The following is a 138,860-nucleotide window of genomic DNA, read 5'->3' as shown; positions in this document are numbered from 1 at the left end:
ATTGGCAGGCGCTAAAAGGCCGTTTGTTGCCATTCATAACTTCTAGATGCGTTTTAATGCACTTTAATGATGATTTGAAGAGATGGCCTTGCGCGTTTTCGGCCAGTAAAGGAGTCCAAAAAGAAGAGGGGGGGGACCAGGGGGTGGCTTTTCCGCGTGGACCGTCGAGGACGTGGGGCGGTGGGTGCCGGGTCCGGCCGATGCGCCCCGGCCGCTGCCGCAGGGGTCCGGCCGCGGGTGTTTTAACCACGCCATGAGCCCTTCCCTGCCCCCCGGGCCCCCTCCCCCTTGAATGCAGTTGATTCATGAACTAGGGTACGAAATGCAAATGTTCATTAAGTCTTTCCTCCCTCCCTCCCTCCCTCCCTCCCTCCTCCCTCCGGCCTCCCTCCCGCCTCCGCACCCCCCTCAGAAAAAAAAAAAAAATTTTTTTTTTTTTGCTACAGTGAATAGTTTCAACATGGCGTGCTGAAAGGCAGAAGCTTTGCCCGTTCCTAGATCTGAACTGTGATTAAACATCCCCAAAGAGAGCATCTCTCTTCCTCCCGCCGCTCCCCCCTCCCTTCCCTCCCCGTAGCGTAGAGGAAAGCGCCCTCTTCTACGTAGGAAAGGTCAAGTCCTACAACGCACAACCCACGGTCATTACTGTACTGTGACCCGGGGTGTACTGGGGAGGAACGGCCGGGTGTCCCGTGATCAAAAACACTGGGACTTTTTTTTTTTCCCTCTCCTTCTCGTGCGATGGGAATCCGTGGAATTAGACAGCATTTTAGCCTCCTGCAATCACCTTGTGTGCATATCGGCATCGGAAATCCTAGGGGACCAGGAGAGACAGAGAGATAGGGGAAAAAATAAATAGCAATAAAAGTAGTAATAATAACAGCAATAATCGTCATTAGCCTGTGATATTGCTGCATTTTGCCTGAAGCTGGCAGGAAGGACGATGTGCCCTAGTGGCTAGATTTCTCTCCGTCTAAAGGCAGACCAACAACAACTAGAACCAAAAAAAAAAAAAAAAAAATATAAAACCCCAAATCAACAGCAACCCAAGTCACTCAGAGATCGAGAAGGAATATTTTGTGGACCGGGTATATTTAATCTGTAAGGGAGGACACCAAAAAATGTGCAATCCATCCTCATTGATCTGGAGATCTACAGCCCAGCGCGGGATCCTAGCTGTCAGTCTCCGTGGGGATACATTTTTTGCACAGGCGAGAGACTTCTGGATGCTGGGGTAAGATTTTCATGCTCTTCCTGGAAACGGCTGAATGTTGTTCCTCTCCCCCTGCTCGGTGGTGAATTAAGCAAACAAGCCAACAACAAACACCCACCCGGTGCCCCCGCAAAGCCCCCCGCATGACTGGAGCAAAGTCATTTGGAAGGCCTTTGTGGAGGGTTTCCCAGGCCCCCGCTCTCCCCCCAGCCCACCCACCCATCCCGCTCCCGTTCTCCCACGGTGTGCGAGGCCGCTTCTGCCGCGGGGACCTGGGTGAAGGCAGCTGCCTGGGTTGATGCTAATAGAGCCGGAGAGCCCGTTGAGAAAAGTAAGACTGCTTCTCCTAGCTTGGGTGCCGGCTCCACCTTTCCCAGAAATGTTGCTTCCCAGCCTAGCATAGGTGGAAAGCAAAGAAGGATCTTGGCAGGAAAGTGGGCCGGGAGAGGCTGGGGGCAGAGCCCAGGCAGACTTGCAGAGAGAAATGCTGGTTGCTTGTCTTTGTGCTGCGCCGGGTTGTCTTGCAACGTTGGGTCAGGCTGCGTGGAAAAGCGGCTCCTTGGGTTTTCTTCCCGGTTGTTTTATTCCCGCGTGTTTGCTTTTGAGATTATTTGAGTCGTTCAAGACCCGGGGAGGAGGGCGGACGGCTCCTCGTGGAAGGAAGCAGGGGAAGGAGGTTTGACCTGTCTGCTTTTCGCCATTGCCTCTGTGTGTTTAGAGAGAAAAATGCCAGCCGGGCGTTGTAACCTGCCAGCTTAAAATAAGCTGAACTTCGTCGCAACCACCTTGATTTGAACGCACCAAGCCAAGTGCTTTCATTTATTCCTAGTGGCATAAATCGGCCTCTCTGGTCGGCTTGGGCTAGGAGTAATGGAAAAGCAGGGTATTTTAAGTCTGGTTTTAGCCTTCGAGGTGCCCTCGGTTAGGCATAAAAAATGATGGATTTTAATACAAAGCAATCTTGGATAGGCTTCGCTTCTAGCTAGTGATTGCTTTATGTTTAAATATGTGAGGGTTTGTAAAATTAAAATACCGTGCTGTACGGACACTTGATGGGAAAATAAAACCGAAAGAGAATGGACGAGTAACCCACGCACTCCGCCTGGTCTGATTCGGGGGATTTTGCCCAAATTCCCCCGGCCTCTGTGGCGTGGACCTGTCGTGCTGATGCGCCCCGATTCCTCTAAGAAGTGATATTAGTATTGGCGTCTGTTGAAAAGTGGGGAAAGGGAAATAAGGGGGACCGTGAGCGGGCTTCCACCCCGGCATAGGCAGGAGCAGCCATATTAAGCTTAGAGGGAGAGCTATTTTTATGGGTATCTTTGCGTGACACACGAGAGAACAGGCAAGGAGGGGTCCTTATAGAGCCGGCTGAGCCGTACGTGGGCATACGGCTGCATCCTCAACTGCGGCGCTCATTTTAAGCTTGTGTCAGACAAATAGCTGCCTATAAAGGTTACACAAGTACGGGTGCCTTCGCTACAGTGCAATGGTGAGAGTCCATCAAAATATGAAGTTGGGGCTTTGAAGTCGTTGATTTGACAGCCCCGGTAGAGTGATACTTCCTGTACCCGCCCCCTAAAATAATCCTTGATGAAGAAATATCTTTACTTCGGTGGGTTTCACGATATGTGAGTAAGGCTCTCCTATAAAGTTAGCAGTGTAGTACAGTAAATTCTGATGTGTTTCTTGGCGAGTTGGGCAAAATAAAAAAAAAAGAAAAAAAAAAAAAGAAAGAAAACCCTTTATAAATCACTGTTAAAATTCAATGTACATTAGAGAGAACCTTATATCCTATAAAATTCAATTTAGATGAGAATCCCAGTCGATTACCCTGACTTGAATTTCTGTGGCGAAGTGTGGACCTTGGCATCACAGGAACAGCCTAGCTACGATAGGCTTGTCTCGGCATTGAGGCAGTTCACTTTCTGTAGCTTTCTGCTCTTAATCTAGAGGGCACGTTATATATCTCATAACTCTGGTGTGTTGTTTGCATCCTGAATTAGTAGGCTGAAAAATACTCGTTTGTCAGAAGCAATGCAGTAGGATTTTGTTTCCTCTCACTGAATATATTTCCTGGATTAACAAATCTAAGGTCAAGTTCAAGGCATCAGTTGTAGCAATACTTTTAAATGTAAGTCGACATGGGAATGTTTTGGCGGACTTTTTTTTTTTTTTTTTTTTTTTTTTTAATATGCAGGGTAAAGCGGCATTCCGGGCTGCGGGTGAACTTTGCATGGGAACATCGCCTGCGAGGTGGCCGTCCGTAGGGATAACCGCGTCGTTTAATAGCCCCGCACTTTCAAGGGATTGCTGGGGATGTTCCCCAAACCGCTCTGATTAATTCGACATAAAATACGCCGGCATGAAAGAGGACTGGTACCCTCTTACTACGAACGGCGCTAACGACCCGGTTCTTTGTGGGTCTGGATGGGAGTCGGTGGAAAACGCCTGCTGTTCTGTACCGGCGGATTATAACCAGCGAAATTTGCTTTCACACTCGTTTTAGAGCCCGCCGCTTGGTCTAGACACCCTTCTCCCCCACCCTATTTTTGCCAGAAGTCTCTTGCACCTGTATCTGGATAGATGGGGGTGAAAATGAATGACTGGATGTGCATTTTCATGTGTCGGGCAAGTCTCGCAGAGCGTTCAAGGGGAGAAAAGGAGACATTTATGGGTAGCATCGTCAGTCAATCAATTTCTGGTATACTTGACCGTTTGAGAAAATACTTTCTTATGCCTCCCGATTGCCAAATCTGCCTGCATTGTCCTTCAGGAGCAAGATACGAGCGGTAAATGTAAACAAAATGTTAGAGGGGTTCAGCGCCCCAGAGCCTGGGCGCTCAGGGCTGGGAAGCCAGGGCGTGAGGAGACACGGCGTTAGGAGAGACTCCCCGCGCTTGTGAAGGCGCCGGCAGCCTGTTACAACAATAAATCGTTTGGCTGCAAAAGGTCAAGAAAATAGTTCTCGAAAAAGAGAAGTTGTCTGACTGGAAGTGTCTTCCTCTCTTTAAAAAGATATCCTCGGTATTTCGGCTTGTTGCAGCTATCGGAGTCAGGGTCTGCCTTCAGAGAGAGCCCTCGGATGTTCATCAGCGCAAAGGGATGCAAAATACCATGGTTGATTGTCGACGACGGGTAGATCTCTTTAGGTCCGTAGCCGCTTAATCCTAATGGTTAAACTAAACAGGAGGGTTGGGAAGAGGGAAAAAACAACCACCCCCTGAAGCTTTTCCATCTCAGATACTGAAAAAGATAGGGAAGGTGACAGAGGAAATGAAAGGATTTCGGTAATTGATACTAAAAATCAATCTAAAATATTCGACGCCAAGATGAGCGCAGCCCTTCGAGATGTAACGCGATTAAATATAACAACAAAAGAATAAACTTGACTTTAATCCTCTTTACATCTGCCCTTTCTCTTTACACGTTTCCTAGCAAAATCACAACCATACCTCTTCAGGTTTTGGATAATAAATAGTCTGTCCCATATCACAGCACGCGGCTTCCATCTCGCCGATACAAAAAATTACTTATTATTTAAATAATTTGAAAAATCTTATCTAACTGTTGCAACACTACTTTCCATTGCAGCGTTAAGGGACTGCACTTAGTTGTTTTTTTTGTTTTTGTTTTTGTTTTTTTTAAATAATAGATAGCTATGTATAGCTCCTTTCCATAACGGGCAAAAAGGCAAAGAGAAAAGAATAAATGCCAGTTAAGAGCTTCTGAGCCCAAGATATTTAAAATCCAAACAATAAACACGCTTCTCTGAAGCTGCATTCCTGGCAAATTTTGCGAAGAATTATCGCCTTCTGGCCTTATTTTCATTGGAAAAGGTGGGAAGGGGGTGCGCTTTTCGTTGGCAACAACGTTGCCAATTCCCTCATATTACGTTTTTTCTAATAAGCCTTTGTAGACTGCAATCAATCCGCAAGTTTACAAAACACTGTCCCAATTCCTGAGAAATTTTCTCCTGTTCGAGCCGTAACACCCCTCACCCTTTCTATGCAAGAGGAGCAGCAGCGATTGAAGCCAGCGATCGTGTAATATTTTAATTAGCTCCCCTCGACGCAAATTCCTCTTAGCACAAGTTTCTCCTGTTAATTACAGGCACCCACCCTACTGGCAAGGTAAATGGCCGGCTTCAAAATTTTTCAAGCAAAACCCGGTACAAAAAGACAACAATTTAGACACTATAGAACTTGACCTTTTGGAGACGAGCGGTAGTAAGTTAAACAGTTCCCCTTGCACGCCATCTGTATATATAAAAGCTGGGCTATCGAGGCGTCCTAGCTCTGTTTATATTCCTCCAAAGAAGAGATGTAGCTTTTTCTCCTCGCTTTGTTTAGCTTAGCTATGGGTAAATGTGCTCACAGTCTCCCCACCTCTTGGCCACGCTTGTCCTTTGCAAAAACGTCCTGCAGCAGAGCTCCCAAATTCAGAGCGGTTTTACCCTCTCTAATCCGGCCGAAATACATGGGAAGGCGTAACGAATGCATTTTGCTTCTCCAAACGAAATGCCTGCCTTTGTTTATGTTGTTTTCAGTGAGGTTAGCGAGGGGAAGGCTCGATTTTCCCCCTTCCTCAACGCGGAAGTCCCAATTACTGTATTAAAAGAGCAATTCAACATTAGACCAAATAATCAACATTGATAATTGTGCTGAACACAGCAACTTAACAGCAGGCTCCCTGCAATTACCCACACATTCCGGGGCTTTAAGCGTACATTATCTCTGTTTCACTTAACAGCAAATAAAGCAGAGAGCAGCCTGTGCCTTGGGTGTCTACTGGCTCCCAGACGAGCTGTGCCCCTCTCCGCCTTCCCCATCGCCCTCCCCGCTTGCTCTGCAGGCAGAACCGGGAGGCGTTTTGGGGTCCCCTGGCGTTGCAAACCCGCTTGAAGAAATAGGCTGCTTGGTTTGGGGAGGCGGGGGGGAGGACTGGGACGGGACGAGACGGGACGGGACCAGACGGGAGTAGGGGGACAGCTCGAGCGATTCAGAAGTGTCACCGGGGCTGCCCGTGTGCATGCTGTGCACACACGCATCTGCCCAGACCCACGCACACCCACGCACACGCCACTTTCCAGTCGCCTGCTCGCCCTCCTTGCCTTGATTTCCCTTTGTTTCCCAGAGGCAGCCCCGACCTCTGGCACGGCGGAGCCTCGCACGGCGCCACAGCCCCGGCTTCAGAGAGGAGCGGGAAAGAGCCCCATACGAACCTGTGCCAGCTCCGCTCCCCATTTCTAGCCCCAAGGGTTGAAATTTATTGAAATGCAAGAGGGGGGCTGCAGTGAGTCCGAGGAGGTGGCGTCCTGCGATTAAGCGCTGGGCAGCTCTGTCATGTCTGCTCTGACACAAGCTGAAGTTGACTGCCAAAGTGCTATAAAACCGCAGGTCAGTCTAGAACTGTTTTCGGTTCTCCTAGACGCGCCGTGTTCAATTATAGCCTTAAAAGCCCTAATACAAGTGCAAGAATTTGTTTGCCATCGCACAGAGGCGGGGCGAGGCTCTGCAATGGTGGCGCCTTTGTTATCTCAAAGTCACTGAAATCCTTATACATTCCTTTTTGTTTGAAGGGAGGGGTGTCTGCGTGTGTGCAGGGTGTGGGGAGAGGTTTTTCATCGACGGAATTGAAGGGTGGGGGGACACAGGGAAAATAAACAGTGCTTGGATACCAAAAGAGGGCTTCCGACCCCCCAACCCCACCCCCCAGCCCCCGCAAAAGCTGGGGGGGGGGGGAAGGAAATGCGAGCAAAAGTATAGTTTTAAGGAAAAAGCCAACCAGAGCTGTCGCACCCCCCACCCCAAGTCAAAAAAAAAAAGAAAAGAAAAAGAGAAGGAGAGAGAGGGAAAACCCCCAAACCATTTTACAATCCCTAAACGCCACTGCAGTCTTCTGCTAGCGGTTTTGACGACATGCAATCTCCTTCCATCCACTTTCTAGCAAATATGTCAAGCTGGAAGATTAATTCATTAATTTCAAGTTCAGCTCGCAGACATGCAGTGAGCATGAGAAGTTCTTGCAGCAAACCAAAATAAAGAGTTCATTACAGGGATACGTCCAGAGCATTTGATTTGTGAACGGTAACCCTTGTAAAATAAGAAAAAGGCATATAAACATTAATGCTAATAAATTAGTTTACTCCACTACAAAGTAATTACTTGATAATATTGAATTTACAGCTTGAATTCAAACGCAATAGTTAACTATAATGTAGGGAAAATACATAATGAGAATATTTTCTCTGTGCACAACATGATTAGATTTGTTATTGAGTCAGTTACGATAAGCTAAGCAATAAATAAACAAATCGATGTTGACATTTAAATACCGAAGATCTCCAGAATTTACTAGAGAACTTTCTCCGGATATATAAATACTTCCACAGCACTGCAGAGGAAGAGGGTGGAAAATCCAAATATTCTTTCCCTAACATTTTCGTTTCCCTTCCGTTAGCCTCCAAAGTCCATGGGGGCATGGATCTTGAACTACGTCTAATTTCCTAAGAGCACCGACTTCACAATAGCCTTGTGCCGTTCTGTTTTTCTATTTTGATGAAATCCAGCCGGAACCCAAATATTTCTTTTCTGAAATCGAGCATCAGAATAGCAAAAAAATATTTTTTCCGAGAGCCTAGGGATGTCCGTGCCTCAAAAGGTGCTGTATTCTTTGGCGTATTTCTCTGTTTTCTTTGGCTCTGCTCTTTCGGTGGGGTGTGCATTTTTATTGGCAGAGAAGTACTTTTTAGTCTCTGCCCTGAACAATCCGCTTTCTATATCATCCCTTTCATGCAACAATAGTAAAAGTTTAACCACGTTTTTAAAACAGGTCTCCCTGGGTCTCAGCCTTCAGCGACGGTACGAGGCAAAAAGGAAAGTATCTCGGTACGGCAAGTTTGTTCCTAGGGGTTAACAGTATGTCAAATAATTTTAACTAGGCTTCTGGCAATTAAACTCGGAGTATTTGTCAAGCCGGGGTAGCCCAACATCCACTGGTTTTCCAAGTATTTAGCGGCAGCGTTGAGGCGGAGAGATCAGCAAACACTCTTTAGCTCCGTGGTCTGCAATTTCAAGGGCTCTCTGGCGACGCGAACGAGGGAAGGGACGGTTTGGAGGGGGTGAGGAGGGAGAACCTGCGTCCTGGCACCCCGACATTGTTAACTACCTCCAGTAAAGCCTGGCTGAAGCTGCGCGGGGTATTTGAGGTTAATATGTAAGTAAGGGAAGGAAGACACTAAGCGCTTCGGAAGTGAACATGAATGCAAGCATGTAATCTATTCACCATGAAAATCAGTACAGACTTGACCCTGGCACATTCTTCCTAGTAACGTTTCCAGAAAAACCCTGCGGGACGAGGGCTTTTTTTTTTTTTTTTCTTTTTCTTTTTTTCGGGGGGGGGGGAAGCCCAAACAGAACCAAAACAAAGTCGGGGGGGGGGGGGGGGGGGGAAGAGAGGGAGAAAAAGCCCCCAGCCGATTTCTTCGGAAGCGTTTCCTGCTCGGAAGCAGCTTTCCAGAAGAAACCGTGCCTGCGCCTCTCCTGTGCCCTCCTTCTCGGAGGCGAGCCGCCGAACGCCCCAGCAAGCCCCCAAACAAACAGAAAGGTCTCACCGAACCCCGGGGGGGATTGCTAAGCCTCTCTACTCCAGAGCCAGTGGGTGCCATGGGCCGGGCGGCTAAGTCTGGGGGCAGGGGCCAGGCGGCTTTGTGTCCCCCAGGGCCACCCCCCCGGGCAACCTGCGCTCGGCTCGCCTTTAGGCGCTGGCGACGAGCTGTTGCTTCCCCCCGCGATGGCCACAAAGGGAGCGGGGCCCGGACCCGCCGCTCGTCAATGTCAACGTCGGGCCACGTGACCGCACCTCCCTGCCGCCGCCGGGGAGAGCTTTCCACGTCAGCTTACGTCTCCCCATCTCTTACTTCACGGATCTGCTTCAAAGAGGCAGCTGCGTTAGAGAATCATGTTAAGCTCAGCTAATGCGGAGAAGCCGAGGTAGCCCTAATGATGGATTTTGATGAGCGTGTTCCTTGTTCCTCTAACATGTATTTGCCAAGTTGTACTTACTACGTCTCGGGTCCTGATTTTTCCAGCCTCCCTTCTTTTTTGCCCCAGACCCCGTCTTCTCGCCCTATGACATACTCCTACTCCTCCAACCTACCCCAGGTCCAACCTGTGAGAGAAGTTACCTTCAGGGAATATGCCATTGATCCCTCCAGTAAATGGCACCCCAGGAACAATCTGCCCCACTGCTACTCCGCAGAGGAGATCATGCACAGAGACTGCCTGCCTGCCACCAACACTGCTAGCATGGGCGAGATGTTCGGCAAAAACACAGCGAACGTCTACCACCCCAGCACCACCGTCTCCTCCAATTTCTATAGCACGGTGGGCAGGAACGGGGTCCTACCCCAGGCTTTCGACCAGTTTTTCGAGACGGCTTATGGCACGGCGGAAAACCTGGCCTCAGCGGACTACCCGGTAGACAAGAGTGGCGAGAAGGCGCCCGCGGCCGCCGGGGCGGCGGCGGCGGCAACTTCAAGTTCGGAGGGCGGCTGCGGCAGGGCGGCGGCGGCGGCGGCGGCGGAGAAGGAGAGGCGGAGGCGGCCGGAGAGCAGCAGCAGCCCCGAGTCATCTTCCGGCAACAATGAGGAGAAATCCGGCAGCTCCAGTACGTATAAAGGCAGCGCCCGAGCGCTTTTAGGAAAGGCAGCTTGAAATCTAGCGCACCGCCGCTGTTAAATTTTTATATGCTGTTTTATAAGCATATAAGGTTTATGAAGGGCCTTTAGATTTCCCCCAACAAAACTTTGTTATAAAAGGCGAGATCACGTGTTTAGTGCTGAAATTGGCCGTGAAATACCCACCGGGCAATGGATGCCTTAAAAAAAAATTTTCTTTCTCCTTCCTCTTTTTTTTTTTTTCCCCCCTTTTAAATAATAATAAAAAAGAGCTCTGTGGTCAACTCTCGAAAATATAATAACGTACGTTCGGTGCCTGTAAATTCGGCAAAAAAAGGAGATCCTGACTCCTTTGATATCAATGTAATCCAGTGATTTTATAAAAGCCATGTGTTGCACCAGAAGTCTAGTTAGGAGCCGAATTCAAAGCCTTCACCGTTTTAACGATTGCACTAGAATAGCGTTTAACAGATAAAGTAGCCGCCTGAACTGTAGCAATATATTAAAAGAAACAAATTAACCTAAAGCTGGCCTTTTTGTCTAAAGGAAGCCATTTTACTAAGGCACTGTGGCAATTACGTGTTGCCTTCTGTCCAACAGTTTGTTACTTACAATTGTTATTCAATCTGTCAAAGTCTGATTTTTTTATGTGGGCTTTTTAAAAGGCAAAGCTAGTATACGGCTCGGGGGAAAAATACCTCGACAATGAACTGTACCAGAAAAGGAAGTTTTTAAAGGGATAGCAGCTACGTTTAATGTAAAGAGCTCCTGAACCTTGAAACCTTTTATATTCTGCTTAATGAACTTTAAAACCGTAATGGCTAATCGGGAGGAGAATACCTCGATGCGGTGGAGAGCGGGCTTGAAAATAGCCGGCTGGGGGAGAATGAGGCGCCTTAGCCGAGGGCTCAGGGGCTTTTCCTCCGCTGGGGACGCAGAGCCGGGATTAGTCGAGGGGAGGAGGGCGAGCTCGGGGCGGGAAGGGGCTCGGGGAGCGCTGGGCGTGGGTCCCCCTGCCCGACCCCGCGCTGCCTGCTGCAGGCAGCCAGGTGATGGCCGCTCCCGGGGCAGCTCCGTGTGTCTGGCGCCCGGCGGAGCAGTCTACAAAGGGTTTCCTCCAGCTCGTGAAATCCGCAGGAACCCCCCGCTACCACCACCACCACCTCCTTCCTCCGGCCGCCCTCCCCGCGGAGGCAGCGAGGCCGGATCCCCGCGGCTCGGCGGGAGTTTCGCCCTCCCTGTCGCCCGGGGCCGCCGCGCTGCGGGTCCCGGCGGGTCTCGGCGGGTCCCGGAGGGCCTCGGAGGGTCCCGGCGGGTCCCGGTCCCAGGCTGCCCGCAGCCGCCAAGGCGAAGGGCTGGCTCCCAGCCTCGGACCTGCCAACGCCGGCCCCGGAGCGGGCAAAACGCGTCTTTTCCATATTAATGTGTTTTGCCTGAGTGCCCCCCACCCCCCTCCTCAGCCCCCGCCGCCGGCCACCGCCGGGTCTCAAACGCTTCTGCCTTTTTTGACTCCACAGGTGGACAACGTACCCGTAAAAAGAGATGCCCATACACCAAATATCAGATCAGAGAGTTAGAAAGGGAATTCTTCTTCAGTGTCTACATAAACAAAGAGAAACGCCTCCAGCTCTCCCGAATGCTCAATCTGACCGACCGCCAAGTGAAAATATGGTTTCAGAACAGAAGAATGAAAGAAAAAAAAATTAACAGGGACCGATTACAATATTACTCAGCTAATCCACTACTTTAAAACTCATAGCGTTTTTCAAGACCAGATTAAATTCAGATTTCGCCCTTGACAAGGTCAAGCCACGGGGTTACATGGAGGAAGGAGGTGTGTATCTGACGGGACTAGAAGAATCCAAGGTTTTACATACATGTAAATCTACTCTGGAACTTCAGTGATGAATTTTTATATATATATATATATATATTTACATATCAACTGGAATCGATTTGGTTTTGACACACATGGCATCCATTTCTAAACGTGCACGTCACCTCTGAGTGCAAAATCCATACCTCTTACCTTTGCAGGCACTGCGGCTCTCCCTGCTGCCGCTTTCGGCAGGCACAGGCGGGGACGGCACCCCTCCGTCCCCGGACTCGCCCACCCCCGGCCCTCCCTCGCCCCTGTGCTGCTGCGGAACAGCTGGCTAGAGGTTGCCAGGTCCAGCTCGCCCGACCAGGACCACTGCAGAAGATAGATAAACTCTGAGGAATAATCTTTTGTCCTTCCTTAGCGGAAAATGTCTAAGCTGGAGGCAGTTCTCCCTTGCCCGTGGGTTTGAAAGGAGAATTTAAGGTGGGGGGTGTCACACACACGCAGAGAATTCAAGGGAGGGGGGGATGACATGCCTACACCTTCACGAGGCCAACCGCGAGCAGTTGTAATATGGATGTAGTGATGGTTATAATAGTGTTTCCTTTGGGGGTGTGGGGAGGGAGGGGGTAGGGGGAAGAAAGAGAACTAAATGAAAGACTTAATTATTTACTTTTAAAAATCAGGTATAAATTCGCCATATATCGTAAAGAAACAATCACTGAAGAAAAAAAAAGATTTAGCAAATTTTAATTAGCTCTCGCTTTATTTATGACAACTGACTATGCGTTGCCATCTTTTCGGAGACAAATCATATTTAAATACTAAAAATAAAACGGCAAAAAGAGTGTGAATTTCAGCGTTTTAAAAGAAACAGCTCCATAAAGGAAACTAACCTTCTGGCTTCTGGCTCACAAACTTTCTTCAGGAAATACCTGTGGAGAACGACAGTTTAGCAAATACCACACAACACTTAATTAAAACTTGGAATTGTGCAATGCACTAACATTGGATCATTAAAATAACTCGATCGCATGTTCGTTTAAAGGTGACTAGTAAGGAGTTGAAACAGAAGCCAAACAATGTAAATACGGTAATTTTGTTGTTGTCTACTTTAAATGTCACGAGCTCTACTTTGTCGCCCAGTCGACGTATGCAAAGAATGGAGAGTCGTTCGGAGTTATTTTAAATATCTATAAATATATATATTTCCCTGCAGGAACCAAAGCGTGAAAAAAAAATGCAATTTAAAAAAGAAAAGAGAAAAAAAGGAAAATATTTAAAATTCTATATCAGTTTACAAAGGATACGGTGTCCTATCGTTAAGGTAATTTGCTGTTGAGAATATCTGAATGTATATTTCATACAGGAACGGTGTTTTACAGACTTGTAAATAATAAAAAAAGAACCCATGACCTATTTCTTTCAAATGCCTTTTTTTTTCCCCCCCTTGTTTTTTTTTTGTTCCTTTGGGGCTAAAGGGTGTGGGATTTCTTTACATGTGCAACAAAGTGGTGATAAGAATGTTTTTTGATTAATAATTTTACCAAATGGATGTAATTTCTTTGACACGTTCACAAAATGCAATATCTTTATATGACATCACTGTTTTCTATATGTATCATCTATATGTATATACAGTTTTCTTTTAATATGCGAAAGTATTTGGTTGCATGTATACAGTGGAACAGCGCACAAGGAAAATAAAAAAATGGAAACTTTATATTTTTACTCTGGTGTTACGTTACTGCATGTTCTTTTTATCCGGTGTAACTCTGGGACCCGAAATTCCTCATGACCTTGTTCAGTCATTTGGGGCGAATTATTCTTCTTTTGTGAACTTCACCGTTAAATCTTCTACGCTGGAGTTAACAAGTGAACCCAGTCTTGTTCAAGCATCGTTTCAGCGGGTCAGAGGAACAGGAAAATGAAGTATGTTCCTAGCTCGCTTCGTGTTAGGCCTTTTCCTTCTCCTGCCAACGCCGGCAGGGCAAGGTCCTATGCTTGGGGGTTTGATGTGTGACATTGCTGTTTGCTCCCCGCCACATGTGTCCAGGAGAACTGTTCCAGAAATGTTTGCGGTGTTGGTAGCGTCTGGGGCAGATTTTATAAGCCCGGTACCAAAGGCGAGGTCCAAGCCAGCCGATGGATGTGGCCAGAAGCGTGAGAGCCCTAAGAAAATTGTTGTGTTTGGGGAAAAAAAAAAATCCGCATGGTAGTGTGGTGGAAATGGACTGTTTGAAATTGTCCTTGATCTCCAAGGCAGGGAGGGGGTGGACTGAGGCGGGCGGGGGGGGGGGGGGGCGGGGGAGGGGGAGGAGGGCTGGAGGGAGCAAGTTAGGAGGGGGGGAAAGAAAACCCCAAACCCCAAACAATAGCTGAGATAGGAATGTGTTTTGGGAAGAGTGTTTGAATCTTTAATGTTGACCCAAATCCTCATCAGGAGAAGAAAGTACAGTCTGTTTTCACATTGTTTACTGGCTTTGAACTTCTGTATTGCTTGGACATCACCCATAACCTTGAGGTGAAGGACTTACTGACTTTGGGCCTTTGTTGACAACTGCCACCCAGCCAGACAACGTCTACCCAAAGGAAACGTTAAAAAGTGAGGGGGGAAAAAGGGGACTCTGCTTGTTTGTTTGTTTGTCTAGTATGCAAGGGGGAGCGCTGGTTGAAAGGAGACGGACAGATGGACGGGCGGTGGGAGAGGGACAGAGGGACGGCTGGAGAGCTGAATGGCAATGAGAGTTCAGCCAGCAAGCTTCCTTTCCTGGTTAAAAATTAACTGGCATTCATAGCCAATCCCAGAGACAGTTAAACCATGGAGTTTCTCTGCTCGGGGTTTTGATTTCCTAGCCCAATAAAATCGCATCCTCTCTGTTGCTGTGACAATGTGGCCATAAAAAGCGGCCGTGGCTCGTCCGCTCGCCGGGACGAAATGCAGCGCTATAAAGGCAGCGGCGGTTTCTGCACCGGGAGGTGAACGGCCGCTGCCCTCCGCCGCCGCCGCCGTCCGCCCGCCCGCCTGCCCGCCCGCCGTCCTGCAGCGGGGCCCCGCGGCAGGACGGCGGGCGGGCGGGCGGCGGCGGTTTGGGGGCTGCTTTGCCACAAGATGGCGATCTTCAGATCAATGTCAAAGCCGCCCGGGGCGAGGGGAGCAGCTCTGGGAAAAAAAAAAAAAAAAAAAAAAATTCTCTTGGCCTTTGTTCATTTTGCATCCCTGGAGCCGCACGGGTAATTATTGCACTTACCGGGCTCCGCGATGCAAAAAGCCGCTCGGGATGGCGTGGGGGGGGAAGCTGGGGCTTCTCGGCGGAGTTAAAGTTTCCCAAAAAATTAGGAAATGCGCGAAGGTAAGTGTTTTCTACATGTAGCCTGCGTGGAGAAGGGTGAGGAGCGTGCGGTGATCGGAGTGGTACCTCGGGAAGTGGGGTGGCCCCTGCTCCGACCACCGAGCCCCGCGGCAAAGAACCGTAGGGAGGGGAAGCGATGCAAAAAAAGTTGGTGATCGCGATGTGAAATAATATAGAAGGGACTTTCTAAGTTGCAGTTGACCTTTTATTTTCTCTTCGTAAAGTTTTGGCCAGCCGCGTGGAAAAGCCACGTTATCTGGAAATATTTTTTCAGAGTAACTTGTAGCTTTCTTCCAGTTATAAAAAAAATTGTAGTACTGGAAATATTATGAAACTTGACATTTATGTGTGGAACAGTAGGTGTCTTCAATCAAATAGATCTATGGCAACACAGACTGCAAATGACAGACAATTCTGACGATCTTATTGGACTTGAACTGTAGTTTAGTTAGGGTCGTTTGGTAACTTTAAAGGGTAGTCTGCTTCCTTGCAGCTGGACACAGATTGTGGTAAACAAGCTTTGACACACTTATGCTAAAAACTATTCATGTGATTGCATATTAAGTCAATGTTCATGTAAGACCAGATTTGAGTTTCTTCCTCTCTGTCTCTCTCTCCCATATCTATCTGTCTATTTATGTATCTATCTTTCTAAACCAGCACATGTGCTGTAAACAAACAATAGTACCACATTCTCATGTGCTCAGGGCTGCTCTGGGTTGTAGCTTTGAAACTCTATCCTCGCTACGAGTATCCCTAACTCCAGGTTACTTTTCTCGCCCATAAAAGTTTCACATGTTTTTGTTATGTCTCCATTTGAGAAGGGCGGGAGGAAAGGTGGTATTCTATGTGGGGGGATACTGGTTGGGCTACATATTTTAATCCACGTGTTTGTTAGGAGAGCATATACAATTTTTAAATACCTGTTCCCTCCCCCCCCAACAAAACCAAAAAAAAAAAAAAAGAAAAAAAGAAAAAAGGATCATTTTGTCCTTGTTCTCGTATGTAAAGTAATGCAACTTGCCTGCAGTATTTCTTAAGAAAGCGCCCTTTAACATTGTGCGTCCAGGGAACCGTTGCAAGTGTAGTTAAAAGCACACGCTCAGTCGGCAGAGAGCAGTTTTTAGATGACTATCGGAACCTATCGATTTCATCAAAGATGCTCCATTAAAAGCTCGGGGATGTTGATCTCTTTTGACCTCCCCTCGGCAACGCCAGCACGTGAGAAGCCACGTCTCGGGAAGGAGCAGGGCGATCTGAGGGTCCCTTTGCAACATTTTATTTTACACCAGTCAAGTTAAACTCAGCATATTTGATCAAATATTTATTTTTCCCCTTGTTGTTTCCCTGCCCCATTCAATACTCGGCTGAATAAATCAAAGGGACCCCAGCAGCAGTTAAAGCGCCCTCTGGTTACGAATTGTTTACTGACGGCCGCGGTCATAGGATAATATTTAAAAAAAACAAGCTTGTTTCTTACAATAACTGTTTATTATTTCACATGATTTGGGTTTGCATGTTTTGGAGGGAAGAGGCGAAGCCAACTCAGTGTCTACACTGTGTTTAATTAATCGTGTACTCAACTTCAGTTCACATACCACATCCAAACCCCTAGGAGGCTTTTTCATAAGCTCTTTGGGTTTCTGTTTTGTTGCCTTTTTTTTTTTTTTTTTTTTTTTTTGTCACAATCTTTTCATTAAATGCTCTGAAATCGAAACTTCAGGCCAACGTGTGTGTTTGAGAGCCAAGCTATACCGCAACCAAAAAAGCTATTTGTATATGCATCCAGATCTTATTTAAAGGAAAGACAGCTACAAAAAAAGGGGAGAAGGGATACAGTTTCAAATGCTTAATACAGCTGTGCGGCCCATCTTTCGCAACAGAAGGGGTACACTTAAAAGACCGACTTGGGTATGTAAGATTTTCCCGACACATACATAACCCGATACCGTTGTTGCTTCTGCAGGGTGTTTGGGGCTCTGCAGACAATAGAAAGCCCCGTTGTTCTCCCCAGTGCCAGAGGAATGGCGAGGAGATAAAGCCCTAATGAATTGGTTTGGGTGTATTTTGTCCTGCCGCACACCAGAATTCGGAGCTCGTCAGAATTACTTGCAAAATATGTTCCTAATCCAAATGAGTAAAATGATACACATATACTATAGAACATAGCTAGGAGAACGAGCCTCCGGATGGCTGGAATAAAATTAAATCTCAACCTAATTTTGAACAGGATAATCCGCCAAAACAAGCCACCCCCACTCCACCTCACCACCCCCCCCCCCAGCGTGAAAGAATTTCTAGTAAAGATAAAATTAGTGGGGCCGTCATTTGTCACCTAACTTGGCACAGACGGAGTTCCTAAACCTCCTGTTTGAAACCCGCCTTCTTTGGAGCAAATCCAGAAAGGGGGAAAAAAAAAAAAAAAAAAAAAAAGAGAGAGAGAGAGAAGGAATCTGGCACACGCATGTTCCTGACAACTGACAGTTCCAATATTGAATAACTATACCCTGATTGCATTAATTTTGGGAGCTGCATAAAATGAAATCCACGGCTGCACTCTCAGGTAGGCGGCGTGTGCACTCGGGCAACAGACTGCGAGGCCATTCACATTTTCACAAATTGCAGTTTGCCCGTGTCTACAAATAAAAGCATATTTTAATTAGGTCGCAAAATGCGTCTCTGGATTAACAGCGCTGATCTTTTGGGTTATACGGGCCAATAATAAAAAGATAAATCACGGTTTAACACGATACATTTTGAGATTTCCAGTCAGAGTTTGCTCCGGCTAGGCTGTCGTTTTTATTTATTCCCTTTTTGTTTTTAATTTTAGTCCAACCAATAAAACGGCTTAACGACGCTATTAATGCATCTATTATATTTTTCTTAGATCAATAAAGTTTTATTTTGATAGTGTTGTCTATGTACGCCGTGAATTTAGATTCTCCGCGAAAGCGCCTACCTTCTCGCGGGTTTTGATATTTATCAGAATTTTATTTGCTCGGTTTTATAGACCCTCGGATAGATTTACTTACAGAAGTAGAATTAAAAAGAAAGTAATTCTCGTCCCCTGGCGTCCACAATATTCTTTAAAATTTCTTTTAAATAGGGGTTAAGCTCCAAGGGACACATTGTTAAGCGCTGGAAGTGCAGTAGCTGCACCCAGCGCATGCCAAATTAGCTCAGTTTAGTCAGAATTGACCATTATCTTTTATAGTTACGAATCAAGTGAACATTATTAGTTTTACTTCACTGAGTTTGATGATGCTAGTTACTATTTGCCTTGGCCTTGTTAGCGATTAAAGAAAGCGGAGATAATGCAACGCCGAGCTGAGTTCATGATCTAGAGGGAGTCGGTGCCTTGACCATCACACCGGCCCCGTTCACCGCGATCGACACGACACACACGGCCTGGCCGACGGCAGCTCCCCCTGGACCTGACACGGGGGACGAACCCCAGCCCTCCGCCACAAAACGTAGGAGGGGAGGCTAAAGAAAACTTAAAACCTTCCAAATTGTCCCCGGCCTCCCCGGCTTTCGTCCGATTTCCCCGCATTAGCTCGTAGAGAAGGTGAAGAAGCCAAGCCGTGTTTCGTCCGATGCGTTTCGAGTCGCTTTATTCCGGCCGACGAGGATTGCAACGTACTTTTATAGGTCTTTCCCCCCCCTTTAATCCAATTTTTAAAAGGGAGCTGCTTATTTTAAAAACAGCTCTGGAAGGATTTCAAGTGTTGCTCCTCGGTTCCGTATGGCTTTTAGGTTTGCAATTCATTTCTATTTAATTTGGCAAATGCAAAATAAACATACCGCAAGAGCGGACTTCCCCGGAGTAATTTTTATACCTGACTTGTGTAGAGAAATGTATTTGGAAGGCGGCGTTGGGGCTCGGCTCACGTTTCATTTTATTTAGATCTGTATTTATAACGTTAAGCCTATTGATAATAGCCTTCCTGTATACCAGCCAATAAACCGGTGACTTATATGGTATTAATTTTGTTAGCAGTGATATGGCCCTCATAGGAATCTGATAAGGGTTTGTCCATCGCACATTAACACATTGCGGGGTTAGTCGGGTTGGGGAAATGCAAACAATATTACAGGAGGAAATGCGGGGGGAAAAAACCCAAACCCTCTGAAGGGTTTCTATAGGCTGTGGGATCTACCCCTGTCACCGCATCCCACGGGCCGGTCAGAAGGAAACCGCGCTCTGTTGCTCGCCCCATCACACTGGAAAAATCAGACGCCTTTCCATCAAGGTTTTATGGGAATTGCAAAGTTGTAGCAGCCTCTGCCTGCCCGGCGCCTCCCGCGGGCGCGGAGGGAGGGTGGGGAGAGCCCCACGGCTCGGCGCGCCCGCGGGAAGGGACACTTGCCTCCCGACGCAAGGAGGGACTCCTCCGGGGGAATGTCACGCTGTGGAAAAAGCATTTCCCCGTGGCAGGCAAACACTGCGCGACGAGGCCACGTGGGGCTTGACAGATCCGTGGGGCGGCGGGGGGCGGGGGGGGGAGGGAGGGAGGACTGCCCCAGCCCCTGCCCCGCGTTGCTCCCCGGGGCGGTTTGAACGCCGAGGGTAGGCGCCGGCGGATGCGGGGTGTGGGGGGATGCGGGGAGCCGGGGGACTGCGGGGCCCCGAGGGGTGTGGGGTGCCGGGAGATGCGGGGCACCGCGCTCGCCCCGCCGCCACCCCGCCCGGCAGGCAGCGGCCCCGCCGCCGCCGCCAGCGCCCTCCCGGGCCCGGCCGCCCGGTGCCAGGCAGCGGCTCTCGCCGGGGACGGCGCTGCCGACCGACCGGCCGCCGCTGGCCCCCGCCCGCCCTGCTGGAAGCCGAGCCCGGCCGGCCGCTGCTTCCCCGGGCAGCGTGCGGGGGAGAGGAGCGAGCCCTGTTGCGGGGGGGTGGGGGGAGAACGGGGACAGCGAGTTCTGGGCAGCCCCAGGCTCCCCTTGGGCTACAGAGCCCTTAGTTCCGTGGGCCAGGCAGGGGGGCGACTTCGAAATGGCATAAGGGGGAGATGATGGAAGTGAAAGCAAGCCATCATTAAGCGATTCATTAGAAAATCTATCTGTCTCTCTGTCTGCGTTCCTGTCTGTCTGCTATCTGTCTGCTACCTCCGCCACAATTACATATTGAGTGGACAGGGCTGGCTAGTATCTCAGAATTAATCTACTTACTCTTCTTTCTATTATTTAGTATATTGCTTGTGAAAGAGACGGTGCTTTTGAAGAGGCGAAAAGTGAATGACCCAAAGGGGGGGGGGGGGGGGGGAGATATAAAAATGATAGCCCAAATATAAACACATCAATAAACAGGGTGCGCAGCATCCTGCGAGGATCCATTTGAACTGCTCGCGTCTGGATTCTTTCTGTGGCATATGTCTGGCTTTATATTTTAAATGGTAATCAGACCTCGGGAAGAATCCAGCGTTAACTAAAGCATTAGGAGCTGCAACCGCACAATCAATCCTCCCAGAGTGGCATTGCTCCCTAAGAGATTCTTCAGCGCAGCAGAGAGCGTTTTATCTCCAGGAAATTTAAGCCCAGCCTGGCGTCGTGGCGGTGATGTTAGGCTGGAAGCAGCCCCCTTGCTCGGTAGTTTAACGCGAGAGGCACCAGGCCCCTTTACGGTTTCCAATGATCCGTGATAAACAATAACACGTCTTTTATTTCTTAAAAAACGAGACAATCAAATAAAATGAGCGGAGCCTGAGCATAAAACACCGGGCGAGCCGCGGCTTTATTAATTTTGTGAGACACACAGGCTGTGCAGGGAGGTGAGCAGGCGTTGCTGCCGGAAAGCCCAACCGCGGGGAGAGAGGAGTGATAGTAAAAGCTTCATCTGGACACCGCTTCAGCCTAGGTATAATAAACATCAGGACCGCCGGGCTATTTTATAGCGGTGCGTGTGATAAGAGGGGAGCAAAACTTGGAGCCGGTACTAGCAAAGCCCGCTCCTTCCCCTTCCCGGGAGCGCGGCTCCCGCCCAGGCGCAGGCACTCGCCCATGTGGGCGAAGCGTGCGCGCCTGTGTGTATGGAAATCCATATTACACATTAATATACATCTATCTCCCAAATTCAGAGGTCGACCTGAGAGCAGCTCGGTGCATACGAAACCAGACGGGGAGGGGTTGCTGGGGAGGCCCGGGCTTCCATTGGCTGCAAGCGTCTGCCGTGGTGCGGGGGTATCTCTAATCATATTCAGCATGTTTTGCACAAGAAATGTCAGCCAGAAAGGGCTATCTGCTCCCTTCGCCAAATTATTCCACAACAATGTCATGCTCCGAGAGCCCGGCCGCGAACTCTTTTTTGGTAGACTCCTTGATCAGCTCGGGCAGAGGGGAAGCGGCGGGAGCAGGAGGCGGAGGCGGAGGCGGAGGCGGCTACTATCCCAACAGTGGGATCTACCTGCCACAACCGGCCGATCTGTCCTACGGGCTGCAAAGCTGCGGACTTTTCCCCGTTTTGGGCAAACGCAATGAAGGTACTTCTCAAAGCATGGTCCCCGGCTCGCACCCCTACGTGTCAGGGATGGAAGTGTGGCTAGACCCGCCCCGGTCCTGCCGCATGGAAGAGCCGGAGAGCCAGCAGGCCACCTCGTGCTCCTTCGCTCCAAGCATTAAGGAGGAGAGCTCCTACTGCCTCTATGACTCTGAGAAATGCCCCAAGGGCTCGGCCGCCGCAGACCTCGCTCCCTTCCCCCGCCTGAGCTCCGAGGTCAGCCCGGCCGCCAGCGGTGGCGGCGGCGGTGGCGGCGGCGGCGGGGTCCCCGTCCCGGGCTACTTCCGCCTCTCCCAGGCTTATGGCACCTCCAAGAGCTACGGCGCGGGGCCGGCCGGGGCTGCCCCCTTCCCTCCGCAGCCCCCCGGCCGCTTCCAAACGCCTCCATCTTTGCCTCCCGTCCCGGACGCGGGGAGGAAGGAGGACGAGGAGCGCTCCCCCAGCCCCTTGGCGTGCGTCTCCCAGAGGGAGGACGAGACTCAGGCTTCATCTTCCACCGCAGAGGAGCTCTCTCCAGCTCCGTCGGAGAGCAGCAAAGCCTCTCCCGAGAAAGAGCCCGTAGGTAAGCGAACGATGATGGTGATGGTGGTGGTGATGATTTAAAAAAAAAAAAAAAAAAAGCAAGAAAAAAAAAAAAGCGGTCGAGGATCATAGTGGCATCGCGATGCGAAAGGAGGATCCCAGCTGCCCCGCGGGGCTGCCAAGAAGCGCTGCTCAGATTGACCTTCTGAACTTTGTAATATTCGGGCATGGGGTTGCAGTAAAAATTAATGTCCATCCTATAGTTTAAAACCCTTAGAGCCTTCGCTCTGGGCAACTTTAGCCTGCATGCTGCTTAAACATATAGAAAAACAAGATCAATCTTTCCCCTGTGATGTGAAGGTGCCTACCAGATAACAGAGATGTTTGTAAAGCATCCAAAATAAGCAATAGGCAGTGCCAATAAATAAACCTATTAACGCGGTAAGTTATATTTTACGATCCAGAATGCTTTTCGGAATAACAGCCGCGCTGAAATGTGCCATCTATGAACTGCTATCAAATTAGACTGATGAATGCACCGCGAATATCCTTCAGCGTCTACACTAGATAACAGGGTTGTTATTTATTCATTTGCTTATTTATTTCCCTTTCGGGTCCCCGTGGCAAAAAAAAAAAAAAAAAAAAAAAAAAAAGAACTCCCCTTCCCTGGGCGGCAGACTTTTCAGGCGCTTCTCTCCGGACGCGTTTCAGACCCCCTGTTATTCCTTCAGGCGCCCCGTTGGAAAATAATAAGATCAAAACAAAAAAGAAAGCGGAAAACTACTAGAGAGCCAACCCCAAACCACGAACCACTCCGAGCCATCGAGGGATCGGTGTTACCTCTTTCCCAGCCGGTGCCACCGATAGGAATAAACACCCTGTAATTGGGGATTTTTAATTTTTTTTCCCCCCCCCCCTCCCCCGAAATGGTTGGAAAGGAGAGGGCCGGGGCGAAGCTCACCGGGAAGGCAGGGGCTGGAGCGGGAAGGCTCCGGCTCCCCAGCTCACCTTGTTTTCCACCTCCAGAACACACTTACAAAGTTCAGATCCGCAGGCTTTAGCGTTTTTTTTGGGAAGCAGGTGCCTGGAGGGGGGGAATAAGACTCCAGACTATTCACCAAGCCGCCCCCCAGTACCGGTGGCTCGGAGCGGCCGAGGGGGAGCGGGTAAAAGCCTGTTTCGGGGGGTCGGAGATGAACTACCCAGCGGGGCACGCTGCCCCGCCGGAGGCTTCCCGGAGCTTTTTGAGCAGAGAGAGATTTTCCAGGGCGGCTCCGGGACTTTTGGGAAACCGCTTTAAAGGTCTCGGTTCCCACAAGGACACCGCATATTCCAACTCTCCGCAGCTGGCGGAGCGAGGCCCCCGCACACACACACAGACACACGCACAGATGCTCCTTCCACCCTCTTCGCCCCCCTCCCCCGCTCTTTGCCTCCTACCCGCTGGTAACGTCCCTTTTTTACTTTCTCAAAACTAGGCAATTCAAAAGGAGAAAATGCAGCAAACTGGCTCACGGCAAAAAGTGGCAGAAAGAAACGGTGCCCCTATACCAAGCATCAAACTCTCGAGCTGGAAAAGGAGTTTCTATTCAATATGTACCTGACTCGTGAGCGTCGCCTAGAGATCAGCCGCACAGTCCACCTCACAGACAGACAAGTTAAAATCTGGTTTCAGAACCGCAGAATGAAACTGAAGAAAATGAACAGAGAGAATAGGATTCGGGAGCTCACAGCCAACTTTAATTTCTCTTGATGAACCTATAAACACATCTTTATGGTTTAAAGAGCCAGTATCATTTTCCTAGGCTGTAGTCATCCGCACCTGTATGGATTAACGATTTTAGACGTTCTCAATATGTCCTTAACCTCTTAAGAGCTACTTGGGGTGGGGGGGGGGTGGGGGGAATGGGGTGCGGACTAAAGCCACGCTAATGCACAAAATGCCGTGCGTGAACCTTCCCGCTTCCTTCAGCCTTCCCCGGGGCCGATTTGTTCCTTTAAGCTTTGAAACACAGAAACACCATTTCAGGAGCTGCACATCTCTTTCCCCCCATATCTCTCTCTGAAAAGTAAACAAGCTTGGTTAAAGGCGCATTCTTTTAAATTATAAGCGGTGTAACTTGGACTGTACGTAGCTTCAGAATGAAGAATTTAAGCCTTGCCATATTTCTATATATTGGGAGCTTCCCCCCACCCCCTCTGTTTTCCTTTTCTGCCCCCTCCCCCCTTTTTCCTTCGAAAAGCAGGAGTTACAATAATGAAATGCAGGCATCCTTTAAAAAGGCTTCATGGGAACGGGTGTTAAGAGCGATTTTTTTTCCCCTTTACCTTGAAAGTCAATATTACAGCTTTAAAATTGGCCAGGAAAATGAAATCTCTTCTCTTTAAAGGTATAAAAGAGTTCGTGTTGCTCATGGACTAAATTATGACACTTACCTCTGAAATTCTCTCGCTCTTTCTGGTTGTAGATATTTACTTATTGTAGTTTTGCTTAAATATGTGGAATTAGTGATTTTTTTGGTCTATAAATAACGTTACCGTTGGTAACGCATGACAAGCACACAGAAATTCCCCCTTGAGAAGAAAGTAGTCACTTTTTCCTCACTAATTTCACTGAAAAGTATATATCCTGAACATCAGAAAGACTTTCTGAGCCAGAGTCTGAGATTGCGAGGGAGAATATGTCCGTCTTCCTTTATACTGTGAAGTTACATGCATTAAAGGGTCAAACATATAGGTGGAAAAATTTAAAAAGAGAAAAAAAAAGAAAGAAGGGGAAAAGCTATAAATACAGATATGTATAAATGTCTATTATTATTAAAATGCCGATACTGTTTTAAGCAAATGCATTCTATCGTTATTATAAATGTTAGTTCTAGCTATATCTAGTTCTTACCTTAAATCGGAATAAATTAATATTGTAATGCTGCTGTGCGTGAAAAAGACGATGTTTATGTTCTCATAGAAGAATAAAAAACCGTGGAATGAATCCTTTTAATTTTACCTCTTTTTGTGACTGTTTATCCTCAGGTTCTACTTTATGTCTTCGAGAACTTTTACAACAGGAATAGTTGCCTAAACCCCCTGCAATTACTTTAGGAATCTATTTAAATATTACCTAGACGGTCGTAATTTGTCTGGGCCATATAGCGATGGTGCTCTAAGGTTTGTCGGCTTTTGTTCAGTTTTATGACTTGCTAGTATATCTGGATTGTTGCTGTCTTGAACGAGTGGTTTCAGTTGACTGAGGAGCTGCATAGACTGAGGAAGCAAATTACTATTTCTTGAGGGTAGGGAAACGATTTTTTTTTTTTTTTTTTTTGTATCAAACACCTACAAGTGTGCAGAGATCTTTAACTCCAGAGGACGATGACAAAATTCTAGCTTTATCTCAGGGCTGAGAAGAAATCGTCAAGGTGAGCGCATGGGGAGGGGGGGACCCCAGCCTCGCCTCCCTGCCAGCGGGCCCCTCCAGACGAGTCTATTCCCTACCTGGCTGCATGCGGAAGAGCTTATTTCACCCAGGCTGCTTTTTTTGCATCCTCCCTTTCTTGCTGCATGTTTAGCTAACAGAGTCTTGCACAAAGGGAAGGCAAAGGGAGAGCTGGGAGAGGAGCTAGAACTAATGCTTCCTCGCAGGGTCTGTGTACGCCGGGAGGAGGGGGAACAGACTTTGAACCCGGGCTTCTTGGGAGCCGTTAGCTTTTCATGATGTAACATTGTCGTGCACGGCCTTTTTCTTCCCGATTGCATCTGCATGGAGAGGCGAAAGCTGCCCGGGGAGGGGGAGGTGGCGGTTGTTATTATATTTTTCTCTTGTTTTCATTAACCCACCCGAGGCTGGCCGGGGTGCGCGGAGGGGCGCCGGCGGGGCGGTCGGGCGGGAGAGAGGGATGTTTTAGTCACGTTTCTGGTTTTATTTTCGTAGCGGGATCCTTGTGTTAAGGACCACGGCAATGGGGAAAGTAATAATTAGCGCCTGAGAACTGCTCTGTGGTTTAGGTAGTTTCATGTTGTTGGGGCTCCACCTTTCTCTCTACAGCACGAAACTGCCTTAATTACTTCAGTTGATATCATCACCAGGTATGCTTGGTGCGAGGGTCCTTTCTGCCCGAAGAAATCTTAGCGCTGAAGTGATCTGTAGGCGTCAAGTCCCAATGCCATTGTTCCCCATCTGCAACGGAGCCTCCTTTGATTCCTCAGATAAACACGGCAGCCGAGGGGGGAAGCTTGACAAGTTCTTCAAGGTTAGCTAGCTCCTAAGCGAGTCCCTGCCTGCTTGCGGGATTTTAATATATCTCCTAGGCTGCATTCAAGGTCAGGTGCGTTTTTGCATTCTGCTCGGCGTGGGTCGAGCTCGGGGAGGGGGGCGGGGGGGTGGGCTGTTTTTATTTTTCTGTCTGGATTTATGAAAAAACAGAGACCCAAAACCCTGCTTGGGGGAGGGGGTGGGGAGAGATCAAGCCCCGCTCCGCGCCCCGTCACAAACCAGGCCCCGGAGCGAGGCGCCCGCGCCCGGGCGCACCCCACTCGCGGCGGGGGTGCCCGGCCCCGTCGGTGGCTCTCGTCCCCTGTGGCAGGGGGGGCTGGGGGTGGCTGGTGCCCACCGGGGCTTGTCGCAGGGCTCCACCGTTCCCCTCACCGCCGCCCGTCGGGCCCGCTCCCCCGGGGCTGCTCGGGGGCTCCGGCTGCCCCGCGGCCCGCAAGGCCTCGGTTACGATCACGATTGCGGCGCGGGCGCGGGCGCTCTCCGCGGCGGCGGAACGGGCAACAGCGACCTCTCCGGGCCCGCCGGCACCGCCGCCGCCGCCGCCGCCTTTTGTGTCCGCAGCGCGACCGCGGGCAGGGGCGGCTCCCGCCGGGCCCTCCGCCCGGCAGCCGGCGCGGCAGCGGAGCGGGGCACCCCCGGCAGCGGAGCAGCAGCCAGGGGAAAGGGCAGGAAACTCACTCGTTGGGGCGTTCTTTCTCTTTATTTTTTATAGCGACCGTGGTTATTTTGGCCTAAAACGTTATAAGAATTTTAAAAATCCCCACGAAGTTTTTCGGAAGTCCAGGCGGGGCTGCAGGAACTCAGAGGAATTGGGGTAGCGGATTTTGGCTAGATCCATCCCAGCCGGTTCCTTAGAGAAGGAGACGTCCACGGCTGGGGCAGGAGCAGAGCTCTCCGTTGCAGTCAAATTGAAGTGCTTGTGTCTGCCTCCACACACACCCCGCGCGTCTGACGGGCTATCTGCTGGGTCTGTGTCCATACGGGGAGTGTATTTACAGTGTATATGGCTGTGCGTGCCGTTAGGGCGTTTGTACCTAGCCTTGTCTCTGCCCTTCATTTCCCATTCGAATCGCATGATCCTGCTTTTGGACGGCTTCCCCCCAGTTCTGAATAATTTTTTCTCTCCGCTGTGCCAAAACACCTCCGTGCATTCGCAGCACTGGCGATTCCGTGAGAGAGGTTCGCAGCGGCAGGAAACCCTGGGGAAAGGCGATCCTGAACTTCCCGTTCAGGAGAGCTCGCCAACGCCCGCCGATTCTGCCCCGCGCCCGCGTACGCTCCGCGCCTCCGCGGTGCGTGGCTAATGAAGCGGGGCTTGCAGATGCCCCTCGCTTAAAAACCGACGGGGTGCCTCCTGTTGCAGCCGGGGGTGAGAGCTAGCTGAACGGAAGCCCTGCTGTTTTGGTTATACCGGGATGGAGGGCAGGGAGTCTTTTTATCCAGGCACGATCGCTCCAGCAGTGCTTCGTTGCTGGGAATTCCGATTTCATAGCGCAATTTGGTGTGAACGCCTCTTTCTACCCTGTTTGGGGGTCTTTTGCCTCCGAGGGTGTAAACCGCCAAAACCTTCAGTAATTTGCAACGCAAATTGTACGAAGCCCACGCTGCCTCCACCAGCCTTCGGGGCTCGGATGCGAAATGTACATTGCGGGAAAAATGGGTCTAAAAGGACGAAAAGAGAGGCGAATGCTCCAGCGTTCTTATCAACAACGTGACCGCGTGAAAAATGTCTGTAATTATTCGCTATATTTTATCTCTTGCTTTCTGCACACCCTCTCCTGCCGCTTGGACGCCGGCAGTGAACAAATGCAGAATTTTACAGGGAAATAAAAAAGCAGGCACGTTGTTTTAAACGGTATTGTTATTGTTATTCATTTGCTATTATTTTTGGTGGGGAACCAAAAAAATGAAACCCGCTGCAAGTTGAGAACCCAAATTCGAATATAAACATCCAGGACTCCTGCAGCTAAGATTATTTTTTCTGAATGGAAAAAGGAAGTTCTACAATCACATTTCACCACAGCTGACTCTTAATAATAAATACAAATGACGTCGAGTTCCGTCTTTCCAGGAAAGAAATACAATTATTTTTTTCTATTACGGCGTGTCTATACAATGGCCACAAAAAATAGCAGAGGAGAGCTTTATTTGCATTTTTTAAATTGTTAGAAAATAACGGGCTCCTTGTTTGTGGAGATCCTGCAACTGTTCCGTAATTTTCGAACCCTAATGGGAGTTAATAGTTTCATTATGGGCCTTTGTAATGCTGAAGGGGGGGGAGAGAGCGTTGTTAAAATAGGATCTCTGTAAGATTTCGGATTAAACTGTTGGGAAGACATGAAAAGAAAAAGAAAGAGAGGAGGAGGGGGGGGGGGGAGAGAGGGAGAGGGAGAGAGACAGCCCACATAGCGATGTAAAACTAATTAGAACCACACTTTCGCATGCACAATATTTACACGTGATTTTAATTATTACTCAGCCGTCCCTACCATTTGCTGGGCTCTATGTTCAATAAAAGATATTTCGAGTAAATTGAGCCTCTCGCGGAGATTTTTTGTGCCCCCTGCATCCCATTGACCGCTCTCCTTCGCCAGCCACGGGGATAAACAGCGTGAGCGTCCGCCGGAGAAAAAGCCGGGACTCCCAGGCATATTTGCAAAGCGCTCAGCCACCACTTTAATTCCTAACACTGGACTTGGATCTGGCCGCCTCTTACTTTTCCCCCCGCGCACCCTCCCCTCCTTCTGCGGAGGACTGTAACCCTCCGCTCGGTTTCCGATGCCGCTAGCGTGTGTCCTGCAGTCAAAGGAGGTGCCAGCAAATAAATAACTATATTTGCACATAAATTTGATTCACCAGAATGCGGGACGGCCGACTGCGAGCGCCCCTTTGATAGCCGCCCGGAGAAGCAGGGTGCCTTTCGGCAGCGGGGAGACGGGGCTTTTTCTCCCCTTTCCCCCCGCTGCTTCCCTGCATAGTTAAAGAATTAATCGTCGTGATAAATACCGCCGCCCGGCTCTGCCCGCCCTCCTTCCCTCCCGGCCAGGACGGCGGCTCCGCTGCCCTCCGCTCCCCTCCGCGCCGCCCAGCCCCGGCCCCGGCTCCTCTCCCCGGCCTGGCGAGGGGGTCCCCGGCCGCCGCCGCCCCGTCCAAGGGCAGGGGCGGGCACGGAGGACGAGGAGGGTGTTTCGGTCACTGCCGCGCTCTGCCCGGCCGGGTGGGGTGGTGAAGTGCAGTTTGGTGCGGGCCAGCCTAAATACCGAGCCGGCGCCGGCCCCGGCCCCGGTCCTCCTCCGGCCGGGCGGGGAGGGCTGGCTCGGCGGCGGAGGTTCGGAGAGGGGATACGTTGAATTTGACTTTCCGCTGCCAGCTCCGAGCCGAACGGAACGGTATTATTTACAGTGAGCTCCCAAACTAAACACAATAGTATAATTTAACCTTTCCAAGCACTCGTAAATTTTTACTGCTGTGAAACACAACGATGCAAATGAGCGCGCTCATAGTTACTGACTTAATAACAACCCCGTGGCTCCCGAAACAATAACTCCTTATGAAATATAATAAATATATATTTAAATACAGTATACCGCAACTGCTATTTTGCCTTTTTTATTGCTTCGGTTATTGTATAATTTTATGTGAAGGCCTCCGATCAGAAGGGTGGTGGTTGTTTTTTTTTTTTTTCGCGGGGAACACGACCCACTGATGGGATGATTAATTATGATATAAAATAGTCCGCTTAAACGGGGGGGGGGGGGGGGGGGAAGGGAGGGGAGAGAGCGAGCGAGAAAGAGGGAAGGGGGGGCTGTAATACAGAATCCGATCTTTTAATCTCAGTTGGCCGCAATTAAAACAAACCCCGCCGTATAACTCAAATATCCCTTTGCATAAAAACATATGGCCTCGCTATAAAAATTATGGCTGGAAAACAGTGACCCATTAATAGCCCGCGGACTGATTTATACTTTATTGTTCTGCTCCCCCGCCACGTGACCGGGGCAGCCAATGGGCGCCCGGGCTGCCCTCAACTTATTACTGACTCTACTTCCCCGCCAGCACCAAGTTGTTACGTGAAACCCGCAGCCCCGAACCGCGGCGGGTCCGCCGCCCGCGCCCGCCATGTCGGCTCCCGGGACCCTCAGCAATTACTACGTGGACTCCTTCCTGGTGCCGGAGGGGGACGAGCTGGCGGCGCCCCGCTACGCCCCCGCCCCGCTGGGGCCGCCGCCGCGGCCGGCGGCGCTGGCCGAGCACCCCGAGCTGGCCCCCTGCAGCTTCCAGCCCAAGGCGCCCGTCTTCGGCCCCCCCTGGAGCCCCGCGCACCCCGCCGGCGCCAGCGGCGTCCCCGCCGTCTACCACCCCTACGCGCACCACCAGGCGCCCGTGGCACCGCCCGACGGCAGGTACATGCGTTCGTGGCTTGAGCCTGTGCCGGGCTCCTTGTCTTTCCCCGGGTTACCTACCGGCAGGCATTACGGCATTAAACCTGAACCGCTGGCGGCCAGGAGGGCTGACTGTACCACGTTTGACACTCACACTTTGTCTCTCTCTGATTATGCTTGTGGTTCTCCTCCAGTTGATAGGGATAAGCAAAGCCACGAAGGCGCATTCTCTGAAAGCAATGGAGAAAGTGAGGCAAACGGAGAGAAACCGCAGATCGATCCAAGTAAGTGGGACTGCGAGGGGTAATGGATTTCGGGGCGCTGCGCCGGCCGCGGGGAGGTGCCGAGGCGCTGGGGCTCATTACGCGGCCGAGCACCGGCCGTGCCGCCGCTGCTGCTCCTCCAGCTCGCCGGGCTCTGCCATCCGCAACAGCCAGCGCTGCCTTTCGCAGCCTCGAACGGGATCTAGGACGGCTCGGGCTTTCCAGGCTGAAAGGAAAACAAAAACCCACCCTACAACTGCAACTTAAGCAAAAAAAAAAAAAAAAAAAAAGAGAGAGAGAAAGGCAAAAGCCGCCCACCCCCCGTCCCAGCCACCCCAGCAAACTCCGCAGGACGTGCTCGCATCCTCCTGCCTCGCCGCACTCCCCGGCGTGGGCAGACCCCGAGGAGAGGGTGCCTGGGAAGCACTGGATGTTAATGGGATCTTTTTGAGACGGCTCGCAGGCCGGGGCGGCTACTGCTGGGCTCAGAGCAGAAACCTCGCCGCTGACTTGGTGTCCCTTCCCCTCCCCCCGGCGTCTCCTCGGTGGAAAACCCCCGGGCTGGCTGGATGCTCCCCGGGCTGCGGGACTGGTGGCAGAGTGCCTCGGGATTGCTATCGCGATTAACGCCGTGCGAATAAGGGTCCTAAACCGGCGAGGTTTTGCTTATGCCAGCTGTAGACTGACTCGCCAGCTCCCTGGCTCTTGCCTGTCATGACACGGGAGAAGGTCGAAATTAAAAAGTGAAACAATTTCGATGACATATTGGTCTGGCCGGTCAGTCCCCGGGCTGGCAGTTCCAGGGGGGTGTGCGTGGGGATGCCAGGGAGGAGGGAGGGAGCTAGCAAAGAGAGAGAGAGGAGGAGAAAGCGTATTTTAAAATTGCATCCTACAAACAATAAAAAAGGCGAGGGGAGGCGGGGGCGGAGGGGCTTTGCCGCGTGTGGTTGCGTGTGACCTCTCCATGTGTCTGTATTTTGGAGTCCATTGTGCCTCACCATCCTCTGTGCCTGGGGACGTGAGAGCCACGTCCTAAACCCCAATATCGGGACAGCCACGCGGCTGGTCCTGCGTGGGTCTCTCTCCCCAGCCCCCTCCCTTTACCCCCCTCCCCCCTCCCCGAGCCTGAACTTCTGTCGTTTTCGTTGTAGATAATCCAGCTGCAAACTGGCTCCACGCAAGGTCCACCAGGAAAAAGCGATGCCCTTACACCAAGCATCAGACGCTGGAACTGGAGAAGGAGTTTCTGTTCAATATGTATCTCACTAGGGACCGTAGATACGAGGTGGCCAGACTCCTCAATTTAACTGAGAGACAAGTGAAAATCTGGTTTCAGAACAGGAGGATGAAAATGAAGAAAATCAACAAAGATCGAGCGAAGGACGAATGATGGCGACACGCGGGTTAAAATGAAAATGCATAAAGTAAAAAAAAAAAGAAAAAAGTTAAAAACAAAACAAAAAAATCCTCCCCTCGAGCCCTGCCATGCAATGCGTCTGGGTCCAGGCCTCATTTTTTTCCCCATGGCAAATTCAGATTATGATTGTACCTTGATTGTCACAGAGGCCAGTTTGCCAGGAGAGGTACAGTAAGACTTTTAATTTTCTAATAGGAAAGAAAAAGGGGGCATTAGCACGAAAAGGCTGTTTAGCTGGCTTGTATAAATCTACCTGTTTCTTCACTTACGGAAAGAAAAAAGAACAAAAAAAAAAAAGAAAAAACTACCTTTTCATAATGCACAACTATTTACGGACTGTATAGTTTAGTCTACGTAGCTAATTTTATTCGCTATTTGCGCGGCAGAGAGATCTCTGCTCTAATACTTGAACACTGTGTTTTATTGTGGTAATTATGTTTGTGACTCAATTTATGTGCTTGGGTGCTGTACCGGATGTAATGGTGTAAGCTAGAATTCAATTTGAACTCAGGTTGTTTATTATAAAAATTGCATAGAGTATAGCTCTGTAGTGTATTAAGTCTTTTCTGTATAATTAGACAGTTAACCTTTGATTGTAAAATATATATTATATATATATCCCAACACAAAAAAAAAAAAAAAAAAAAAGTAGAAAAAAAGTTCGTCCGGGATGTCTGGGAATTACGGTTCTCAAAATGTTGAAGCAAGTCATTTTAGTATGCACAGTTGATATATATATAGTACTGTCTTTGTCGGTTGTATATATAATCTATATATTAAAAAAAGTAAATAAACAGACTAGCTTAAATATTGTTTTTGCACCAGTGAGCAGTTATCAGATTTCGGAGCTATACGTATATGTGAAAAGGGTAACTACCTATGGTTTACGTTTTAATTTTAATCGAATGATTTGATGGTTATTGTAATGAAGGTGAATTTTATTGATAATAAATTATACACTATAAAAACCTACATTTGGTTATTGTAAATTTGTATCGATTTAAAAAAATAAATCTGGGAAGTTATGTTGATGCAGAACGTACACTGTCTATTTTGAAATAGTTACCTCATGGCCTACTGACCAAATCGTTGTGTTGAAATGATATTTAACTTTTTGCCAAATAAAATATATTGATTCTTTTATATTTTGTGATGTTTTAAGATTATTAAGGAGGGGATCTTCCACGGCTCACCGAATCCCACCAGCAGACGTGGCAGGGCTAGGGCAGCTGCAGAGGCGAGGCGAGCAGCAGTATTATTTCTGAGCAATTTCTGAGCAAACCCACGGTTCTAGAAACGCAGGCGCCAGGTGATAAAAAAATTTGGGCTTATTTTCATCCTAAATGGGCTGATTCGGTTTCTAAATGTCATGGCTTCCCTGAGAGGAGGCACAGCTCCCCCCTCCCAGATATAATTTGGTAAACTGGCGCTTAGCAGTGCGAGGGGGGAGCCCATTCGGATGGCAGAGGGGGCACAGTCCCGAGTTAACGCGGTTTTAATAAATTCGCCTGGTGGGGCGGGGAGGGGGGGATTTAGGACCAAATCAAAATGTCCGACGTTCTTTAGTGCGGACAATAATGTAAATCAGCTCGGACAGCGACATTTAAGCTGAGATGGTTAATTAGCCTCCCCAGAAAATGTCTAGCACTAAGTGTGCTTCGACAAGCTCTGGGAGAAGGCTCTCCTTACCAGGGCGTTCATTTTAAATTCCCTTCTAGAGATAATCGCGCATGCAAAATATGTTATTTCAAACGTCACCCTTCCCTTGCCTTCACGTTTGGGATTTTTTTCCTCCCTTTTAAATGTCCCGTGGCAAATAAAAACAACCCGTTGCATTTTACTAGCGCCTCGGCTTATATGTATATGTATGTATAGATAGATATAGATACAGATAAAAATTTACTGACAATTATGGCAGAATTTATGGTGTCAATTTTACTCGCTGATTTAGCCGAAGGAAAGAGCTGGACTGACTAGAGCAGAGAAGACTAAATAGGACTTATTTTTAAAAACAGAAAGAAGGTTTCTTTGCAGTGGAAGATTTTCACACACACCCCCATTGCGCCCACCCCTCCCCCGCCGCCCCAAGCCAAACCAAGCTCGGCAACAAAAGAAAATAGCGAAGTCTGTGAGCTTGCTGAAATTTACCCTTTTTTTGGGCGGACATCTTATTGCTCACAGTAGATATCCTCCATAATACGAGGCGCAGCACACTTCTGCACCACACCGACCCTTGTTTGCAAATATGTCGAATAACAATAAAAGCCTCTGTTTTAAGGAGGTACACTAACATATATATATGTATCTAAAGCAAAATAAGACGGAACACACTTATGGTCTTGGCAGAAGATGTTGTTAGGAAAATTCAGAGCCATACAGTGCAATAAAAGAAAATGACTGCTGTAACCGTTTATGGGGTGTAAAACGCTGCAGGGCTAAAGACAAAACTTAGGGAGCCGGTAAGAAGTTTACAGATGTGCAGAACTGCGGGAGGAAAAAAAAAAAAAAAAAAAAGCAGCTTTCGGCTTCACCTTAAAAAAAAAAAAAAGGAAAGAAATCCGGGGTAAGATTTGATGAGTTCTAATTAGTGAAAGGGAGCTCGTTCTGGTGTGCACACACACAAAAAGCCCCTAATTGATCCCTGAGCCAGTATTTGGGGATGCTGGGACGCCCTCTGTTGTTGCAGACAGAGGCAACTTCAAAGAATCAGCATTAAGAGTGTGTAATAAATGACGGGTCTGCAAACTGTCTGGAATTCGGCCCTTAATGAGTTTACAACTGTCCAGCCACAATTAAGATTTTCTACAAAAGCCTTTTCATTTGTTTTGTCTGGCTGTTTTAGATAAAGCGGGCGAGCGGAAATAACAACCTTTTATTGGCCTTCCCCTGCTTAAATCCAGGCTGGGAGGTGGACATTTATCTTCCCGGGCGCTGGCGGGCCGCGGCGCTGGCTCCGCGGCGGCGGCGGCGGCGGCGGCGGCGGTGGCGGCCGCGCGGCGGCAGGTGGCGCTGTGAGCCCGCGAAAGAGAGCGCGCCCGCCCGCCCGCCATCAAGCGCTCGGCCACCTCCCCGAAAGCTCCTAAAATGTCGACTTTGCGGGAGCATAACTGGGGTTGAAACCGCTGCTTGGGTTTCAACAAAGGCCCATAGGTTTGAGTTTTTGGTGGTGGTGTTTGTTTCCCCCCCCCCCCCCCACCGTATCCCGGGCGTAGGGTGAGGGGTGCCCCGCTGGCACCGGGCGCGGTCAGGGCGGTGTTTCCCGCCTGGCCGCGCTCGGGGCTCTCATGGCAAAAGTAAAGCTTGCTCTGCACCCAGGATGTACCGTGCATTTATTCTTCTCAAAAGACCGAGGCGTTTCATATCAGCTACCAGGGACGGCCGGAGCCCTGGCCCCGAACCGCCGGCTCCTCTGTCCCGCGCCCCGAATCTTCGCCCCTTCTCTGGCGAGGCTCTGAGCCTGCAAACGGGGTGCCCTGACCTCCCGAAGGAGGAACGAAGTGTTTGGAGAAAGGGGGAATCGAAGGGTTGGGGCAGGGTGGAAGAGGGTCTCCCCCCATCAGCTCGGGGAGGAGAGAGCGCCCCAAGAACTTCGCCCTCGGAGCGGGGGGCGAAGCGCCGGATTTCCCAACGCCCTTCTCCGCGCCCGCGTAGCTGGAGGCACGGCCGTGCGGGGAAACGGCAGCGCCGCAAACCTCTCGTTTGAAAATTATTTACCGGCGAGTAAAATTCCTCAACAGCTGTCTATGATACAAATAAAAAGCCCTGCTTGTGTCCCCAGCAATTTCAGCTCTGTGGGACCCGTTGTAATTGTATGAGACAGATGCGAGCAGGCTGATGCTCTGCAAACTTGACGTGTCTCTCAAAGTCATTCCTAACTTCTCCTCGCCTTCTATTTTGATTTCCTCGAGTCGTTTTCGTGGGTTTCCTTTCCCCGTTTTGCTTTTGTTGGCTTTCGCGTCCTAAGAAAGAGTTTTAGTGGTGGATTGTGAAGTATTTTCAGATGACAGTTGCCAAAAGAGAGGGGGAAAAAGTAATTGGAAGGAAAATAAAGGCAGGAGGAAAGGAAGCATAAAATGTGAGCTGCAGTATGAACGTTGTGTTTTTCAAGTTTAAGCCAGACACGTAAACAAATCGCTGCATAGTACCCCGTAACAGAACTACTTTCTCTGCGTTTTATTTACATTTCCTTAAATCAAAGCCAACCTCTTGATATCGAAATTCTGCATCGGGAAGGAATGTGAGCACTGAGCTATTTTTTCCCCGCAGTGTTTCAAAGATTTAATTCTTTCTAGGGATAAAGAGTAACAGCCACTCCCTGCTTTCTAACAAGAGCCTTCCTATCAAATGTTTGTCTACAATGGCATTGCTAAACTTATTATGATTAATTATTTTTTTCCTTGGGCAGTAAAATTATATTGAAATTAAAAAGTGTTTATGCGTCGTCATACTAAGTAATAACTTGGCACAGTGCGTTCCATTATAATCGTGGATAAATTACGGCGAGAACAGATTCCAAAACAACAAAATCTTCTCTAGTATGAACCACATCAAGATATTGCTTAATACACGAGCCATAATCATGTAGTGCTCCCAGGTCGCTTGTAACTTATGAGCACCGTTTTATCACAACCTTTTACTTCCCGGAAAAGCTCAGAAGGCAACGAGAGGTAGTCCAGAGCTCACACGAAAAAAATAAATACAGTGAATCCCGCCTAGAGGATGATGTGTAAAGCGTGTGAGAATACTGCGGTGACCGAAATCTTGCAATCTGCGCCCGTTCGCCGTTTCCTCGACTGGAAAAAAATTAATTCGTGCGTTTTCAAGGCGCGGGGATCCAGCCTGGTTTTCTGAGCAACAAAACGAGAGATTTCAGAGGCAGCGTTATGCCTAGCATGCAGAGGGTGGGGGAAGTAAACAAGGTGGCGGGGACCCATGTCTGGGGGTCCTTTTAAGATTTATTCGGTGAAGACTTTGAGAAATCTTGAGGGTGGGCAGGAAAAAAAGCTGCAAGCAAAAAAATATATGTATAAAAAAAGGTGCGGCAGTAAACAAACACACGCAAAGAAAAATACATAAACGTGCGAATTGTACGGAATCAGAGAGCTCGAAATACAACCACCCGGCTAATCTATTCGGTCCTATGCTATCCATATTTAAGTCTAGACATTGGTTATATTTGCTGTTTCTTTCTTCTTGCATCTTGGTATGTTGTCACCAGAGGAGCAATTTATTGGTCTAATGTCATCTACTTCAGCCTCTTTGATCTTCTTGGTCGTCGTCTTGTTTGCATCGCATTCGTTTAACTTCTTGGGCCTTTATTCCTTTCCAGCAGCCTCTTCTGCCGGCGTGTTCCCACATCGCGATTGCGACCGCAGGGATATTGTCTAATATTGGCGAATTGGAAGAAATAACCCAAAGGAGCTCTTTCGCCAGCTTCTCCCTTACGCCTGCGAATAACAACTGCGTTTTCCCGTACTTAACACTTGGAAAATATCTACGTATAGCTGCCACCTTTGCATGCTCTGAAGCACCAAGATCTCAGGGATCTGGCTTTAGAGAATTTACTTGCTTCTCTCAGTAACCTATATTCATGGGGCTGCAATAACCGCGCATAAAGAGTCCCAAAGGGTGCGTGTGTGTGTGTGTGCGTGTGTGTTGGAGGGGTGTGTGGGGCGGGGGGGGGAGAGGGTGTCCCACGTTTACAAAATGTAAAGTTTAGGGTCCGTGCGAAATATCGCCAAGAACAATTTTAACTGGTGAGAAAGTCTTTGTACACGGGGCACCAAACTATAATTGAAAGGAGAATTTCCGGGGCAATTCCATTGTGCTCCTTCCAGTTTATGATGTGCAATACAGGCAGGCAGTAAAAGCTGTCTTTACCAGGACTCCCTGTCTGAGGGAAGGAAACTCATTTTACGATCCGTTTAAAGGAAGGGCACGGTGCAGCATCCTCAATGGAGAGCCATTCGCATTGTTGGGGAGCCCAGTGTTTAGAAAAGCAGCAACGCTCCCCGGCATCTGAGCGTACCGCTGCCGCCTCACGCTTAGGACTGTAAGGTAGGTGGGATGGAAAGGTAACAGGGGCATTAAACAGGCGGCTGAGATGTGAAGCCGTTTGTAGGCGATTTCTTCAACTCTGGGGGTTTTGGTTTATTATGTTGTTTTTTGTTTGTTTTTTTTTCTTTTTGACACGTTCAGAAAGTTGAGTCCTCACATATCTCCCCCCCCCCCATTTTTGGTGGTGTTTTTTTGTTTGTTTTTTGTTTTCCGAGGAGGGTGACGGTAGTTTTCTCCTAGGGGGGCTAACGGCGGGGTTCACTCCAGGGGGGCGCCTTGATTTTCCCGGCTCGGGCAGCCCTTCGGGGCCGCCGGGGGTGCGGCGGGGGCCATGCGTGGCGGGGCCCGGCGGCTGGGGCTTACACTCCCCCCCCCCCCCCCCCGTTTATTTTCCTCGCGGAAAAACCACGCGAGGGTGACGAGCAGCCTCCTTTAAAGTTTATATTCTATTATTTGATTTTTTCGCAACACCCCCCCGGTCCGTCTAAAGGACCACATGGTCTGTGCGTGTCCTCCCTCGGGGGGCCCGAGCGCCCGCCCCCCCCGCGGCGGCGCCGTCGGGGGGCGAGGGGGCGGCGGCGGCTGGAGGGCGCTGCCGGGCGCGGCGGCGGCAGCGGCGTCCCCGGCCCGTCCATGGCCGGGCACCGGCGGGCCGCGGCCGGCACCACCTGTGAGGCGGGCGGGGATTGGCGGGCGGCGTCATATGACCGGTCACGTGCTCAAGGCAGCTCAGTCCAAAAGAAAATGGGGTTTGGTGTAAATCTGGGGGTGTAATGTTATCATATATCACGCTACCTCGTAAAACCGACACTGAAGCCTGCCGGACAACAAATCACAGGTCAAAATTATGAGCTCTTCGTATTATGTGAATGCGCTTTTTAGCAAATATACGGCGGGGGCTTCTCTTTTCCAAAATGCAGAGCCTACTTCTTGCTCCTTTGCAAGCAACTCCCAGAGAAGCGGCTATGGACCAGGCGCGGGTGCCTTCGCCTCCTCCATGCCCGGCTTGTACAATGTGAACAGTACCATATATCAAAGCCCGTTCTCTTCCGGATACAGCCTGGGCTCTGATGCCTACAACCTGCATTGTTCCTCTTTTGATCAGAACATTCCCGTCCTCTGCAATGAGCTAACCAAACCCAGCTGTGAGAAAGCGGAGGAAAGCAACCTGCACAACCAGGCTGAGCCTAATTTCCGGATATACCCCTGGATGAGGTCTTCAGGTAGGGGCGAGCGGAGAGGGCTCGGAGCTGTGGCAGCCAGGCAAAGCGTGTCGCCAGAATTACTGTCAGCACAGCCTTTATGGTTTTAATTATAGCCGAGGCGCCATTGCGTAGAAAGCCCGTGGCATTGTATGTAAATGAGTATCATAAAACTTTTTATTGCCCAATTAATGGGTTCTAGCCTCGTAAATTTATTTAACTCCATTTGCTATGGAATTTTAGCATTGAGCTGCTTTGCGCTGTTCGCTATAGAAATGTGGAGAGTTGGCTGCGGGCTCCTACAGCCCCCATGGGCGAACGTCTCCCCTGCCCTCTGCTGAAGTTGGGCAAAAAAATCCCGCTGGCTGGGGAAGGCGGAGGGGAGAGGGGCGTTCAGGAGCGGGGGACGGGCTGCTGAGGACTTTGCCAGCCCACGCTGCCGAGACGTGCCACTCTCGTCTCCCCTGCCCTTTCCACTGAGATAAGGATCTATAGAAATGTACTAAACAGGAAAACGGGGAGGGGGAGGGGGTGCACTGGGGGCGAGAGTGTGTGAAAAAGGAGAGCTCTCTTCTGGAGCTAAATGCGATGTATTGTTTACGATCCGGGCGGGGGGGGGGGTGGTGGTGGTGGTGGTGGTGGGGTGGAGGGAGCCCCCGACATTAAAATAAAATAAATACAGCCCAGCCTTCCAGCTTTTTATTTCCCCTTGCGAAACGCGAAAGTCTGGAAGGTTTTAGGGAAATACATCGCCTGGGGAGAAAGTTCCTCCTCCCAAAAGCAATTTCCTCCCCCACCTCCTCTCCTGAATGCTTTCTCTCCACTTTTTCTAGGTCTCGAGCAACTTAATTTTTTCCCTGCCTGAGCAGGGCAGGTCGTGTGGCTGAAATGTCTTTGTTAGGGCAAAGTGGGGGGGTGGGTGGAAGTGAGAGAACGGGATCATTCACTCTGGCTCGGCCGCTTTTGGTTTGTTTGTTTGTTTATTTAAATAATAATAATAATAATAATAATATTAAGGGAAAAAAAATAAAAAGAGAAAACTTTCCACCTCTCCTTGCCTAACTCCTGGCCGTGTGTGCCTGCTTTCAGGTCCAGATAGGAAGCGAGGGCGCCAGACCTACACCCGCTACCAGACGCTGGAGCTGGAGAAGGAATTCCACTTCAATCGTTATCTGACTCGGCGGCGGCGGATAGAGATCGCCCATGCCCTCTGCCTGACGGAGAGGCAGATCAAAATCTGGTTCCAAAACCGGAGGATGAAGTGGAAGAAGGAGCACAAGGAAGAGAGCTCCAGCACCCCGGCTCCCAACGAGCCCACGTCAGCAGCAGCCTCTGTCGAGAAAGTGGAAGAAGACGAGGAGGAGGAGGACTAAGGAGTCCCACTCGAGGAAGCGATCTCTTAGTATAATGTATGCACATGACAGTTGGAAAAGCTCCCTTTAAAGAAAAAAAAAAAAAAAAAAGAGAGAGACTCACTGTTTTTATTTAAAAAAAAAATCAGTTCCCTTTAATAATCATCTTGCAAGCGAGCGTTTCCAAACATGAAAACGTTTCTTGGGGTGGTTTTCCAGCCTTCCCTCCACTCTCCCGTACTCCCCAAACCTGCCCTGTGCCGAACCTTTCGGTAATATCTCCTAAGAGCATCCTACAATCATTTGTTTTTTTCATTCACCCAAACCTGGGTGGGTTTGTCCAGGGGACATTTCAGTGGGAGAACTGCTGCTTGCACAGATTGTAAACCGTGACCTTCCGAAGTAACTACCTGACTCAGTAGTCCCAATCGTGTCTAAGGGGAAAAGTGCATTAGGCTCACATTAAGAAAAACTACCTAATTTTTAATAAGTAGCTCTGCACTTCTCTTTTTTCTTTTTTTTTTTTTTTTTGTAATTATTGTTAGAAAAGTATCATAACTAACAACTACACTAACAAAAGGTTAAACAGCAAGTGGGGGGGGGGGGGGGGGGAATGTTCCACAAACCACTACAATCTACAGCAATGATTTGTACTACCTATTTTCCAGACTACCTATATATCTTGCTCCGCCTACCTATCTTCGAAAGTATACTGTATTTTAGTAGTCAAAAGAAGATAACATTACTAATGTGAATCGCAAAATGCTTTTAGAAATATAAGTGTAGTCGTTCGAAAAGCACGCATCAATAGCTTTGGTATAGAATTTGGTACCGAAAAGGCTGAATATATTTAAATTTAAAATAATATATTTATTCCAAAGCAATTATAAATGAAAACCATATGCTGCAATATATCTTTGTTCTCGATTCTTTACTATTCCGAGTGAGGAAGCAAACACACGCCAATATTGTACAAAGCGGTTTAATATCTCCCGTTGGCTTCTACCTTCGGCTGCCTCTGCTAAAGGCCGTTTTCTTATTCTAGGTTGATCTTAATATAGCGGAAAGTATTCTTTGAAAAGTGAATTTAAATGACCATGTAACCACCTTTAAAAAAAAAACCTGTCCTGATTATCGGAACATGTTAATATGTAATACCGTGAATTTTCCTACAATAGCAGATACTGTATATTTGAACGATTTTTTTTTTTTTTGTCATTTATATTCGTCTTGGAGCTCATTTGTAAGATCATGTCATAAATTGGGAAGTATGTAATTAATTTGGAAACTTTGTAGCATGATGTATTGTTAAGAACTCTGTATAAATCCGTCTTGAAGGTTTGGCTAAAGTTTATTCAAAAATTGTATGTTACAATGTGTTTCGATGTGTTCGTTGTGAACATTTGGGTATGCCGTGTAAGTATTGGAAGTGGAAAAAAAAAATGTCTGTGAACTCTCTTTGGAAGTGATACCGTGTACAAGTATCTCCCACGATAAATGTGTTTTATGTTACACAGAAAATAAATATGCTTGTTGACAATGAATTGTGTTTCTTTATTAGGGAAACAGTTCGAAGGAAGCATCAAAAAATAATTTACACAGACAAATAAAGAAATTAGACCATATAAATCTCCCCCCCCCCCCCCCCCCCCCCGTAATCGGAAGGGAAAAAAAAAAAATCTAAGGTGATGAATTGATAGGAATCAGTCAATTTCTCTATCTCGACTTCGTGATTATTTTTTTTTTTCCCTAGCGCAGTTGATTAATAAAGCGGAAAGCCTTCTTTATGGGAGGGCTTCCTTTCACCCTGTTCCCGTGTCGTCTTGCAATCATAACCCCAGTCCAGGCGGCCGGCGATCAAGCCGAAATTGCATGTAGCGAAATAATATTTTATAATGAACAGAAAGTGAGATGCGAAACTTCCAAGTGTAAATGATCTGGTCGGGTACGTGTGGGGTTTGTGCATGCGGCTGTCGGGGAGCGGGGGGCATCAGGGTAGCATTAAAAAGGGGAAAAATCGCCCCGCTTTAGAAAATGTGTCATTTTTGCCAGGTATCACGTAATGTCAAGGAGATCTAATATTTTCAATCTTTTAAAAAAATTTTGTAAAAAGAAAAAAAAAAGCTCGCCCCAAAAGTCCGTTTATTCGTCCGGATAAATACAGGTAGAAGCAGTGCATCATTTGCGCAGAAGTTCCCTTTTTCTACTACACTCCGTTCCTGGTCAACGTACTAATTGTAATTTTAATAAAATTAGTACAAACTCCAGGTCTTTTAAAAAACTCCAGGGCTGCCTCTGTGGTAAGATGGCGCCTCTCTAAGACCTGCCTCTTCTTAGTGATGAGGAAAAGGCCATAAATCCGTTGTTGTTTATGAAAATTTACAACTTTGCAATACAACTTTATGAGTTGTTCGGTTTTTCCATTGGTCGTTGTCGGTCATGTGGATGGTAACCGTGAACATGAACTTTTTTATAATTTCCCTTGCGAGAATAGAGCCGCATTCTTTTGCTGAGCTCTGTCCTGCTTCGGATCTCTCTGGCTTTCAATCCCCATTTCATTTGTTCTTTGTAAGGCAATAGTGAACAAAGTGTGCGGAGGTTCGGCATAAGCAGCCGCCTAGAACACAGATCCGGGATGGCAATTTCCAGTTCCCCCGCTGGAAGGTGTGGCATATTGGATTCAAAGCACTGGCGTGGCAGATTTTCAACTTGCAACCTGGCTAATTTCCTGCTTCTTCTGGCACCAAAAGGAGGGCGATTCGTCTCCTGTGCAGCCAAAGCGACAGCTGTCAAAGTCGCAGGGGCTCCTGTGAGCCAGAACCTAAAAGGTGAGAAATGTATATGACACTACCGTAAGCAGGGAAACATGGTTTAATACGTTTAAATATTAGACATGTGCAATTAAACCAAATGGAAATGTTGCCGGCCAAAAATAGAGGTGGCTGCAGCTCAGTTGATTTCGACTTAACCAGTGCATGCAAAAATATGTCTAAATAAAATGTCTACTTTCTATTATTTAGCAAGGAAGCTGTGGATTTTTTTTTTTTCCCACGAAGTTTATTTCTGTTTGCATTTGCCGGGAGATTGCTGTGACATACACGTTATTTTCTAAGAATTCAGGTTTTGCAGCATCAATCCGAGGGGATTTTTTTTTTTTCCAGCACGAGGGGGAAAAAAATTAACCCCCCCAAACATTAATATATTTTTTATTTCGCAGCATTAACTTAAAGTTCATTTGCGACAGCTGAAATTTATATGTAATTTATTTTTTACTATTGCAGAAAAAAAAAAAAAAAGGCAAAGCAAAAACCACCAGTCAGCAGAATATCTCCTGGCTCCCCTGGCACGTCCAGGAGGAAGGTTATTTCTAGACGGGGGAAACAGCGCGAACGTGCCTTTGGTTTTCTTTATCAGCTCAAGCGCTGCCTGCAAAATCCCCGTGCCCCGCCGTGGGTCCGTCGGAACAGCCTTCGCGGCGCTTTCCGGCGTGGGTAGCTTGCGCGCCTCGGCTGCGCGGAGCGGGCTTAGCGGCGGCTAAACCGATTTCAGCGCCGGAGACGGAGCTTTTTTTTTTTTTTCTCCCCCCTCTCTCCCCCCCCCCCCCCCCTTTCTCTCCTTGTTGTGACTGTTACGGTGCGGCGGCTGGGGCGGGGGCAGCGGCGGCTGGCGGGCCGGTGCCCCGCGGTGTGTGGCGGCGGGGGGGAGCGAGGCCCCGGGGACGGCACCCCCGAGATCCGCCCCCCCCCGGCTCCCGCCGCCGGACCTCGGCTCCCGCCTCCTGATGGCGAATGCGCGGCTCGGGGCGCTGGAAGGACTGGCGGCGGCGGCGGCCCTGGCCGTGCCGCCGGGCCGATAAAGCTCAGCATTTGCATTGCACTGCGGTATCCGCCGGACTGGAGCTGCAGCGGGCGCCGGATTATTTATTGCGGGGCCGCGGGTGCTCAGTGCTGCCACGGCGTGGCGGGACGGCGGAGGCGGGCGCGGAGCGGAGCGGCCCCCGCAGCCCCTGGGAAGGGCAGCGCTGGGAGGGAGCCTACGCTGCTCGGGAGGAAACCCAAATAAAAGACACACACCCCCACCCACCTCCCCCCCCCAAATTAAAATCAACAACAACAACAACAACAACAAAAATCTGGCCTACCTTTTTCTACGGGAGCATCGGAGCTCGCCTCCGGGCAAGATATTCCGGCAGGACCGGCTCTGCCCCCTCCCCTTCCACCTCGGTGTGTGTCAACTGTAAAATATCACCGTGGGAGCTGGATGGGGAGGACCCGCCCGCGTCCCCCCGGCCAGGCTCCCGATACCCTGCCAGTCTAAACAACGGTTCGCCTTGCCCGAACTGTTTGGATTAGGAGCTATTAGCTAAAGGTTGGTTTTGGTGACGCTGCCGAGCATGAGAAGGATTTGTAAGTGGTTTTCGATACGAGGAGAAGGAGGCTTTTAAGCTTAAGAGGGTAACTGCCCCCGCACCTGTGTCCGAGGGCGGCTGGGGCTGCCGGCCGGGTTTTCCGCGGGAGGAGGAAGGCGAAGTGTTTGCTGGAGGAGGTGCTGGGGGTGCGGCGAATTCCGAAAACAAATAAAAGGCGGATGAAATACACGGGTATCGCAAAGTGTGACTTTGTTGCGGTGGCAAAATGCAGCGGCTGGCTTTCTGCTTTCCAGAGGGGGGGAAATGGTGAAGGGAAACTGCTGAGAAATATGTCCGGGCCGGGCATTTCCTCGGTAGAGCTGGGGGGTAACAGATTATTGTAATTCGGGGTTTTCTGGGGGTAGGGGGAGGAGCGGAGAGGATGCCTGAATGTGACTGAAGCGGAGATTGCAGTGCAGATTGTTTAGCTGTCACTGTAACTACTCTAACACGACCCAGCCGGGCAAACGTGCACGTTTCATTCCTTTTAATATTATGGGATCAACGAAGAAACGTTTCCGCTGCCTGTGGCTGGGCTTTCGACAGTTTGGTTTGGACGCAAACAATAACTTTAAAAAGAAGAAAGAAACAAAAAGAGAGGCGGAAAAAAAAATCAGGCTGTAACCGATGTTATAAAATGTAAATATAACTAAGCCTGGCGCGATTTTTTAATTTTGGTCTCTGTGTGATGGATTCAAACAAAAGACCGTCTGGCCACAACTTTTGAAAGTGAGGCCGGTGGGTTTCGCTTGCCCCGAGTATTCATTTTCAGCGGTGCGTTTTCGTTCTGACCTATGTTGGCAAAAATCTGCTCTTTTTAAAAAAACTTGGTATTTAGCCTGCTGTGTGCTTGTTTGCTGGTGTTGCTTCCTTTTTAAACTCTATTCGCACCGAGTAAAAAAACTTTTTCTGCGGAAGGCTGGTTTTCAGGAAATACACGTTTCTGAAACGACCTCTCAACGCGTTGCAGTTAGTGAGCTGTAATTCTACCAGGTGTGTTTATGGATTAGCCGGGCTGAAGAGGTTAAGGAAGTGGGAAAGGAGAGGAAAAAAAAAAAAAAAAGATAAAATTGGAGGCAATCAACATCTGAATGTGAAAGTCCAGCTGAGATTGTGAACAATACAAACTATTGTGGAGCGATGTTTTAACTCACTACTGTTTTATAGGTATCGTAATCTGGCCCCGGAAATGAGACAAATAGTCTCCCAACAACAACAAAACTCCTTTGAAAGCTACTTTAGGAAACGGGGCTCGTACGAATGTCACTTTCCGTCAGAGCGCGTTTAAAATTAGGCTATTCAATCTGTTGTAATGGCGCGGATTATGAGTAAACACAGCTTGGACTGAACAACCTCACGTTATCTCCAGGAACTGCAGGGTTACGGCTGAAATAAAAGCGCCTCAGCGAATTTCATCAGCACTGTTACTGTCCCTGCCCTGGGCCAAGAATTATATTTCCGCTATGGGGTAACTGCCATGTTGAAAAATGAAGGTGGAAATGTTTGTTTCATGTATTAGTGTTCTTTCCCTCTTAAAGACACACATCCGCGTTTAATCAAATTATTCGGAGCAACAACGAAACCGATTGGCTTCTGCTGACTCATTAGAGGGGCTGTATTAATTAGGAATAGTCCTACTGGCTCCTTGTTGAATTTGAATGTTTGATTCCCTTGGCTCGGCTCTGGCGGGGGGAACTCGGGAAGAAGGGACACGTGGAACTTTATCTGGGCTGCTCGGGGGGCGCCGGCAGCCCACGCAGCCCTTCCCGGGGCCTTCTCGGGGCCTTCTCGGGCATTTGGTGCAAACCAAAAATTCCCCTCCCCAGAAGGCCGCTGTTTCCTGCCCCAGCCACAACCTCCGCGTTAATTATGGGGGTGTTCATTAAGATATGAGACCTCTTCCGCGCAGGACGCATTAGCCTCTCTCACAAAAGCTGGGTTCAGCGCTGAGGCGGGCTCCCCGAGCTCCGACGGGAAGCCTCAGCGGAGGGGCGATTTGGGGCGGGGGGGGGAGGGGGAAGAAACAAGAAAACAAAAATCGGCTAAAAACTCCTGGATGCGGTTGTGGCATCGCGGTGGGAAAACGGAGAGAGGCCGGGCCGCCCTCCCCGCCCCCCTCCCCGCTCCCCCTTTCACGTGCTCCCTCCGCTCCAAACTTTCGCTCCGCAGCACCCACCGCCGCCTCTCTCCGCCCGAGGCCCGGGGGCTGCTCGCCCGCCCTGCCCGCGGGGCTGCGCCGCTCCCTCGGGGGAGACGCGCCGGGCCTGGGGCCGCCAACTTTTACAGGCGCCCCCCTCCAGTCCCCCCCCCTCCAGCCGCTGGGGGGGTGGGGGGGGTGTGCCCCCATCCGCCGCTGTCACACCGCCCGCGCTGCCTGCTCCTGCCGGGAATTATTGCTGTTCTTCTTCTTATTATTATTGCTGCTGGAATCTTTTTCCCGCGGAGGGGCGGTGCCGCCCCGGGGGCGCGGCCGGTCCCCGCGGCGCTGCGCGGCGTTGCGCGGGGCGGCGCGGCGGGGCCGGGGCTGCCGGTAAGTTGGCGGCGCGGTGGCGGCGGCCCCGGGGGAGCGGGCGCCGCGCGCGCTCCCATTGGCCGCCCCGCCGTCAGCTGCTCCTATTTTCTGCTGTCGCTTTTGGCGCTCGGCCATCCAGAAACAAACCACTTCGATGACTCCTAATAGTTATCGCCAGATGTACTAATACACAACAAATCACGGTCTGGGAGAGGGGGAGAGCAAATGAGTTCCTATTTCGTGAATCCCACTTTCCCGGGGAGCCTGCCCGGGGGCCAGGACTCTTTCCTCGGGCAGATCCCCCTGTACCCGGCGGGCTATGATGCTCTCAGGCATTTTCCGGCTTCGTACGGGGCAAGCAGCCTGCAGGACAAGACTTACACCTCACCTTGCTTCTACCAACAGTCCAACACCGTCATTGCTTGCAATCGGGCTTCCTATGAGTACGGAGCCTCTTGTTTTTACTCGGACAAGGAAATTAGTAGCGCCTCTCCCTCCGGCAGTGGCAAACAGAGGGGGCCCGGGGACTACCTGCACTTCTCTCCCGAGCAACAGTACAAACCCAGCGCCGGCCAAGCCAAAATTGTAAATGACGAAGGCACCGACCGGAAGTACACGAGCCCTGTTTACCCCTGGATGCAGCGGATGAACTCCTGCGCTGGTAAGGCACTGCGATGCAATCGGGGCGGGGGGGGGCTGGCAGGAAGGAAAAGTTTCTTTCCCGAGATTTTTTTTTTTTTTTTTTTTTTTTTTTTTGGTTCTTAGATAAAGTCCAGGCTGCTGGAAAGCCACGGTTCCTGCAGGGCAACGTGTAACATGAAACCTTCCCAGGTTATTTTAGATCTGGCACGTTGGCACCCTGGGAGCGGTGGCCGAGAGCCCAGCTTGTGGGTCCGCCGGTGAAAGTTACTGGGGAATCCTTAGGAAGCAGGCAAAAAGAAAAAAAAAAAAAAAAAGAGAGAGGAAAAAAAAAGGAGCAGGGCAGTTTGGGCAGTTTTACCACCCTCCTAAAGCCACCCCAAAGCCTCTGCTCCGTTCCTTCATTGTCAGAGAGCGATGCAGGGAATATGCCCTCTGCACTGAGGATCCAATGCATTTGTGGCACATTCCTCCTCGCCCCCCTCCCCCCGCTCATTAGCCTGTAAGTATTGGATATTGAGAGCACGTTTCTGGGGCCGTGGGCGCACTTCCATGGCATCGCGAATTTTCTCTGACTTACAAGTGAACTTCACATAATTGAACTATTCTGTCCAGGAGTGGTGCTGGGGGGAAGGGTTGTACTGGGGTGGCACTTAGTTTTAATAATCCCATATTAAGACGTTTCCTTCCAGTGTTTGCTAATGACTCCCCTCCTCTCCCCTTCTCCCGAGTTTTGGGTTTTCTGGGCTGTGGGTCGCATTTCTTTTTTGGAAAGTTAAACTTTTAGCAAGACCATTCTGGTGCTGCTTTGCATTCGAGGGCAATAAATTCCGGAGCAAATGGCAAAGGCTCTTCTATGATCTTTAGCTGATGTCTATAATTATACCTAAATTACAGACCCTCTGTAGTCACAGCCATGGCGATAGAGTGTGTTTGTGTAAACACCCCCGTGTATGCGGGCGCACACACACACACACGCACACACAGAGGCGTGCAGCCCCCCCGGTTCGCACGCGTGTGCCTGTGTGTGTGCGTGTGCCTGTGTGTGTGTGCGCGCACAGGCTCTCAACACGCCGAGGGGAGACACTGCTCAGCGATTCACACGCGTGCTCCCCACCCTACGTTCCCTAGGTCCAGCTTAAAGCCTCCTTGTATCCCAGTTACCCCACCACCGCAAGCACACTGCACATCCGCGTTTACAGCTGGTCAGGCAGGAGAAAAGGAAAAGGGGGACAAAAAAAAAAAAAAAAAAAGAAAAAAAACCGCCTCCAGGAAACCAGAGCAGCCCCCCCGCCCCGTGATTGTGCCTGCAAAAGGAGGCAGAATATACTAACCGCTCTTTCTGGTCTAAAATCACTGGGCCCTGTCCAATGCGATCGTTTTGTCTTTACTTCTACAGGTACAGTATATGGAACTCATGGGAGACGAGGGAGGCAAACTTACACCAGATACCAAACGCTAGAGTTAGAGAAGGAATTTCATTTTAACAGATACTTAACCCGAAGACGACGTATTGAGATTGCAAACGCTCTCTGCCTTACTGAACGCCAGATTAAAATATGGTTTCAAAACAGGCGGATGAAATGGAAAAAGGAAAACAAATTCATAAATTCCACACAGCCCAGCAGCGAAGAAACAGAGGAAAAGTCAGGGGAGTAGAACCACGTTTAATAAACGCTACCAGGCCTTTCCTTAGCGCATACTCTTACTATTATTATTTACCTTGTGTTCCTTCTGCTACTAAAATCCTATAGGTTTGTCACAGTCTATTAATTCCCAAAAGGCTTGGTTAAAAGATGTACATCTGCAATCATCTGTGACTTTAATATACGTGGAAGTTCCTAGCTTTCGAGCTACAGGCGTGTATGTATATAACCACTTTCCAAAGCGTAGATGACATTGCTTAAAGTATTAGAGATCTAATGGCCCAGATTTTTTAATATTTGAGGTGAGCATCTGTGCATCTGTGTGTGGGTGAGCGTCCCTGGCGTGCCTGTGTGAGAAGAGATGAACGAGTGATTTTTTTTTTTTTTTTAAATTAGAAATGTTCATATTGTAGGAATACGAGAGATTTTAGAAAATCTTGGGTTTATGTTTTTGCTAACTCCCGCTTATGTCGGGCCGTCTCTTTATGCTGTGTGTGGGAGCTTATGGTCTGCAGGGGAGAAAAAAAAGTTTTACACATGTATAAGATATTTAAATAGCAAAAAGAAGAAAAATCCTTTTTAAAAATCGTTATATAGAACCCTGGGTATAAACTTGCAGTTAAAGCAAAGATGAATTGCAGGGAGATTTTTAAAAATGCCGCTAAACTGCCTAATCTGCACTACTAGTATCAAAGTAAAAACTCGGCGTTAAACTTCAGGGGAAGCGAGGGAAGAGGTTTCAAAGCGGGCGAATTTCTGTGGTTCCCGTTGAGCTTACACCGAGGTTTCGGTGAGCTCAGCTCTACACTGAAGGGGCTTTGAATTATGGACTACATTTCTTGGGGCTCCGTGGGCTTGGGTCGATCTTCCTTTCTTTTTTAAAATTTCTTTTTAATGTTTTATTAAAAGAAAAGTGTCTATCATATTATCTCGGGGATCTTCCTCCCCGTTTTGTGGTATCTTAATTCACATTCGCGTTTCTTAGCACTGGAAAAAATAAATAGATACTCTAAAGAAAATTAGCTGCCATAAAATGCTTCCACCTCGAGTTCTGTGTAAGTAAAATAAGCGCAGCGAAAATACTGATTAATATATACGTTATATCTCTATTATAGTGTGTGTGCGTGAGTGTGCGTGTGAAGCTGTGTACAAATCCACTTGTATATGCATCAAGGCTCTTTTGTTTGGAAGGCAGCGCAATTTGGGCTACCGCTCTAAATATTTTAAAAGCCAAATCTGGAAAATACTAATGCAAAATGGCTACCGCCGCATTTAGAGTAGGGTTTGGTTGTTTTTTTTGGGTGTTGGTGTTTTTTTTTTTTTTCCCGAGAGGCGGAAAAATAACGGCGGCCGTATAGCCGCTTGGAATTTGACCCCCTAGTTGGAAAAACGCTGCACGGTATTTATCTTTCATAGGTACCTGCCATTTCACATCGGCAGGACCCGGGTGCCTCTCGAAACCTCCGGCACGGGGAAAAGGGAGGGAAAATCAATTTTATATCTATTTCTATGTGTATGTATGTATGTATGTGGAAAGGAGCTAAGCGTTGCCAGCGTCCGGGGACGGATCATACCGGATTTGTGAACTGGCGTCACCAAGCCTCGCACGGAGGAGAGCAGAGGCACAAAGCGGAGCGCTCTCTGCACGCCAGGCTCCCCGGCGGCCGCCCCGGGGGAGCAAGCCCCGCCGGCCCAGCCGGCCCCGCCGCCCGCTCCCGGTTGCCGCTGGCGGCGGCGGCGTGCCCCGCTCGGCTCCGCTCCGCGCCTCCCCGCGCCGCTCCGCGCCGCCGTCGGGGGCCGTCACCCCGGGCCGACCCCGCGGAGCCGCCGCCGTCCCCCCCGCCGCCAGCGGGTGGCGCTGGAGGCCGGCGGACGGGCGGGCGGCGGCGGCGGCGGCGCGCCTCGGCGGCGCGCCCCGGGCCGCCCGCGCCCTCCCAGCTCCCCCACCAGTGCACGAGTTTACCTCTAGAGGTCATCAGGCAGGATTTACGACTGGACAACAAAAGCACGTGATGTGAAGCCGTACCCCATATTTGGGTGCCTACGTAGGAGGGAACCAAGTACATGTCCCAGTCATTTCCATAATTCATCATAAATTGTGCAAGGGTGCTATAGACGCACAAAACGACCAAGAGCCACAAATCAAGCACACATATCAAAAAACAAATGAGCTCTTATTTTGTAAACTCATTTTGCGGTCGCTATCCAAATGGCCCGGACTACCAGTTACATAATTATGGAGATCACAGCTCGGTGAGCGAGCAATACAGGGACTCCGCCAGCATGCACTCCGGCAGGTACGGATACGGCTACAATGGCATGGACCTCAGCGTCGGGCGCTCTGCTTCCACCCACTTTGGTGCCAGCGAGAGACCCCGCAGTTACCCGGCCAACGCCACCTCTGCCTCGACAGAGCCCAGGTACAACCAGCCCGCGACGTCTTCCCACTCGCCTCCCCCTGACCCTCTGCCCTGCACCGCCGTGGCCGGTTCGCCCGTCAGCGAGAGTCACCACGGGGTGAAAAACTCCCTCGCCAACTCCACCAGCACTTCGTCCAATTCCAGCAGCAACACGCACATCAGCAGAGACGGGGTTGGCACCTCGTCTGGGACTGAGGAAGACACTCCAGCGAGCAGCGAGCAGGCAAGTGCCCCGACCGACCAAAGCACAGCCCAGCCTTCACAGCCCCAGATCTACCCCTGGATGCGAAAACTGCACATAAGTCATGGTAAAGCAAATACCCTGTTCTTTCTTTATTTCTCTGGAGGAAAAGGAGGATTTAATGTAAACCGGGTGGCTGCGCCGAGCAAGGTCGGGGAGAGGGGGAGTGGAGGGCGTGAGAGCGGGCAGGCTCCGCGCACAGCACAACTCCGCTCGCAGGGAAGCACGCTCCCTTCTTTGGGCGAGTCGTCGTCGTCCCCCCCCCCCTCAAAGAAAAAAAAAAAAAAAAAACAACGGCCCGGCCCCAAAACCGCCGCCCGCCCGGCTCCCGGCGCCGGCCCCGGCGAGCAGCAAGCGGGGAGCAGAAAGCGCCTTCCCGAAGGGGGAGCGGGGGCTGCTCCCGGCTCTCCCCTGGAAGGGGGACCCTCCAGTGGGAACGGCGCGGCTGACCCCATTTATTTCGCCGAGCCGTATTAAAAAGAGAATAGGAGAGGGCGAGGAGGGCAGGTTTCACCGCTGGGAAGCCGGGGGGGGGGCGGGGGGGCGGCGAGGTCGCCCTAAACTCCGGGGAGAGGGCTTGCGGGGCGCGGGGAAGCGGAGCAACTTTCAGCCCCGGGTACTTGCCCTGCCCTCGCTGCTGGGGGAGCAGCCGGGGGCTCGCTGCCTCCCAGAGCCTTCCCCAGCTCAGCCGTGGGAAAGGGCTGCACGCTGCAGCTCTGCTCTCCCAGCCCTGCAACCCCAGTGAGCAGCAGAGGCATCCTCCAAGGCAGCTTATCTGGGGGAGGCAGAGGGGGCGGGGGGGGATCAGCCTTCCAAAAAATAAAATAAAAAATTCAATTTAAAAAAAAAAAAAATCGAACCCCCCAATTCAAGCGAAAACTTACCGAGACCACCAAATCCCCCTCCCCCAAGCCTTTCCTAAAAGGGGCTGGAGGGAAAAACTTGTTGAGCGTTTATCCAAGCCAGAAACAAAACCAGGCAGGACCGAGAATAACGGTCCTGGTCGGTGGTAGCTGCAACAAGACACGACGAAGGCTCCGAGTGGCTGCTGAGAATCTAAATCATGTACTTTTCTCTTCCAGACAACATAGGGGGACCAGAAGGGAAAAGGGCTCGGACTGCTTACACCCGCTATCAGACCTTGGAGCTGGAAAAGGAATTTCACTTCAATAGATACCTGACCCGCAGAAGAAGGATTGAAATAGCACATGCTCTTTGCCTCTCAGAGAGACAAATAAAGATCTGGTTCCAAAACAGGAGAATGAAATGGAAAAAGGATAATAAGCTGAAAAGTATGAGCATGGCAGCTGCAGGAGGGGCATTCCGTCCCTAAGCGTTTGATCAATTAAAAGTACTGAGCAGTATTAGCTGACCCTGCGTCTCATGTCAGTACTAAGTTGACTTTCTAAAACTTCCTTGTGTTACTTCTGTGAAGAAACCCTGTTCTTGTCGCCCTTATTCATCTTTTAATCATGAGCCTGTTTATTACCATTCTCTCGCGTGTATAAGTAGATCTGCTTTTATCGTACATTTCTTTGTCTTGAATGGCTTTGTCTTGAAAAAAATAATAGATGTTTTAACTTATTTATATGAAGCGAGCTGTGTTACTTGAAGTAACTGTTAAAACAAAACAAAACTAAACAAAAAGGAACAAAAAAAAAGCAAGGTAAAAAAAAGGAGAGAGAGAAAGAAACCCTCCCCCGGTTTAGTACAAATGTTATGTGTTGCACTCAACCTGCTTAACTGTGCATGTGTGGTCAAGTGTTAATGTCTGTATAGCTCCAAGCTGTTAAAAATATTTTTATTCAAACTACCTATATAATTCCTGTGTAATTAATGCTGTTGTAGAGGTGAAATGATGAAATCAACTGAACTTGTCCTACGTGTAGTGAATAGTGAATCTGTGACGAAAACTGTGATTCCAAGCAGTATGTCCTTGCTGTGCCTTTGTATATGACTCTTTGCACGAACTCTTAGAAGTGGCTCTTATTAAGCGCAGCTTCTGTGATGTATGTTTTTTGTGAACAAAGTTACAAATATAGTCAAAGTCTGGCTGTTTGAGCAAACTGTGATCAGCTTTTTTTTTTTTTTGTATTTGTTTTTAAAAAAAACTGACTGGAAATCAACAAAAAAAATAAACTTTCTATTGTAAAGTTTTCGTGATCTGGTTTGTGCAAAGCAAGAAGTTGTGCTTCCTGATTTGCCTCTGAACAAAAAAAAAAAAAAAAAAAAAAAACCAAAACAAAAAAACACCCGTGCAGAGTTTGTAATAATATTTTACCTGGTTCCTGCTGCACGTTGCAAATAGTGCGATTGTCCGCTACCAGTATTTTTAATTGAAAGTTTGACCATAAGTTCCTCCTTACTGGTTTCTCGCTAGGTGGAAAGCTGCATCGCAGGACCACAATCAACACCCTTTGTGGGTGAATCAACTGTTAGCTGTTTGCTGATGGTTGAAAAAAAACCCCATGTGCTTTGTTAAAACACGCTGCTAACTCCAAGACGTGTTTGCATCGCTCTAGAATTTCTCCTGTGGTTTCATTAAGTATATTTGCAGGACAGCCACGTTCGAGCCCTCTGCGTCTATTAGTAACCCTCGCTAGCCACGTTCCCACTTTTCACCCTTCAAAGATTTTTGGTTTTCTTCGCTACAGTTAGTTTGCTATAAGCGTAATGTTACTTACCCCATCAGAGCTTGAATGGTTAACTCTTCTGAGCTTCTAAGAGCAACTAAAGATTTGCACATTTACTGACTGGTTACATTGATGCCTTCCCTTAAAAGTTATAAAACAGTAAACTTTATAAGCCCCAGTTCCGGCTATATGACATTTGGGTGCCAAATGAATAGGGTTTTGTCTATGAATTAGATCGTAAAATCATCCATAGCACAGACAGATAGGCTCACTGGCTATAAAAAGTCACGTGGTGCCATTAAAGTAAGTTTTATGGTTTTGGGGAGTTGACATCCAACATTATATACCACATAACATATAATCTCACTGACGCTGGACTTCATTTGACTCTTTTGCAGGCTACGTGTGCCTCCTGGCCATTCAAATTGTCAGGTTTAGGGACAGAAGTATCCAAACCACAAGTTCTCAATACTGTATGAAAAATGGCTCCTTGCAAGTCAAAGGTAAGTTTTGTGCACAAGTTCCTTAAAGTTTATTTGTACAGTGGGGAAGCCGAGGCTCCCGCTCGCTCTGGCTGCCTCTCGCCTCTCTCTTTCTTTCTCTTTCTCTTTCCCTTTCCCTTCCTCTCCGCCTGGAGCTTTTCAGGACGGTCCCACCGAGCCCGCGAGGCAGGATCAACCACTAATGATCCAGGTTGCGCTGCAAATCCCCCCCATCCCTTCACTCGCAGCAGCTAGCTCTCTATTTTAACGATCAAATCAAAGTAAACCACAATAAGCGACTTTGGCAGAGATGGATTTTGGGGCCTAGCTTTAATCACTTTGACTACCGCAGAAGATAATTACTTCCTTTGCTCCAATAGACTCTCCAAGTTTGGAGAGGTTTTGTTTAGCAAGGAGTGGTTACTGCAGGCGATTAAAAAAAGGGGAAACAAAATAGATAGGGCTTGATATTATCTGGGCAGTGTCTTCTGTAGGCATGATAGAGATGGAGGCGTGCTGATATGGTAATAATCTTTGGACTGGTGAAATATGTTGCACATCAGAGCTAGTATTAAAATGGCACAGACTGTACTGGAGCGCTTAAGATTCCTATTTTCTGCATTGGGTTGTGCAGAAAGATTTAGCTATGTATATATGTCCATCTGCGAGCGCGTAGTGTGTTTCAGGGATGTGCATTTATAATGTTGCTGTAACTTTTTCCAGATCCTATATGTAACTGCATAAATATAAATATATTTATATGTATATTATATATATATACACATGAGCATGAGTGCATGCGTGTACAGACCGATGTATACGCCTGTATAAAGCTGTGCACATGCACATGTGTGTCTAATATTGGTGTATTTATGTATACAAGGGGTGTGTATATGTGTGTACATATATACATTTCCATGACTTTTTTTTTTTTTTTTTTAAAGCGAACCAATTGACTGTAACTTGTAGCATTAATACAAGAGACTACAGGTCATTAGAGTGCTGCAAATTATGAAGTACGGGCTTGGTTTATTGAAGATTGTAAATATCCCCCTAGTTCTGCTCTCTCCCTCTCTGCTTTATATTGCTGGCTGCCATTGTGGGGTAGGCCCCAGCTGCGTGTTTACTTCAACATTCTTTTTATTTAAGTGGACTGTTCTCACTAGAGTGTGATTACTCAGCAATAAACTTTATGGCCGGATTTAACTTTAGTCTTTGAATTTCCAGGACTTGAATGAAAGGGTGAAAGGAACTCTGTCTTTCTCTGGGTAGCATTAAGGCCTGATCCTTACCCTCAGAGCTGTTACTTAGGCGAGTGATCTCAGGGGGTGCAGACAGACTAGTCGGGGGCTAGGCAAGAGATTTGAGAATTGCCTCCAAAATATATATATATATATGTATACACACACACATACATATATATACGCACATATATATATCTCTTCAAACCAGCTGTGAGAATCTCTTTCCCTGCTCAGGTTTGGAGTAGCAGGGACTTGGCGGATTGCATTGTTTTCCTTCATGTGTGATAAAGTCGGGTTTGCAAAAGAATGGGGTAGTTTGATGCGAGCTGGGAGATGGGCTTTGTTTTATTTTGCTAGTGCTATCCCGTTTGAATATTGTGGTTTAGGCTGTATCTGCTACTGCGAGCAAAAATGAGAGAAAGGCACAGGGGTGCAGGAGGGTAAGGTTGTCTTGTACCTCTGCAAGGTCTGCACATTGCTGACTGATTCCTATTTTTAATTTATTTGTCTTTAACACTAAAGAAACGGTAGTATATAAGGTTGGCTCAGCTCAAAGATCTCACAGTTTTACAAATATTTAATATTTAGAGTCAACCCCCTGCATAAGATAAATGGAGTCCGAAGCCTTTGTGTCTGTGTATCCTTCCTATGAACACTGAACAAACACATATGCATATACTTTATATTAAAAAAATTGGAAAGGCTTTAAAAGTGCATATCCAAATGCACATTTGAAAACCATTTCCGTAATAAACAGCTGGAGATTTTATAGTACACTAGCTGTCACATTTTCGTCAATAGGAATACCAGAAAGTTATATATGATAGGCGCGTACTATATTATATTAAATGCCATAAAATTTTATAGTCTGAGACAAAGGCATGAAAACCCTTTAAAAGTTTGGGCTTCGTTTATATACGGGTCCTTTTCCAAGGAAAATCCTTCGCCCGTAAACGGGAATGATACTAGACACAAACCGTTCGCGATTGCTCAACAAGACTGCATTATTTGGATTGCCTGGCGAACACACAAACACATACACACACATACACACACCCGTTCGACTAATATTTTTGGAACCTGGATATCATCGCGGATTGTAATTTTTCATTGTCTAGAGCGAAAAGATTTGCTACTACATATTTTCACATTTTTGAATGTGACTTCTAGAGCTTATTCCACGTAAAGCAGTGTACAGAGATTCAAGAACTACAGAAAAGAATAATATCCCCGAACCCACAAGCATATAAACCCGCCCGTACTGCAAGAAACTCTCTAACAACAAAAGAAAGTTAGCTAGAAATGACAATTTCTCCAGATTCCTGGCCCTGCCCTTTCCTAAGCAGCATAGTTGAAGCCATTCAAATCCAGAAACGCATTAAGATTTTCTAATCCGCTTTGAAATTTGAAATTCAAACAACCCCAGACTGCCGAACTCCACCAAAATATTCCCAGGTCCTAATTGTTTTCCGAGGGAAAATGTCATGGAGAATAATCGCTGGGAATCAGGAGAGAGGTCTTATCTGCGCACATTATTTTTCTGCTGTGTTTGGGGGATTAATGCGTGCGAGTTTGTTTTCCTTTAGGCATGGCAAGTGGCGTTCTGCGATTTGAAATGTAGTTTACCTTATCCTTTGAAAGAAATACTTGAGTGCAGTGTGTCATGTCTAAGCGTAAAGCCAATTAAAGATTAGGCAACTCTCTTAATGTGTGTTAACTAGTGACTTTGCAAGACATAACTTTCTCTAAACCAGAAGTAGAACAATCTGATGGAAAGTCATCCGTAAATTACAGCTCTGCAGCCTTGCTTAAACCCTGCAAACGCCCTAATTGCAGAACATTACGGGGAAATTATTATTCTGCCATTTCCTTACATTTAATAAGTATGTATCTGTGGAAGGGTGACAATAGAGGGGTTTGCAATCTGCTCCATGGGAAATTGAATGGAACAGATCATGAGGGGCGGATCTGGAGGTTTCGATTTCAAACCCTGCATACTGGAGCAATGCCTTTTCCCTCCCCGCAAATACAGATTTAACGCATTGAATGCAGACATAAGTAAATCTCCTGACCAAGTTAAGACGTCGCTTTGCTTTCTTAGCTCTACCTCTTTCCCGCCCTTAAAATCTCCCCGATTTGTTGCTAGAGTTGCTAGCCAGAGCGCAAAACCAGAGCTCCCACAGCCGCCTGGTCATCTTTAAAAATATTATCCCTTTCAAATTAAAGCATCCTCACCAACGTCTCTCTGGAAGGCAAATACTCATGGACCACCACAGTCACATGTTCCTGTAGCTACATGCACAAACAGTACCAAATCTGACACAGAGAGCGTGCAAAATTTTACAGGGATTTCGCCTTATAGCACGCATAAGGAATCTTTTCTATATCCTCTCCCCCAAAAAAATGTCTTTTCAATAATAATATTTGCTATGAAGGTTATTGGGTAATTATTGCAATTTTGTGGAACAGTCCTTGCTTGAGGTGAAGTCTGTCTCTGGATAACAAATGGCAGCCCGTGCAGTTCACTGCCAGGTTAAGTAAATGCAGAAAAGATAAATCTGCACACCCTAGGAATCACCAGCAGAGCTCGCTTTAGACCAAGTTCACAGTCAACTCGTTTGCCTAGACAAGGCTTCGCAAACAATTAGAGTTGTTTCTTTATGTTTAAATCAAGGAGAAATGACTAAGCCCCTCGCAGCAGAGAGCTGCAGCTTTTCCCCCAACGCTCGTCGCCACATTCCTTCCAACCTCACGCCCAGAACTTACCCAGCATTTCACCTGCAATTGTAACCATATAGCGCCTTTGAGTAACAGGCTTCCCTCCAACGCTGCCGAAAGGCTGTGCGCACTGATCTAACAGCACTTTACAAAGCTGAGAGATTAAAGAAAAGAAAAGGAAAGGGGAAAAAAAAAAAAAAAAAGAAAAGGCAATAATTAAAAATGCAAAAGTATCCGATTTCTCAACAGCAAGAAGAAGGAAAAAGAAAAAAAAAAGCCCTTAGAAAGCTGGGGGAAACGGCAGAACTATTGAAACAAACAGTGCGAGTCTCTTACTCCTAAAAGAAGCTGCATAGCTTTTGTATATCTTTGTGGTTAAGGGCGTTACAACTGCAGGTCAAAAAGTTGAGGGTCAAAAGTTTACGTTTTGCACCACTCTTAGTCATTCGCCCAGACAGAGTTTGATGTCAATGTTATAGCCGAGATCTTGACTATCAGCACAAAAGATAAAATAGCTTTGAGTTACGTGTGTATCACAGTATGGACTCCAGGTGAACCCTACTGGCTGAATGACCTCAATTACCGAGGAAAGGATAGAAAATTCCTCTTTTCAAGAGTAATACACGTTGTATTTCATCGTGAATTATCGGCCACATTTGTGTCTGAATATCTCGGGTTCAGCCGCGGCAGGTAAACACGCGTGTCCCCCACAGCAGCCGCTGATGCTGCCTCCTCCGAGAGTCAGGTAGCAAAATGTTTCACCCTTGTTTATTATATAATAACATGCTTTAAGAGGTTTAATGTTAAGCCTTCTCACTTTGCAAAATGGCAGGAAGATAAGATAGGAGCGACGCTAATAACGCGTGTATCGATCCCAGCCGCGTCTTTGTTTTCGCTCTCATTTCTGTAGCGACCGCTAAACTGTGCTTAAACAGGACATGCTGGAGATAATGCGGGTTATATGTCTGGTCCGAAGGAGCTCGTTCAAAATGCGGAGCGGTGGGGCCGTGTTGTACTACCCATGGCAAATGTTGCGGAGAAGCTGGCGCCTTGAGCCGCTCCGTGATTTGGGGGGTCCTCACAGACCCCTGGAACTACCCGGGGCAGCAGTTCCCAGCGAAATGGGGAGCGGGGAGGGATTTTTCCCTCCCTCCATCCCCCTGCTCCCACCCCACCCCCATCCCCGGCCCCCCCGAGGAAAAGTTTCGTGGCATTTTTTTTTGCGCAGGGAGTTATTCCCACACCGCTGGGATTTTTTGTTCCCGGGGCCGTCTCGGTGTCGAAGTTTCAGCTCCCTCGGTTAGGCGTGTATGTAGGGAGAACTGGCTAATATGGCACGGGGAGTTTCATTCTGGGGGAGACCACTGCAAACCGGATTCAGCCTGAAATGATGAGGATGAGGGAGAGGATATTCCCAAATATTCATAAGCAGATATGAAAAAGTGTGGAGGAGGGGACTGGGCAATGAGGAAGCCCGAGACAGAGCGCACCTCACCCCAACCGTGCGTTGCTGCCTTCCCACCCCCAAGGCAGGAGGCTACCCCGGCCTCCGTGTAGCTGGTCCGCGTGAATTATTTGCCAGAGACACAGCTGGATCGTGGCGGGCGAGCGCTATTTCTTGGAAGCAAATATGCGAGAGGTTCAATTTCAGATTAGCCAAAGTGATTATTGGGAGATTTTGCCTCAAGTACCTGCCGAAGCCTGGCAAGTATATAATGCAAGCGTTTGCTCGGCGTGTAGACGTTGGTCACAAGTTGCTGCTGTTGCTCACTTGCAGCGAGCCCTGGCATTGCACTTTTGGGGAGCCTACCCTCGCTGGAGATAGTATATAACCTTTCACATCCAGAGTATTTATTTGGTGTAAGAGCGAAGCCTGATAACAAGCTAAAAACCGTAGCCAAATATCTATTTTCTTAGAGAATAGCAGGCGGATTGTTTCCAAGAATAACAATGCGTCTTTGATATACCCAGAACGAAAGCTGTTGCTATAACTGGCTTACTCAAGAGTAGGTGACTGAAATCCATTTGTTTCCTCACCAAAACAATCAGTGGCTCGAATTTCATATTTTCAGTCTGGTTTAGAATAAAAATATCAGTGAGAATATTGAAACTGCGACTTCAGTAAATATTGACTCTTCTGAACTCTCGTTTAAATTATTCCTTTTTTTTTTTTTTTTTTTTTTTTTAAAAAAAACGGCAACAACCTGGAGCAGAACAGTTAACAATTTGAGACGAACTCTTTTTGTCCTTTCACTCCCTGCATTCAGCACACTGTTCTCTGGCGTGGAAGGTCTGCTCAAAAGACCATTCATTTAAAATCCGGGCACAAATCACATTTTACGTGTGTTTATTTAACCGCGCCAGGACAGAGCCAGCAAATCTCGCCAATCACCCCGTGGTTACGAGGAGCCCCAGTGCCGGAGAAGTCACCGTTTTTACCAAATGCTGAACTTGGGGTAAAACTGCCAGCATTGCCCCGGCAGCGAGGATAGGAAAGGAGCGCTCCCGCCCGCGGAGGCAGGAGCAGCCTTGGGGGCTGTATCATTCCCGGGAACAAAGGAGGGAATACAGTCGGTACATTCCATAACGTTTACATTTTCCCGCGATTTTTTCTTAATTTTCCCTTAGAAGTAGTGACCTGGGCAAAGCACCCCGCTATCTAAAAGACACTGTTATAGACCTTTTAGAAAAACTAAGTCCAAGGCCGAGGTGAACTTCAGGTCACCGCGTCTAACAAATATGAAAATGTCGCCTGGTGAAGGGCACGCCTTGTTATTTAACAAAGACTGTCAATGTGTAAGATTAATAAGAAACAAAATGCACACGGTGTCACTTTTCGGTCACTTTGAAACTTGGGACAGCCTCGCATTCAAGAGGGGAAAGCTGGGGCTAAATATATTCAAAATGGTTCAAATCAAATTCAAACGAGGCTGCTAGTGCGATTCTTCCTCCTCCTACCGCTCTCGGTGGAGGATGCCCGGGCATGGCGAAAGGTTGACTTGAAGTATTATTATTATTACTATTACTATCACTATTACTATTCTTGCCGTTGTTATTATTATTTTCTCTTTCGGGGTAATTACGACCTAGCCGCGCATGTGGAGGGTAGCAGGAGTGCTTGCCTGTTTCACAAGAAAAAGGGGATCCCCCTTTTCCCCCTCTTTGGGTATGTATGAGGTTGCCTCTTCTTGGTGCATGAAAATTGACTCTCTCTCTCTCAACTTAATCTCCTCCTCGGCCAGCCTCGGCCAGGAAACTCTCGCTCCTTTATTAACTGATTAAAGTCTCCTTTGCCAGTGAAGTCGAACCTTGAGTCCTTCTGGAAAAATAAGGGAGCTGGCCTATTTTTTCCTCTCCTTTTCTTTCTTTGAGAGCTTAGGATGATGCTACAAGTTTGTTAAAGGGAAGTACCGGGGAAAAAAAGGGTTTCTGAGATTGTTTATTACAGTCATAAATCTTGCAGTAAAATGTCGAAATGGCCGTGTGCAAGATAACACTTGGTGGTCTTGGCTGGGTTCTTGTTTATGATAACAAAACCACAAAGACATGGAACAGGCCTTTTGGAGGTCCTGCCTCAGCACATCTTCACAGGCTAATAGAACCACACGAAAAAAACAGACTTGAGCCGAGCAGCTCAGGTCACCTTGCAGATTTACAGTCGTATACAAAATTGCATCTCTCTCTCTGTAACCGAGCGCCAGAGCCCCACGGTAGAGAGAGCCGCGGTGAAACAAGTATACTTTGAGATCTAATCACGGTAAATAATAAGAAACAGAGCCTGGTCAGCTCGCCCAATATAGCGCTGAGCTTACAAACCGAGACACCACTTTTCGTTGTGTTTTACCGCGGCTTGGGAGCACGGCAGCCTCCTGTAGTGCTCCGGCCACGGGGGCTCAGGACTTACGCCGAGGATAATATTTACGATAACCCGGTGTAATTCATCTGGTGCTGGCCGGCAGGTATTTGTACATATGTGTCTGTATGTGTGCATGTATCTCTCTACGCCGGGAAAATGCTCTCTGCTCGTGGTGGACTTTGGCAAACCTTTCTTTTTCTTTTTTTTTTTTTTTTACGGTCATGTAGGTGGGAGTTTTATTCTTTTACAACATGGGTTGCTGTAGGTTTAGGGTTTGTTTGCTTTTTAAAAAATATAAACAAAGCGGTCTCTCTTCTCCTGTCAAATGCGTGTTGTTGAGCTGTTGCGGCTGCCTCTGTGTGCGTGTGTGTAACCGCATTTCCTCTCCACGCAGAGTAAATAGAGAAACTTATCTATTACCCCAGTTAAAGAGTTCCATAGATGTGCCGTTGGAAATGAGTAAGTAAATGTGTTTTAACTCTCTTTACAAATTAGACATTCGATAGGAGGAGGAAATGAGTGATTGTTTAGATAAGTACCCCAGTATACCCAAGTGCTGGAAATGTTCTAACATATTACAAGCCGCCTGCAATGTGAGTGCGTGCGTGTGTGTGTGTGTGTGTAAAATATAAATCGATACGGTGTGTGTCTTGTTAGATAGAATATATATTCAAATAGAATTTTATTGCATGTATCCATTATCTATAAAACTGCAAAAGACAATAATCTGAATTTAAACCAGGGTAACTGTTAATGTAATATCTTTAGGAGGGCAAGATCTAAACCGTATCATATTTACGCTTGATATAGTAGATGTATTTTCCCATACCGGCAGAGGAGATTACGCACTCAGCAATTATATTCTCGAAGGGTGCAGTAAACATTTCTATGTGTTTATATGCTTTCCTGAAAAGGAGCAAAAAAAATCCGAAAAGTTCGCCTCCAACTCCGAATCTACAAGACTAGCTGACGTTCAATAAGTTTGTTTTTTTTTTTTTTCCCTTAGAATAAGAGCGTAATTAGTTTAACCATCAAATTTCAATTACCTAAGGTCAGGGCGGTTGCCTCTTTTCCCTCTGAGCTGCAAATATCGTTAACAGTGTCAGTTTTAGCAGCGCAGAAGTGCCCGAGTGCCCTCTCCCTCCTACGCCAGGGTTTGCGAGTTACTTCTGCGAAGGCGCTAGCGATTTCTCGTGGAAGAGATAATTAAGAAATAAACCCAAGACGAGGCATACCAAACGGACGGGCTTAAATTCGTAGTTTGGAAAACGGCTCCTCCGCGGGGAGGGATGCTGGCAGTGAGCCCTGCGACTGCCGGTAGGAAGTATTTGATACCGTCGTGTCCGCCTTCCCCCCTCTCCCTTCCCCCTCTCTTCCCCGTTATTTTCAGGCTCACTATATCCCCCACGCCCCGCAAGCCGCTCGAGGACTTTCCTCGGCCTCCCCGCCACCTTCACGCTAACTTCTGCATCCGTTCCTCCGGGCAGCACGGCTCCAGCGGTGCCAAGGGCTACTAGCCCTCGGGCCGCCGCCCGCCCGCGGTCCGCAGCAGCGGGGCGCTGGGGGCAGACCCCGAGGGGTTACCGGTGGCCTGTGCCCGGGGGCCGCGGCCGCCCTCTGCCTGCCTGCGCGCAGCCCCGGCTCCAGGCGCTGGGAGACGGGCTGCTTCGAGAAGGATTGTGCAACGGCCGCCTTGTGCAATGCCTGCCTGCCTCCCCCCGGATCGCGCAGCTGGGCTGCGCTCCGCTTCCTCGCCCCGCTTCCTACGCTCTCCCGCGGGGGAACGGAGGAACAAAAAGTGCTGGAGGGGGGGGTGGGGGGGGTGGGGCAGGGAAAGGCTGTCAGAGCTGCATTAGTTTTATCGTGCTTGACACCGCGACTGCCGGGTGCGGCCCGGCCCGGCGGGCGGGAGGAGCCGGGGATGCTGGTGAGGAGCGGCGGCGGGGCAGGGGCGTCCGGTTCCCCCGTCGGGGCGCCCCCTCGGCGGGCAGGAGGCCCGGCGGCAGTGGCCCCCGCGGTGGCTACGCGGGCGCGGAGCTGCCCCGCGGTCGCTCGCCCTCCTTCCATTTCCTGATCCGGGGTCCGCGGCCCCGCGCGGTAATTGGCGCTGGCGGTCAGGTGGTGATGGGGTGGCGGGGGGTGCGAGGGGGAGGTGGGGGGGTGTGTGTGCGCGGGTGTGTGTTGTGTGTGTTGTAGGCGCTCCAGGGGTGGGAAGAGAGGAAGGGAGGGGAGTGCGGCGGGGAAGGCGGGGGGGGGGAAGCTGGAGGCCCAAACTTTGGCAGCGGCGAGCACTTGACAGCAGCGGGAGGGGGAGAGGGAGGGAGGGGAGGGAGGGGGGGAAGGGGAGGGGCCTCGCCGAGCCCAGAAAAACGACAACGCGAGAAAAATTAGTATTTTTGCACTTCACAAATTAATGACCATGAGTTCGTTTTTGATAAACTCCAACTACATCGAGCCCAAATTCCCTCCCTGCGAGGAGTACACGCAGCACAGCGGCAGCGCCGGCAGCTCCGCCAGCTACCACCCGCACCACCCGCACCACCCGCACGCCCCGCCGCCGCCGCCGCCGCCGCCGCCGCACCTGCACGCCGCGCACCCGGGCCCGGCGCTGCCCGAGTACTTCCCGCGGCCGCGCCGGGAACCGGGCTACCAGGCTCCCGCGGCGCCGCCAGGGCCGCCGGGGCCGCCTCCCGAGGCGCTCTACCCGGCGCAGGCACCCTCCTACCCCCAGGCGCCCTACAGCTACAGCAGCGCCGGCAGCGCGGCCCCGGGCCCCGAGCAGCCGCCCCCGGGCTCCTCGCCGCCGCCGCCGCCGCCGCCGCCGCCCGCCAAGGGCCACCCCGGCCCGGCCCAGCCCCTGCTCCCGGGCCATGCCCTGCAGCGCCGCTGCGAAGCGGCCCCCGCCGCCGGGGCCGGCACCGGGCCCGGCTGCCCGCTGCTGCCCGACAAGAGCCTGCCCGGGCTGAAGGGGAAGGAGCCGGTGGTCTACCCCTGGATGAAGAAGATCCATGTGAGCACGGGTGAGTTGCCCCTGCCGGGGGGGGGGAGGTGGGGATGCGCCTGCAGAGGAGGGAAGGGGGGAGGGTGCTCCAGGGGCCGGGATGGGTCGTTGCGTGTGTGGCTTTTCTTTCTTTCTTTTCTTTCTTTCTTTCTTTCTTTCTTTCTTTCTTTCTTTCTTTCTTTCTTTCTTTCTTTCTTTCTTTCTTTCTTTCTTTCTTTCTTTCTTTCTTTCTTTCTTTCTTTCTTTCTTTCTTTCTTTCTTTCTTTCTTTCTTTCTTTCTTTCTTTCTTTCTTTCTTTCTTTCTTTCTTTCTTTCTTTCTTTCTCTCCTTCTCCCTCCGCGTTTCCTAATAAAAAAAAAAAAAAAAGTGAGAAACCTTTTGTATCCGGGGTCCTTTATCAAAAGATTTACGAGACGCCAAACTGTTAGGGCAGTAATTATAGCCCCCATAAATTTAATTGCCCTGCAGTGGCTCTGGGCCATGTGTCTTTGAAGCTTTTCTTCTAACCCAAATGCCCATCACCATTTTTTATTGCTCCTCGATTGTCCCCACTGTCGATAGGCTGTGAAACAATTTTTCTTGCCGTTTATGTATCTTATGTGAACCTGGTGTCAAGTTATTATATAATGATTATGTTCCATCGCTCCCCCCCCCCCCCCTTTCTTTCCCCTCCGCGTGTGTGCCTGTGTGTGCACGTTTCAGTCAATCCCAATTACAACGGAGGGGAGCCCAAGAGGTCTCGCACTGCCTACACCAGACAGCAGGTCCTGGAGCTGGAGAAGGAGTTCCACTTCAACCGCTACCTGACCAGGAGGCGACGCATCGAGATCGCGCACACCCTCTGCCTCTCCGAGCGCCAGGTCAAGATCTGGTTCCAGAACCGGCGCATGAAGTGGAAGAAAGATCATAAACTGCCTAACACAAAGATGCGCTCCTCAAACCAGTCCACACTGAGCCAGCAGTCCAAAGCACAGACACAGGGCCACCCCCATCCGCTCGATGGGGCTACACCCAACGCAGCCGCGCTATAAATACGGTTTTGGTTTGATATGGTTTGTTTTTTAAATATATATATATATATTTACCTATCTATTGGGGTTTTCCAGCTGCCCCGTGGTGGGGGCTGGCCGTTTGGACCAAACAACTGTGTAAAACAAAACAGGAGCGGGAAAGGAAGACGAGACGTGCCCAAGAACGGGCACATGTTTAAACCAAAACCCGGACGATTGTCTACATTGTATATAGATAATGGTTCCATGCCCATCATTTTTTTTCTATTTATGGAAACACTCTCTTGCCCTCGGTGTAAGAGAGGGCTGGATGCTGTCGCGGACGAATTCTCTGTACCTAAGACGGACTCTTTTTTATTTTTTTGTTCTTTTTTTTTTTTTTTTTTTTTTTAGAGAACACTTTAAAAATAAAAGACGGTTAAAACAAAGCAAAGACCTCGTGAGACACTTGTGTAAGGCATTGACTTGAATAGCGCTGTTTCGAGGCGTGTTCGTGGATTCCCGTGTGCGTGTGTGTGTGTGAGGGTGCACACGCACGTATGTACACACACCAACACGGGAGAGAGAACGAACACGTCCACGGGAGGTGAAAGACTTACGAAAAATGTCCCCTTACGCTGCCTAAAGGAAAACGTTTTCTGTATCAAAGGTAACTTAACTGGTTTTAAGTGTAGCCCCCGCAGTAGCTGTGATCTATTAGTTTTTCTCCACATTCCCTATTGCATTTATTTAAAGAAATATTGCTATAAAGGCTGTTGCTGTCTTCATATTTGGCACCGTCTAAATCGTTTGGGTCCATGTACAATTTGTGGATTTTTGGTGTAATGTATAACAGTGCCAAATGCTGGTAATAAAGATTATTCTGTACAAAAGAATTAAACGCTTGAAACACAAGTCCACTCAGTGCTGTTTCATCCACCTTGTGCTTGGCTGGTGTTGGCACCAGGAATGGAAAACAACGGTTTAACATATTGTTTTAACTTGGATTCATCTTGTCACTAAGGTAATGGTTGCTTTAAATATAGTGAAAAACGTCCTGACTCCTAATCGCCTGGCTGGGAAAAAGAGCGCTGTAGGACGAGGAAAGGTGCTTCTCTGTATAGGTGAGTGATATTCTCTTCGGTGGACAGAACCAGCCCGACTGTCCATCGCTGTCCATCACTGTCCGTCTGACTGTTTTCATCTGCGTTACAGAGAAACCGTGCTTCTACTGGGAACCAATAAGCTCCCACGACGGGTTTTGCTGGAGGAGAAGTCACACATGCTCCCCGTGCTAACACTTTCAATCTGTAGCCAGTCGTGATTTATTTGTTCATTTTCGCCCGATGATGATTTCTCAGTTGGCTAGCACTTTTCAGGGGGAATACATGGGCGGTAACATAGAGTTTCTCTAAGCTGCCTTTTCTGTTTCTGTTTCCTTTTATTTTCTTTTTAAGAATATTTCAAAATGTGTTGAGAAAGCCCCGGCAGAAACATGAATTTGGGTGCAACTCAGGAGGTTTATTTGACCGAGCTTGTCAAAACGGCTGTGGCAAAATGGGATTCAAGTGGTTCCAGCTCAGGCTGCGCATCTCACTGCTTCCAGGCGGCTAAGGAGCGCAGGCAAAGCGGAGCTGCTAATGGGGAGCCTTTCTCAGGGCTTCCCAACACAGAATAGCACTGAGCTGGGTAGGAAAGGGCTTGGAAAGCAGCTCAAGTGCTAGTAAATCTTCCAGGGAAGGCCTGAAGGCCAAGACTTACTCACCCAAATATATCTGAGAAGGATTTTTGAATCAGTGCTTCTCTTCATGTGAGTGAGGCCACCAGGACCGGGTGCATCATCACCCTCTGGGTGAGGTAGCACCAGGCCCCAAGGGTGCTGCCAGCACCCCTGCCCGGCCACCCAATACAGACCAGACCCTCCCGGAAGAAAGTGTAATGTGCCACTGGCAGAGCACGGTCAGCATCAAGGAGGTGGCAGCTGTAAATACCCACAGCAAACACTGCTGTCTCCAAACCTGACCAAGGAGCAGGCCTGAAAAACACGCTTCCACTCACATATTGCTGTTTACTGAATCCTGAACTGCCAGCTGCCTCCTTATCAAGGGAGAAAAATATGGCTGTAAGTGAGGTAACTACTATCCGCAAGCGCGTAACTCTTCGTTTTGTTTATTGCTTCAGAATCCCTCAATAAATTTAGAGCCAAAATTAGCACGACAGAGCAAAATTCCAGCTGAAACGTATTAACTGGCAATGCAGGATTTCTTTAGTGTGCAGCCTCTGCGTATAAACCTGGTTTGCTCCCATTGTAAAGAGAAATGAAATCACGCTGCAAATAGCAATTTTAGCGAGAATCATTAATCACCTCCTACAATAAATACTTCTTTGTAATTCAACAGCGGTTCTGAAAGGCATTCTCTTGGAAAAGTCTGTGAAGACGCAAAGGATTTTCCTGGAAAAAAAAAAAAAAAGTGGTCATGTGTAAAGACACAGCATCTTGGCTGTCTGCTAAAAAAATGTACACTCTCTTGTTGGAGATTGAACCGCGGACTGCAAAATACCCCATGGCAGATTATCGTCGTTTAAGGTAAATTTTCCTTTTTCCCCCTTTCCCCCTCTGCCTGTGCTGGGAGCGGGACGCTGCTCTGAGGCTGGGAGCCCTCTGCTCCCCGTCCGATACCGCCCGTCTTTACAATAACTTCGAAAATTACATCGTCCAGTTTAAATTCTCGCATTGTGCTCCCTTTGCTAAGGCAACCGGGAGTTCACCGAGAGGACAAATTTTCTATCCCATTAATTGTTTTTTTTAGAGGAGCAGACTGACCCTTCAAACCCTTGACCTTTAAAGACAGTATTCTTTTTAATCCGGCACTTGGACCTAAATGTCTCTTCCCCCCCCTCCTCTCTCCCGCTCTCCCCGTGTCTCTCACACACGGATTTATCTGCTCTGGCCACAAAGGCGAGCGCGGCCCAGAACGCTGGAAGTGGAAGTTTGTCAATATTTCAAAGAAAGACCAAATCACCTCGGAGTCAATTTGCTGGCCGCAGGGAACGCCACGCCGTTAACCCCGGTACCCACCTCCCCTCCACCCACCAAGAAATATGCTCCTTTGCCAAGATCCCCCTCCTCGTTTCTCCTGCAAGCTCTTGCTATATCTGGTGTTTTATTACACGGGGAACTCAGCTGTGACAAGCGCCTTGTGGTATTTAATAACTGGAGCCATCCTGTATTGGAGGACTATCCAGTGCTGGGACTGTTTTTTTCTTTTTTTTTTTTTTTTTCCTTCAGGGTGCTTGCCGTCCCGTGGCCTTCTTGCCCCGTGTTTGTAAACGAGGAAGGGGTGGGGGGAGCCCTCACACAGGCAGAGATTTTGACAGACATGAAACTCCAGCCCCCCCCCGGCCCCCCCCCCCGCCCCGTCCAGAACTGCGGCCCGATCCCGGGCCCGCCCGCCGTTCCCACACCCCCGCCGGAGCCGGCGCGGCCCCGGGGGCCCCCGCACGTCGCGGCCCCGGGGAGGCGGAGGCTCTTGCTGGGACCGGAGCCTCACGGCCTGGTCGGGCCACGACGGGGTGGGACCCTCTATGTCTCCCCAAGCCCAGCCCACGCGGGTCCCGGTGGGGTCGGGGCTCCCCGCGTGGGCAGGGGAAGCTCCGCGGCCGCCTCCCCTCAGCCCCGGGCAGCCTTCCCGGCTCCGCCCGGGCCCGCGGACAGGCGGTACCAACCCGCGGAGGGCAGCCCGGGGGATGCCGCCCCTGATGCTCCCCTGTCCCCCTACCAGCAGCGCTCAGACACCCCCTCCCCGCTGCAGACAATAAGGATCTGAGTTCAAGTGGCTAATTTGGGGATGGGGTGGGGGGTGTAAAGCTGCCCCATCTCGCTGTACAGAGCGGGACAGCCCCGTGTAATTAATGCCCAAGCGCTCTCCCTAGAAACTGAGGAGCTGTCAAAGCCAGCAGAGATTAGGGGACCCAAATGCGAGGATCCCTGCGCTCGCAGATAAAGGTGTTGCGTCTGTTCTGGGAGAGATATTGAAATTTTAATCTTTAGGGTCACGTGACTCATTAAATAATTAATGCAGATAGTCAGGAATGGATCCGGGGCCGTCAGTCCTCACTAGGAGTGATTCTCTCAGAAGTGAAACTCAACTCCTTATTACTGGAGTTTGTTTTTCTTTCTTTCTTTTTTTTCTTCCCTTCAAAAAAAGCCCACCTGATTTATCTTGAAAGATTCTAAACTTCTTAAGCAAGCAGTAGGGTCTGTGTTGGTAAGTAGGTAGTGTGTATTTCTAGCTTGATGACTTTAATTGTTTGTGCTTGCTTTGTCTTCTGAGCATTTGCTTAACAAGTTTAATATTTAGAAATGTTAAATCTTTGTTTTAGCTGCCTTGTGGTCACATTACGGCTTTTGGTGATTAAGTGTTACCGAGGCAAACACATTCGATAATGTTCTAATTCACACTGTGGAAGGCTGGGTGCCACAGTGCAGGAGGACCTGCTTTGTTCAATTTTCCTGGCGTTAATAAATCACCGGCTCCTAATGCAGGGCCAAAAAAGCAATGGAAAGGCAGTGAGCGTTGTAAAGGAAAAGTCATGGGCGAATTTCTCTATGACTCATTAGTCTGAACGATTTATGTACGAACTTAAAGTGCTGCAATGAATATTAGAGTTTGGGATAACAACAAATTAAAAAAAAAATGTCATAGCGTTTGTAAAGTGCTTTATTGCTACTTAGCAACTCTTTCAAGAAGCAGCATAGTTTAAAGGACTGTGGCAGTGTAAAATATGGTGGCGTGACTTAATAGCTCCAAAATAAATAACAGAAAGTAGCTGGCACCATTTTCAGATACATGCTCCATATTTAACACGAGTGGGGCAACCAGTCACGACACGCTTGATCGATGATTATTGCCGTTTGTAACATGACTATTGATTAGGGATCAAAACGGCTAAGGTATGAGTTTGAGCCTAAAATGCCAGGGGGTTCCCCCAGTGCCGAAGCCGAGCGGAGCAAAAGGTAGAGCTAAGAATAACCCCAGGCAGCAGCGCCCGGGCTCTGCGATTGCAGATTGAACTTTCCATTTTCTTTTGTGTTTGCCAGGAGATTTTAACAGCGCTCTCAAATTTATGAGACGGCAATAAACAGCTTAGTAGGCTATTATTGCATGATTTTATGTAGACTGGAGTTCAACACCAAATTTAAAATTATTAACGTAATTATGGAACTACTAAATTACCAAAGCAAAGCCTCTGCTCGAAAAGTTCTCCCAAGACAGACTTAATATTTCCAAGGCTTAGATGACACCCTTCCGCAAGAACTGCGTTATTCAATTATTAGCATTTACATTTACTGACAATTTTAAGATGCGTTAGATGGCTTTTATTAGCGAGAATGAATACGGGGGGTACATTATTATATCTGACAAATTCATATGTAAACGTGATTCAGTAAGTGGCATGCGAATAATCTGGCTATTGTCTTTTTGGATTGTGCAATATTGTTTATTTTAGGGGAAGAGAAGCCGTCCAGTTTTTTTCCCTCCTTCAATGGCTTGCAGTGTGGGTTTAAAAAAAAAAAAAAAAAAAATCGGGCTTTGGGCCCGATCCCGCTTCAGTGAGGTCAATTGTTAGTCTCTTATTGCGCTAGTGGTGGCAGAATCGGGCCCCGGCTAACTGTTTGAATAAAAGACCAACCACAATACGCCCCGCATTTAAACTGGAACCCTTTCCGCGTTTTATTCAGCAGAGATGAACACCACGACTTGTGTTTAATGTCTGTTCTTGATTAAATGATCCTAAACAAAGGTTTCCCAGAGGAAAATAAAGCAGACATTCATGTAACAAGAGTTTGGAATGACAATATTTCCAAACACTTGGAGACAGAAGGCATAGCTGTCTATGGGAAGCGGAAAAAAAAAAAAAAAAACAACCCCAACCAAACCAACCACACAACCACACGCTTTTATTTCTCGGCTCCCCGTGCTCTTCACCCGGGTGGGAACCCACGCTCCGCGCAGGGAGCCAGCTCCCGCTCCATCCCTGCCCTCTCCCCGCGCACCCGGCAAACCATGTATTGCCTATGAAGGAGCAAAATACCTCCCCCTGCGCTCCCCGGTAAGGCACTGTTTGTTGCTTGTTTGCAGGGAGCCCCGAAAAAAACCCGCTCGGCGGGGGCGGCGGAAGGCGGGAGCGCTCCAGCCCAACTCCGCGCAGCTGGAGGAGGTAAGAGCCGGGAAGCGGCCGCGCTGCCGGCCGCGGGTTTTGCGCCGATCGCAGCTGCAAGCGAGCCATTTGCCCCGTACCTGCATGCAGAACAAGCCTGCTGGAATGAGAGTTTGTTGGTGGTGTTGCTGTTGTGATAAATATTTAACCTAGCTGGATTTTTTTTTTTTTTCCCCCTGGCTTGGCTCTATTCATCTTCCGTGGGTAGTGAAGGCGCGTGTCTGGGCAGACAAAGAATGTACGGGACCTGAGTGATCGCCATCCTTATAAAGGCGAGGGGACAGGAAGGATGCAAAGACATTTGAAGAGCGAAAGAGGTTGAGAATTTCTTTGTCCATTCTTAGCTCCTTCCCAAATCAAAGGCGTAAGCGAGGGAGAGCGGGCTGGAGCCATGTCGGTGTTGAATGGCTTATCGCGGCTTGTCTGTTTGCCTCCTCCTCGAGGAGTTCCGCAGCCGGTCCTGCAAACGTGGAGTGCATGTGGGGATGTTAGAAAACCTGATTTTTGTCCGAGTGCATGCACCAGAACGGATCGCGAATAAGTTTCGGGTATTTGTCCGTCCTGGCCTGCTTTGCACGGGGCGGAGGTCGGTGTTTGGTGGTTCGGAGTTGCTGGAGTCCTTGATGCGCTGGGTCCTTTGGCAGGAGAAATGCAGTGCTTCTCATAGTGACCATTTTCTTACGCCGGCCGCCGAGAGGGGAGGATTACAGAGAATTAGCTCAAATTCCTGCTAGATTTACCTGCTTATTTTTGGACGCTGCTGTACAATTAGTATATTTTACTACCTTTTAAAAACGGCCATAAATTACAGGACTACAAGGGCTCTTTGTGTTGGCTTAATGGGCTGCTTAAATCTTAACTACAAAAAGTCGCTGCGAATGTCTATTCACTCTTGTGTTAGGAAATTAAAAGCGAAAACGCGGTACGAAGGAACCTTCCTCGAGTGGCAGGTACCCACAGCACTGCGTGCAGAGATATTTGGGATTGCTGAACTGACCCAACACTGGCAGACTCAGCTGAGTCTGAGCAGAACTTCTCCCACAAGGGCACAGTCGATAGCTCCATTCTTTTTATCTGTTTGGAAATGATCAAAGACCAGCTTTATCTCTATCAGACGCACAGATGTAGGTAAACAACTCTGCGCCCCAGCAGATTTCAAATCTTTCGAGGAAGCGAGGAAATAAATGCTTAGATCGTACGGTGATTCCCATTTCGTCTCCACATGGGAGTGATAGGCTTACCTCTTAACAACTGGTATAAAAGCAAACTTGAAAGACAGTAAAAATTCTAAATCTAATTATATTGAAGGTAACTTTAAATAGCGTAAGTGCTAAGAGTGGCTATCAATGCCAGAGCTGGCACAAAGGGTCTCTCTTAATGAAGGCACGTTATGAACTCAGATCTGTTTGTTGTTACCGAGCCTGGAATTTCAGCTCAGCTCAAAGCCATGTGTATCAAGAGCAGAAAAATCAGTAGCAGACCTACTGATAAATTCCACATTTTTCTGCTAGAAACCGGGTTTCAGGTCTCCAAATCATCGAGGTAATAAAACACAATGTTGAACGTCCAGAAACAGGAACAAAGCAATATATGGGGTGGCGGAGGAAATCTAGAGTCTGCGACTCGCGAGATCATTTGAATTTGTATTTGAAAACTCGGAATCACGATACTAGACCAAAGAAAGCTTTCTCCAAATTCGGCGAAAGGCTATAATTTTCAGCTGCGATCCAGGACAGTATAAAGTTAGGCAGACTTCCCCTTCCGCCCGCCCAAAGCACACCCTGTGGAAGGTATTCACACGTCAAGAAGTTACTTTTCTTAAGAATGAATTAGTTTCCCCACTACATACACGAAGTTAATTGTTAAACAGTAGTTTTAGGATTAACTTGACCATTAATACTAATAAAGACGTTCATAGAAACAGGGTTTTGAAGCCAATAGCCATACCTAGCGTTAAGGCATTTAAGCTGACTTATGATTGTGATTTATTGCTTTAGTAGTTTCTATTTGCTCAGGACTGTAACTTCTAAAGCCATCTTTCTGCTTTTGACGCAAAGCAGTCGATAACTTTTTACAACAGCCCCGAGAAAGACTTGCTCTGCTTTTTTCAACATCTTCTCCATTCCCCATTAATTTCAGTTTCATTGTTGCAGAATAACTTCTCTGTGTGTTTCTTTTACGGGATCTAAACGCACCGTACTTAAAGGAGCCTTCTCGAGTAAATATCAGCCTTGGTTTACGTTAAGCACCAGAGCTGAGGAGTTACCAGTCCTGCTGAGAGTTACAGACTTGGGCACGTCGTGCGTGGCTAACGCTCTCTCTTTTTCAAAGGTATAGAGTTTTTATTCCAGCCCTTAGTGAGGGATAATATATGTATGCCCTGCTACTAGCTTAGTCACTTCTATATGAAAAATTGCAAATTCTTCCTCTGTTGTAATGTCATGCTGACTTCACTGCAATGTCCACTGCTATACACTGTTACTGGTGGGTTTAAGTTCCAGTGGCCCACTTCTGCCATCCAAGCGAGAGTGTATAAGGCTTGCCCATAACACTGGATATCACCTTTAAAAAGAAATCCCCTTTTATTCTCTTCAGTGAAGTGCAGGTGAAACAGTAAGAGGGGCTATGCAGTTAGCTGAAAGTTTTCTTTGAGCTCGTGGGGGATGGTGGAAAGATTTAGGCAAGGGTGTATACACATCAGGATGCAAAATGCTGGAGTCACACAACTGGACCAGGAACACGTTAAAAGCGTGAACTATCTGCTTTTCTTTGACTCCTTCCAGAAAAGTTATGTGAGTTGGGGGTTTCTTTTGTTTGTTTAGCTTATTGTGTCAATAGCACAAGTTAAACAATCTTACAGGGAAGATGTGGTGTGTTCGCACACAGGCGAAGCTGCCTGGCTCGGGGGCTGCATACAACATTGCTCTTTTTTTTTTTTTCTTTATTTTTTTTTTTCGCCTTTAGGCAGAGCTCCCCCTCCCCATTTTTTTTTTCATCGTTAGAAACCTATAATTTTGTGCATCACTCAAACTAGCTGTATAGGAAATGCGTAAGCACAGGTTTAACAGCAAGGTCCCAAAAGGTTTTGCAAAATTCAGAGCCACGCCAGTGAAGGAAGGTGTATTCTTCATAGTGTGTTACAAGGACAAAAATCAACTAGCCTCTTAGAAGAGACTCTTTTTTGCCTTTGTCAGGTAATTATAGGTCTTTTTAGTTTCTACAGGAGCCCTGATGTAGCGTGTGGGAGTTGAGCAAGCCCCGTACAATGGCAGGGTAGAGGCGGCTGGGGGTGGGGGGAAGGCTGGTAATCGTCCCATTTAGAAGGGGGCTGGAAATAATAGTATTAAGATTTGGGCTTTCTTCGGGGGTTGCAGAGGACATGCGACGTTGAGCAGCGTGGCGGGCCTGGGGAGTAAATGCCAGTTAATTAGACTAAGTATCAAAGTGCAGTGTAATCCCATATTATGAGAATTCCTTTTACCTTCCAATGGGCTTTGTGTAAGGAAATATTGGTGTGGGAGGAAAAAGAATCAAACCAATCTTCCCCCCCCGTCATCTCCATCGCGTGGATTTTTTTTTTTTTCCCCCTCCCTTAAAACTCTTCTTTAACATATTGGGTTAAGGCTTTAAAAACGAAAGGCTCGCGCGAAGAAACCCTGTTCCTTCAATGATTCCCTATTTCAAATAAAAGGATTTAAGTTGACGTATGACCACGTGAGCACATAATACAGCGCATTATTGTGGCATTTGGAGTGGAGACCCGGTCTGGCTCCGTCTGCGATTACGCTTTTCCAGTTTCTGTTCAGCGCAAGCACTGCTTTCTATTATTTTTTTTTTTTCCCTCCTGCCCCCATCACCGTCCCCGCAAGAGCTGGCCATTTCGCTGACAGCTTTCATTCCTTATGGAAAGGTTATTGTCGAGCCGAGAGGACGAAATGCTTCGTTAGAAAGGATGGATTTTATTTTAAGGTATTTCCGTTGATTGTTCATTTATGTGGTGAGTTATTGCTGTTCGAGGCAAAGGTCAGTAGCAGAGGCTGGAGTGAGTGCGTGTGTGTGCGTGCGGGTGTGTGTGTGCACCCGGAGCCAGGCTGCTTCCCCCTTTGTTTCAATTTGCTGCGGTAAATATTCAACTCTCCCCTCGCAGCGAGCAGAGCAGGGAGAGTTTGCTTCTTTATTTATTTTTCTCCATAGAGATCCCACACTGCTGTTGATGGCCAGCTGCCTCAGCTCCAGCCCCTCCGTTGCCATCTTATCGTTATTTATGATCGGCTGGAGATGGGAAGCGTCTTTTACTGTCGTGTTCGGATTTCCCCCCCCCCCCTTAATTTTATTTTATTATTTTATTTTATTTGTGTGCTTGTGTGTTTATTTATTTATGTATTTGGGGAAGTCGGAGAAAACGATGAGGGGGAGGAGCGGGGGGGGATGCTCCTCGGTCGGGGTCGTGCTCGAGTGTGCGGCGGCGGCGGCGGTTGTTGTTTTATGGGTGTTTGTTCGGCCGCTGCCGCTCCGTAAATCGATGAGCGTGCGATCGTGCTGCCATTTTATTTATGATGCTTTAGTGGTACTTTGTTTACCGTGCGCGGAGGGCTGCATGGGCGCTCAGCTCTGTGGCAAAGCTTCCCCTTCCCAAATGAGCCGAGGGGCTCTTTTCTTTATTTCTCCTCTGTGAGAAGGAGCTGAACCAAGAGCCAGCCACGGCTTCTATCAGTAAATCAGCCTTAGAAATGTGGGTTTTTTTCCTGTCGCTCTGAATGGGGATCTGGAAGGCGATGATAAAAAGGAGAGGAGTGGGAATTGTCTTCTAGGAAAACCTATACTAGTCCTAAATTCGTATGCATATCGTCGTTTACATAAACACAGATATATCCGTACGTATAAATATGTAAGTATTTGCATATAGTTATAAATCTGTGTGCGTAGCTAGATACAAAAAAATGCACTTTAAACGACGAAAATGAAAGATTACTTGGCTGTCCAAGGAGGCCAAAATGCCCTATAAAACGACATTTCCCCGGTGTGTCCCGGCTCTGGGAAAGGTCGGAGCGCTGGGGCTCGCTTTCCTCCAGTGTCCTCTGTGCCTCTCGCCTATTCCTGCTGTACCATTTTGTGCCCAGTTACCGGGTGCCTGCAATTACTCATCTTCTAAGGGGTCAGAAAGGGAGGGAGGGAAGGAGAAAGGAAGAAAAGCGAACGATGATAAAAACTCCGCTGAAAACAAATAAACGAGGTTATTTCCACTCGGAGCTATTCGCGGCCGTTCTGCAGAGACCTGCAGGGCGGAGATGTTGGGACTGGTTTCTCGCTTTCCTGCTCTTTAAGCCGCTCTCAGAGCAGAACTGACCCAAATAAATGCTATTTCCCCTTCTCGCCATACTGAAGCACGTTGTCCTTTCTTAGACCCGGCGTTTCTCTCTCTTCGGCCAGGGGAGGAGAGCTCTTTCGCTCCCAGCTGTGTGTCTAAAAGCCAAGGTTGGCTTTGCCTTCTTTTGAAATGAGCCAAAACGCGCCTCAAAATAAAGTGCAAGCTTTAATTGCAGCTCAATTACTTGGCAGCGTTTCCTCTGATTTATGACCCAGTTCGGATGCATATTGACCCAGTTAGAACACTCATAAATAACACAGTCCAGCTCTAGAGCAAAAGAAAGCAAGAAGAGTTTTGGAGGAGAGGGGGATTTCGGCGAGTTGTGTAAATAACCTCAGCCTGCTGAGCAAATAGCAGAGTCCGTTGCCGTTCTTTAGTGTTAGAGAATATAAACAGTAATTCAGATTAAGCACGGCTTGCTTCGATAGTCCAGTTCTTCTCTAAGGTAGCTAATATCCCCTCCTAACTCTCTAACGACTTGAACAGGCACCACTTCCAGAATTAGTCCCCCTTCTCCAGCAACTCCCCACCTTGCTATTTTATCCCTAAGAGATCCCCCCAAATCAGCCTGAATTATGGTGCTGCCTGCTTCCATTTCAGTGCATCCAAGGACAAAGCGCTCTACAGGCATTATTTTACTCGGAAACGAAGAGTAATTCCATGAAAGGGACTGAGTCCCGCCGAGTGGGAACCTTCGGGAAGAAAAGGCAGCTCATTTCTGACCCGGGAATCAGCCCCAAATGCTGCCGGTCCCTCCCCGAGCTGAGCCCTATCGCTCTCCGAGGAATGGAGCAGAAAGAAAATATTCGGCCTCTGGGAGGGAAAGACAGATAAAAGCAGCGGGGATCTGTGCGTTGGGACACTTATCCCGACATCATAGGAGACATTAAAAAAAAATAATCATCTTCTCATGTTTAAAATTACCTCTTTGGGGAGAGAAGGGGGCGTGGGGAAAGGGGACTAATAGGCGAAATCTCGCAAAATACTCTTTGCAGGCAGCAAGACGAATGGAGGAAACACTTGAGTATTCCTATGAACCACTTCGGTTCTCACGATTAAAGTCCCTCGCAAATCCCTTCAGTTTTAAAAAGACCCCCTCCCCCCGTTCCCCGTCCCAGCTCTTAAATACAGACATGAAGTCAGAATATTCCGCCGGAGATCGCTCCAAAGTTTAAGCGCGCTCCCAGGAAGGGATCGCCCCGGGTTTCGGCAGGGCTCCCCGAAGAGGCAGGCTGCCCGGCGGCCGCAGGTTTCCGCAGTCCCCAGCTCTCTCTCCCTTGCCAAATCCTCCGCTCCGGTCCGGGGGGCTCCGTCGGGGCGCAGCGCTGCCTCTCGCTATTTGGTCGGGCAAGAGGGCGAACGGCAACTCAGCAGTTTCAGAAGAAAGTGTGGGGTTGATTATTGACTAAAAAGACTTTTTTTCTTCCGATGCAACATTCAAGGGATTGTTTGAAGCAAAACGCATACGCGGGATTTTTGCCTCTTCTCTCCTCCTACGCTGCCCGCTTCCCCTTTCATGTGGTGCCTTCTCACTTATGCCATAAGGAGCAAGTGTTTTCTGTTTTAGTGCTCTGTTTACAGCTTTGGTGCATGAAGTCATAAATCTTGCATAGCCATAAATGACAAAAACCATTGGTATGCGTAAGAGGCCACCCCAGCCTTATAGTGCTTTTTATTTCTCGCTTCCCCCTCGCTTTGTTTGTGCTTTAAGATGACGCCGGGCTCCCCCGTGCTTTAAACGGACTAGTTATATTTTTAATGCCTTAATTAACGAAGTAACGTCAAATTTACACCTAGGCATTATTCGGAGCCCATAGCCGAGCCACCGTCTGCCAGGGGAGCAGGGACTGCAACTTTATTTAAGTTCTCGTTTGCACGGTGGCTGCTGTGTTTCTATTGCGGGGAAAGGGGGGGACACTCCCCCCCCCCCCCCCAACTCGGGGCGCTGGTGAAAGAGGCGAGCGCCTTCCCCGGCACGGCCGAGGGGGGGAGGCGAAGGCGAGCTGCGCGGCGCCGGGCCCGCGTCCACGCGGGGCTGCCTCCCACGCGTCCCCACGGGGGGCTGCGGGCACCCCGACCCGCCTGTGCAGCACATGTGTGTATGTGGGAGCGCCTCTGTGCTCGTCCCGGGCGCTGGGAATATTTGGGGGGCGGAGGGGGGGGTGTCTGTGTGTACATCTGTGTGTGTGTGCGCTCACGCATGCATGAGTTAATAATTAGTAACTCTAATGATTTCCAGTGTGGCTCTGAAAGCATTGCCCAGAGCGGGGATCCTGGTGGGCTTCGGTTGGCTCTCCGGACCCAGCCCCGGCTCTTCGGGCTTTGCTCCCCTCCCCGGGACTCAGCCCGGGGCTTTGAGGGGCTCCCGGCGGCGGGGAGCGGCAGAGGGGCTATTCCGCAGCCGCCCCCCAAGCCCACCGGTAAGAGGGACAAACCCAAGGCCCCCCCCCAGCAGCACCCCCGGAGGCTGGTGAGAGAGACCCTTTGTGAGCGCCGTTTGTCTTCATTAGCATAATTTTCCTGGACTTTGGTGACGCCCGGGTACGGGGGGGGCCGCACTCCTTCACTGCCGCGCTCCTCCGCTCCCTCCCCAGCCCCCACCCTGCCCCAGGCTTCCCCAGGCGGCCGCCTTTCTTTCTTCCTTCCTTTTTTTTTTTTCTTTTTCCTTCTTTTTTTTTTTTTTTTTTTTTCCCCTCCACTCCCCCCCACCCCCCTTTCTCCTTTCCTCTCTCTCTTTCCCTTCCCAGAGCAGCCCTGGGAAACATCCCCGTCCTCCGTGCCCCGCACAGGGGGAGCCCGGCGCGCCGGGGACCGGCTCGGGGCAGGGTGGGCAGCCTGAAGCGGGAGGGGAGCGGGAGAGGCGGGTGTCCGGAGCGACCGTCCCCATCCCCTGCGGGGCAGGGCTCGCCCCTCCCGGCCGGGGGGTGCCGGGTGCGGAGGACCTGAGCCGGTGCCCACCTCGCGGCCGCAGGGACCGGGCAGGGGCAGGCAGCTCCTGCTCCCTGGGTTGTGTCGCCTCCAAAAAAAAAAAAAAAAGGGAGAGAGAGAGCATGCTGGCTTCCGCCTCAGTCGTCAGAAGTTAAGGTAAGCAGGCCACAAATACGCTGCTATCAGTCGTGAATGGCGGAGTTTATGTCCCAGTGATTTATGACCGTAGACTTAAATGTCGGTTCAAGAAGAGTTCACAAGCTGGGGCTTCCTTCCAGGCAGTGACTGATACCCTTACACTTCGTGTTCAGGCAGCTCTCTCTCCTCTCTTCCACCCCCCCACCCCCCCCCCCCAACCTTCTCTCAACTTTGTCTTTATCTTTCAGGAAATCTTTCAGGGGGGCTGCCTGCTTTTTCGTCCTAGAGTCAGACTTTGGGGCTCGGCTGAAAGTTACAGGGCAAAGATCTGGTGTGTTTGGGGGGGGGGGAGAGCGGAGGGAAGGAGAGAGTAGAGGAGAGCTGAAGTGGGGAGTGGGGGAAACGGGGGGGACTCGCGTCACCCAAGCAGGTTTCATCTGCTGTCTCCGGGCTGTCTGGGTGGGGGGAGAGAAGTTGATAAAGGGCATAGAGGTGTATTGCGCAAATGGAGATGGAGCCGATTAAATGGGCGCTGGAAATATTGGGGGCCCATCCGTGTTTGTGAGACCTGGCCTTTTGTCTCCGAGGGAGAGAGGAGAGCTTTTCCCATCCCAGGCACCGGCTGGGGTGGCAAACCTCTCCCCGCCCCCCCCCCCAACCCCCCCCCCCCCCGTTAGGGAGCTGTTATTATCGTGATCGTTGTCGCTCTTAATGCCGCTATTCCCGCTTTCGCCAGGAATGGCCGGGCACTCCTCAGGTTACCCTCGTTTCTCTATAACTTTGTAGGAAGTGATTAACTTGGCGAAGCCAAAGGTGGGAGCTGTTTTTTTCCCCCCTTTTTTTCCTTTTTTCCCTTTCCTCGCTGGAAGGCGGCTGACGCTTCAATAATATTTTGCCTTCCGATTACAGTTGCCTATTGTCTGCGGGCAGGCGGCCGCGGGAGCTGCGCACCCCACATCCTCGCTCAGCGCTGCCCGTCCTGCCTGCGCCAGCAAACTTCCAAGCGGCCCGGGGAAGGCGAAATATTTGATGTCGCGACCATGAAAGGCGGGTGCCTTTGTAAAATTACTGCTGGCTCATTATTTCCTCCTTCTCCTCTGGTAGTGGTGTCTATATTCTCTCTTTCAAAGGAATTGAGAAAAATCACACCAGGCCTCGATAGCATCAGGAAGGAGAGGCGAGGAGGTGGAAATTGTGTGCGCGCCTCAGATCTCCATTGGCTTATTAGCTTAATAACTCCAAAAAGCTTGATTAGTGCAATAACAGGGTAGCCGCCCTGCTGTAGGTGTGTTACCTTCATTTTGTTACGCTCTAACAAAGGGAATACTGTTTTCTAAGAACTTGTATAACTTGAAAGGCGTAGAATGAGCTCGTTTGGTGCATGTGTTGTGTAAGGCTTTTCGCCCCTAAGCATTTGTCCTCGTTAGATGTTGCGGGGGGCGGGGGGGGGGCGGAATATCCAGCTGCTTAAGTACAGGGAAAGTGGCAAAAGAAACGAGAGTTCTTCTGATCCGAAAAGACGTGGTTGTTTGTCAGCAAGGGGGTAGGGGGACGGTGAGGAACACACTTTAATTTCTGAGAACAATGTGAGTGCGTGTGGAAAGAGCCCCTAGATCGGAGATTACGCACAGGTCTCCTCTCTCATTAATGCGGGCGATTGTTTAACTGGTTATTTTCAGGCAGGTGAGCAGTACACTTTAATCTGGGAAACAACAAAATCCCAGAAAGAAAGAAGGACGGGGGACAAAAAGGGGAGGGGTGGAGAAAGGGATTCGCCCGGGCAGGAGAAGCATTCTCTGGGTTTGTGTCCACCCTCTCCCCAGCCAAGTGACCCTCATACATCAAATTACATAGCAGTTTCCAAGACAGAACCTATTATCGCTAAGTTGGAAGGAAAGTTCAAGCCGTGGTCATGGAGATGAACGCTGGTTTTTCAGGTTCCTGGTGTGTTTTTTTCCCCCAATCCATCATGTTTTAACAGGTAGGATCTGGCTGATTCCACGAAAAGTTAGTGTCTTGAAAATAACTGCTGAAAAACCCCCAAACCAACAGCGCCAAAGCGCCCAACCTGCCCCTGCTGGCCTCGCCGAAGGGGCTTCGGCGGCGCCGGGGACCGCTGAGGCTCCAGCCCCGCTGGCGGGTGGGAGGCGGGCGCGAGGGGTGCGTGGGGCGGCCCCGCCGCGCTGCGGGGCCGAGCGGGAGCGGCCGCGGGTGGCGGCTGGGGCTCGCCCGGGCAGAAGCCGGAGCTGCCGGGGTGCATGACCTGGGCGGCTCGGGGTGCTGTGAGAGCACGGAGGCGAGAAGGCGCTGCCTTTGTTTATTTGCCTATCGAGCATCTCACAGGCAAGCCAAAATCCGTCACTCGGGATCGGGGTGGGTAAACACCCCCGGGTAGGAAACCTTTCCACCCCTCTCCTGCCCCCGCCACACGTAGGCAGGAACGATCTCATGTGTTTCGTTGTACGAAATACTTCATGTATCGAAGTTGTACGGAGAGCGGCAACCTAGAGAGAAAGGCTAAAAATAAAATTTCACCGATTACAGGAGAGGGTTTGATCCTAGAGCTGGAATGAAGGAACAGCCCAGCCCCTTCGCATCACTGATTCCTCGATCACCCTTATCTCAGAGACTGGTATTAAAACAGCCTCTCGGTGATAAACGGTCAACCCCCTTGCAGCATGGTGCCCTACTCTGTTTCTTAAGAAGAAAGAAAGAAAAAAACCTAGAAAGCCCCTATCCTGGTACAGCAAAGCACATATTTGTAGCTGCCAGTAAATCCAAGCAGCTTTTATATCGAAATGCTCTGTGCCTGAGGCCAAGTCATGCTGCTAAATATTGCTGACCACTTTTTCTTTTATGGCTTTCATGTCACTTAGCTATTGAAAGTAAGATGGATTTGTACCATTTCTTCACCCTGCTCTGCTCTCCCCACACCCCAGGTCTGCCCGGAGAGGCCATTGGAGGAAGAGCGCCACGTGACAGAGGGGTGCCAATGTTATTCTCCAAGGGTGTCAAGACCCTGTCAGTTTGCGAAATAAATATTGGGAAACAACGAAATGCAAAAAGCGACCTACTACGACAGCTCTGCAATCTATGGTGCCTACCCCTACCAAGGAGCAAATGGTTTCACTTATAATGCGAGTCAGCAGCAATATCCTCCATCTTCATCACTTGTGGAAACTGAGTACCACCGCCCCGCGTGCTCCCTCCAGTCTCCTGGCAGCTCCGTGTCCCACCACAAGGCCAATGACATCAGTGAGAGTTGCATGAGGACCCTCCCCAGCCAGCCTCTCCAGCCCCCTGGCCTCGCCGACCCGCAGGCCCCACCACAGCCACCTCCGGCCCAGCAGGCACAACCTCCACCTCCATCCTCTGCCTCACCATCTCAAAATGCCAGCAGCAACCCTGCCCCGGCCAACCCCACCAAGAGCCCGGCTCTTAACTCGCCCACCATGTCCAAACAGATATTCCCATGGATGAAAGAGTCTCGGCAAAACACAAAGCAGAAAAACAGCAGTTCCAGTTCAGGTATGAAACACGCTCCCCCCTCTCCCTGGGTACCCCTGGACTGGCCACGCATCTGGCGGGGAGGAGGGCAGCCCTGCCCACCTTCACTTCAGGCAAGGGAGGGAGGGGGCTTTTTTCCTCTCTGATTTGACCCCCTCAACTTTTGGAAAGGGGTTGCCAACTCAGTGAACAAACCACCCCTTGCAAAACTTTCCCAGCCTTGCAGGATGGGTCTGAAGTGGTATTTTTTTCCTGGTGGCTGAACCACTTGTGCATCTATCACATTTCCTAGGTAATCCCCCTCCAGTAAATCATGTCAGTGCGAAGCAGCTCAGGCCTTAAGCCAGAGGCCTGTCCCAAGTACTTTGTTGGCACGGTGCTGTTAGATTAATAAGACAGTGACCTATCTCTGCTGAAGTGTAACAGGAATAAAATAGCTCATAATCATGTGCAGGCAGGATCAATGCCCTGCGTGCAGACAGAACCTCTTCCTATTTTAACAAGCTGATTGGCAAAGTTACAAGCTTGGTAAACAAAAATCATTCTGGAGTGCCATAAACTTCAGCCCATAAAATAATATCTGAGGGATGGAAGTGTATATTAACGCTTTTATTACCGGAAGAAACCCAAATCAATAACACCGGTGCTAGCTCCAATGCTCAGTAGTTGTGCTTATACTAACCTCTTTCTCTTTTTCTCTTAAATGTGCCTTGGAAATGGAGTCCAAAACTTTAGTGAATGTCTTTGCCAGAGTGCTATTTAAAGCTCTGGTAACACTGCTGTTTACAGCCTTCCATAAAATGTATTTATTTTATTAAAAAGTAGTAACATTCAAATATGCCTGTATGCCTCCACGCAAGCCTAGCCACCGTATGTTCTTCTTATGTATATTGTACTTCCCAATCACTACCATATGTTTATGCTATATGTTAGGTGTGACAGAAATGCTATACTGTCAATTCTATGCTTATATGTTATAATGTTACATGTAGATACCTAACCTTCAGGCATCTCTAGCTGATGTGTATATATCAGGGTTTTGGGAAAAAGAGGGCCGCGGATCTTTACAGCGATGGAGAAGAACTAGTTCTTGAAGACCCTGATGCCACTATGTTAGCAGAGCCCTAGGTTCGCCTTCAGTTTCTAAACCCTGTTGTGTTTCCTTGAACCTTTCTTATTCCTTTATGCAAAGCTCAAGGTAGGGTGTATGCTGTCACCCTTAAAGGAAGCAAGCATAGTCATATAGTGGCACTAATGAGGTGAAGGAGTCTATCGAGGCTTGTAGGTTGGCACGACTGAGCTGGTGCCACGGGGGAGTACTCGTTTTGCATGTGGGCGTCCATCTCGCGTCTGAGAGCTGGACTCTCTGGGTGCTGGTGTTGTTGGCCATTGTGTGTGGTTGCTGTGTTGGGGTTCGCCATGCTGATTGTGTTCTTTGTGTGATTTACATAGGTGAGAGTTGTGCTGGTGATAAAAGCCCTCCGGGGCAAGCCTCCTCTAAGCGAGCCCGTACAGCTTACACAAGTGCCCAGCTGGTAGAACTGGAAAAGGAGTTCCACTTCAATAGGTACCTTTGCAGGCCACGAAGGGTAGAGATGGCTAATTTGCTCAATCTCACAGAAAGACAGATCAAAATCTGGTTTCAGAACCGCAGAATGAAATACAAAAAGGATCAAAAGGGCAAGGGCATGATGACCTCTTCAGGAGGACAGTCCCCGAGCAGAAGCCCTGTCCCTCCAGCTGCTGGGGGATATCTAAACTCTATGCATTCTTTAGTAAACAGTGTCCCCTACGAGCCCCAGTCGCCTCCGCCATTTAACAAGCCTCATCAAAACACCTATGGCATCCCTGCATCGTATACCGCTCCTCTTAATAATTGCCCACCTCCTCAAAAGAGATACACGGGGACGGCAGCTGTGACACCTGAATACGATACTCATCCTCTTCAAGGCAACGGTTATGGGAATCCACACATACAGGGAAGCCCCGTCTACGTAGGGGGCAACTACGTGGAGACCATGACCAATTCTGGGCCTTCCATCTTTGGTCTAACTCATCTCCCTCACCCTCCCTCTGCCAACATGGACTACAGTGGGGCTGGGCCAATGGCCAACAATCACCACCATGGACCTTGCGATCCGCACCCAACATACACAGACCTTACCGCTCACCATCCTTCTCAGGGAAGAATTCAGGAAGCGCCCAAACTCACCCATCTGTAAGAGACAGGAATCACTAAGTGGAACACCAAGCCCCCAACTTTTGGAAAGTACTCCCCCCCGCCCCTTCTCTCTCTCCTTCCCCCGCCATGTGCCGTCCCCTCCCCTTCTCATTTCTTTTGTTCGTTTGGGTTTGTTTTGTTTCCTTTGCTAAAAGCGTTTTCTAGTTTATGTGACGTAGCAATATTTGTTGCTTGAATTGCTCTATAGTTTCACTAGTGGATATTTATCTTTTTGAACTGTAGCCTTGTGTCTCACTTTGGGAGTATGCAGAGGCTTTATACTTTACCTTCTACACTTTTATCAAAACAGGGTATATGAACAAATTTTCTATAAAAGGAATTCTTAAATGTGAATTTGTTCGTACATGATTGATCCCACGGGGAAGCAATTTTTTTTATTGCACTTCTTTTAAATAGCGAGAAAGACATCAAAAGCGCTTGGACAGGGACTCCCTGGACAATTATTAATACGTGTAAGTCTTTCAATGTGTGTATGCTGGTGAACATTCAGATTTATTTATATTTTTTTTTGCAAACATTGAATAATCTAAGTGTTTAAAATTTTATTTATCCCCATTTGTTCATATTTATATATATATAAAAAATCTGTACCCTGAATATTCAGGAAGTATTTACCTGGCCATATGTTAGATGGCATATCGGCACGCGTAGGAAATATCATTTGAAAGGAAACTATAACTCCTTTTATTAAAAATGGTGATAACGATGATGATGACGATGCAATAAAAGCTGGGAAAAAAGATCACGGTTTGAATACTTTATGCTTGTAACATCCAGCTAGGCGGAAAGCGTGTGAAGCTGAAAAGGCTAGATTTGTTTTGAAAGTTATACATTCCTTGCTGCTCACGTTCTGAAAAAAAAATAAAGTTTTTATTCTGAATAATAAAGAGTTAAGAACACGTTCTTCGCAGCGCAAGGGAAGGGAGAGCCCTTCATGACGTGGGGAGTTGGGAAACTCGTCTGTAAACTCACACGAGGATCCGCTCGCCCACCCGAGGGCCCCGCGACGCCTTTTCAGCATTTCATAGTCAGGGAGAGGGACTGAGGGACTTCTTTTTTTTTTTTTTTTTTTTTTCTTTCCCCTCCCCGGTGGGGTTTCAGGGCCCGCGGCTGCGGTCGCCTCCTCCCGCGCCCGCTGCGCGGTGCCCGCCCGGCGCGGAGGGCAGGCGGGCGCGGATCGCCCCCTCCCCGCGGGTCCGGTGGGGGGACCGGCCGCGGAGCAGCGCAGGGAGCGTCCCTGCCTCCCGCGCAGGCCAGCCGGGTGGGGGGGTGTGTGTGTGGGGGTGTGTACGGGTGAGTGTCTGTAGCACATGGGAGCCGCTAAAGCCCCGCGTGGGTGCGGGCGCGGACGCGGAGGGGCCGCCTCGTCCCCGGGCTCTCCCGCGGAGGCCGGAGGGGAGCCGGGCGGTGGCGGAGCCCCGGCGGCACTCGGGAGCGGGGGCCCCGGCCAAACCCCAAAGGCGGCTGGGGGGTGGGTGCCGAGCACCGCTGCCTCCGGATACGGCTCCTTCCCACCAGCCCCGCCGCCGCGTCTGCCCTTTTCCTTAAAGAAATGGATTTTCTATTTTTTCTTTTTCTCCTTTTTTTTTCTTTCTTTCTTTTTTTTTTTTTTTTTTTAAATATTCTTTTTTATTTTATTTTGGGCTTGTTTCATTCTTGCTGAGCTGCCTTCCCTCCCCACCGCAGTCTGAAGCTGTGGGGGAGGGGCGCCTTGTGTTCCCTCTCTTCCCGGGGGGGGTGTGGGTGTGTGTGCGTGTGTGTGTGTGTGTATGTGTGTGTGTGTTGGGGGCGGGGGGGGCACACACGGTACTGCAGAAGGGCGACTATCCCGGCCCCAAACCGGCACCCGCGGGGGTCTCCGGTCCGACTCGGCTCGAGGAGGAAGGCAGAAACCCGCAAGCGTGTGCTTGAATCCGATTTTTCTTCCTTTCAGGCGAAATGTCTGTAATTTTTAGATTGAAACTTGAAAGATAAATCAAAACGGACCTTAATAGACTAGGTAAAATATACCCCTGCACGTTTATAAAGACATATTCATATGCTGTGTAGATAATAACGCACGCTGTTCACCATCTGTATCTTTTAGAGCACAGCAAAAAATGTCGCCATTTTGGTCTCATGCTGAAATATTATTAATCTTTGGGCTTTATCTTGTTCCCAGAACCATCCTTGCCTGATGCTGAAACATTGTCATGCATCCATGAATCTATATAGAGCTTTTCTGCATAAATAGATAAAGCATGCTCAGTCAAAGAAAGGGATTGCAAATATATTTATACCGTGCTGTTTATTCTATAGAGAGATATGTAACCGTGGAAGGAAAGGTTATGTAGTCTGCTATTTTTCATTGAAACCTGGTTATAACCCAAAACGGACCAACGACTGATTATTATTTTGCAGGCGAAGGAAGCGTTTTTGCAACATTGCAAGACGTTGCTCGTTTCAAATGAGCTCCCGTATAAAATTCCAGCCGGCCCCCCACCCCTCGGATCGGTTAGGTTAGCTACAACAAAAGGTAACGGTACAATCGGTGATTCTTATTGTGTGGCTCCTTTAGCACCACGAATTACATTTAGAAAAATCTTCAAAGAGAAGGAATTTGGCGTTCCACCCCCCTCCCACTTCGAAGAAAGAAAAATACAGGCGAATTTGCCCCCTGTCCAGAGACCGTGCTCAGCGCCTTCTTCGGAGCTTGTAGGTTGTAAATAAGAATTTGTATTTTTGCATTTAAGATTCGCACGATTAAAAGATCCCTCTGGAGGCAGAAGTAATTGATTTGCCCAAGAATTTCGCGTCCTCTCGCCAAAGGTTTCGTTCCAGGTGGTTTTTGTATTACACTGACCGCAAGAAACAAATGTGCAGAATAGAGACACCCACACAGGTTTTACTCACAAAGCCTGGTTAAAGTCCAAACCTCTCTCTTTATTATTTGTCATCCTGCTGTTAATCCCAATATTTTCCAGAGGGAGGAAAAAAAAATTAAAGAAAAGAAAAAGAAAAGCCCGACCCCGAGGTAGGCACTGAGAAGCAAAATAAAACCGGACTTTTCCCACAAGCAGCCCAGTCCTCTGCCAGCATATTTTAAAAGCAGCTTTTTTCCTTGTTTACTTGCTTTTCTTGCTCTGCCTCTTTTCTCGGCCACATTTGATCTTGGAAAGAGCAAGAAGCTTTAAATGTGTTCTTAAGGGCCAGTAGCTGTCAAACCTTTTGGCGGCCAAGATTGATCGCGCGCAGACACCACCAGAGCTTTGTTTGGACTAAAAGCAAGAAAATTAAACCCCTTGCATTTTCCAACAGCATCGATATTTGTAAGGCATCCCTTTTGAGGGATTAAATGACAAGTCTCGTTCTATATTTTATTTAAACAAGCAACCACCAAAAAGCCCATTTAAAGCCTCCCGGCCCCTCCCCTCCCCCTCTCTCCAATGCCTTCGCAGATATGCTACATCTTGTGGGTGCATTAACTTAAAACCGATTTTTTTAAATGCACTTCGTGCAGTCTGGATGCAGACTGATCCGCTGAGTGCTTGTGGTCTTGTTTTCTCTCCCCCCCCCCTTCTTCTTCTTCTTCTTCTTTTTTTTTTTTTCTTTTTTTTTTTTTTTTTATTACGAAGACGCTAGCCGACCCCTTTTTGGCAACTCCAAAAATAAATCGAGACGGCACCGCATCGCGCTGGCGATGGTCCCTGGCTCCTCGAGGACGCGGCGAGCGGCTCGGAAGCGCCTTCCCCCCCGGCCCCCCGGCGCACCCCACCCCACCCCGCTGGGCACCCCGGGCTCCGAGGGAAGGCGAGCCCCGTCCGGGCTGCCCGGGGCGGCTCTGACCATAGGATTCATCGGTCTGGTGACTGTGGCCGTCATTGTCATCGCCCTCTCGCCTCAGTCTGGGTGGAGAACTGTGCCCAAAGCATCCAAATTCGGGACTTGCCTCGACCTAGCAGGGGCGACTGGAGACGGCGGCGGCGAGAGCCAAGCGTCGGAGGCGAGTGCCGTCTCTCAAGTCATAACCCGGCGGCATTTTCGCTCTGCCTGGCCCCGTGAAAACAAACCCGCTACCAGCCCATATAGTTCCTGGTAATCGAAAATACTCACCAGACCCAGCCTACTACGGTTATTAAGCAAATTATGCCAGCAGACGGGAGTATCGTTTGCAAGCTAAGGCACAGGATTTGGGTTTTTTTTTAAAGAGGCAACAGCCAGACGCGTTTGCAGCCTCGCGATTTGGCTCGCCCAGAGAGGTACTCCTAGGGTTATGTTTTACGGTCCAATCCCGGGAAGCCAACTGGAGAGGGAAGTCATGAAGCACAAGGGCTGCTGCCTATGTGATTCTTCCCCTAGAAGCAAGGTTGCTGAGGAAGATCCTGTGAAACAATGGCTCGGCACCGGCGGCCAATTGTTCTCCGTACTGTACACCCGATAGCCACCAAAAAAAGGGGGAAAAAAATAAAAAAAAAAAAAAGGAAAAAAAAAAGGAGAAAAAAGAAAAAAGAAACAAACAAGAAAAAAAAGGAAATAAAAAGGAGCCCATCGAGGCTGAGTCGGGAAGGAGAAACTAGTTTTGGAGGAAGTGCTATTCCTAGGAAAAAATCAAGACCCTCTGCTTCAGACTTCTGCCTGGGTGCAACTTCTTATGCGGGGGCCTGGCGGTGTCAAAACTTTGAAGATTAATGGATTACTTTGTTAATGACTCAAGGCGTCAGATTGAGGTGCTTAAATGATTTGTGAGGTGCAAAGCGTTTTCCTGACAGTCCCAAACAATGAGAGAAGAGTGTGCGGGTGGAGGCGAGGGAGGCAGCAGGCTGCAGGACAAGCAGACACACACACACACACGCACACACACACACACACTCGCTCTCTCGCGCGCACACACACACACTCGCAGCCTCGCACACAAACATATCCACGCACACGCACCCTCCCCCTCGCCCCCGATCATTTCAGATTAGGACGCCAAGGGGATAGATACTCGAGATATCATTTCCCTCTTTAAAAAAAGTGTAAATAAAGCCTTTCTGGCCCCCAATGAGGCGTTCCTTCCCGACTTTTTTGGATCAATCAAACAGACAGTGGCTTCTTTTGATTAAAGCCCAAATTGTCATTGGGCAGAGGCAATCATGTGACAGCCAATTCGGTCCAATTTCAACCTTGTCTCCATGAATTCAATAGTTTAATAGTAGCACGGTCCCCATACGGCTGTAATCAGTGAATTAGAAAAAAAACACCCCACCAGCGATCTTCTATGCTATATTTTTTTCTCCTCTCTCTCCTTTTTCCTGGGCCTTCCCCCCCCCGAGCCCCCTGAATCCGAGGGAACTTTTTCTCCGCGGGGGCTGCCAGTTGAAGGCCATGAATTTCGCATTTGAGCGAGAGATCGGTTTTATCAATAGCCAGCCATCGCTTGCTGAGTGCCTGACATCTTTTCCCCCTGTCGGTGATACATTTCAAAGTTCATCAATCAAGAACTCGACGCTTTCACACTCGACACTGATTCCTCCTCCTTTCGAGCAGACCATCCCCAGCCTGAACCCCGGCAGCCACCCTCGCCACAGCGGCGGCGGTCGCCCCAAGGCGAGCCCCCGCGGCCGCAGCGGCAGCCCGGGCCCCGCCGGCGCCCCGCCGCCCCCGGAGTACCCCTGGATGAAAGAGAAAAAGGCGTCCAAGCGATCCGCGCTGCCGCCCGCCTCGGCCTCCGCCTCAGCCGCTGGACCTGCCTGCCTCAGCCACAAAGGTCAGTCCAAAGACTCGCCGCCGGCCCCGCCGGGCCGCTTTTTTGGCTCCCCGCAGCCCCCCGGCTTCGCGGGGGGACGAGGCGGAGGGGCGGGCGGGCGGGGAGGACGGAGCTGGCGGGGCTCTCTGGAAACCCGAACTTTCCCCAAACTTGCCTAATGCGGGATGATTTATTTGAGTTGGAGCTGACCTCTCTTGTCTCGCCGTCCTAGAGTTGGGATATTTGACAGTAATGAAGAGTGATAGATTGCTCCCGCTCAGCTAAGCAGCTGATGCATTAATTATAAATTGCGGTATGGCTAATATAAAGTTTGCTCTGGTGTGGGGAGGTTGGGGAGCTGGAGGCGGTGATTTTGCGGAGGTGGCCGAGGGGCACACGCAGCACCGGGCGCTCAAGCAGCGCAGCACAATGGGTTTACTGCATCCAGAGGCGGCCATTTTGTTGCAGTTCCTATTTTATGCTATATGGACATATAGATATAGACACAGACGTGTGGAGAGAGCACTGCCCCCCCCCCACCGCCCCCCCCCCCCCCCCCGGGATGCGATGTGCTCGGGTGCTGAAATTCAATCCGTGCATTTATCTGTTTTGTGGGTGCGTGCGTGTGGTTTTGCTTTCGCTGTTCTGGCGGTGCTGCTTTGGGGTGCGTGTGCCTGTGGTGGTGGTGTTTTTCTTTTTCTTTTTTTTCTTTTTTAACAGACCCCCTTGAAATCCCCGATAGCGGTAGCGCTGGATCTAGGCGGCTGAGGACGGCTTACACCAACACCCAGCTTTTGGAGCTAGAGAAAGAATTTCATTTCAACAAGTATCTCTGTAGACCAAGGAGGGTTGAGATTGCAGCCTTGCTGGATCTGACCGAGAGACAAGTCAAAGTCTGGTTCCAGAACAGGAGGATGAAGCACAAGAGACAGACCCAGTGCAAGGAGAACCAAAACAGCGAGGGGAAATTTAAGAGCCTAGAGGACCCCGAGAAGGCGGCGGAGGAGGAGGAGGAGGAGAAATCCCTCTTCGAGCAAGCCCTCAGCAACGTCTCCGGCGCTCTCTTGGAGCGGGAAGGCTACGCTTTCCAGCAGAATGCCCTCTCCCAGCAGCAGGCGCAGAATGCGCACAATGGCGAGTCCCAAACTTTCCCCGTTTCGCCTTTAACGAGCAATGAGAAAAATCTGAAACATTTTCAACATCAGTCACCCACTGTTCAAAACTGCCTCTCAACAATGGCCCAGAACTGTGCAGCTGGCCTGAACAATGACAGTCCTGAGGCCCTAGATGTCCCTTCTTTACAGGACTTTAACGTTTTCTCCACAGATTCCTGCCTACAGCTTTCAGATGCAGTTTCCCCCAGTTTGCCAGGATCTCTGGACAGTCCCGTAGATATTTCTGCTGACAGTTTTGACTTTTTTACAGACACACTCACTACAATTGACTTGCAGCATCTGAATTACTGAGAAATTAAAGACGTCCTCTCCAAGGGTCCTGCTTTCTCCTCCTTATTCTTCTTTATTTTCCCTGTGAATTAATTTTATTTTTTTCCCCTCCTTCTTCCTGGTCAGTATTTTCTGTTTATTACCTCCCTCTGCTGTGCTATTTTGCCGTTTCTTACGAAGTTTTAGTTGTGTTCAATTTTAACCTAGCCACATTCTAGGTCCTTCTATGAAAGCAATATATGAGGTCTGTAAGAAAGTGATCATATAGGAATTGTATCTTCACTTTCTTTTTATTTTTGTATTGCATTAGGATGCGTTGTCATAAGTATTTTTGGTAGAATAAATTCTTGTTTGCTACAAGGAGCTTTCTCTTTTTTCTTTCTCTTTCTCCCTCTTTCTTTCTCTCTCCTTTCAAGACTGATAACATGATGGGTGTTTCTTCCCCTCTCTCCTACTCTTAATTTACTAATAATCAAAATCCAACATTCTGACTACAAGCTCTCGCCTTTTGGCAATTTAGGACATTTATTAGAGAGGAAAAACATGTTTGAATGCTTTATTGCGAGGGTTCTCACAAGGGGAAAAAAAAAAACAGACCACCAAACCAAAGAAACTAAAGCCTTTCACAGCTTTGATGGAGACCTCTTCCTTTTAATGTATAAGTGTAGCATTTTATCTCTGTGAGGATACAAAGCTTGGAGATGCTGAGCTGTAACAAAAGCACGAACGAGCACTTTCTCTGTTACAGGCAAAACATAAGAGAGACTCAGTAGGATAAGCGTCTCCTGCAGAAACTAGCCTGCTCCATACACGAAAAGCTCTTTTGGGGAAATAATCCTGTTTTTCTAGAAAGTAGTGCTTAGCAGCCAGCAAGCTGTTTCAGGAAGTGTATCTTAAAAAATATCAGAGCTCACAGAGAATGCGCTTGGTTACTTCTCACGTGCTGAGCGGTCCAAGAAATCAGCCCTGGAAGGAGAGGAAACGGAGAAGTTAGTGCCTGTAAAATCAAAAGGGTGGCAGAAACGCGGGGGGGGGGGAAAGGAGCATTTAGGCAGGAATCCGCCCCTCCGCTCGGTCCTTTAGAGGGGCGGTGCGGGGACACAGCCGAAGGTATTTTTCTGTTCAAACCTTCTTGCGGGACGAAGGACTGATAACGAAAAGGGGAACCTCTGACTTTAAAGTTACAATTTCCTCGGGGCTCCCCACTCTCTGCTGGCGCCAGCGAAGATGGGCTTTCAGAAATCTCCACCGAATCGCCTGCAACACGAACCCCAAAGCGGAGGGTGAGCCCCGTCCTTCGGGCTAAAACCGAGCAACAGATGCCAGCGGGGCTCTGCCGCTCGGGGCCAGCGGATCCCGGGTGGGTGCGATCGCGGGTCCCCGTGTGCGTGTGAGCGCGTGTGGCTCCATCGCACAGGCGAGCGGGGCTGGAGCGGGGGGTTTGTGGACGGGGCTCTGCTGCCCGTCCATGCGGGGAGTGTTGTCTCCCAGCCCTGCAACACGTTGTGGAGCTGGGATGCGTGGGTTATAGCTGGAAGGGCTGAACGCAATTCTTCCGAAAGTCATAAATCAAACTCTTTCTATGAATGAGAATGTCATCAAAGAGATCAATTGCAGGAACACATGCACAAATAAAAATCCTCTTACGTATTTGCCGGGGCTGGGGATCCCCGTCTAAAACCATTAAGTGAGAAGGCGTTTAGTCATAATTCATTTTTATTGCTCTTTTAAAACAACAGCTTGGCTGAGCTGCGGACGAGGCGAAACCTCGGCCCTGCTTCTTCTCCTCCTTCTCTCCGCTCCAGCCCTGTCCCTGCGGAAAGCGAGCAGCCTCACCGGCATTTTAACTCCTCTGCCACTGGGTTAAACTGGATCGCAACGTGCACGTACGGGTTGAGGTTTCTTTTGTGCCCAGATTTCTGGATGCTGACAAAGCTTTTTTTTTTTTTTTTAAAAAAAAAAGGAGAAGGAAAATACGCTACAAGATTTAAACTTCTCGCAAACTCCATTTAAATAAATGAGGGGGTTCGGCGACCAGGAGTCGCCTCCGAGTCTCCCGGCGAGCCCTGGGGGCATAGCGGGAGCACACTCCCACAGAAAAGCCTGAAGAGCCGGGATCGCCCCCTCGGCCCCAGTCCCGGGGCAGGAAACGCGGAGCGGAGCCGCGGAGGGGCGCGGAGGGGTCGGGCCGGCCTGCGGGCAGAGGGAAGGGGCGGCAGCTCCCCCTCGCCGGGCCGCGGAAGCGGGCGGGGGGTGTGTGTCCCCTCTGCTCTGGCCCTTCTCAGTGATGCTGCCCCCACGCACAGTACAGGCAGCAAACCCCCAAAACCCCACCAGAGACACAATGCAACAAAAGAGACAATGGCACGAAAAAGGGAGAGAAAAAAGGATTTCAGGATACTGGAGACTGTAACAGAGGTGCTGCGATTCGGCGGAGTTAACGGGTAAACCGGTTCTATTTATAGTAAAATATACATTTTTTCTTGGCTGGCTGAAAAAGCGCTGAAAAGATGCCAGCTCTTTTATTAGTAAACAGTCCCAGCGGCCTGTCTTTTTTCTCTGCCTTATGCAGTATTTATCACAACTGGTTTACAAGAATGAAATAAATGTGTTTACAGCTGTAACCGTAGCCAAAATTGGTGCAGTATAATGCCATAAATGCCTCTAGAGTGTTGTTGCTCTTGTCCTCCACCCCGCCCCCCTGGAGTTTAAGAAACTGAACCTTTCCAGAGGGCTGTTAACCACCCGTGTTTGCGTAGTAAATCAGAACAAATAAAAATACTGAGGGCATACGGATAGACGCGTGGTGGAGAGAGCAGCCCTTCGATTTTGGCTGGTAGTAGAGAGGCCATGGAGGTGGCATGGGGTAAGGGCTGACCTAGTAGTGGTAGGAGAGCTTTGCACCTAGGAGAGGATGTTGTAGTTCATGTGGGAGGGAGGAGCTTGAGTGTTTCTGTGTGTGTGTGTGTGTGTGTGTGTTCATGAGCAGGGAGAGGTGGCGGGGTAGAAGAGCCTTTTGGATTTTAAAACAAGAACCTAGAGTGAGAACAGAGAGACGAAGGCGCCGGCTGGAAATGCACCTGCAGAAATAGAGGGGGCAGCCCCTCCTGGGGCTGGTGGCAGGGGACGTGACTTTCCATCCACCTATCCCCGAGGTTAACGCTTCGCAGGACGCCTCTCTGAAGCGTGTTGGTGCCGTCCTCTCTCCCTGCAGACGACTGGGTGCCCCGGGACGGAGGGCTGCCCGGCCTTTACCTTCCCTTTCCTTTTCCACACACGGAAACCGAATATGAGGTCGCAACCCACATCCCACCACGGACCATTTATTTTTTTTTCTTCCCGTGGGGGTGGGGAGGGGTAGGTTTGATTCGATGCTCAGCGCGGTTCCCGAGGGTCCTGGGGCCGCCTCTGCCACTGGCCATCTGCCACCTCCCTCCGCCGCCGGGCCGGGTGGCGGAGCGCAGGGACAAAGGGGCCGGGGCGGCGGGCCCTGCGCCTCCCGGCGCTCCTCTGCCCCTGCCCCGAGCCGCCTCCCCGGGCCGCCGGCCTGCGACCCGCGGCACCCCGGGCAGCCTTCCCCCCGCCCGGTCCCAGGGGGGCAGCGACTCCGCGGAGACCCAGCAGATGGGCTGCGGAGCCCGCGGGACCCCGCCCAACCACCCGTCCCCCTGCCCCCGGCTCCTCCTCCCCTACTCCAGCCCCGGACTGGCGCGGGTGAGCCCGGCGGAGGTGCGGGGGGAGCGGGGACGCGGGCCAGGGGGAGGCCGGTGGGCCTGGGAGAGCACAATAGCCGTCAGTCCCAAAAGCGGCTCATTTCCATGCTAATGTCCGCGGCCGCCTGGTGATATGGCTGGACAAGCCCCTTTAACTCTTGGCGTCGCGTCGCGCTGGGACTGCGATGGGGCAGGACCAGCGAGATCCCTCGGCCCCGTTCCCATCCCCATCCCCGTTCCCCATCCCCATCCCCACCCATATCCTCGGCCCCATCCCTGTTTTCCGCCTTATTCTCATCCCCATCTCCATCCCCGTCCCCATAGCAGTCCCCAGCCACATCCGCGGTCCCATCCTCATCCCCCTCCCAATGCTCTCAGCGCTGTCCCCGCCGCCGCCCCCGACCCCCCCGGCCCGTACCGCGGATCCAGAACCCCTCCCCCCCCCCGACCCGCGGCTCCGGCCGGGAGACGGGGGGCGGGGGCCAGCGGAGGTGCCCAGCACCAGCTTGACAGCGCCGACAGCCGGGGAGGCGCCGGGGCACCCTGGCTGTAGCAGCACGCACTCACCCTGGAGGGGACGGCCGGTGGGCTCGGCGGGCCGGGCGCAGCCTCCGGGTGTCTCCTGCCTTCCCCTCTCGGCCGGCGGGCGGGACCCCGGCGGCGGTGGCGGCGGGGCGACAGCTCAGCCCAGCCCAGCCCAGCCCTGCCCCCCCTTCCCCCCCTCCCCGGGGGGCCGCCGCCGCCCTGCCCCGCGGTGCCGCGCCGCGCCGTGCCGCGCCGTCGGAGCGCTCGGCGTTTAAATGCCCCCGACGCGGCGATCTATCAGCGGCAGGAGCCGGGAAAGTCCCGCAGGCGCCGCAGCCATTGGCTGCCGCCCCCCACGTGCCTGCCCGCTGCCTGTACCTTCGTGTCATTTTCCTGCCGGCCCCATGGAGGAAGTGGGAAAGTTGGCGCGGCCCCGCCGGACGCTGAAGACCCGGTGGCGGCGTGACAGAGGGACGCGGCGAGGATGAGCTCCTTCCTCGAGTACCCCGTCCTCGGCGGGGAGGCGGGGGGCTGCGCCGCCCGCGCCTACCACCCCGACCACGGGATTACAACTTTCCAGCCCTGCGCCGTCAGCGCCGGCAGCTGCAGCGGGGAGGACCGCTTCCTCGCGGGCCGCGGGGTGCCCATCAGCCCCCACCGCCACCACCACCACCCCCCGGCCCAGCCCGCCGCCTACCAGCACCACGGCGGCCTGGGGGTGTCCTACGCGCACCCCGGCTGCGGCCCGACCTACGGCGCGCAGGGCTTCGGACCGGCGTACGGCCCCTACCCCCTGGGGCAGGACGCGGAGCTGGGCGGCGGGTTCCCCCCGTGCGCCCCCGCCGTGTACTCGGGGAGCATCTCCTCCTCCGCCGCCGCGCAGCACCCGCACCAGGGCTACGCGGGGGGCCCCGCTCAGTACGTGCCTCCCCCCTACGGGCAGGAGCAGCAGAGCCTGCCCCTGGGCACCTACAACCATGCCCTGTCTCCCCTCCACGCCGGCCACCGCGAAAACGCCCGCTCCCCCTCCGCCGAGACCTCGCCGCCGGCGCAAACCTTCGACTGGATGAAAGTGAAAAGAAACCCACCCAAAACAGGTCAGTGGCCGGCGGGAGGGCCGGGGCGGGGGCCGCTGCTCTCCGTCTCTCTCTCTCTCTCTCCCTCCCTCTGCCGTGGGTGCGGGGACAGCGGCGCTGTCCCCGCGGGGCGCGGGGCGGGTGGGGCGACCCGCACCTCGGGGAGCAGCCGCGGCCGTCTGCCCGCGGCGCTGGCGCCCAGCGCCGCTTATTCCCGGCTCCCCCTCTCCGCCTCTCTCGCGGTCATATTTCTTGTAATTCATAAACCACTTATCAAGTTTCCTCTGACACTAGAGGCTGACTCCGGTTTAGCACCTCGCACTCCATCACTCACCCTGCCGGGGCTTCCCTCTTATCCTGAGAAGTTCTCGCTCCCTATCGCTGAGCCGGTGTGGACATATTGATTACGTCGCCTATAAATCATTTGCGCTTACTTACCGCTGCATGTCCCCTCGCAGGCAAGGCTGGCGAGTACGGCTTCGTGGGGCAGCCCAACACCGTCAGAACTAACTTCACCACCAAGCAGCTCACCGAGCTGGAGAAGGAGTTTCACTTCAACAAGTACCTGACCCGGGCCAGGCGGGTGGAGATCGCCGCCTCCCTCCAGCTCAACGAGACGCAGGTGAAGATCTGGTTCCAGAACAGGCGGATGAAGCAAAAGAAACGGGAGAAAGAGGGGCTGCTGCCCATCTCCCCCGCCACCCCCACGGGCTGCGAGGAGAAGGCGGAGGAGTCCTCGGAGAAGTCCTGCTCCTCGCCCTGCAGCGCCTCGCCCGCCTCCTCCGCCTCCGACACGCTCGCTGCCTCCAACTGAGCCCCGACGCGCCCCGACGGCCGCTCCTCGCCACCGCCCCGCCACCGCAGCTCGCCACCGCTCGCCGCGGTTATGTCCGTCCCTCGCTCGGTCCCTCGCTCGGTCGGTCTCCCCGAGAGGTCCCGCCGCGCCAGCGCCCCCCCCCCCGCCCCCAGCCGCCCGGCCCCGGGGTTGCCGGCTCCGCGGCCCGCTCGCCTCCCAACCACCGGGTCCCGGCGCCTTGGTGCCGGAGGATTTTCTTTCGCCACCCCCCCCCCCCCCCCCTTCTGCTGGAGGAGCTGTGTTGGCACACGCGTAAGGGTCTCCCTCCTCCGCTGCAAGGACGCTCCTCCGAGTTTCCCTGAGTGAAAGACAGGTTATCTAGGGTACATAACCTCACGAAGAGATGCACTATTGCAAGTGTTTACACGACTTATAGGACTTTCATCCCCTTAATTTAATGTATTCTTTGTTCGTGTCTATGAGTTTGTTGCTTGTAAATACTTTGTCCGAGAGATTTATCTTTTTACAGATTTTTCTAGAAATGACGTTTCGATTATCAGGTTAAGCAGGGTGAGCGCATTCGCCAAACTGGATCCACTTTTATATTGGTAAAGCCGACGACCGCATCAAGTAAACGTCTTAAGCTCAAGCAGATACCTCAAAAAAGTAGCGCTATTTCTTTAAACGTGACGAACAAGGCTTCAATTGCACTAGGTTTTGTAAACCTTATCCGGTGTGCTTGCCCCCCTCCCCCCCCTCCCCCTCCCCCCCCCCCAATGTGCTGGATTATACTCAACCGAAGGGTATAACCGTCCAAAAGACCTCACCTCTTCCTATTTTCATATTAAGCTTCCTCTAGACTCGATGTCTTTTCAACCTACTCGTGAATGTGACGAATGGCCAAATGAATGTATCATTTCTGTGGTTGGTGTCTGGACCATTGCATGACGCACCGTGCTTTGCTGTACTGCGGGTACACTGAGTTCTATCAGTTGTCGTGTGTGAGCGAAATGTCCTCCTGATTTTCTGTACAATCATGAAAGGCTCTGGGATTCCGCTGGTGATGGAAGCCAGGGCAGGATTTACGGGTCCTTATAATGTCTGTAATAAATATATTCCACTTTCAGGTAGCCCTCGTCTGCCTACCTCTGCGTGACGTCAGTGCTGATGCACAGGCTGGTCTCAGCGGTTTGGTTTCCCTTATTTCCTACTGCTGGGGCCTTTCCATGGGGAAAGGGAGGAAGAGTCTCCCAGCACTACTCCTTATGTGTTGTTTTGCTGGTGTCAGAGCTCTGTCTGCCCAGCCTCACTCATAACACAAACCCTCTTCCTGTCCTATGCTCAAATAATATTATTTTTAGAAAATATAAGGCCCTCCTCTCCTTCCGCCGTAACTGGGAGGAATTTATGATCCCGATCTATTTCTGAGGCACAAACACGAGAACTTCCTGGGTCAGGTGCTAACCTTTTCACCTCGGGATGGATGATGACACTTACACAAACAGAGCACCCTTCAAAAGCAGAAACTGTCCTCAACCAGTCTTTCCTCCCATCGCAGGCCCCTCGCCAAGGGCTGCACATTTAGCTAGCCTGGGCACTGAGCTGGTCCTGCTTCTCTCCCCCCGCCCGGTCCCAGGCTGTGATCCCCAGCGGCTGGTGGGTACCAAGGTGCGAGATGGCTCCCAGGTGCTTGGCAGTGTGTTTCTGGCATTAAACCCTGTCCATTCTCTCCCCCCCGCCTTCCCCCCCCTCTCCCCCCCCCCCTTTTTTTTTTTTTCCCCCGGGAAAAAGAGCAAGTTCTCGCAGGTAAATATCATAAGATTTCCAAGAGGTGTCAAATGAACAGCGGCTCGGGGAGCGGGGGGGAGCGTGTGTGCGGAGAAAGCGGGTGGCATGATGGAGCAGAGACATGCTCAGCTGGATGGGGGGTGTCTCAAGTCACGGATGCCTCTTGAATTTCAGCGCAAACACGCGCAACGTCTCCGTCACCCGGCCCAGCTGCGGGGGAGAGCTGCCGCGCTGCTCCCGGGCTGCTCCCGGGCCGGGCTACCCACGCAGGTTTGGTTTTGCGGGACCCGCAGAGAGTCAACGCAATTTTCTTCACTTCGGTGTCAAAAGAGACAAGCCCTGATTTGCAAGGCGCGGCGGCCATATCAAGAGCTGAGCTATCTGCAAGGGAGCAGGGCTGTCTCCAAAGGCTCCCGCCGATGCCTCTATTTCTTTCATTTCCCCGCCTGCCATATACTTTACCTTTTGTTTATTAGTGTAAAGCCACAAAGCAAAACAGATGGCCTTCTTCCAGAGACTTGGATGTGTTAAAGTGGCATTTGCATGCCAATGAGGGCATTTCAATATCGAAATCTGGATCTAAACATTGCCGGAATCCGGATCTGCAACCCGGCTCCCCCTGTGTTGACTTAATGCCTTAGAAAGAGCGGCCATAAATTATAGCCTAAATGTGAGAGACAAGACACTTGTCAGTGCGTCAATCTGCGGTGAGCGATTCATCGGCAAAGAATCCCGTCTCCTTCCAAGTCTAAATTCCGGGGTATCTTCTCTTTTTTTCTTTCTTTCTTTCTCCCCCCCCGCCCGCAGCCCTCATCGATTTCAAGCAAAGACACCCCAAACCTCCCGATCCTGGCTCATTTTGTTCGCGTTACTATTATTTCGATACGATCAGCCTTTCGGGTCAGGGGGTGTGTGGAAGAGAAATGAAAATCTCTAGATTAGAGTTTCTACCACAAGAATACCGCTGGAAAAAAAATCATGGCGTGCTTTGGCCTGACGGAAACACTAATTTGCCTCTCAGGTCGTAAGGATCCTTTTGTTTTTACACCTTTTAAAATTTCTTTAAAATTTTCTCTCTAGAGTCTCAGGGGAAAAAATGAAGAAAAAAAAAAAAAAACCCACCAAAAAGCCTTAACCCGAACCGCGTCCAAACGTCAAACGGAGTTTAGCATCTTCCTATCATACTTAAGGCCATTTCTGCTGTTCACCTTTAAAGTTTACTTTTGGAGGCTATTGAGATGCTTTGGTGTTTTCCTCTGGGGCAATCAGATTGAAACCGATCAATATTTACTCAGTCTGAAAGGGCTGTTGAAAAGGCAGCTAACAACAAACTGCTTAGCTGCTCTCCCCTCTTTAATCTCAGGTTCACCGAAAGTTCAAGCAGAAATGAATTCGGTGATGGGTCACTTTAGAATAAGTCCCAGTGGTTAATCTCACAGCCTTGGTAAAGGCAACAATTACAGAGTCATCCCTCTCCTCTCCCTCTCGCTGTCTCCCCGGCAGCGGCAACTTTCCTCTCATTTTTGCCCAGCAGTTTTTACTAAATCTTATCCGCTTGACGCTATTTTGCGGAGACAGCAACCCCCCAGCATCTCCCCCGCGCCCGCGCTGCAGCCGACGCCGGCGTAAAGGCGGGGACCCCCCTGCGAGAGGTACCGGAGGTGCGGGAAACAAACCCTCCCGCAAGGGATCCGGCATTTTGAAGGCGGGGGGGCCCGGGGGCAAAGGGAGAGCGGTGCTTGGAGCTTTCTCCCCGGCAGCGGCGGGGTGGGGGGGGACGCGGCTGGAGCCGCTCCCGGCGGCTGGAGGCGCTGGCGGAGCCGCGGGGCTGTGTTCCCTGCTCCATCCTTTATGGGAAAAGAGAGGAGAGAAATCCGGGCAAAACGCGATGGACGTCGCTGCTAATTGCAGGGACTCTTCAGAGGCCAAAGTTCACGTAATCACTGCATAAATGCATGCGTAATAGGGATTTATTAGCACCTCTCTAATGGCAACTCACGTTCGGGCTCTAGAGTCGAGCGGGTTTTCACCCGCAAACCGCTTCTCAGGAGTTGCCCCCCTCCCACCCAGGCACTGTCGGGGGGGCCCGGACACTAAAGGCGATGAGCTCCCGGCTGGGCCCCGGGGAGGCTCCGACCCGGGCCGGGCCCCGGGGCCGCCCGCGGGAGAGCCTGGGGGAGCCGCTCGCCACCCGCGTCACGGCGGGGACGAGGGATCTGTAATCTTTTGGGGAAAAGAATCGTTTCGGAATGTTTTTCCGTGTAAGCTTAGGAGCAAGATCTCTTGTTTGTTTTCCCTTAGCAACTGGCTCCGTGAGATCGCAGTGAATTGGTAACCACAAAAAGGGAATACATAAATAATTCAACGAATAATATATGAATAAATAGCAATTTCTTTCTTTCTTTCTTTCTTTCTTTCTTTCTTTCTTTCTTTCTTTCTTTCTTTCTTTCTTTCTTTCTTTCTTTCTTTCTTTCTTTCTTTCTTTCTTTCTTTCTTTCTTTCTTTCCTTCCTTCCTTCCTTCCTTCCTTCCTTCCTTCCTTCCTTCCTTCCTTCCTTCCTTCCTTCCTTCCTTCCTTCCTTCCTTCCTTCCTTCCTTCCTTCCTTCCTTCCTTCCTTCCTTCCTTCCTTCCTTCCTTCCTTCCTTCCTTCCTTCCCCTTCTTTCTGCCTTTTTCTCCTTCTCCTTCTCTCTCACTTTTTCTCTCTTTCTCTCCCGCTTTCTCTCTCGTTTTCCCCTTTCTCCCTTTCCAAGGCAAACATTCCTTTTCTCCCCCAGGCACACTACTTGGCCGACTTTCACTGTTAACATTATTCTTTTATGGTTTATGTGTCATGAAATATTACAGGTCACAGTTACTCCTGTTTCAGGCTCAGAAAAACCATTGAAATCAATGGGAGCTTGGGGAAAAGAAGTCTTCCCTCATGCCTAAGAATTTGGGGGCAAACTGTTGATTTTGATCATGCGAGGAGTCCTCTTTGCCATATAACTTCAAAAGGATTACACATTTCAGTAATACGAGCAGAAATTGGCCCGGAAAATGCTTCCGCACTATTTTTTATAAGGCAGTGACATATTTTAAGCATTTCCACACGGAGAATGTTTCAGCCATTACTGTTACAATTATTTTGGCTTTCTGATCTACTTTCCCTGAAAGTGTGTGTCTCGTGAAGTTAAATCGGGACTAATGATTCTTACAAAAACGTGGCCGAATAGTGATGAACCTCGTTTACGATGAAACCAATAGCCAGTTTTTGGGTGCTCAGTTCATAAATGCAAACTCAACGTTTTGCAAAAATTCTCCCCGTTCAAGAAAGTAAAAGTAGCAAAAAGACACAAATCAAAACCAAATACAAGCCCAAACGAGGGACGGCGAGAGAACACGAAGCCACTCTCGGCCACCAACTCTTTTGCCTATGTTCACATCGGTCTAAGACGTGGTGTAGCCAGCGGGAAGCGGGAGGGATTAGGAAAATACAGGGGCTCATGGAGCGTTTCTCTCACAACAGCTGTAGGAAGTGTTCGAGCGGTCGGGAGCCGGGGGACCCACCCGCTCTGCCCCGGTGCCCGCCCTGCCCCGGTGCCCGCCCCGGTGCCTGCCCGGCCTCCCGGCGCTGCGCACGGCTCGCGCTTTGCCTCCGCTACTCTTTGCCTATAAGAATTTATACCTTTACTAATTCTAGCCTACGCGGGGTTGTAACTCGGCGGGCCACTCGTCGCTAGAAAAAAAAAAAAAAAAAAAAAAAGCAACAATATGCTATCGATTATTAAAAAATAATAATAAAAAAAATTCCAAGGAAATAACTACTTTGATTGAACGCTTCCCTAACGCATTTTGTAGGGATCGATTGCATTCGCAGCTGTCTTCGGGTTTGATCTTCGGGAAATGACTAATACGAAGAAAATTCGTTGTGTGCTTTGTAATAACAACGAAGCGGGACTGCGGCCGCCGGGTCGCTCCGCACCGCTCCGCACCTCTCCGCGCCTCGCCCGGAGGTGGGGGGGGGACGGCGGGGGCGCCGTGCCCGGCGGCCGCGCTCCTCCGCACCCAGCTCCGCGGGTCCCTCCTTCGGGCCCTCGGCTGCAGGGGGGTCAAACGGAGAGCCCCGCCGGGGGGTGCCCCCGGCAGCCCCCTCCGCCCTGCCTGCTGGCTGCGAGCCGCTGGGAGAGGCTGGGGGCCGGCTGGCCGCGCCGGCGGTGGCATCGCAGCGCCGAGCCAGGGGCATCGCTTCTGATCTCCTTTGCCTATTAATACAGCCATCACCAAATCCCGGATAACCTCCTTTTCCCTCTGTCAACACCCCTCCGCTCCAGCCCGTGCTGGGGGAAGAGGGATGGGACCTGCCGTCGGGGTCCTGTAGCAAGGGGGTGCCCCTTTTAGGGGTAACTTGGTGACAGATGTTGACGTTTCTAGGGAGCTCGGTAAACAGAAAGTTGGACTGGACTTTTTCATAGCCCATGTGGTTTTCATCATTCCCCGTCAGGCTCAGACCAAAGGCAGAAACTTCCCTCTTCACACTCCTCATGCCCTCTCATCTTCAGCAGTCACTCAGCCCCGGTGACATGGAATAAAGAGCAGAGAAAACACAGGAGACCAGGTTCGTTAAGTAATGAAAAGAGATGGGGGTGAGGACGAGGCTGGCGGTGGAAATGGGGGGCGGTGGGGGAGTGGGAATCTCTCCTCTGCTGCACACCAGCGAGCGTTCAGGTGCAAAGCACATCTGTGTAAATCACAGACTCCAGCTGGGGACAGATCAGGGGGAGAACATCGGAGGAGTCTCAGAGAATAACCACTTGTCCAGACTTCTCGCTGCCTTCATAAGAATGTGAAAGGTTATGGAAGGGGGTAAGCCACAGGGGTGGGGATTTCTACACAGTTTTAATTGAAACTCCTCCGTACCAATATAGCAAAGCTTTTTCCTGACTTTTGTGACATGTCTGCTACCTCAGCTATCTCCTATGCAAAACATCAGTTGCAGTGGAAATGCCATCCAAGCCTCAACTTATTTTCTTAGTGTAGTTGTAAAATATTCCCACTAGCACCCAGCAGAGACGGAGACTTTAAGCAGACTAGTCTATTTTGCAGGAAATAAAATCCCTGCAGCACTGCTCTGTAGTATCAGTGGATTTAACTTCCATGCACGGTTCTGAGGACAGATAGATCATAAAACAAAATCCATTGGTTGGGGTAGTGTTGTGTTCTTCATGCTGTGCCGGGAAAAAAAAAAGAAAGTAGAAAAAAAATAACACTCTCTAGAAACTGAAAGGTGATACCATCCGAGCTGAGCCATCGAAGAGCCACACATATTTCACTGTGCAAAAATGTTATCTTGGAGAAACACTCCTTCCAGCAAACAGCATTAGCATGAACAATATGTTTAGACATGGAACTGGGTATTGCAGGCAGGCAGGACCCCGTGGGGGTCTGTAGTTTATTGCATGCCCCCTTGTATATTTTATTTTCCGTATTTTTGACAGTGCTAGGAGGCAAGGCAATGATACAAAAATAGAGGGTGAGGCAAAAAGGGTCTGAGAAGACTTATCCTCAGTGACACACCTCAGCTCATGCTGCACAGGAAACACACAACGTCTTTATTCACGGGAACATGTATGTTACCCCAGAACTTAGATTCATTTAAAGAGGCATCACCCGAGGTTCTTTCAAGTCAGCTCACAAACTGGAAGACCTGAGTGTTAGCAGAGGCTTGTAGCTGACTCGACGCATACATCGGTTTTGAGTGTGACCTACTGCAGCTCATTGCCTGGGGAGATTCAGCTCACCTGAGACCCACAGGTCTACAAATCAAAAGATTAGGCTCATTGAACCTGGTAATCCACCAATAAAGATAACTTTTCTCTCTTCAGACCACACCTTTCTCACCCCAGGGTTTGAATAGCATAGTAAAGCACATAGAGAACATAGGCAAAACCCACTGAAAATTCTGCTGAGGCTCCACTAACAAAACGGCTTCATTGTAAATCAGACATAAGACTCTAGAAACCCAGATAATCTCCATGTAATCCCCTTTTTGAACACGGTGATGTGTTTTGAGACCGGTCAACCATACAGGTTGACTCCCACTTTTGCTGGAGCTGAAACAGAAGGAGGCACACCCATTACCCTGGGCTCTGGATCAGGCCCTAACTGCAAACTCTGTTCAACAGTGGGCAAAAATTTCCCCTCTGCTTTTCACTGAGAAGATGGCAGGGCAGACTGTGTGCTGAAAGCAGTGGAAACCTAACAAGAAATCTTCTGGTCAGACATTCAAGGGTTTTTTGTATTGTATATGTGAGCAAACAGGGGAATCCTGCTTGTGGAAGGGGAAGATGACATGTTTAAAATATTTGCGGCTATCAGAAAGAAAAATTTTGCTCACCCTAACCAGTAGGTGTGAATCAAATTAAATGCAAATCATTGAGGCTTGAATACAAATCTTAGCTGCAACCTTAACTATGATCCTGTTTGAAATACAGGAATGGAGGAGGCCCTTTAGTAACCCGTCTTAACCAGGATTAAATACAGAACACATAATGGGACTCTCTTCTGCAGACCTTTTTCATTAAAATCAGTGGAGTTTTGCCTCAGAAAATACTGCAGACAGGATTTTTTTTTAGCCACTAACCATTTTTCAATATGACATTTTACAATTTAAAATAATAAGTGAAAATTAGTTACCACAAATGCAGCATTTAAAGCAACAGTGAGCCCATGTTAACATTGATTTCTCTCTGTGTGTCTCCTTCTCTCTTTCTTTATAAAACTTATGTACTCTGTCGATACAATACTACCCACTTGGATAATAAATCTGTTGTTTCAAGCTAGGATGCTACCATTTCCTTTTCCATGTAATTTATAGCTATATTGATTCTAAAGCTGTGGTTCTCTATTTCCCCCCTGTTGTATTAAAAATGAGTTCTAATTGCAAGGCAAATGATCTCTGGTCGAAGCACCTCACAGAGTATTTTAACTGTGTCTAAGGAGATTTAATTTGATTAATAGAGAAATGAAAGCCTCGAACATTTAAAATTGTAATTTTCAGTTTAGGAAAAAAAGAGAGACAGAGAAACAAGGGACGTTAATGGAGCCAGGGAAAGCATTCATAGATCAGCACGAGCAGATGTTCTTTTGCTTTTCTGTCAACATTTCTGGTTTGTTGTGCATATAGAAAAACAAGCTTTTCAACTCTCACCACGATTTCAGCCTGTTGCCAGATTTGCTTGCCTGCAGGATATCTGCTTATCTAGCACGGGAGCAGGATCAGGCCTCCTCCCCTTTGGTCTAGAAGCAAAACAACCTTTCACATGGGCTGGGAAGTTTGTCACACTCCCCCCTCTTTTGTACACACATTTTCAACCCTTAGATCTTTATTTCATAAAATTCCTTTCCTCTTAGAGACTGAAAAAACATCCAGGAGATGAATGGAAGAGCTGAGCAATATTAACTGCATTCAGGTGTGTGTTGGCTGAGAGGAGATGACAGGAACCCGGCCCCTTCCTCGAGGGCAGCGTGCGTGTTCAGCCACGTGGGACGGCGACCACTGCACAGCTGTACGGGGTCCCCTGTACCCCTGGTGCCTGCACGCAGTGTGTAGCCTCAGAGTCAGAAGGATGTTGTTACTTCATATAGGAAATTCAAACATCCATTCTCCTCGGTGAAGCACCTTTGAGAGCTGCCTTGTGTGCTAACATGTCTGAAGTGTCCATGTTGAAGGAAGAGAGTGGTGTATGGGTGCATGGGATTCATGAGAATGAGGCACGTTTTTTCATGTTTTTAATCCTTATAGCAGGTCTTTTGTTTAGTGCAACTCCCCATCAGTTTGGAGCAGCAGCACTAAAGGTGATGGAGTCCAGCCTGAGCCTTAAAATTAGGTTTGTTTGTCTCTCAGTATTCTCCAGGGCAAGGAATATATATCAGCCTTTGGAAAAAAAAAGCAATCTGCATTTAAGTGAAGATTAAATAATCTAAGATTTATTGTTCACATCTCAGAGAGTAGGACTTTTTTTTATTGCAGTAAAACCTTTAAAGTAAAAAAATGCCAGCAGGCATCAAACAGAAAATTCCCTTTCATCACAAAAGGTTAACTCCTGCCATATTTATGCTGTATAAATGCCCTAGCAGTTTCAATGGAGGGTTTCTCAGAAAAAGGATTGTGGAAGTAGCCCCAAAAGTCACTACCTGTGGGGTTAACACTATCTGAGCTCAAAGGAGAAAGGAATGAAGCTTGTCAGCAGCTCTGTCTTGAGACATACCTGCTCGATCTGAGTTTGTCTGAAAGCAGGCACCACGCTCTGCCCTAGAGATCCTGTCAGCTAGATCTGAAGGACATTCCTCGAGTTGTCACATGTGAACGTCCCTTTACTTGTGAGTAGGAGTATGTGTACTTAGCCAGAATGCCACTACTGAAAATACTGCTTTTTCTTGAACAACACAATGAATTCTGGACATGCTCGAAAGATGAAGAGCTGCAAAAGTTCATATTAGGAAAACAGAGGGAAGGAATTCTTCCTTGCATACAGCTTACTCTCTTATTTCTAAGAATTTAAAAAATAATGTTTTATCTAGATGTTTCCCAGATGCTTATCCACACCTATGAGACAAGCTCTTCAGTATCTGTTCACTGGTGCTCCAAGCCTTTCCAGTTTTCCACACTCCATGAACTTACATTCTCTAGTCCTTGGTGCAGGCAGCCCTTCTGTTGCTTTAATCTGGGTTAGGATGAGGGTGGTCAAAAGGGCAAGGTTGATGTGAGGAAAGAAGAGGGACAGCCGTGCAGGGGCTCTGCTGGCCATTGCTGCCACTGTCCCCAAGGATATTTGCTATAGGGCAGTGGGGTAGCTGGAAGGAGAGACTGTTGCCCAGGCGGGGCAGGAGCAGGGGGACAGCACAAGGAAGAAAGACTTCGTTGGTGATATCTCTTCCTTTCCCAGGTACAACGTGAAATTGTTATAATGCAGTTCCAAGTTGCATTTCATATGACCATCCAACAGAGTTGCTATTCTCTAATGTATTTTATAATTCCTCTAGGTTCTTTCTTCCAGGTTTCTGCACTGTTTACTCTAGCTTGGATCCCATCACCCATGGTTTTGTGCTTTTGGGTGTAGCACAAAAGCTTGTTTTTCTTTAAAAGGTATGTGGGTCATGGGATAGAAAATGAATGACTTGAAGATTTTTAAATCAATTTTTACAAAAGCAGACATGTCCTTCCTTCCTTCCTTCCTTCCTTCCTTCCTTCCTTCCTTCCTTCCTTCCTTCCTTCCTTCCTTCCTTCCTTCCTTCCTTCCTTCCTTCCTTCCTTCCTTCCTTCCTTCCTTCCTTCCTTCCTTCCTTCCTTCCTTCCTTCCTTCCTTCCTTCCTTCCTTCCAGACAATCTAAACATATTGCCCTTGTCAGCCAGGTGTGACTGTAAGATATATGTACCTCCATTTCCCTTCTGAAATGCCCCACAAGATTCATACTGGGGTGTGTGGGAAGAAAAGGAGGATGTATGGTTTCCCCAGATTTCTATCTGCCTTTTCAGTGTGAGGTTTTAAAGTGAAGCTTTGATCTGAGCAATGATAACTCTGCTGAGGGTAAGGGTGGTGTTTTACTCTCATTTGATATTCATTTGTGGTTTGCTGTTGATTTCAAGTCTTCCCCCAATTTCTTCAGTCTGGAATTCACAGACTCAGACTTCTGCTGCAGGGAAAACATGGAAATTGTTTTTTCCCTTGCCGCAAAGTGTTTTCTAATAGTTGCCTCCTTTTCTGCCTTCTTTTCTTCTGCTTTAATATCTTTAATAAGTGTTACCATCTGCTTGGGTGCCTGGTATTACATGAACAAGGCCAAAAGTTTCCGAGGGGCTGGGACAGTGTTGTTTACTATTAGGCATAATGAAGATGGTTGTCTTTGCCTGGGGCAGGTGGGCTGGGGCTGGAGCACACATAGAAATGCAGAACATGTGCTGGGGTTGAGCTATCTACAGCTCTCTTAAAAGGAGGTTTGGCTGTTGAGCTAGCAGCACTTACTTAGTATGCAGGGACTCTTTTCTCCTGCCATTCTCTGGCCCCTAACATGCTTAACCTTAGAGAGAAAGACACAACATATTGTGATGCTACTAACTGGTCGAAAGGCACTATCAATTTTAGACGTGATAGGTACATGTCAGAATCAGCATAATTAACTGGAATGACAATCCTGTTAAATGTGTTCATGCCATTGCACCGGCAATAAAGCATGTGTAAATTTACAATTAAGGCCTGTCTTTCTTCTATACCTTGGAGACTAGTGACAAACATTAAGAAGTTGTATAGCATCAGGAGCTGAAGGGAGGTATTTATCACAATAAAAACATCAGGTGATGCATTTCCCAGATTATCTGTCCTTCTTATGCAAATATTCTTTTTGCTGGAAATTTGCTGAGAAATAATTATATTTCGGATCTGAAAGGTGATATTTCATCCTCTGAATTTTTGTTTTCATTTGCAAGATGGATGAGAACCATATTGTTAGCTACCTTGCATAAAGGTATTTGAAACAGTTCTCATTTCACATTATACATCAAGCTGCACTTTCTTTATATTGGGTACATTGCACATTACATATCCACGGAGAAATTTTCAGGGATGCTACAAGACATTTCCCTACACTGTACATAGACGCTACAGCTCCTGCTACAGTGATGGCTGGAAAGCATCAGAACAAGTAAGATAAAGGTGATTTAAAGTGCGTCTGTGAGTCAGGCAGTGAACTGACAGCCATCTTTAACCAGCCTGACCCTGGGATGACCCTGAGCTCAGCTGGTTGTGAGATAGTTGGGTCTATTATGGGACAAAGGATCATATGTCTGACAGGATGCAGAGAACACATTATAGGATCACAGCTGAGTAACAGTGCAAGACATAATGTACATTTATTTGATGAACAACACAAGCAAATCTTGCCAAGAAAATTTAATTTCAACTATTTTGTTTATTTCAAGTCAATCTCTTTCTGCTGCCTGTTTCAAGAAACTCATATTTGCTAGCTTTTTCTCTTCTAGGAACAAAACAGATGATCATGCTAGTGAAATTTATAAAGCATGCAGAATGTACACTGATAAATTCATATAATGGAGTTGTACATTTCTATTGTATTTCCTGCTTCCCATGTGGGCTCAATCTGCATCTATTCGACATTAAATTTTGAACATCTTCACCTAAAACCACATATAATTTGGTCAAGTGAGGCTGGAAATGTCAGAATGAGCGCAGCAGTGGTTACAGAGAAAGCCACGGGCTTGAAACTGCATACAGTCTTGTATGTGAGTAACCGCACGCATGTGAACAGTGCCAGGAGACCAAAGTGTGGTGTGACAGGGTTCTCAAGAAGGGAGAGAAATACCTGAATACCTTTCCAGGCTGAACTTCCTTCACATCTAGTCTTAGGGATAACATTGTGGCAAGAGATCTGATATCCTCAATTTCAGCACAGGGAAAAAGGCTGATGGAGATACGGGTAATCTGTTTAACACTGTGCATCAAAAATTAGATCAGCTCTAGCCTCTCCTCTGCTCATTGTATGATTGCTGGTCTGAAGATGTGGAAGCTGAGGCTGGGCAGGGAAGGGGCTTGCCTGAGCCACTTGGCTAGTCAGTCACCAGCCTCTGTGCCCGGACCCTGCCGCTGACCACACCAGGTCTCTGATGTGGAGGAAAGGGAGGATGGGTGTCTCATTGCCCCAGAGGCAGCACTCAGCACTGAGGGGGAATGCAGTGCTGCATGGTCCCCACCAAGCCCCTCAGTTGAACCTAGGAGCAATGGCACTGGTGAGAAACCCTCTGCAAGCACAGGAATGGTCCTGTGGTCCTCAGCGGGCTTCACATCATGTCCTGTCTCCTGAAAAAAAAACCCAACCCCCAAACCAGAGTGGTTAGTAACACTCCCTCCAGCCTCCAGCGGTTAAGCTGCTCGTGCGGTGGGCAAGAGGTGGAGAGATGGGGAAGGGAGGCAGCATGTCTGTCAGAGGACAAGTCTCTTGTCCCCCTGAGAGGGAGGCAGTACCACATCTGCCACAGCTCCTAGCAGTGGTATGTCCTGATCCCTCTGCTGTCCCAAAGCTGCTGTCCAGCATCACTGGGCGAGAGGCCAAAGCTTCAATCAGCAGAAGGAAAATTGAGAGTTAACCCCCCGCCTTCCCTGCTGCCCCCACGGCTGATGTGGTGGAGTGATGAGAGAGGCAGGATGAAGTACTGCACCACAGGCAAAGCCGAGAGCAGCACTTTACCTCAGCCAGCTTTCGAGGGGACGGGGGGTTAATCTGCTTCCCAGGCCCTGTTGTCAGCAGCCGCACACCCTATTGCTCCAGGCAGGCTTGGATCTGGCTCTGAGTCCTATACAAACAGCTCACTCTTTACGGAGCTACTGCACTGGGTGACCTTTTCTAATGTATTACTGGTTTATATTTGGGCTGATTGCTTCCAAAGGGGAAATGACATGAAGTGAATCAGTGTGACCTCATTAGCCTGGCTCACACTGGTAAATGGATGACCACCATTAGGAAGGCTCTGTTGTGGCAGTGCTTCCATCGTGTTACCTGTGGATAGTATCATCATCTTGCTATAACCTGCTGCAAAGATTTATGCACTATGCTAACTTGCATACTACAGCTGCTTTCTGTCTTATAAATATTGACTTCTGTGCCAAAAACAACAACTTGGTACAACAGGAATTAATCTTCCGCTTGACTGATGCATCTTTACAGACCAGTTTGTCTTTAGAAAATAGAGCTCAAGAGAGTTTTATGATTTAGAAAAATACTTTATAAGTTGATCTAAAATATAGGCTGTGATAAGCAGAGGCATCATTAAAGTGACATGGGGGCTATATTTTGCCTTCTAGATTTTCCTAACTGTGCCATCTGTTTGTCATCTCGACTTGTGTGAAATTTTAAAGAAATTGCCAGACTCTGGGTTCTGAATCTTTTCTGTATGTTGAAGTTTCTCTGATAATTTATCTATCACACTATCCAAATGGTTTCAATTCACTTGATTTTTTTTTTTAATTAAAAAAAAATCTTTAGGCAATCTGTTTTATCAAAACACTTGCAGATGTTATACCTTTGGTCCTCAGCTATAGCTTTACAATGCCAGGGGAGCAAAGTGCATCCCCCAGCTGATGTTAGACACTAAGATGAAGTCACAATATTGTAGGATTTTGGGGCTGACAGTAAATAGCAACATAGAGTCAAGGTGCTAAAAGATTAAAAGATAGAACATCAGTTCATCTTAACCAAGATCCTTCCAGGAAGGCTTGTACATTATGATGCCTAAACAAAGATACTTTTCTGTAGAAAGGAACCATTTAGGATATTAGATTTGGGGATGAACTTGCAGTATTTTCACAATTGGCCTTTATTGAAGTTCAGGTGTTCAGGGCTCCGGTTACAGCCATTTTTTATAAGCCTGTCCATACTATGCATGACAGTGAGAGAAAGTGAGTACTCCCTGCTGTGATGGAATTTTTGACTTGACTGTGCTCTTATGGATCATATAAAAATGAGGAAGGTGTTGTGGTTTAGGACAATATTGACTTAGATACGACTTATACTCTTAACTTATACTGTACTTACATAGGTCAGACCTGACTGACTTTCAACTGAATTTTTGTTTGGATGGAGGCTTCAGTGCTGATTCTTTAATGATTTTAATGAAGCTCATTGCCATGCATACCTGGTGGCAGGACTTCCACTCCTGGAGTGAAATTCATGCCTCTGAAATGGAGCCAGTCACTGAGTTTTCTCACAGTCCCCACCCAGGCAGTTTTTTGGTTTGTGCAATGCCACAAAGATGCTTTCAGAGTCACTAGCTCATGCTCTCCCCACTGAAATTCTCCTTTAGGACATTAAAATCTGTGCTAAAATACCAATAACCACTATGGGGTGGAAACATGGATAGGGGCAGCTGATCTGGCTGAGGCTGTCACTGATATGAGGTTTGAGAAATCCTAGATCACAACCCCTCTGAAGGCTGAATTAGTCTGAATGGCTCATATTACTTATTTCACACCACTGGTTAATTTTGCCATGAATATAAGGTTTATATATCTCAGAAAAAAAAGAACAATGGAAAATACTACAGGTACATAATATGAACAAATTAATAGTCTTTTAGAAAGCTAATTTGTTATGTAGTGAAATTAAGTATTCAGATTTTACATTTGATAAACTGTTAACTTTCATTTTTTATAGTTGATTCTCATGCTTTCTCAGTGCTTAAGAACTCAAGCAAGTAGATGTTTGAATGGGCTGAGCTATATGGCAGTCTCAGAAATGGAGTTTTAAAAATTTTCTGAAGTCTTACCCATAAAGGTAGATATGCCCATGCATTTGAAGTTATGGTGCAGAGTGTCTTCAAGCAAGAGTTGTTTTTCTCTTTTCAGGGGAGGCATATAGGCAAACTAAACCAACAACGAATTTTAAGCTTCATCCCTGTATGGATCCTAGTAATGCAAATATTCTCATGTGGGAAAAGAGTATTTATTTTGTGATCAATCCTCTAAAAAAACAACTGAACTGATTAAAATCACTTTCAATCAATAGGAATCGTAATCAGTAGGAATCTTCATCAATAGGACTTTAAAAATGTTAACTGAGAATTCAATTTCTGTTGTGATTATAAGCTCTACAGCTATTTAATTACTTCAGGTGCAATGCTGTTATTAGAAAAAGGTTCATTCATAGTGAAACACACATAATTGAGTAATTTTTAATATATAGTTCCAAATAGTAGCAGTAATTAGTTTATATATATAAAAAAAAGAAAATTACATGGCTGGAATCCTTAAGTGTGTCACAGTCAGATACGTATCTTCTGTAACTGCCTGATGAACTGTGCATCCAATTATAAATATGCCAAAGCACAGATGTGATCTTCAGTAAATACATGTTCATACCACACATTAATGGATTCATATTAAGCAAATGAACATATTTTGAACTCTAGGAATGATTAATGTATGGAAAGTAACATGAGCTGTAGTTTAGATGTGTTAAGATCCAGAGTTTGGATTCCAAGGCAGGAAACCTTATGACAGCTTAGTCTTAGTTCTGAATTCAAACTTATAAAGCAAAGGCTCTTTAGGTCTTTTTTCAACACCTTCCACAAAGGGGATGCTGATCAACAGCGCAGTAGTAATTTCTACTGTTTTTCATTTACAGAAAGCAAAACCAGACACTGGCACTTAGGTAGAATTCCTGATCTGTGGTATAGGGGTCATCAGCAGGAGCTGCGACTGAAGGGCCAGAACTGGCCAGATTCAGGTGAATCCTCCCCTCACCTACAAAAGCTGCCTACTCCCTCAGTGTAGCTGTCTGTGCTTGTGTAGGGTGGGTTGTCCTGACACTTTATGTTATTTCAGGAAATTGTGATTTTATTACATACTGGGCAGAATATCTTCTTTGTTTCTGAGAAATTGAAGGTTTTGTGGAAAGGGTTTTCTCCCTTATCCAGCTTTAATCTTGAGATCTTAATCAAACAAGCAGATCACAGTCAGTGATATACAGACAATGTTTTGCATTTTCATGCCTCTCTTGAGGCATAGTCCACTAATATTTCAATCCCTGACAGCAATGGGAAACAGTTTTTGGTGTGCTACTTGATATTACTGACTTGCTTAGGCTCTGACATTGCATGCACTTGTGATTCTGTCCCAGGTGTATAAAGCTCAGCATAGGCATTACTCTGGATTTCTAGGATCAGAGCAAAGCTATGAACAGTCATCCCCTGCTGCTTCAGTGCCAGCTGAGTGCTCAGGTGACAGCTGAGCCCAGCTCTGGGCCAGCATGACTGCAAGAGCAAAAGACTTCAGGCAGAGATTGTGTGCATGGGGTGTTGTGAACCCCTCAAGTTTCTTGAAAAGTTCCCTTGGACATCAGAGTGGATGAGATGAGAATTTCTGTGTTGGAGGTTCAGCACCATCATTCACTTACATTTAGGAGAGGAAGGAGAGATCTTTCCTTTTCCCATATCTCTCTCCTTGCTTTCCTTCTCTTGTATTAAGGTGAACCTGAATGAGACAGCTAGCAGAAAGCCAGTGAAAAGTGAGTGGAAGATCTAGCCTTGAGCCCTACTCAAGTTGCTCTGAAAAAGTTGAAGCTTGATTCAACTGGAGGCCATGACAGGAAGAGAGGAACTGCATTTCCCTGGATGTCAGAGAAGTCACTCTTGGCATTTTTTTTTTTTCCTCAATTTCAACTACTTGTAAATCCCTTCCAAGATTTTCTAGGGCTGAAAGATTTGATGCTTGATCTCAGCTCATAAAAGACCTTTTTTTGTGCTGAAGTTTTGAGGAAAATTCTTTGATCCAACTTTAAGTCACAGAAGAGTGAGACCTTCTTACAGGCTACAACTTAAAAACAAGCAAGCAAGCAAGCAAACAAAAATACCCTGGAGAAAATGATATCTAATTTTGATGTCTGAATGTTCTTCTGTAAAGGCCAATGTCCTAGCCCAGCTGCAGTCGCACAAAATTCACGGAATGCCATGCACATAAGAATCCTGGGTAAAATCTCAAGTTTGGAAAACAGAATGTTGAGAAACGATTTCTAAGTGTGCATGGGAAAAATATTCCTTTAAGAAATACAATCAAAGGAAAACCCTCTAGCGTGACAGCGTGGGAAGTGAGAAGAGCTGTCTATTCCATTTGGCTGGAATACCACACTGGGGCCAAGCTGCTGTGGGGGATTTGGAAGTTTCTTCAGATGTACCCATCTCAGCACAGTGGGGACTTGCCCATCCCATGCAACTACTGGCCTTTTTGAAAACCAGTTCAAGCACTGAATTTTAATAACTGGTTTATGCACTCAAAATGTTTCAAGCAATGCCTTTGTTACTGCTGTTTGTAACATTTAAACAGTAAGTTTGAAGCAAATATCCTACTGTTACATTTCACATTTATTTTAAAATATGTTGATAATGGCCTTAAAATCAGTTTAAATCTTCTAACAAATTAAAGAGGTGTTTGAATGAAGAGATGGTGGGAGTATATCTCAATTGTCAATATAGATCCATAGACACAGATGGATTTGGTCTTTGCAGTGGTAATCACCCCTCTCTGATCCAGTAGTGAGTGGATGCCTGCTTAACTGGACTATGCCATGTCCAAGCATATAGATGTGCTGTTAGCCACAACACTCCTTTGTGTGCTATTGGTGTAGAAATTTGGTGAGCTTTAACCTTTTTCATCTGATGGGCCATCTAGACCTGGCAGATATTGATAAGGATACAGAGATTCTATCTGAAATCCAAGTACTTATCTTTCATAAATCACCAAGTTTATTTTGGTTTTTTAAACTGTGAAGTGCTAACCATGTTCTGTTGGCCTGATTTTGTATGATGACAAATAAAAGCCTGTAAAATAGCTGATATCATGAAATAATACCAGCAGGAATATGTAATGAAAGCAAAGTAATAGTGTTTAGAAAATCAAGGCTTATCATGCTGCGTAAAGCAAGGCTCTTATTTCAGCTGCATTCAAATCTGGGCTCTTCTCACTGGTTTTGTTTTAATAATGAGTGCACATCTCAAACTGGCAAATAGAGCAATCCCCATTGAGAATAATATGCCCGTTGTTGTCATAATGGATCTCCATTGACACATTTAACAGCTTGAAGGTATACACTTCAGACACTATAACTTACACTAATTAATCTTTATTACATCATTAGTGCCTTGTAAAAAAAAAAAAGCAGAACCTCTGCAAGAACTCATCATTGCCATTAACGAATATGTGTGATGTTAGTAAATTTAAATATAAACTTTATTTTGAAACAGAGATGCTCTAAGAACCTTGTGCAAACAGTGAGTGGATAAACCCAGCCAACTGAAACTGCTCTCCATTACTGTAGAGTATAACCACAGCATATTTGTATCTGATGATGAGTTATGGGTTTCTGTGTTTAGAATTCAGAGGATTACTAAAGAGATTATCTGATCTGTCAGTCAAACTGATATCTTGATGGCTTGGAATACTGCTACAGATTTAACAAAGTGTCTTTGCTCTAATGTTAATTCTGGGTGTCACGGTTAACCAACATCTTAATTACATATAATGAATAATCTCTCCAATGGCCTATTATTGTAATACAAGTCTCAGTAGTGACATATAAGCAGAGTCCATAGGTGGGAGTCACTTAGAGCTTCGGGGTCCCACTGAAGGACTTCTATAATAACGAATTCAGTAAGCCTTAGCTGAACGAATTTGATTGTGGCCTGCTTTGGAAACTAAGCACCCTCTGGTCTGTCCAGGGGGCTCACATGACCAGGTGCAGCAAGCACAAAGCTTCATCATGGCCAAACACCTGGCCACAGAAACTAAATAATTGAAGTTGAAATAATCTCTACTGCTGCTACTATACTGATGCTTATGGTGAAGAGACGAAGCCACAGTGCAGTCAGCTGAAAACAACTTTCCTCATTAAGTAGTGATGTGCATCCAGGTGTCTAGTAGGACCTGGAGGCTTTGCAATGCCCTATTGGCCTCTGGACTAGGAGACCAATGCATTGGCAAGTTCACCTGCCTTCTTTACCTCACTGTCCCTGCTTTCCTAGCTCAACATTTATGTTCTCATACCTCCATCTGTCTGCTTATCTCACACAAGAGGAGGGACATTTTGGTGATGAAGAGAGGGTTTCCTAGGTAGTGATGGACACGTAGCTGCATGTTACCTGAGCACTTATGTTGTGGAATAAATGGTATTTTGCACTAACGGCTATGTAAGATTGTTTGGAGATAAGGGCTTGGGGGCGGGCAGGTAGCAATGACACGGATCACAGAAGAGATGTACAAATACTCCCCAGAATCCAGTAAAAAAACCCTGATAAGTGGAAACAGTTTCAGCACAGCACTTCTTAATCTATCTGCCTTAGATTTCTCCAGCATTTTATCAGTGCTGTTCATGCAACCCTGGATGTAACTGCTGAAAGATCTAACATGATTGAAACCTGAAAGCTTATCCTGGCGGCAGCTGCCAGGTCTGATGATTCTCCATCACAGCCTAAAGAGGAATTGCAGCAGAGAAGTGACAGTGGGCTATCACCGTCCCCTTGCAGCTCTGCAGAGCAAGGGAATGTGGCTAGCATAGCTGGATCCCTTAAAACAGGCATTGCTGAAAGAAGTTGGTTTCACTGAAAATTGTTATTACAGGATACAGCTACATATATACGCTTTTGTCATTATAGAAGGCCAGAGACAAATTTCAAAAGGATGCTCTAAAATGGGCGAGTGCTCAATCTCACAATGATGCAAACTCATCTATGTTGTGCAGTGCACCCTCATCTAAAATGTAGATACCTAAAAATCAATGCCATTAAATCTCTGTCTGGGTACTGAAAACAAACACAACAGTTATGGTGGCTAATATATATGACACATTCCTCCAATCTGCAGATGAACACAAAGCAGTTAAGTATTGGACATGTTTTCTGTGACTTTCTGCCATAGCTGAATACAGGCAGTACAAAAAGGACCAGATTCTCAGGTGGTGTAAGCTGATATAGTGCCCCAAACTCATAGCTGGGTTAGCTGATGGGAGATAAAATATTTCCTTCAAGAAGATCTAGGAAAAGAGCTCAAAGGACGAACAAATACGAATTCCAGTAACTGTATTTTCTTTATCATGACCAGGCTCTATTTATAGCCATTTTCCATGGAAGTTCTTGCATTCCTATCTCTATGGGGATACAACTATCCATATGAAGTACACTTGAGTATTTGTTTCAGGATTGCTCACATACTTATCCCAATAGGAAATGGAAATGATCTGAAATGATCAACTACAACATAGCTGCATGGACTAACATGAGAATAGTCACAGTCAGGCAATGGAAAATTCGGTAAGTGATTAGTTGAATAAGATTTAGATGGAAATATGGCCAAAATGAGCCAAATTATTCACACTTAGCATTAAATTAAATTTTTGGTGCATTGTTATAGGCTATCTTAATGTGTGTCTAATTGAACTTTTGCCAGCTGTGCCTGGTATGTGTAACAGGTCCTCTGTAACTCAGACAGAAAGCAATGATCTGCAAATACTGTGTCCTGTAGAAGTGATGACTTAAATAAGAGGAACAGAGGAGAGAGCTACAAAGTTTGTTTTTTGTCACTGATGCATCCCTAGCATAGGACAATGACTGGTGAAAGCTGCATGATCCTTATGGTGGGGTGGGACACCTTGCTTTACCATTTGCAGATTGGGACAGGTCTTTTGCTGCCATAGGGTCACTGACTTCCACATACAAAAAGACACTCCTCAACTGGAGAGGAAAAAATCTCCCACATTGCTTACTCTGGGCTCAATAGCATCAAATGAACAAAGTGACCTTGCATACACATTATCCAAAATGATCTGCATGCCGTGTTGTTCCTATTTCAAAGAAACAGCACTCTGCTTTAAAAATAAAATGGTAGAAATCGGTAATTTAACGGCATGTAGCAAGCAGTTTTCAGCTTTCCCTGCTGTGAATCAAATCCATGGCTTCCTGTCTTAATCAGGATTTTATTTAAATAAGTTTCATTGTACCACAAGAAACAAAATTGGCAACTCATTCTCTTGCAATGAGCCGCGTTGTCTGCAGGGCCAGCTCAAAGCTTCTCAGCACTGTTGGCAGCATTGAATTTCACAGTCCCAAAGTTGGAGGACTGGGCTCATTCTGATGCTGGATGGGAAAGGACGAAGAAGGGCTGGAATGGAGGTGAGTCCTGGAGAGCCAGGCTTGCTACTCCGCGTCACCGAGGTGGGACATCTGCCACATCCCTTTATTTGACTTTCCAGGGCTCTGCTGGTAGGTAACGCAAAAGCTATTTTGCCGTTCCTACTAGTCATCTGCTTGAGATAACTGCTGACTTTGCCAGCGGCGGTGCCAGCTGTGGTTATTAGTTTGTCCTGTTGACTGCAATGTGGAAGGCAGAGTGAATACCAGGGCTGCTCTGAGCCACAGTGGGAGAGAGGTTTTGATTGGCAATGAGCCTGTAAAACTGCCTTTCCCCCAGTGAAAGTGGCTGTTCTTGTTTACTACTTTATGCAGGTATTATTTCCACCTCCCGCAGCACCACTGTGAAATGTGTGTCTTGCCTTTGAACTCAAAGATCAGGATAAATTCTCCCTTTCACCAGACTCTGACTTAGGTTGGACAGGGTGAAAGGGATAGAGGCAGCCTTAGTTTGATCCTGGATGTAATTTAGCGTTACTGACAAATGTTAAGCCCTAGGTCTGTCCTGCCTTCTCCTTGACAATCATCATTCCTATTGCGCCAACGCTAGCCCTGCCTCATTCATCTCTGCTTGCCTGTAGGATTCTCCCTTCTTGGAAGGAACTCTCCATTGCCCATTGCTCACCATAAATGGTGTGGCCTGAAGGAAACAAATATTTTGAATTCAGGGTAATACCCAATTTACCCAAACTCGAGGAATGTGGGTTTGCATAATCTTTTATTGGTTCTGACTCTCACAACTTGCTGTTTTCAGGCGTCAGGAATAAAAACTTGTCTTGGTCCTAAATTGGTTGAAGGGACTTTGTTAGGATAGGACTGCATTGGTTTAACAAACAAGATGGCCTAATCTTAAATCTAACTGCAAATTCTCAACTGAAATACAGAAACTGCAGGAACTTTGGGGCCAGGTGTGCCTGTGTTAGCAGAGAGGGGTAACATTACTTCCTTGTGACCAACGTAGCCTGCATATACAGGTGCAACCTTCTAGTAGCTTCTGTGGCACCTCCTGTGGTAGATGTTTTGAGTGCTTCAGATTAATCTCTGGCCTCCAACTATCCCATCAGCCCTGCCTGGAGTGATTGAGGGCCAGAAAGATGACTCAAGGTTGGTCTCACACATGGATCCTTCCTAAAAGGTCTGGTACCACTTGCAATCAGTACAGGCAAGATGTAGGCTGCCTATCCTTAGGCTAGCAAGTGCCACATCTTAGGAGCAAACTGGGGTTCAAAATATTTTGGGAGCACCCTCTCTGGGGTTGCTGCTCTTCTGGGGACAGTCAGCTGGGAACCGCTGGTCCTTCCTCCATGAACACTCCTCCAGCTCATAAGGCATCCTATGATGAATATTTGAAATACTTAGTTATGGTCTTAAATACTTGGGTTAAAGCAGCAATTGTAGCTAATCACTGAAGGGAATAATGAGACACTTCTAGATATCAGATGACCTTAACACATCTGATATGACGTGACGTGTCTTGTCACGTTTTATTGTCTAGCGACATGATGAAGGTTTTGAAGATAATTGAATGGCAGGCATTCGTGACTGCAGCAGGTGATTAAAGGAGCAAATAGCCTAACAAGCATGGTCAGGTACTGCGTGCGTTTCAGCTGTTCATTTTGCTGAAGGCCAACAATTTATGCCATACCCAGTGGCTACCGACTCTCTTCAGACCAGGTACATGCAATAAAACTGGAATGTTAATTGGGGCCGACTGCAAGGCCTTAAAGGGACAGTGTCCTTGCAGGTACTGGCGATACCCTATTCTAAGTTGTTTCACTCTTGAATTTTAATTTAAACCATGGTGGTTGAAATGCTTATGGGAAGGAATTAATAAAAGAGGCAACATGTTTTGACACATATTGGACATCCTCATTTCAAAGTGAAATCCAGGACTCATTTTTTTCCTGCAGGTGAGATGACATAGCAAACATTTTAAAGTAATGCCTGTGGTATATGAGAGAGGCATGGTACTAACAAATGTGGAAAAATGCCAGTGTTGCGGAATTATTGACAGGTCTGATATAAAATTCAGTTTCTTCAATGCCATTACAGCTAAACAGAATGAATGGGTTATTAGACTCTCAGGGTCTGTGACTGCAGGTATATCACTCACTAAACAGCTTCCCAGCTATGCAGTTAAGGGGGAAAGGCCAACGCTATGGTTAAAAGTACAAGTTTGCCAGTACTTTTTCTACATCAGGTAGCTGTCTTGCTACTTGCAGGATTACTGACTCACTGTGTAAATACTGCTATAATCTGTTCCCCCCCAGTTTTATAACTGAAGTAGGGATTCTTGAAACTTGAGAACAGCTCAAGAAGTAACTCCCCAAGAAATTGGTTAAACATCAGCTGTCTAGGCTCAGTTTCCCAAAGGTATTTAAGGTCTAACTCTCCAGTGGTTAAATTCCCACCAAGGCCAGAGGGAAGTCAAGTACCCCTGTAGGATTTAGGTTTTCAGATATCATTGTGAATTTGACCTCTAGCATCCGTAAAGCCTCCTGTTGAGTGGCATAAAATGTTTCCTGCTCTCCAGAGATTAAATATATTGGCTAGTTACACTAATTCCCACCTGTCACTGAAAAAAAAAAAAAGGTGGAACTGAGCTCAGTAGCTGGAAAGCAAGTGTCTCTCCAGTATAACACTAACTTGCTGGACCACTGAGTCAAGCTATGCTTGGAGATTTGCCACATCTTCTGTTTTCTCATGGACTGGACGTTGACAGCAGTTGAGATCCTCATATTGCCCAGACTCTCCTGACATGAGAACTGTACAGTGATTACAGATGAAGGGTGTTGGTTACATCTGTTTCAGGGCCGCTCCACTCTCTCTGCTAACAAGCAGAACTGCCTCAGGCCAATTCCCTCTTGTTTGTGGCTGTCCTACCTTTTGTCACACTTGTTCATGAGGCAATGCACTGATCTTTGTTCTGTGTGGAGCATGTCCTGGCAGCTCATGCCACCAGCTGGATCAGTTGGACAGCAGGCTAGGAGGGACAGATACAGTTGTGGTGAGTTTTGAATATGATTAAATGCACAAAGGCTTAGGATGTTTTAGCTTTGCAGCACTAAAGATCATATACCTTGTAAAGGTATAATGATTCATCATTAAGGAGAGTTACATGTATTTCCTCTTTGAAGAACTGGACATATTCTATCCTGTGGAAAAGCTATGCCATGTTTTGACAGTTTTTGCCTTGATTTTTAGACTCCCTTGAACATGATAGATTTATATTTTCACTCAAATGCCACAGACTTTTGGTACATATCCCCCTTTTAAAATTCAAAGTAATAAAGAGGGATCAAAAGTCTACAACCCCACCGAACAAGGGCATGGAGCAAAAAATAGAACAACAAATGAATGATGTTTAGAAAAAAATAAGAGTGGAAATAATAGGGGAAAAACTATTTTATGAAAGCTAATGATAAGCATCTTCGCTTATTCTTACGTGAAACACTTTTTCTTTTTAGATACCTTCTTTTTAACTTTCAGAGAAGACAAAGATCAAGCTCGTTGCACAGTGCAGAGGAGAAGTGAGCCTGGGGAGGAGGACGCTGAGCTGCTGGGATCTCTGCTGCTGGGATCTCTGCTTCTGAGAAAGGGCTACTCTTGGTGCTTCAGTCAGGTTTTTTTGTTGTGTCAGCTCCTTTCTGCCTCCTCTTGTTGTGTTTGGATAGGACCTCCTGCAGTGAGGGGGAAGCTTGCTGATCAAGGAGGTGCTCACATGCCTCCTGTGGCCTCGGCTTCTCAGAGTACATTGTCCTTGTGGGCCATTTGTCACCTAGCCTTACATTTGGGATGAAAGAAATGAGCCTTTTAAGTGAACTTCCCTGTCTTTTCAACTCTCACTTTATTCTCAGCCATCACAGTCAGGCAATATTGAGTCCTACACTCTGGAATATAGTCTGCAGCAATCTCTGGTCTGAGGGCAGGGGCTGAGTTTCTCAGTTAGGGCTTGATTTTGGGAACTCACTAGGTCCCAGTTTATTTTATTCTTGTTCTCTTCTGTGCGGGATTAGAGTGCCTCTGCTGTCAAAATTACTAATAGACCCCCGAGGCAGAAAATGTTTCTTCTGTAATGATATGTACTGTGCTACTTCACATCTGGAGTGCTGCAGGGCCGCTCTTTTGGCTACCTCTCACTTTGCTGGGGAGAGAGATGGAAAAATGACTGTCTTTCCTGGTACACCTTTAACATACTTTAGTTCAGTTTACATTAAATACCCAGGAGTGAGGACAGAATGACAGCTACTGTACTGTGTGAGCTGCCCAAAGGTAGACTCTGTTAATACAGAAGTTAGACAGTGTGACAGATAGATGGAAGATAAGCAAAAGGCTATTATCCCAAGGTAAAGTTATTTCAACATACTGCCAATAAGCCCTACATATAATTTGGATGAGAGGTGGGAGAGGCATGACTTCAGCTGAGATCCTTTGACTGCCATCTACACCTTTCAGTGAGGCTCTGACACTTTATCAAAGAGGGGCGAGGGAAGAAAGATCAGTCTTTATATTCTGGGCAGATGTCCAATAAGAAACTCCAGCAGAAGATTAAAGTCTTTAACATGAAAGAGAGATCTGGTGCAATGTGTAATATCTAGCAGTTCTAAAAATAAGCGTGTTTGTCAAGTCTGCAACAATCAGGCTGATTGCTAGCCTTGACAGCATGACATACAGCTCACAATCTGGCACAGGGGAAAAATGTTATTCAAGTATCTTCACAGGCAAGCTGGCTTTTGCATTTACGGGAGAGGCACTGCACAACAGCCTTGGCCTGGCTTGCCTAGTCTCTCTCCTGAGCTGTGACACCCCAGTTCCTGAGGAGCTGGAGAGAAGTTGGAAAGACAATTTCTGAGAAGTATTCAACAGATACCCTTGCCTGATCTTGAAAGTCTGACCAGACCCTTCTAACAGTCTTGCCATAGAGAGGGAGTCCTTGGCACGTCTGCTGGAGTATCACATGTTGTGACTGGGGTGATGACTCTTCAGCAAGCAGTGGCAGAACTGGGCTAGGACCTCTCTCCACCCCAAAACACTTGAGAACAGATAACTGACCAGAGTAAGGGCTGTATGCAGTGGATGAGTGCTTGTGTGCTGAATGATTTCACAGCGTACTTCCTTTTGAACGCCAAGTACTCCTCTGGGAGCAGGAAAGGAGCACTACATCAGATCCAATGATGGGGCTGGGTTTTGGGGGAGGAAGAAAACCAGGGCAGAAAAGCCATGTAACTTGACCGTAGCCATAAAGGAAGCTGATGTTCAGAGTAGGATTCACATATGGAATTGCTCTCTTCCCGCTTCTAAGTATGCTGAAGGAGCACAGATACAACTTCAGGATATGGGACAACTGATCAGTCCATACTCTGAAGGCTGCCCCATATTTATGGCCAGAAATCTGAACAGTGGCACACAGAGGAATTAAATCTGCTTCCTGGGAGGGAGCTGCTGTCTTTGGGCTGCAAGAAGTACCTCTGTAGCAGTGCCCTGCTCCTGGGCTGACATAGGGCTTCTCCGAGGAAGGCATCAATGCACAGGCAGACCTTTCACAGGGACTGATCTCCAGTCAGAGCTGGACTGGGACCAGGAGCAAACTATATGTCCTAATAAAGAAACCCCCAGACAGTATGCATTTTTTCTTTCTGAGAAGTATATTTGACCTAATTTGCTCTTGAAAGGAAAAACTCACTTCAGCTTTCATTTCTTCCTAACTGGGCATGAAATAGGACAGTCATCGCTTTCTCTGAGTCTGAGACCCGCAGTGAAGTCTCAGTATGAAACTCTAAAACCCTGTCCCTTGTCTCTCCTGGCTAACCTTCCTCTGCACTCCATGAGCTCTACATTTGCAAACCACTCCTTTCATTTCCAAGTGTCCTTCTGATCCCCTTCGATACATAGGAATTTTTTTTGCTTATTTTTATTTTCCAGGAAGCCAAACACTAAAATCTGAATGTGAACATAATGTTAACCTTGCTAACCCTGTTATAAGTCAAAAGAACAGCCTCATGAATTACATAGCTAATGATCTTCACCACCTCATTAAAATCCAGGACAGCTGAATGCAGATGCTCACATGACCAGAACTGCAGGCATTTGCAACCCTTCACATTAATAAAATTCCAGAGTATTTATTAAAACATTGCAGCTCCACCCACTCCCCAAGACACCTCTGGGGTTTGTGAGCCTGAGGAAAGAAAGCATCAGGCAACAGAACTATTTCTGCTTCTGGCAGGCGTCCTCTGTTCACAAATAAAGTCTTTGATTCCTGTAGCTTTTTTTCTTCTTTTAAATTCAGAACTTATGACTTCATACTTTCTTCCCGGGGCTAAGTAGTGCTGGTTCATACCCGTTACTGCACATCACCTTCTAGAGTAAATAACTTCTCATGCTCAGTTCCTGTGAAAATAAAATACAAACTCTTGACTCCTGTCATCTGGGGCAGGTCCTATTCTTATGGAAATTCACTAGGTTTGGAAAAATACAAATATTGTAGGGAAATACAGCCACAGAGAACTGGCTTAGTGTCTCATAGTTTGTCCCCAGGGCTGGACTGGATGGGGAACACCCAGTTTCACTTAACTAGAGGTTGGACCAGAGTTCATTTACGTGGTCCTTAACTGTTCCTATGCCAATCCACAAGGCTGCTGCCTGTGCTATTTGAGAGCCTGCTGCATCTCTGAGGGAACCACAAGGAATTGTACTATCCTTGCTATAGAGAAAGGCAGTGGATATACTGGGTCCATTAAACAGTTTGAAATAGTTCGGAAAGTTTAGGTAATGAGAAATGACCTTGTAGTGTTTTGAGTGAGGACTGGGAAAGTGTTCCCATATACAAAACACGTCCAAAATGGTTTCTGGTTTCTGGGAAAGCCTTGTCCAATTCATCTTTGTAAGGTAAGGAATTAGTTAAATAGCTATAATTTATGTGCTCACTCACCCATAAGTATGAATTGCAATTCCTTGCCTCCTTGACCCTAAAGAGATATGTCTGGGTTTAATGACTCTAATTCAGATGGTATTTTACCCACAGACACTGTTGGCGATGTCAGCATTTCTTGCATGACAGGGTAAGGGTTCATTACCCCGGGAGAGCAAATTCAAACCCGTACCTAGGAACAGATCCAACACTAGTCTAGCCATGCTCCAGCAACCCGCTTCCAAGTGTCCAACAACCTGAGCACTGCTGATTGAATCTACCATCAGCGATGTGTTTTTTGAGATCCCAGCTGTTACCCTGGGCTCACCAGGAGGACGGGCATGTGAAGCTTTCAGGAGGGAAAGAAAGATCCTATTCTCTGCCAGTTTCAACACTGCTGTGTGATGTGTAGGAGTCAACAAAGTATGTTCAGAAACCAGTGAAGCTGGAAGAACAGCCAAATCTTTTGTGAGTGAGATTCCCACTTTCAGCTAAGCAGAGGTACTAATGTTTCCTGAATGCATTATTTCTGACATTTAAAAATGCCTGGCTTTATAAAAGTTCAGTAAAACTTGGCTTTATTACAGTTGGTATGAATTTTATCATTGATTTCAGCAGAGCTAGAATTTTACTGTGGACATATAGACCCACAAATCATCTATAAAAATACACCTATTTAAACTTAGTCCAAAATGTTTTTTTAGGCAGGTTTATGATGTAAGATTGAAGATCACACTGCCAGTTCGAGTCAGACACTGAAAGCCCTTTCACATCTAAGGCATGATACTTGGGAATAGGATGACAGCCCATACCGTTTCACTCTTTAGTAGCACATAATAGAGCAAGTGCCACCTGTTACAAAAGCTGTCAGCACTCTCTTTGGTGGAAGGGTGATCGAACAATGAAAAACACTTGTCTGATCCAGTCAGGATTTATGATGATATGCTGCTGAGTACATTTTGGGTTTTAACTGTAAGAAAATATACAAACACTAATGTATCTATCTACATTACTGATCTTTGTCCCTGAGCTGGTGAATTTCTTTATTTCTCCTTTCACTTGTTACATATTTTGCTTGTAAATATTTTTTTCCACATCTACTTGTAAAGTTGCTTCCTTCGTAACATTTCCCTTGGTCACCTGTTTCATACACCCCATTACTGAGTTACCCCAAATCTACATGAAACACACTGCCGAGACTCACCAGGGTGAAGTTAGGTTTGTAATTTTTTCCCCAGTTCTTTGTCTCCTCCCTGTTGTTTAAGGTTAAGAGAACCAGTTTCCAACCAGGGTGTGTGGACAGGAGACCTGGTAGGGCACAGAGGCCAATCCTTTCTGCAGAAGTGCCAAGGAGGATCACCCTCTGTTTAAATAGTTTTGCTTGCCATCACATGAAGGATGCGTATGGCTGGCTTCCATTTTTCCACACTGACTTAGCTTAAGGAGAATATTTTTTCTTTCTCACTTATAAATAAATTTTGTAAGTTCCCTGAAGGCTTTGGGTGAATTGTGCCAGATGAACCTTGTTTGTTAGGATACTTAGCACAATTACCATATAACACCTGTTTTGTTATGACAACATTTCCCATATGTACAATCAATCCACTGTAGTCACCCAGAGCCTGAGGACTTACTTCACTTTTTACTTAAGATTGTTTCTGTTTGTTTAAATAAGCATTTAAGGCAAAGCAAAGTGGAAATCCTGGCATTTGGTCACGTTCTGGCAAGTAGCTCAGAGAGCTGCACAGCAAACCAAGGAGGAGATTGCGGAGATGCATTTCTACCCTGTCACTGGTGTGTTTAGAGAAGTGAAGATGATTAAAATGAAGGTGACAGAAGAGACTACTGCTTAAGCTGTGAACTTGCAAAGACTTTGAAGCAGGTGAGCTCTTAGGGCTATCCAGTACGACCCTGATGTCCTTGGCTGTCCCTGTGACTGCAGGAATTGAGAAAACAAGGTGCTTCTTGCAGGCTCAAGATTTGAAGCTCCAGAGAGAGCCTGGGAGAAAACAGCAGAGTTGCTCACGTGCTGGAGTGCTTCAGGTCCCCCTTTGTAGGCCTGCCCCCCTCAGCAGGCCAAGTTATGTCTGCACTGTCACACCACTGTGCTCCTGACCATAGTTGAGCCCCAGATGCTCTGTTTGTCCTCTCTAACCATGCCACAGCCTTCTCCAGCTTGGCTCTGATGCACACAAGCCAGCTTCTTCAGCGGAAGGATGGAGGGTGGAGAAGGTGCTGGTGGGCAAGTCACCTCCTGCCTGCACATGTGGGGCTGATGCAACTGTTACACCCCAAAATGGCCAGGAGACTGTGGGTGTAATCAGTGGTCCCTTTCTCCTGGGGACTTCTACTGAAGGTGTGGAAGACACAACAAGGAAATTTCCCCTCACGGCTCAACCCACTGCTCTCCACGATACTGCCATGTTTGTGTGGGAGACAGCCTGAGCTTAGTAGAGTGAGCTGATGGAGCATCCACGTCACATAAAATCCCATTGGCACCACAGATACATGTAGAATCACAGAATCATAGCAAAGCTGAGGCTGAAAGATACCAAAGGCAGGCTCCAGTCCAACCTCCTGCTCACAGCAAGGTCAGCTATGAGAGCAGATCAGGTAGCTCAAGGCTTTATCCAGCTGGGTCTTGAAAACCTCCCAGGATGGTGACCGCACAGCCTCTCTGGGCAGCGACTTCCGGTATTCAACTGTTCGCATTGTGAAAAAGCTGACATCCGTTCTGAACCTCTTGTTTCAATTCATAACCGTTGCTCCTCATTCTGCTGCCACGCATCTCTGTGAAAATCCTAACTTAATTTTCCCAACAACTTCCCTGTAGATGCCGAGGGGCTGAGGGGCTGCCCTTATGTCCTCCCATAGCTACCTCTTCCCCAGGCCGAACAAGCCCAGTTCTCACTGGGCAAGTGTTTCAGCCCTGACTACCTCAGTGGTCCTCTGCTGAGCTCGCTCCAGCTTATTGATGTCTTCTTTGTATTAGGTGGTCCAGCATGGAATTTCATGTGTCCAGGATGAAGGCAGAAAAACATCAGCTACAATAGCACTACCTGCATTAAGTTTTATTTTGTGCCTAATCACAGGCACAGTGAAGTTTTGCTTCACTTTCAGCTTTGTGAAAATGTCACAAAGAAAACTTTATTGGATGTGCCTACAGCAGATTGTATTAGTTTGTTACTATCTTTTGGATTTTGGTAATACTGGAATTTTTTAAAAGAGATATACGGAATTAGAATCTCAAAGCCCATAAATTAGTTATACAGAGATATACAGAATTAGTTTCAAAGCACATAAAACTTACAGAGTACTGCTGCTATTCTGAGACATTTTCTTTTATATCAGTCAAATTTGCAATGTATAGATCTACAAAATCTACCATTTGGTTAATTTTTTAAAAATTCAGAATTAGAAAACTTTAAAGTTATTTTCAAGACAAAGGCTTATTTTTCAAAAAAATCTGTTGAATCACTGTGGGAAACTCTATCAAAATGCCAGATTTCAACACATAGTTATTTTTCCATTATGAAAAAAATGCTTACATTGAAAGATGAGTCAGTTAAAAAGTTTATGAAGCTGAAGCTGCTGTTACGTTAATGTTCAGTTTTCTAAGGGATGGATCCTTATTCAATAGAAACTGGCATGCCAACATCACAACAACTGCAGCTGACAATCTGATCCTGAATGCAATCTCCCAGTATAAAAAAAGTATAAATACATTCAAAAAACAATTAGAAAAAATCATGGTGAAAGGGCCATCAAGAGCAATTCCACAAAAAGGATGTAGGTGCATAGGGTGTCCTTATACTGTGGATTTCTAGGTACTAAAAGGATTTACTGAATAAAAGTAGTCTTTTCCTATTCTGATAATGTTCTCCAATCATTAGGTGTCAGACACCGAGCAAGACTGGACTGAACTACGTGGATACTTGGTCTGGCACTGTTCTGTCACTCTGATTTTCTTTTTACTTCCTCAAAACTAACAACATGCTGGCTATCATCAGTCACACAGATCTCTTTCATATCGTAGAGACTACTGTATTTCTCTGATTTTCAAATGAAGCCATGCTTAACTTTATTTACATATATCTTGTCAAATACGTATTGTGTGGTGCAAAACATTGCTGTACTTACTTTCTGTAAAAATATCCATTTAAGACACTCCAAGTGACATCAGTCACTGAAAAGAATGCATGTAAAATGTCTAGGCTCTGACTTGCTTTTGCACAAGAAATCACATGCCACAGATGCACATTCTGTTTTCAACTACAAACTTCAGAGTTTTTTTTCTCCCTGCGAGGCATACTGAGCTACCACTGCTGAGTGGTGCAGAGGATTTAGCAAGCACAGTTAGCAAAGAACCCCCTGGAAATCCCATCAGTGTGTCAAGACTGATGTTATTGATGTATATAGGGAGACTTCTCATTCCAACCCCTGCTGCTCCTTTAGAAACCCAGAGGATTGTTAACATGGTTAGAGAGAGTTCATGAACTCTGCTCTGTATGAATGCAAAGTATCTGGAACATTGATATGGAAGTGGAGACTCTCTTGCCTTTGTTTCTATTCATGTTCCTTTACATAATATTTTAATGATTAAGAACCAGATTTAGCCCTCTGATATGCCTGCTGATTCCTCTGAAGTCACCCAATTGTTACCAAAAGAAGAATTTAATCCTGAATTTTGTAAAAATGAAGTCATAAAAATCCCAGCTCTTCCAACTTCATGGAACTTTTAAATAAAACCATCCCCTCTGGCTCCTGCCATCTATTGTTGTTTCTACTAAAAAGAAAAAGAGAAAAAGAAGCTTAGAAGACACAGCACAACCCTGTGGATCTGGCTTTTCTGCTGAAGGCATAAGTATAGGGTAAGTTCCTTCCAGGGCTTATTTACCAGTGTTATGCACACTCTGCCAGGCAAGTGATGGGCCTGATCTGCAGTATGGATGGGCAAGTGATGGGAAATCCACAGTATAAGGACACCCTATGCTCCTACAGGGATCCTCAGGGATACAAATGGCTTCTAGGGTGACAGATGTAAAGCTGTTTTCCCCTAGCAGCCAGAGGTTCAACTGCAGGAGCTGAGCTGTGCCATCAGAAAGCATGCTCCAGCATCAGATGCTCAATGAGCCAGTTCGCAGCATTCCCAGTATAAGACAGTTCCCACCAGTGTAGTGTAAATCACTGAGGTGACCATGAAGTATAACATGAAGCAGGGAGTTGCAACAGTCGTTCCTTAATTTACCACGCTTAAGCCTCACTTGAGAAAAGTGAGAAAAGACTAGGTTCAGCTCCTTCCCTGCTGCTGGCCTTCCACCAGCCGCCTCCGCTGCCTTCCTGCTGTCTCCAGAGAGGTTCAGCAGAGCTTGTTAGACTGGGTTCTGTTCTTCACCCATAAAGTGCTCTCACTTCACAAGCCAGGCACCACATACTAACTGGGAACTGCTGAAAGGGAGGAAGGTCTATGCTATAACCTCACAGAGATTCTTGAACTACCTATTTACAAGGCACTGCTGAGATACACCCCCCCCCCCCCTTTATTTTTTTAATATAGCTTTCTCTTTTTGACAGCTTGGACTCTTTTATATTCAGTGGGCCAAATTCTAAGGAGTATAAAATTGATTTAGCTTGCATACAAAAGGTCATCTTACACTGTACTCTGAATTTGGATTTCTTGGTACTCTAAAGTTGTAGAATGAGTTCTGAAATGTACAATAGCTACTAAATAATTTTAAACACCTTATAGTTATAACTAATCAAATGCTTACAGCTAGCACATAATTAAGAAAACTTCTTGCTACAGCTCTAGGCTGGTAGATCACTTTGGGAGTGTAAATAGATGCTGCAGCAGCAAACTAGTTTTTACTAGGAGTTTGTTCAGAATAATAGCTGGGGCAGCCACGCAGTTTTCACAGCTATCACACTGAGTAATTTCTGAAAGATGGTAAGATGGAGCTCAGACATGGAGAAAAGAGGTATCCTTGACTGTCCTCTCTTTTTGCTGGCTTGCTTCATGTGTTTAGGTATGGGGAAGTTTAAATAAAAGGTTCTAGCCTGAGATTGTAATGAAATGCAGTGATTTCAGATGTGATGGTTGATGAACATGGTAGTTGATGTAACCAGATATCACATTTTCTCTGTAATAAAAAAAAAAAAAAATATTGACAGCTGCTTGTGGACACAGTAATTTGTTCAAACCAAATGCTAAAACAACAAGAAGTCTACTGCCACTGCCACCACTGAAGCCACAAGCAAACAGCTCGTATCTTGGAACTGAAGCCTAACTAAACACACCACCTCTCTGCATCTAGAGAGCGTGTGGTCAGATGAACACTGAGCAATATTGCCGTTTCTGGTTAGCTCTGCCTAATGATAGGCCATAACACTTCTATGTTTTTATTCAGTTTTCAGTAGACATTTATCCAGTGACACACTGTCTTGCAGTGTAAACTTACCTGTCTTCAACAGAAATAAAACACATTTCAACCAGCTACATTTTGCCACTAGACATAACATTGCTTTGCTTACACTGTCAATGATCCTGTCATTTTTTTCCAGAGTGTTGTATGATATTGTGCTTCTGGGTCCTGCTACAACAAGTGAAATCAGGAATTCCCTTCTCAGAGTGAAGCCTTCGCTGCTGATGGTTGTATTGACATGAAGATGATGGCTGAGGGTAATGTGTATTGAAGGCACAGCAGCCTGCTGAGATTGGTGATAGTCATTCCTGAAATGCTTGATATAAACTTAAATTTTTCACTATTTTGTCAAGCAAGGACATGCTTGGTTGGAAGATGTCATAATTTCAAGGGTTCAGGTCTGAACCTAGCTTTGTTTTATACATCTTTTAGACATGAAGAGCACATGTGCAGACTCCTGAAGTTTTTCCTTGTATCCAGGTCCTCTTACTCAGCAAAATAAGTGGAAAAGGCATCATCTTTACATTTGGCTTCAAGCTGTGTGAGATTTCTCTTCCTAACAGTGCGAGTCCACCTGCATGTGAGTCCCCTGCATGTGAGTATGCAGCAAAGTCCAAACTCAGATCTCCCATTATCTAAAAGGCTTCATTAGTCTCCAAGAAGGGAGAAACTACTGCTTCTTCTGGGTACCCAGCTCCCAGGGTACCCAGATAAGAAGGATAGACAAGATCTGATAAGAAGGATCCAGATTCACTGTGTGTCCACCAGCAGGAACATGGCACAGAAATCCTGATTGTGCAGAAGGCTGTCAGTTCAGATAGACACTGAAGGGCAAACCTTGCCCTCTGGTCTTTCTTCGTCCTAAGGTGAAAGGACCACTGAGATCAGTGACTTATGATTGACCATTGTTACTATCCATTATGATTAACTTTAAGAATGTGAAACCTTAATCTTCATTTAAATGACTGTAATATCCCTGGCTGTGGTGCAATTTTGGTGATAGGATGAAAAGGAATAGTCCTTTGAGATGACATGGTTGATTCCTGTGTATTCTCTTGTCTCAGGGAGCAAATCTTGCATTTGCTCATCCAGCTGGAATATAAATGACCATTTCTGCTGCTGATGCATAAATGAGAACAGATCCCAGGTTGTTCATCAACTGTTCTAGAGCAATTCTTAAATGTAGCAACATGTATTCACCCACATGCTTTGCTTGCTGTCTGGACAGGAACCATCCCTTCAATATAATTGAGGTTGAACCTCCCAGATAACTTATCAGCTTGTAGCTATTTGGTGGTCAGAAAACAAAGGGTTAAAAACCCCTTTAGCTGTTTTATTGCTGAATTTATGACTATTAGCTTACAAAATTAAATTGCATAGAGAAAGGTCCAGTAGTTTGGAATTCTGAAACATAACTTTTATACAAGTCTTCATTTCAATTTCTCATCAACAGTTCTCAGAAGATGGCTTCATTTTATTGCCAAGAGTTGTGTTTTTATGAAGGGCATTTTCTTCAAAATAACAAATGTTTCAGATGA

At 48.1% G+C, this 138,860-nt stretch overlaps 10 protein-coding genes and 1 long non-coding RNA gene across 18 annotated transcripts; 10 read left to right on the top strand and 1 right to left on the bottom strand.

Moving 5' to 3' along the window:
• The first annotated feature begins 766 nt into the window (after window positions 1-766).
• Window positions 767-12,266, top strand: HOXA11 (homeobox A11). Of its 2 annotated transcripts, XM_074837973.1 has the most exons (3): window positions 767-1,234; window positions 9,306-9,883; window positions 11,411-12,266. In XM_074837973.1, exons 1-3 carry the CDS (start codon window positions 1,122-1,124, stop codon window positions 11,641-11,643), a joined length of 924 nt encoding a protein of 307 aa, XP_074694074.1. In that variant the 5' UTR covers window positions 767-1,121; the 3' UTR covers window positions 11,644-12,266. The 2 variants fall into 2 exon arrangements, with proteins under 2 accessions (XP_074694074.1, XP_074694084.1); XM_074837983.1 differs by lacking the exon at window positions 767-1,234 and having other exon boundaries at window positions 9,174-9,883.
• A 9,016-nt stretch (window positions 12,267-21,282) lies between these two features.
• Window positions 21,283-23,950, top strand: HOXA10 (homeobox A10). 2 transcript variants are annotated; one of them, XM_074837948.1, is made up of 2 exons: window positions 21,283-22,123; window positions 23,562-23,950. In XM_074837948.1, the coding sequence occupies exons 1-2, from the start codon at window positions 21,283-21,285 to the stop codon at window positions 23,834-23,836; spliced, it is 1,116 nt and encodes a 371-aa protein (XP_074694049.1). In that variant the 3' UTR covers window positions 23,837-23,950. The 2 variants fall into 2 exon arrangements, with proteins under 2 accessions (XP_074694049.1, XP_074694059.1); XM_074837958.1 differs by having other exon boundaries at window positions 21,334-22,119; window positions 23,562-23,826.
• Window positions 23,951-30,414: 6,464 nt separating this feature from the next.
• HOXA9 (homeobox A9) lies at window positions 30,415-33,558 on the top strand. The gene is made up of 2 exons (XM_074837997.1): window positions 30,415-31,019; window positions 32,150-33,558. Exons 1-2 carry the CDS (start codon window positions 30,473-30,475, stop codon window positions 32,386-32,388), a joined length of 786 nt encoding a protein of 261 aa, XP_074694098.1. The 5' UTR covers window positions 30,415-30,472; the 3' UTR covers window positions 32,389-33,558.
• A 5,690-nt stretch (window positions 33,559-39,248) lies between these two features.
• Window positions 39,249-41,605, top strand: HOXA7 (homeobox A7). Its single transcript, XM_074849463.1, has 2 exons — window positions 39,249-39,695; window positions 40,764-41,605. Exons 1-2 carry the CDS (start codon window positions 39,320-39,322, stop codon window positions 41,045-41,047), a joined length of 660 nt encoding a protein of 219 aa, XP_074705564.1. The 5' UTR covers window positions 39,249-39,319; the 3' UTR covers window positions 41,048-41,605.
• A 45-nt stretch (window positions 41,606-41,650) lies between these two features.
• On the top strand, window positions 41,651-89,107 carry HOXA3 (homeobox A3). 6 transcript variants are annotated; one of them, XM_074837885.1, is made up of 7 exons: window positions 41,651-43,854; window positions 48,450-48,607; window positions 55,924-56,028; window positions 70,215-70,402; window positions 73,959-74,037; window positions 85,411-85,999; window positions 87,431-89,107. In XM_074837885.1, the coding sequence occupies exons 6-7, from the start codon at window positions 85,528-85,530 to the stop codon at window positions 88,198-88,200; spliced, it is 1,242 nt and encodes a 413-aa protein (XP_074693986.1). In that variant the 5' UTR covers window positions 41,651-43,854; window positions 48,450-48,607; window positions 55,924-56,028; window positions 70,215-70,402; window positions 73,959-74,037; window positions 85,411-85,527; the 3' UTR covers window positions 88,201-89,107. The 6 variants fall into 6 exon arrangements, with proteins under 6 accessions (XP_074693986.1, XP_074693968.1, XP_074693996.1 ...); XM_074837867.1 differs by lacking the exon at window positions 48,450-48,607; XM_074837895.1 differs by lacking the exons at window positions 48,450-48,607; window positions 55,924-56,028.
• On the top strand, window positions 48,083-51,156 carry HOXA6 (homeobox A6). Its single transcript, XM_074837936.1, has 2 exons — window positions 48,083-48,607; window positions 49,985-51,156. Exons 1-2 carry the CDS (start codon window positions 48,172-48,174, stop codon window positions 50,242-50,244), a joined length of 696 nt encoding a protein of 231 aa, XP_074694037.1. The 5' UTR covers window positions 48,083-48,171; the 3' UTR covers window positions 50,245-51,156.
• Window positions 52,165-55,045, top strand: HOXA5 (homeobox A5). Its single transcript, XM_074837923.1, has 2 exons — window positions 52,165-52,959; window positions 53,975-55,045. The coding sequence occupies exons 1-2, from the start codon at window positions 52,398-52,400 to the stop codon at window positions 54,223-54,225; spliced, it is 813 nt and encodes a 270-aa protein (XP_074694024.1). The 5' UTR covers window positions 52,165-52,397; the 3' UTR covers window positions 54,226-55,045.
• Window positions 66,196-68,730, top strand: HOXA4 (homeobox A4). Its single transcript, XM_074849451.1, has 2 exons — window positions 66,196-66,845; window positions 67,529-68,730. The coding sequence occupies exons 1-2, from the start codon at window positions 66,239-66,241 to the stop codon at window positions 67,855-67,857; spliced, it is 936 nt and encodes a 311-aa protein (XP_074705552.1). The 5' UTR covers window positions 66,196-66,238; the 3' UTR covers window positions 67,858-68,730.
• A 4,459-nt stretch (window positions 89,108-93,566) lies between the features above and the next one.
• On the top strand, window positions 93,567-95,734 carry HOXA2 (homeobox A2). The gene is made up of 2 exons (XM_074849438.1): window positions 93,567-93,948; window positions 94,648-95,734. The coding sequence occupies exons 1-2, from the start codon at window positions 93,567-93,569 to the stop codon at window positions 95,391-95,393; spliced, it is 1,128 nt and encodes a 375-aa protein (XP_074705539.1). The 3' UTR covers window positions 95,394-95,734.
• Window positions 95,735-95,912: 178 nt separating this feature from the next.
• On the bottom strand, window positions 95,913-100,813 carry LOC141934123 (uncharacterized). Its single transcript, XR_012626281.1, has 2 exons — window positions 100,699-100,813; window positions 95,913-96,338 (listed from the first exon to the last, which is right to left on the bottom strand). It is a non-coding gene; the product is annotated as an uncharacterized LOC141934123 (long non-coding RNA).
• HOXA1 (homeobox A1) lies at window positions 100,095-101,573 on the top strand. The gene is made up of 2 exons (XM_074849420.1): window positions 100,095-100,707; window positions 101,145-101,573. Exons 1-2 carry the CDS (start codon window positions 100,095-100,097, stop codon window positions 101,498-101,500), a joined length of 969 nt encoding a protein of 322 aa, XP_074705521.1. The 3' UTR covers window positions 101,501-101,573.
• The last annotated feature ends 37,287 nt before the right edge of the window (window positions 101,574-138,860 follow it).

Source organism: Strix aluco, chromosome 1 (genome assembly GCF_031877795.1).
Source record: "Strix aluco isolate bStrAlu1 chromosome 1, bStrAlu1.hap1, whole genome shotgun sequence".
Classification (NCBI taxonomy): domain Eukaryota; kingdom Metazoa; phylum Chordata; class Aves; order Strigiformes; family Strigidae; genus Strix; species Strix aluco.
The sequence above is the reverse complement of the archived record's forward strand: the minus strand, read 5'-3'. Positions and strand labels throughout refer to the sequence as shown.

Coding starts and splice junctions, on each gene's coding strand:
- HOXA11 (XM_074837973.1), top strand. CDS start 1,122: ATGTGCAATCCATCCTCATTGATCTGGAGATCTACAGCCCAGCGCGGG. Junction 1,235..9,305: donor AGAGACTTCTGGATGCTGGG/GTAAGATTTTCA, acceptor TGATTTTTCCAG/CCTCCCTTCTTTTTTGCCCC. Junction 9,884..11,410: donor GGAGAAATCCGGCAGCTCCA/GTACGTATAAAG, acceptor TTGACTCCACAG/GTGGACAACGTACCCGTAAA.
- HOXA10 (XM_074837948.1), top strand. CDS start 21,283: ATGTCAGCCAGAAAGGGCTATCTGCTCCCTTCGCCAAATTATTCCACA. Junction 22,124..23,561: donor TCCCGAGAAAGAGCCCGTAG/GTAAGCGAACGA, acceptor TCTCAAAACTAG/GCAATTCAAAAGGAGAAAAT.
- HOXA9 (XM_074837997.1), top strand. CDS start 30,473: ATGTCGGCTCCCGGGACCCTCAGCAATTACTACGTGGACTCCTTCCTG. Junction 31,020..32,149: donor GAAACCGCAGATCGATCCAA/GTAAGTGGGACT, acceptor TTTTCGTTGTAG/ATAATCCAGCTGCAAACTGG.
- HOXA7 (XM_074849463.1), top strand. CDS start 39,320: ATGAGCTCTTCGTATTATGTGAATGCGCTTTTTAGCAAATATACGGCG. Junction 39,696..40,763: donor CCCCTGGATGAGGTCTTCAG/GTAGGGGCGAGC, acceptor GCCTGCTTTCAG/GTCCAGATAGGAAGCGAGGG.
- HOXA6 (XM_074837936.1), top strand. CDS start 48,172: ATGAGTTCCTATTTCGTGAATCCCACTTTCCCGGGGAGCCTGCCCGGG. Junction 48,608..49,984: donor GCGGATGAACTCCTGCGCTG/GTAAGGCACTGC, acceptor TTACTTCTACAG/GTACAGTATATGGAACTCAT.
- HOXA5 (XM_074837923.1), top strand. CDS start 52,398: ATGAGCTCTTATTTTGTAAACTCATTTTGCGGTCGCTATCCAAATGGC. Junction 52,960..53,974: donor AAAACTGCACATAAGTCATG/GTAAAGCAAATA, acceptor TTTCTCTTCCAG/ACAACATAGGGGGACCAGAA.
- HOXA4 (XM_074849451.1), top strand. CDS start 66,239: ATGACCATGAGTTCGTTTTTGATAAACTCCAACTACATCGAGCCCAAA. Junction 66,846..67,528: donor GAAGATCCATGTGAGCACGG/GTGAGTTGCCCC, acceptor TGCACGTTTCAG/TCAATCCCAATTACAACGGA.
- HOXA3 (XM_074837911.1), top strand. CDS start 85,528: ATGCAAAAAGCGACCTACTACGACAGCTCTGCAATCTATGGTGCCTAC. Junction 86,000..87,430: donor AAACAGCAGTTCCAGTTCAG/GTATGAAACACG, acceptor TGATTTACATAG/GTGAGAGTTGTGCTGGTGAT.
- HOXA2 (XM_074849438.1), top strand. CDS start 93,567: ATGAATTTCGCATTTGAGCGAGAGATCGGTTTTATCAATAGCCAGCCA. Junction 93,949..94,647: donor TGCCTGCCTCAGCCACAAAG/GTCAGTCCAAAG, acceptor CTTTTTTAACAG/ACCCCCTTGAAATCCCCGAT.
- HOXA1 (XM_074849420.1), top strand. CDS start 100,095: ATGAGCTCCTTCCTCGAGTACCCCGTCCTCGGCGGGGAGGCGGGGGGC. Junction 100,708..101,144: donor AAGAAACCCACCCAAAACAG/GTCAGTGGCCGG, acceptor GTCCCCTCGCAG/GCAAGGCTGGCGAGTACGGC.